The 113,178-nt window shown below is 54.0% G+C and overlaps 5 protein-coding genes and 1 long non-coding RNA gene across 10 annotated transcripts; 3 read left to right on the plus strand and 3 right to left on the minus strand.

Annotated features, from left to right (window-relative positions):
- Window positions 1–15,892: 15,892 nt before the first annotated feature.
- On the minus strand, window positions 15,893–24,068 carry CDK5RAP3 (CDK5 regulatory subunit associated protein 3). The gene is made up of 14 exons (XM_045985892.1): window positions 23,923–24,068; window positions 23,652–23,697; window positions 21,530–21,661; window positions 21,161–21,261; window positions 20,737–20,785; window positions 19,968–20,146; window positions 19,749–19,885; window positions 19,390–19,534; window positions 18,928–19,038; window positions 18,444–18,519; window positions 17,747–17,835; window positions 16,911–17,116; window positions 16,359–16,530; window positions 15,893–16,246 (listed from the first exon to the last, which is right to left on the minus strand). Exons 1-14 carry the CDS (start codon window positions 23,926–23,928, stop codon window positions 16,181–16,183), a joined length of 1,515 nt encoding a protein of 504 aa, XP_045841848.1. The 5' UTR covers window positions 23,929–24,068; the 3' UTR covers window positions 15,893–16,180.
- A 4,513-nt stretch (window positions 24,069–28,581) lies between these two features.
- On the plus strand, window positions 28,582–36,194 carry PRR15L (proline rich 15 like). 3 transcript variants are annotated; one of them, XM_045986056.1, is made up of 4 exons: window positions 31,016–31,031; window positions 31,293–31,522; window positions 33,220–33,329; window positions 35,001–36,194. In XM_045986056.1, the coding sequence occupies exons 3-4, from the start codon at window positions 33,303–33,305 to the stop codon at window positions 35,331–35,333; spliced, it is 360 nt and encodes a 119-aa protein (XP_045842012.1). In that variant the 5' UTR covers window positions 31,016–31,031; window positions 31,293–31,522; window positions 33,220–33,302; the 3' UTR covers window positions 35,334–36,194. The 3 variants fall into 3 exon arrangements, with proteins under 3 accessions (XP_045842014.1, XP_045842012.1, XP_045842013.1); XM_045986058.1 differs by lacking the exons at window positions 31,016–31,031; window positions 31,293–31,522; window positions 33,220–33,329 and adding exons at window positions 28,582–28,722; window positions 29,180–29,361; XM_045986057.1 differs by lacking the exons at window positions 31,016–31,031; window positions 33,220–33,329 and having other exon boundaries at window positions 31,166–31,522.
- A 2,084-nt stretch (window positions 36,195–38,278) lies between these two features.
- PNPO (pyridoxamine 5'-phosphate oxidase) lies at window positions 38,279–45,063 on the minus strand. The gene is made up of 8 exons (XM_045986053.1): window positions 44,815–45,063; window positions 43,821–43,945; window positions 42,311–42,410; window positions 41,434–41,487; window positions 41,086–41,214; window positions 40,713–40,783; window positions 40,242–40,470; window positions 38,279–39,173 (listed from the first exon to the last, which is right to left on the minus strand). Exons 1-7 carry the CDS (start codon window positions 44,950–44,952, stop codon window positions 40,302–40,304), a joined length of 786 nt encoding a protein of 261 aa, XP_045842009.1. The 5' UTR covers window positions 44,953–45,063; the 3' UTR covers window positions 38,279–39,173; window positions 40,242–40,301.
- LOC123929905 lies at window positions 39,716–54,059 on the plus strand. The gene is made up of 3 exons (XR_006815984.1): window positions 39,716–40,231; window positions 40,622–40,624; window positions 54,048–54,059. It is a non-coding gene; the product is annotated as an uncharacterized LOC123929905 (long non-coding RNA).
- Window positions 51,921–76,624, minus strand: SP2 (Sp2 transcription factor). 2 transcript variants are annotated; one of them, XM_045986051.1, is made up of 7 exons: window positions 76,543–76,624; window positions 63,350–63,429; window positions 61,654–62,628; window positions 56,174–56,486; window positions 54,769–54,943; window positions 54,365–54,558; window positions 51,921–53,146 (listed from the first exon to the last, which is right to left on the minus strand). In XM_045986051.1, the coding sequence occupies exons 1-7, from the start codon at window positions 76,547–76,549 to the stop codon at window positions 53,046–53,048; spliced, it is 1,845 nt and encodes a 614-aa protein (XP_045842007.1). In that variant the 5' UTR covers window positions 76,550–76,624; the 3' UTR covers window positions 51,921–53,045. The 2 variants fall into 2 exon arrangements, with proteins under 2 accessions (XP_045842007.1, XP_045842008.1); XM_045986052.1 differs by having other exon boundaries at window positions 51,922–53,146; window positions 63,350–63,426; window positions 76,543–76,597.
- Window positions 60,566–82,608, plus strand: LOC123929902. 2 transcript variants are annotated; one of them, XM_045986054.1, is made up of 4 exons: window positions 60,566–60,887; window positions 61,462–61,640; window positions 63,844–63,971; window positions 79,093–82,608. In XM_045986054.1, exons 1-4 carry the CDS (start codon window positions 60,631–60,633, stop codon window positions 79,192–79,194), a joined length of 666 nt encoding a protein of 221 aa, XP_045842010.1. In that variant the 5' UTR covers window positions 60,566–60,630; the 3' UTR covers window positions 79,195–82,608. The 2 variants fall into 2 exon arrangements, with proteins under 2 accessions (XP_045842010.1, XP_045842011.1); XM_045986055.1 differs by lacking the exon at window positions 79,093–82,608 and adding an exon at window positions 67,130–67,599.
- The last annotated feature ends 30,570 nt before the right edge of the window (window positions 82,609–113,178 follow it).

Genomic DNA, 113,178 nt, shown 5'->3' on the forward strand with positions numbered 1-113,178 from the left:
TGGGTGGCTCAGTCGGCTGGGTATCCGCCTCTTGATCTCAGCTCGGGTCCGGATCTCGAGGTCATGATCTCTGGAGTCATAGGATCAAGCCTCATGTTGGGCTCCGTGCTAGGCAAGGGAGTCTGCTTGAGGGTGCTCTCTCTCCCTCTCTGGCCACCCCTCCCCTCTCTCTTTTTCCCTCTCTCTCTGGAAGATAAATAAGCCAATTTTTGAAAAAATATATTTAAAACAAAATAAAACTTGTCAAAGTTTGGGCGCCTGGGTGGCTCCATCTGTTGGACATTTGCCTTCTGCTCAGGTCATGGTCTCAGGGTCTAGGGATTGAGCCCCGCATCGAGCCCCATGCTCAGTGGGGAGTCTGCTTCTTCTCCCTCTGCGTGCCACTCTCCCTGCTTGTGCTCTCTCTCTCTCTTTCTCTCAAGTAAATAAACAAAATCTTTAAAAAAATGGTCAAGGTCAGGGACCACTGGAGCTGAGGGCTGAGCCCTGCATTTGATTTCCGGTGTCTGCCTCACCTGTTGGGAATCTGCCCCACTACAGATGGATGAAGTCCACTGGCCTTACCCCACATGGCTCCCCACATGGGCAGCTCTCTCTCTCTGCCCGTCACATCCCTTCCCCCAGAAGATAGGGAGTGGAGGAGGGTGGACAGTTGTGGCTGGGGAAGCCAGGAAAGGAGATCAGTGGCATTCCCCAGTCCTCCACTCCCACCCTCCCCCACATGCAACCTCAGCCCTCTCCTGCCTCCTAGTGAGGAGACATCCTGGGGTCAGAACATCCCTAAGGGCCTTGCCTTCAGAGGCCCCGGACCTGGTGTGGGGGGAGCCCCTCAGGGTTAAGGAACTCCCCGGCTGCGGCCCCTCAAAGAGGACTTGCAGCAAGACAAGGCCGAATTCAGTGGTAAAGCCCAAGTCTTTATTGTTCTGCACTTCCCTTCTGTCTCCTCTTGTGGCCTGTTATGGAGAACAGCAGAATTTAGACCTGGAATAAATCTCAGCCTCTCTGCCTGCCTGTGATCTCTCTGTCAAATAAATACATAATATCGGGGCACCTGGGTGGCTCAGTGGGTTAAAGCCTCTGCCTTCGGCTCCGGTCATGATCCCAGAGTCCTGGGATCTCGAGCCCTGCATCAGGCTCTCTGCTCAGCAGGGAGCCTGCTTCCCTTCCTCTCTCTCTGCCTGCCTCTCTGCCTACTTGTGATCTCTGTCTGTCAAATAAATAAATAAAATCTTAAAAAAAAACCAACAACATAAAATCTTAAAAAAAAATTGTGGAGTCTGTTTGCCCCTCCCCCCCCACCCTGCCATTGCATGTGTGTTCGCTCTCTCTCAAATAGATAAATAAATAATCTGAAGAATAAGGCAACTAAGGTCCAGAAAGCTAAAAAGATCCTGAAGGTCCCACAGCTAACCAGGACTAGACTCCTCCTGACCCCTGACCTCTAGACGCCACACTAGGACTCCTGGTCTGTCTGCATGAGGCAGCTGGGGGCAGGGGGGAAACCCGAAATCATCACAGAGAGAGCCAAGGCCACGGCTCTGGGGATGGATTGGCCACGGATAATGTTCAAATAAAGGGTCACAAGGTCTTGCGGCCATTCCTTGCTGGGCTCCCACTTGGTGCTTCTCCTTACTCTTCATGGGAGAAAACAACGACCCAAATTATAAAACTTCAGACTCAAACTCAAAGAGCCGTCTTTTCTTTCTCTCTTTCTCTCTCTCTCTTTCTTTTTTTTAAAAAAGATTTTATTTATTTATTTGACAGAGAGAGAGAGAGATCACAAGCAGGCAGAGCAGCAAGCAGAGAGAGAGGGGGAAGCAGGCTCCCTGCTGAGCAGAGAGCCCCATGCAGGGCTGGATCCCAGGACCCTGAGATCATCCTGAGTGGAAGGCAGAGGCTTAACCCATTAAGCCACCCCCCTCTTTGGTGCCCCAAAAGCCGTCTTTTCAACCAACCTCATTCACATCGTCAGGGAGCGATGGTTTCCCATTCCTGGTTAAGAGCTCAGGAGGCACCCTCTGCTGCCCCCCTCCCCAAGTCTATCTCCCAGACCTGCTGGGAGACCGGGGGTGATGCACTCTCCCTCATTGGGGGGGAGGGCAGGAAGGAGCTGGGAAAGAACAAGCCCTTTCAGAAGATTCCAAGAACGTTGACTTCAGCAGTTGTTCTATTTTCTACCTGGGTAAGAAGCAAGTAGAGAATGAGGCGGGTGCCAAGTAAATGAGCTTGCGCTTCTAGAACCCAGGATCCTGGCTCTGGCTCTGCCACTGACTGGGTGGGCCTCTTCTCCTCCCTAGGCATCAGTTTCCCCATCTGTACAGAATGAAGGTGAGAACTGATGCTTTCCAGCATTTCTTCCTTTTAAAAGTCCATAGATCACTAAGGGGGGATGTGTAGGTGACCGTCCAACAACGTTTTCCCCCCACTCCTGTATCCCACTCTTTCCTGCTTCAGAAGGGCCCTTTCCTTGTCCTTCTGAAGATGCTCCCCACTCTAGAGACAACACGTTCTAGAGACAACGCCCTCCCTCTGATTTCTCTGCACATGGAGAGGAGACGCAAAGTCTCCCGGGACTGCCTTGGGGCTGCCCCGGGCCAGGCAGCTGGTCTCCTGTTTCCTAGCGATTCTTTGTGTCTGCGTTTCTTCCCAAGGAGCTGGGGTCACAGTGCCAAGGAGAAGGAATGAGAGTGGGGTGGGGAGGTCATCTTTTTTTCCCCTAGCCTCTGCCCACCTCTCCCTGGGCAGTCTCTCTCCAGGGAGGTGGCAGTCTAATCCCGTGGCCCCCAGCCTGTCCCACAGCTTCTCACTCCACTGTCTTCCCCTCCCCAGAAGGAAAATGGGTCACGCTCAGCAAAGGGCCGTTATTGCCAACCTGGCCCGGCTGCTGCCTGATAGAGCCCAGCCCTCCCCCGCCAGATCTCATTAAGGGGTCGTCACTTATGCTCCCCAGCCGCCCCCCATCCATCTTTGGCTACGGATGACAGACTGGGCCCGGGGGCTGATGTCCAGCAGGTGACAGGGTTAATGGCAGAAGGGGGCAGAGGCCAGAGGCCAGCCGACTCACAGTGGCGGGAGGGCAGCCTGGGGAGGCCCAGGGTCCATTCCAGCTGGGCAGCCCCTCAAATTACAGCACCTGGGGGAGGGATGAGTCCCGGACCCATCCATCCCCGGGGAAGCAAGGTGGGCAGTATCGGTCATCTTGGGAGCAGATGGTAGAAGGAGAGAGTGTTAGCCTGGGAAATAGAGGAGTGAAGAAGCCCGGGGCGGGGGGTGGGGAGACAGGGCTGGAAAGAGAAGGAAGAAAAAATCCCTATAGGATAAAGTGGATAGTCTATAAAAAGCCACTATGTATGTGGGCTCAGTGAAAACAATGACCTCTGGAATCCCTGGATGCTCTTCGGCAAGAAACCCCATCTTGCTGATGTGTATGAAGCCAGGTGAGTGTTTTGGACCCGGTGCCCATCACTCATTTTGCTTTCCCTCCCAGCTGCCTGTTACAGTAGCCCAGCAGTGCGGTTAGGAGCAAGGTTCCAGAGTTAAACAATGTGGGTCCAAATCCTATTCCGGTCCTCCCTCCCTGTGCAAGCCCAGGTAAGTTACTCAACCTCTCTGAGCCTGATTTTCTCCCTCTGTGCACTATAACTCTAGAACCACTGGTTCACAGGAGGGGGTAATTACATGATGCTGGTCCACTGTGTGCCTGCGGTGAAGGCTAGGTTCTCCTGGGAGGAGTAGGGCCTGGGTGCTCCTGGGAGAAGCAGCCTCTTTGTACTATTGCATGAAATTTGTGGCTTCCCATCCAGCCCCGGGCTTTTCCCAGGCCTTCTGCTTCGGGACCTCCCCTTGTTTGACCTCCAGCACGTTCACGATCACCCCCAGCCTGCTCTCCTCATTCCCAGAAAGCTGCTGAATGCTGCTGCTTTGGGGGCAATTGCCCCCCTCACCGCTCCCAGAGAGGAGGCCCCACAGTGGCAAGGGTTAGTCCCTCTGGGCCTTTGAAGCCTGCAAAAGGGAGGGGTTGCTCTGTGCTCCTGACCTGGGGGGACCAGGCTCAGCCCCCCACCTCCCACCGTGGGAGGAGAGCCAGGAACAATGGGCAGTGGAGGGCTGGTTCCAACGCTGGCCAGCTGGCAGTCAGGCGAGGGGGTGGGGCAGAGGTGGGAGCATGCCCTCCCCAAAGCCAGCAGAAAGTCCTTCAAGAGAGCTGACAGTGGCTGGGGTCTCCCCCCTGGGGGCCCCTGGACACTGAGGGTATTCTCTGGAGAGGAAGAGAGGGGTCACTGCAATGTCCCCTCCTGGACAGAAGTTGTCCAGAGCCCTCCCAGAGAGATTGCAGGGAGCCCCTCCTCAGTTCCAAGGACCCCCCCCTCAAAGTGTACCCCAGTCTCACAGTGGGTAAAGGAGCCAAGGAGCACTGTTCTGCCCTCCTTCCAGAGCCTGGATGGAGTGGCTCCCCCGGGTGCTGATCGCCTCCATTAGGTCCTCAATCTTGCGAGGATAATGCATGGCCCAGGCTGGGCTAGGGGAGGAGGCCCCACCGGCAGGGCGCCGGGAGGCAGGACGCAGGGGCCTGAGCAGAATACCAAGCAGCCAGCCTGGGCCTGTGTCTGGCCCTGATGGCTAACAAATCCTGGCCGGGCCAGGAAAGACATGGGGGGGGGGGGGGGGCGCGGCTGCTGCCGCGCGCCCCCCCCCCCCCCCCCCCCCCCCCCCCCCGCTCCGCTCTGTGTCCTCTTGCCAACTCCACCACTTCCCTACCGTGGTTGAACTCCCAGACCCTGTCTCTGGGAGATCTCGCCTCCCAAGGCCATCATCCCTGTGTGGTGCCAGGGTCCTGGGTGGCAGGAAAAGCCTTCATCTGACCCACCCAACTGGACCCGAGTCCTGCCCGGTTCAGAGCCTCTGAGGATGACCCAGCAAGACCAAAAGAAAAAACCCCCTTCATGGGGGTGGGAAGACTCAGAACATAAGAATGTTCTCCCTTTCATTATCTACCCCACAATTGTCAAATGAAACCAACCCTGATGCATTCTTCCAAAGTGAGTCTTGCTATGATGTGGCCATGCTCGTTGTTAAATTCAGTCCCCTTTGGGACATTGCTGTCTTTGGCAGCCCTGTTTTTGTTTTTTTTTTTTTGCAAAGTTTACTGAGCGATAGTACAGAGCTCCCGAAGAGGGAGGGGCCGAAGAGGGAGGGGACCCGAGACGGTTGCCTGGTCTTCAGCTGTTCTAATCTCAGTTCACCCCAGCCCAAACTCGTCTTTTGCCTTCCGTTGGGAAAGCCCTTTATACCACTGTGTGCATGAGAGCACTGTGTGGATGACAGAGCCCTTGCTCTCCTGGGGGCACATCTGGTTGCCCCCCTAACCCCACCAGGCCAAGTAGGAGCGTAGGGGTTACTGCCCCTGGAAGGCAGTGTAGCCTAACGGTTGTGGGCTTGGGCCCTGGATTCAGATGAATCCAGGTCGTAAACCGTATCCCTGCTTCCCAGCTGTGTGGCCTCTGGCGGGCTTCTGCATTTCCAGGAGCCTGAGTCTCCTTACCTACCAAGTGGGGATTAAATTAGTATTACCATACACATAGGTTAGGAGAACTCGTTAAAAGGAGAAAAGTGTTGAGCACAATGCCCTGGCAACACCATAAATACTTAAAAATGACAAAGGGGAAAAGAAATCTTAAGAATCTCTATTTTGGGGGCGCCTGGATGGCTCAGTCGTTAAGCATCTGCCTCCAGCTTGGGTCGAGATCCCAGGGTCCTGGGATCGAGCCCCTCAAACGTGCTCCCTGCTCAGCAGGAGGCCTGCTTCTCCCTCTCCCACTCCCTCTGCTTGTGTTCCCTCTCTCACTGTCTCTCTGTCAAATACATAAATAAAATATTTAAAAAATAAAGAAAAGAATCTCTGTTTTATAGAAGAAGTGGAGGTCCCGGAAGGTAAGAGGTTGGGCGGGTTATGGAACTGGAGGATATTCTAGCGCTTTCTCGACCCCCACACCCGATAGGCATCGCCCTACCCCACCCCCACTGTTCCTTCTCATTCTCCTGTCCCATCTCCCAGCCTCACCCCCCAGAGCTGGGGTAGCAGCCGGGGCTCCAGCCTCTGAGCTCTCCGGTCATGTGAACGGCTGGTTCCTCCTTCCTGTGGGGACTGAGTGGAGATGTTTGCCATTATGGGAGCAGCAGTCAGAATGAATCAGATTCAAAGTTCATAATTCACCAGTGATCAGATGTAAGGGAGGTGCCCGGACATTTATATTAATAACTGTGCCGTTAAAAACTCGTAAGTGATGTTCTCATAAAGCCTGTGTTGTTTGGGGTGGTTGGCTTTGTTTATTTATTTATTTTTCCCTTCAGGAGCAAACTGGGCCACAGAGGAAGAACATTAAATTATCTCTTGAAATGATTCCGGTAATAAGTTGGGCAGGTTAGGAGAGCTCCTGCCAGACCTCCCTCGACCTTTCTGAACCCCCTTCATTTGGCCTTGTTTTATAAGAGGCCAACGACTCCCTTCTGGGTTAGCCGTGGCCCTTGTTTAGAGCTGCTGTCTATATGGCAAAATGTGAGGTTTTTCATCAGCCAAGCAAGTAAGAGGGATCATATATTATTCCTTGCAAGAAATCAGAACGTGCCGTGTGACATGGAAAAGAGAGGGGACTTGTAGGGACAAAGGCTTTGAATATTTGACACAAGTACTGTTCTGGAAATCAGGCCCACAGAGACCCGACGATCCCAACATTGATAATTATCACAGCTAACGTTTATATTGCGTGAACGCCGAGCCAGGTCCCCTTCCGAGCCCCTTTTTTGTGTGTGAACATACTGGATCTTCCTCAGAACCTGGGCAGTGGCTACCAGCTTCATGCCCACTGAAGGCAGGAGGAAAAGGGGGTGTCCCTGCCGGTCGGTGGTAAAGCCAGGATCCAGTCCCAGCCATTCCGACTTTCCCGCCTGTGTTCCCACCGGGTACACTGCCTCGAATATTCTTCGCTGGGGGTGGTGCCTTCCCCATCTTGAACTATGAGATGGGGAGGCCCTGACCTGAGCTAAGGAGATGACACCTAAAGCCTGGTTCTCCCTCCTGCCTGGGACCGTCCACGCTATCCCGGGTACCTGCCAGGAGCCAGGTGCTCTGCTCAGAAACCTGTTCTCTGCTCCCTGCGTGATCGCACTTGCCGCGCTCCCCACCGGTGAGCCTAGTGCTATCTTCTGTCATTCCCACTCTGCAGATGAGCACAGCAAGGCCCAGAGGTATCTAGCAAGCAAGGACCCAGGTCTCACAACCAGGGCTGACTCGGCCTGCCCTGCCGCCCCCGAGCGGCTTCTCCCACTTCCCACGCCAGGATTTCTAGGATTCTAATACTCTGGGACCAGGTCTGAGCAAGCCGCGTTGCCAGGAGTTTAGCCCATTTTCAAGATGCTCAGATGTCCAGGGGGGTCTTAGGCCAGGCGACCCAGCCCAGCCCTGAGACAGGACAGACAGGAAGGTGTAGGGAGTCTTTCAATTTTACATTAAAAGAGAAGATCCCCTCCCCCTCCCCTTTCTCTTCTCCCCCTCCCCCTGCCTCAGTAACCTTCCAATCACATCAGAGACCTGAGAAGGAGCCTGACCTCTGTTCTGGGGCGGGGGGAGGTCAGCCGGGGTGACCCTGCTTGTGTGCAAGGTCCCGTGGGAGAGGCCCAGCTGCAGGCCCCGGAGGGCTGGAAGCGCACCCGGAAACGGGCTCAGGGTCACCGAGGGCGGCCGGTCGGAGGGAGGGGCGTCCCTGGTCCTTTGTGAGCTGATGGGCAGGGGGAGATTAGTTCCACAGGCAGCCCCTGTGTCTCCAGAGAAAGGAGCTATTGTGGAGCGACTCAAAATACAGGGCACAGCCCCTCCCACCTCCCCTTTTATCGCCATGGAGATGGGGGGTGTTAACAGAGCAAAAGACGGAGGGAAAATGTGAGGCAGGTGAAGCCAGGGGAGGAGTGAGCCAGAGGGGGTGGCCGTGGAAGGCAGCCAGAGCGAAGGGGACAGCTCTGTGCCTTTCTCACACGGAGGGCCTCTCAGGTTCACATCTCTCCTCTCCACATCCTGCCCGAGGGCTACTAGCGCAAAGAAGGCCTGGCCCACTACACGGCAGCTGGCCCTATGACCTTGGGGGGTGAGGGGTCTGACCATCTGGGAGTAAATTGCAAGATGGCCGCCTGGAAAGCAGCTGGTGAACAGCTGCTAGGCCTTGTCCTGCTTCTGGATGTACCGAAGGCCCCAAACCATTGAATCTCAGCGTCATGGACCCCCGTCTCCCAGCCTCTGCAGTAGCCCCGCCAGACACCAATCCAGTGTCCGCCCAAGGTCCTCAGTGGCGGTGACTTTCTCGCCTGGGCCCTGTGGGCACCTCGGGTTGTCAGAAAGGGCTTCCTTATGTTAGGTAGAAACCTGTCTTCCTCTTAGCTCCACACACAGGCCTAGGTCTGCTCTCCAGGACAGCACCACAAAATAAGGTAGGCTTTTAGTAAATCCCGGAGAAAGAGAAGATAACAATCGGATGCTTCTGGACTTGAGATATTTGGGAAAAGCTGCTGAGAAGGTAACTTTGCTGGAAACACAGTCCATAGTTTAAAAACTGTTCCAAGCTACGGGGAACCGCTGGCAGGGAGGTGAATCCAGCCGTTGCACACTGGATGGGCTGAAGACAGGGCATCTCAAGATGTCAAGGTCCTGGGCGTCGCCCTGATGCCAACACAGAAGGTCACGGACAGGGTCTTCAGCGCGTTTCAGCAAACTGGGCATTTGGTGAATACCCAGCCCAACGGACAGAGATGACGGCCAGAGTCAGAGCCTGGTCTTCGGCTGTTTGGGTCCGCTCCGAGCTGGAGAAACCCCCTCCATCCAACAGGACCTTCTTAAGAAGAGAGGTCGTGTGCTCTTATCAACTACACAGAAAGGCAGAGGCCTCCCTGTTTGGGGCCAGCAGCCCCCAGGCAGAAAGGGCTGTGGTCCCAGAGTTTGGAAGAGACCCAAGGACTCAGGACTGAACCGGGTCTTCCATTGAGCAGCCTGCACTCTGGGGAGCCCACCCGGAAGGCCTCAGGTCCGCTTCTGGCCCCCCAACAAGGCTCTTCTTACCAAAGTGGGTCGGCCCCAAGGCTTCCCAGGACAGGGAAGGCAAAAGAGGGACAGGAGGCGACCTGCATCGTGGAGGGAGAACCTAGGCCTGTTTCATTACCTTTTCCTTCCTCCCTGGACCGCACTGCCTGGGAAGGCCTCAGGAGCGGGCTGCACAGGCAGACACTGAGAACAGGGCGGGTCAGGCACACCAGGCAGCAGAGAAAAGCTGAGACTTGGGGTCACCCTAACAAAGGCCACAGCCCGTGCTCAGGAGCGGTTGTTTCAAAACACCAGGCCTCAGCAGATGCTGAAGACGGCCTTGCGGCTGCCCAGGAAAGAACAAGCCTAGTCCACGGCTGCCTGTTTGAATGGTGCCAGGGCCTCAGCTGTCAGGCAAGGCAGGCGTACCTGCTGTCGTCTCGTCCCTTCAGCACCGGGGCTCCTGCCCAAATGCTCCTGTCCAGATTGTATTTATGACTGTTTTAAGAAGGAGTGACAGAGCCTTTTAATATCCCTGACAGCCTGGGATGTTTTAATAGATGGCGGAGCTGGGCCGCAGGAGTTAAGGAAAAGGGGCCGAGGCGCTGGGCGAGCTGTCAGGCCTGGTTTCGATGAGAGACCCACTGATCCACTCTCTGACAGAATAAAATACGGGGCCGCGTCTCTCCTCGGCCCCGTCAGGCTGACAGACAGTCTGTCACCGTTGTATGTCATCTTTCACCTCCTAATCCCTCGGGGTTAGGGGGCCTGCATTTAATGGGGAGGCCCTGCAGGATTTCCACCCAGCCCGCCTCGGGAGCTTCGGGCCTCTGCGCCAGTGGTCCCCGAGTTCCAGCTGGCTTTCTCCTAATGTTCTCCATTTCAAGTGCAACTTTCCTACTTACCGAATTCCGCCCCGCTGGTTGCTGTTTCGTGGAGGTGATTATAGGTCTTATGGAATGGCTCAGTCATCGCCTGTGAAAACAGACGGGCTGGGCGGTGGAGATGGTTCCACAACAGTGTGGAAGTACTGGGGACGCCTGGGGGGCTCAGTAGGTGGAGCATCGGCTTTTGGCTCGGGTCGTGATCCCGGGGTCCTGGGATCGAGCCCCGCATTGGGCTCCTTGCTCAGTGCGGAGCCTGGTTCTCCCTCTGCCTGCCACTCACTCCCCCTGCTTGTGGGCTCTCTCTGACAAATAAATAAAAATAAGATCTTTAAAAAAAACAAAAAAAAACAATGTGAAAGTATTTAGTGCCAATGAATTGTACACTCAAAAAGGGTTAATGTAGGGGCGCCTGGGTGGCTCAGTCATTAAGCATCGGCCTTTGGCTCTGGTCTTGATCCCAGGGTCCTGGGATTGAGCCCCACATTGGGCTCCCTGCACGTTGGAGAGTCTGCTTCTCCTTCTGCCACTCACCCTGCTTGTGCTCGCTCTCTCGCTCTCTCGCTCTCTCTCTCTCGCTGTGTCTCTCTCTCTCTGTCAAATAAATAAATAAAATCTTTAAAAAAAAGGTTAATGTGGTAAACGGAGTGTTAGGAGCTGGGTCATGTTATCTAAACACACACACATACACACGCACAGACAGAGTAAGAAACAAAGAGATTCTGTGGATTTCTGGGCCCTTCTAATTTGGGTGTCCCCCCATGTGTGCCTATAACCTGTATAACCTGTTGTCAGACTATTCCCACGTTCCCATGAAAACACTCTGCCCCCACCTCTTGCTTCTTTACCTCTTTCCCCATTGCCTGAGCTAATCAGCCTCAAGTCAGTTTTGGAGTCGAACATCTAGAAGTTCCTTATACACGTGTTTCTGGGACAGGGTTTGGGGCTGGAAATATTTGTGGCTAAAGCCTCTTTGGTCCTATCAGTGAGGCCTAAGGGATGCTCTCGCCTTTTTGGGGTGTGGGGTGGGGGAAGAAGGGCAGGAAATCCCAGGTCACCACCTGCTCTTTCTGGAGTGGCTGAAAAAAACCCCAAAGAGACCACACAGTCCTCCTCCCCACACATTAAGTTTATCTGCCCCCCCCCCCACCCCAGCCTTTGGGGCTTCCTCCTTCCTTCGGACCCCACTGACAATGCCAACCGCGCCGATGGTTAAGGGGCCGCACTCATGCTCCTCTGTCCCAGTCCCTAGGGCCTCCGGAACAGACCAGAGCCTCCCTCCACCCTCCCCCGGCCCAGGGCTCTGCGTTCGAGTCCTCTGCCAGGAGAGAGTTAAGGGCTTGGGTTTAATTTGCCCGTTAATCACAGTTAAAAGAAGTAATGAGCGTCTCCCCAAAGCCTGGGTGTTTCTCTGCAGACTAAGCAGCAATTTGCATACCCCTTTATTCATTCCCACCTTCCCCTGTGGGCGCCTTGTCCTTTCCGACACAGCCAAGCGCAGCCCGCGGCGGGAGCGCTTTGACAAATGGCTTTGCCGGCACGTGGTCTGGGTGAGCGGGAGGGAGGGGCAGGCTGGGAGGGAGAGGGCAGCTCCCGACAGTAATGGATAGCAGGGCCGTTAAATAGTGCAGAACTTTTTATTAGACACACAGGAGAAGTTTAAATATTCAAGCTGGTTTTCTTTGAAGCCTGGGGAATGAGAGGAGGGTGGCGGGCAGGAGAAGTAAGAGTTTACTCAGGGCCAGTTTATGCGGGCGTGGGGGGCGGGCTGCTCCTCAGCTGAGAAGAAGGGCACCTAGAGGACAGGCGGGTGTGCGGTCAGCTGGCACCCCGGCTTCCACAGTTCTGCAGTGGGCCTGACACCCTCCTGAAACCCTCCTGCTGGGCTCTGGAATCTGCCAGGCGAGAGGGCCGCAGGGGGCTGATCCCGCAGTGGGCAGAGCAGCTTGCTCCAAGCCCGGCCTCTGAGCGGCCTTCAGTAGTGGGAGCTGACCTTGGCTTCGGAGCAGACCCGGGTCTGGGAAACAACGGTGTGTGCAGGAGGATGGGTCCACAGCCCTCTGACTAAGCAGGGAGAGAGGAGGGAGGGAGCCTAGGAGAAGCTCAGGGCGGGTGCTCTCCCTGGAAAGTGTGTAAAAGAGATTTAAGTTTGACGCCAGCCCATTTTAAAAGCCTACTTCAACCCAATTTTCTTCCCAAGTTCTAGTGCTTTGTGGGACTCTTCCTTTTTGCTAACCCGTGAGTCCCAGGACCATAATATTTTAGAGGTCAAAGTCGCTTTAGAGATCACCGAAGCAATTGAAGTTCGGAGAAGTTAATTTGGAGATTCCAAAGAGGACACAGAAGTGAGCAAGACCCGGTCCTTATCCTCAGGCAGCTCAGTCTGGAGCACAGCTGCAGGGCCGCACTGTGACCCCGTGACAGGGGAAGGGCATCTCCGCACGGCTTCAGGGATGCTGAGGAGCGGGTCCTTCTGCTCGGGCCTGGAAATGACCGCAGAGATGTATTTGGGCCTCATCTGAGCATGGGCATGAGGGCTAAGAGAGAACCAAGAAGAAGACGGGGGACCCATGTGGGTTTGGTGTCATGGGTGGATGCCCAGACTGGAAAGGATGGAGATCTGGTTACGGAGGGCTGGTCTCCTACTCCAGGAGCTTAGGGAGCTAAGGGGGCCGGGGAATGAATGATGAGGAGGACAAAGCAAGGGCTGGGAGCCTGCTGGTGGACAGAGGTAGGAGACATCAGAGAGGGATGAAGAGTGGAATGGAGAAGACAATGGATTTGGTTCAGGACATCTGGGACACACAGAGCCAGGACCCAAACACAAGTTTCTGACTTCAGTCCCGGTGATTTCTGGTCCATCCCCTCTCATAAGCTAACATTGGGGTCTGACTGGGGCCGGGGACCATGCAGGTGCTGTACACACTGGCTGTGGCTCCCTACCCTGAGCCTCGTATTATCTCTGTCCTCACCTTACAGGTGAAGGAAACGAGGCACAGAGAGGTTCAGAGACATTGCCAAGATCACATGGTGGGAAGAACAGAGCCAGGACGTGACCCAGGCTGTCCAGATCTTTGCCGGCTTCCTTCCTAACCTACTACCGTGATCAGATTTTTTATGTGCGTGTGTACAGGAGTGCAGAGAGAATGGGTAGCAATTAAAAGAAATAAAGATTAGTGATAGGACAAACAGTGCTGATGAGGAGGCAGGGAAGAGCCACAGGTCCTGTGTTTCTAGCAGGGAAACCGAAGCAATGTCTGGGAATTAACGAGAGAGAGAACGGGGAGTGGAGAGGCACACCCAGGGGAGCGGGCAGGACTCCGCAGGCCCAGCCACAATTAGCTCCCACTCCTAGAGGCCTGGGACATGCTCTCCTTTGGTCCCAGCTCTAAACTAAATCTCCGAAGCAGGTCATTCTTACAGTGGGTGAGATCTCCCGTCTGGGTGACACAGATAATCCCTGCCCACACCGGCCAGAGGGAACTAGTTCCGGAATCGTAGGACCCCCATCTCCTCGGCAAGCCCTCCGTGGGCGGCCAGAAGCCAGAGGGGCAGTTGTCAGCACTCCATGTAGCTCATGGTCATGGCCAGCCATCAGGGGCTGTGGAGCCAAGGGATCCTGCTTCTGTTGATGACAAGAAGAGCCGCACTTTGAGAGGCCATGGGGGTCTGCACGGGAAGAAAGCCTTCACGTGAGCAGAGATGGTGAGGGGGCTTGGCAGCTAGAGTTAGCAGCGGGGCTGGAAAAATGGACTCAGCCTCTTTGTCTGAACCAGGGTGACCGGTCAGGCGAGTGGTGAGAGCGTGAAATCTTCTCCGGAAAAAGGCAGCCTAAAAGTGAACGTGAGAGTCGGGTGTGCTCTTGGCAAAACAAGCCACATCGTACCAAGGTGAATCTCAGCTCACCTCCTCCCCCTGTCCCAGAACACCATTCTGCAGCCCCAGAAACCTGATGGCTCAGGACTTGGTCTTCAAGCTCCACAAAGAGCCTCTCGCCGTTCCCTTCCAGGAAGGCAAGTCAGGCCGGGATGAAGGGTCCTTAATCACTGCTTCCCAAACCCAAACTAAGAGCTCCCGTTTGTCCAGGAGCGCTGACTCTGGGCTGGGCACCGTTCTGAGACCTCTGTGTTCGTTCATCCTCACAACGGATTCTGTCAGGCCATCCAGAGAATGGCAAGTGGGACCCCAACTGCAGTCAGAGCGGCACGAGGGGAAATCCGGGAGCCCATCTGTGAGACACAGTGCTGTCCTCCCACAGGGTCCAAGCGACAGGGTTGGCGGGGGAGGGATCTTCAGCATCTCCGCGCGGTCAAGAAAGTGGGCCCTGGGAAGCGAAGGCCAGGCCAAAGGCAACTGCAGCTCGAGGTTCTGGACAATGAGCCTCACGTTACAGGTTGAGGCTTTTAGGAAACAATGGTCATCAGCGTAGGGTAGGCCTTCGTTTTACCACGTAAGCAGTGGGCCAGGCCTAATCCCTTGGAGAGAGAATAGTCCCCTAACCACAGCACGTAGCAAGGTGCCTCAAACCTGAGAAAACCCTCTGAACCCACACCCCCTCCTGCGAAGATGGCCAAACCTTGGTCTGTAGGACTTCCTGCCCTCACCTCAGGCAGGGCAGAGCGGGCAGGAGAGGGGCTCCTCTGGAAGGGCAGGAGCAGGAACTGAACCAGGAGGCCTGAACCCAGCCGGCTGTGGTCACACGGTCCACAGGGCTTCTCCCACAGCTCAGCACCTAGAAGCGTCCGCCTGTGTAGCAGCTGGCGACTGGACAGGGACCTGGAGCGGGTGAGGGTAGCCGGCCTCGGTGAGCTGTCGGCTGCTGCGAGAGGCAGGCCGGGAGGCCAGTGGGGCCATCAGCTGAGCAGGTGGGGCGAGAGGCAGCAGCCGTCCTCTCAGAGGGACAGGGACTAAGAGACTTGGATGGCTCCTGAGGCCACGCCGCTTCAAGGCAATGGAGGGCCGGCCGCAGCCCATCTGGTCCCCTTTATGTCCTTTGATGCTAAGGACAGTTTTACTTCGATATTCTGCACCCACATTTCTCCTTTTCCAATTCCTAGACTAATTTCAGCCCCCAATACCTCCAAAAGGAGGTGAACAGGCAAAGACTGGGGGGAAGCGATGGGCTGACATTAATTGATAGGAGCGGCTCCGAGCAGTTCATGCTGCCTTATCTTTCTCTCCTCCGGATAGCGTGTGTCCGCCGGAGTCCGCGGGGTCGGTGATTAATAGGGGCGATCACTCACTGTCCGGGACGGCTGAAAGGCAGCAGGGAGGGGGCGGCCCTCCCCAGAACTGAGATAACAAGCAGCAGGAATAATGAGTGGTGTCACTCCACTTTTCATTTTGATGGAAAGTCATTACGGGAGTCAACGCCAGCGACAAAGAACCATGAATCAACTGCTCTGCTATGAAATTAAAATCGAATTGCCGGCCACCCCCAGCCCCTACCTTCCTGGGAAATGGGGATGGGTAGGTGGCTTGGGAGAGGGGTGCTGTCCTGGGCGGGGCTCTGCCCAGTCACCACGCAGGCAGTCGTGGGTAGCGAGTGGACAGGCGGCTGGTGAAGGTGACAACTCCTGTCTCCACCTTGTTTATCGGACCCTTCCTCCCCAAACCACATTTTCCCTCTGCCTGGAGGTAAGCTGTGATTAAAAGGAAAATACAGCTTTGCAGGCTGCCACTTGACGGGTCCCCTTGGGCTTCTGGCCTGAGTGGGGCTGTCTCGCCTGGCCATGGAGAGAAAGGGGCCCAGCCGTCTCAGCTACCCCAGGCCCCCTTGCTGAGCCACTGTAGATACTCAACTGGGGCCCTTCCTGTCACCAGAAGGCAAGGGGGACATCCGGACCCTGGGGCTCCATAGGAAAAGCCAATGGCCTTGGGAGCCCACGGGATTACGGAGCCCTGGCAAACAGATGCACAGCCGTGACTCAAGGCTCTGAGCAGCAGAAACTGTCGGCAGTGAAGCAAGAGTGTCTTCCTTTTTTATTGAGGCCAGCTAGATGATGAGCGGGCCTGAAACTATGGTTCCAGGCTGTCAGGCCACAGGGCCCATCAAGACAGCTCCTTGCCAGACAGTGCAGCAGCTGTCAAGGTCACCATCCAGGGATGGCTCCCTCCTGTGGCTTCCTGGCCTCCAGGCGCCTGGTCTCTGACCAGCCTGTCCCATTGGCCCTGGCTTCCCACCCTCCTTCCTGAAGGCTGGGAAGATGGGCCAGTAGAAACGTCGAGAATGTCACAGAGAGGTTCCCATCAGGTTCACGGGGCGCCCATTGTACCTCTTGGAAATGTCAGCTTCAATCTGAAAGACAGGGACACCCTATGGGCAGGACGCAAAGGCAAAGGTGCCTCCTTCTGTAGAGATGGGGTGCGGGGGGTCCTCCCCCTCGGCAGGTTTGGCCTCTCCATCTCACCAGCTTCTGCAGCTCCCTGGTCTTCTCCAGCAGCAGGTCTAGCTTGGGCTCCAGGGCCGCCTGCTCCTGAAGTGCTTCCTGCTGCTTCTGCGCCATCAGCTCCTTCTTCAAAGCCAGCAGCTGGGACTGCTTCAGCTTCTGCTGCAGAAACTCAGTCACGCGGTCCACATACCTGCGCAGGGCACCCAGGTAAGTGTCTGGTGCAGCGGAGGAACCTGGGCAGCCCTGCTCAGCTGCTGGGAAAGGGGAGGCTGAGGAAACCAGATCCTAATGGGCCTCTCTGCCGCCACACCCTTCGCTCCCTCTCTGCAACGCGTGTAGCCCCCAGGTCCCCTGTCCTGTTTGGGAAGCAGAGCCTGCCCGCACACCTCAGACCACCTCGTCCTGCCCCAAGAGAAGCCTTGATCCCAACTGTGACAGAGATGCCAGGGGAGGCAGAGAAGAGCTCTGAGGGGTTGTGGAGAAGGGGAACACACGGAGTCAGGGCTGTTCAAGATGGCGGCACCCCACCTCATGCTCCCAAACGGCCCAACATCACCGCAAAAGCCAGACCTTGGAGAAGCCAGGATCATAAACAGGTGTTGCATTCGAAGACTGGTGAGCCGGCCAATCAGATCCTGCAGCGCCGACACCATGGTAAGCATCTTCTCTTTGGTCTGGCCCTGCAAGATGGCGGGAGCCAGCTGGAACTGGCTCATGGACAAGATGTCCGCCTCCTCACTCATCTCCACGGCTCTCTGAGACAAGAAGATCTCGAGCTGAGGGCAGAAAAGGATCTGGTTGAAACCCAAGAAGGGAATTCAGAGCCTGAGCCCTCAGACTGCTCCAAATATAAGAATGAGATGGGAGGGGTGGACGCCTGGTGATGAGAGATTATTTCCTCTGAATACTTTTACTGCTAGAGACTTACCAACTACAACGTGAGAACCCGAGGCAGCCTCCACTGCCGCTCTTCTGTCCCCTCCCGCTATCTCAGCCCCGTACCTCCAGCCCTGATACCTCTCCTTCCTCTCTGCGTGCGGCTCAGATAAACTAAGAGCACAGAAACTTGATGGGTTCTCTCTGCCCCAGTGAAGGTGTTTTCTCTCTGTGAGAGGAATGATTCAGCAAACAGGAACCCATGTCTGAGCTGGATTCCTGGGTTAAGAAAGGGCTAGAAGAATCTGGCAACCAGCCACACATCTTGTCACTCTTATTCTACCAGAGAAACGTGATGCCTTTGTCCTCCTCTGCTCTGGAGGCTAAGAGGGGCTTCCCTGGGCAGAGAGAGAAAGGAAAGGTGAGGACTACGAATTCCACTCCATGACGCCCTCACCAGCCAGCAGGGCCCTGGGAAGGGAACAGACGGAGATGAACACAAACGGGAAGGCCTCTCCCAGAGGATGTACCTCCATGAGCTCATCAATGAACTGATTCCGGGTCTCAGGGTATTCAAGAAGTGTCAGGGCATCTGGGCCCCTAGCAACACCTTCTGGAGCTGCCGGGAAGAGAGACAGAAATGTGATAAAGTTGCTGGGGACCAGGAAAAAAAAAAGAACCTCAAGTTTGAGAGGTTCTGATGGGTTCATCTGGACACAAACTCAATGCAGTAAAGCTACCTGCTGTCTCATCCCAGAGGGCCAGAGGGGAAGGGTTACCCTCTCCCATAGGTCCAGCCTGAATCAGACACTAGGACCAAAGGCCAGTCTGGGAGGACCACTGAGCTGGCTTCAAGGCCTGGAGGGGTCCCCTCTGCTCTAGCAGGCCACGAAGTTTCATCCTGCACCGCCCTCTAGTGGCTCGGATCGCTGCTACAGCCTCTTTGCTGCGGGGCAGGGGAGTCAGGTCAGACCTCCAAGGCCACTGGCCCTCCTGGAACCTCCCACCAGAAAAGATGACCCGTTTTCGCTATCTCAAAAGCTGTGAGCTTCTAGACTTGACTTTAAGAACTTCTCTCCATCCCCCTACTCTCACACCATCATCATGATTTTGAGGAAACAGCTGGATGTGTGAGGAGCCCAATTTTGGCAATGCACTGTTTATTTCTGGAGACACGGGGACCTCTGAGCACGCACTTGGGCCAGGACTCCAGGGACGTGCGCTTACCCTGGGTTCCGGCTTCCAGCACCGTGATCTGCAAAGCAGCGTCGTCTCCCCAGTCTATCCCATCACCCCCAGCTTCCTGGGTGGAAAGCAAAGAACCCCAGCAGGGTTGCAAGAATCTTCCCCATCAAAGGCAGCCAGAATAAACCAAAGCCCTAGGTAAGTTCAATGCCTGCGCATTTCAACTGCGTGATGGACGTGCCGCCCTGAGGTCGGCGGCGAAGATGGCAGCAGAGACCGTGTGTGCTGCCACCCTCATCCCTGCTTGGAGGGTGACCACCGGCCTTTCCCCCCACACCTTGCCCCCAGATACCAGGAGAAAAGGGGTCAAACCTCTGATACGTCCCTGTGGGAGCTCTGTCTCCCCTTGGACTTCACCTCGTCTGAGGGCTATGGACTTTGAGTCACGTCTTTAAAGACAGACACCACTTCTCTCACCCCCAAAGCAGAGATCACAGAAAGTCCTCAGAGAGGAAGGCTTCCTAACCTTTGAGTCTGATTCCAAGGAGATGCCCCAGTCAATTCCAGCAGCCTGGGCAGAGATGCCAGAGTCAGGCCCTTCAGAAGCCACCTCTACTCCAAAGTCACCCCAGTCGATCTAGAAGGGAAAAAAAATGTTAGCTCCCAGAAAGTGGGTGAAAGAAAGGGGCGTGCCTCCCCAGAGGCCTTAGCCACCCCTCTAGGGGGCACCGGCACACCGTGTCAGGGGCACCCCAAAGGACAGCCCATCTTCAGAGAGTTCACAGATCGGCAGGATTCCTAGTTCAAAGCCAAGCTCTTCCATACTCTGGGCTCCAGGAGGCCGGAAAAAAGGAGAATCCTCTGGGCCCTTCTAGCTCTGGGCTCTCTCACCAGAATCCCTCTTTCTTCCTTCTGGGGCTCTGTACTCAAGCGGAGGGGGAGTGGGGTACAGGGGCCAAGGCAGCGGCTCTCGCCAGGCTTGTCGTACCGCGTCTTCTTCCACCGGCTCAGGCGGCTCCTCGAGGTGCGGCCGCTCGACCACGGAGGGCTCGGTCCCTGTCCTCCACTCGTACACTGTGGAGTTCCCCCTCCTCTGCACGTAGCGCAGCATGGGCAACACCTGCTCCTCGGGTCTGCAATGGAGAGGCCAACTGAGCCTCCTGCCAGGCCCGCGGGAAGCCCATGCCAGGCTCCCCTCCGGACAGATGCCTTAGGTTCCCGCAGGTGCACACGTGTGAACTCAAACTCAAATGGGATGTGGGAAAAACACAAGCACGGAAGACAGAACAGCCAAGGAACACAGGTCAGCTGTCCCCTCCCCGCTGGAGAGACACTGAGGCCCCTTACCTTTCACACACAAAGCCCACGCAGGCCTGGTACAGGTCGATGGCTTCACCCAGGGCCCGAGTCCCCGCCCCGATCTCGGCCAGCTGGTTCGGCAGCTCCTTCACCAGGGCCAGCAGTTCTCTTCGGATGTTGTCACCCTGGCAGGGGGAGAAGAGGAGGCCTGAGACAAGACGGGTGGGGGGCGGAGAAGCTGGGCTTGGGGCCCCCCACGAGGCTCACCGTGACGCCGTACTGCTTGCACGAGTGGTAGAACTGCTCCCGCAGCTCAGCTGCCCCCGCCTGGCCCTCCTCCTCCTTGCGGCTGTACTCTTGCTGCAGCTGCTGGCACCTGGCGATCTGCTTCTTCAGCGAGGGGATCTCATAGCTGACATTCCGAACCAGGAGGCTGGAGAGTTCCGCTGAGGAGGGCCCGGGAAATTCACCCCAGATGCCCAGGCCGCGAGGCTAGCATGCCCCTGGGACACGCTTGGCCTCCCTGCTCCTCCCCTCCCAGCCAGGGCACCTCACCCAGTCATTTAACCTCTCTGATCTAGTCCTCCTCTCTAACATTGGGGTAAAAATATTTACCATGAGCATTAAGAGAGAGAATGCACATAAAACATGAGTAGAATTCCTTGCATTTAGTAGATGCTTGGTAAGTATGAACTATTATTATTAGGACTTTTAGGAAACATACCCCAAAGTACAATGCACCCTGTAATTACTCTCTCGGGCACCCAATGTGGACCCTGGGTGACCCATGCCTCTTCTGCAGACAGAATCAGTCACCAAGAGGTTGGCGGCGGAGGACCAAAACACATGCCTACTACCTGCCTGGTCTTCCTCCTCCTCCCAACACCCTTTGGGGAATTTCTTTGCCAACCTGGCAAACATTTATACCCCAGCCTCTTTCCCCACATGGACTGTGCTTTCTGGAAGCCTAGCGTCTCAGAACTTGGGGAGTGGACTGCCCCACGGACACTGGGCCTCCCAGGCTGGGCAACTTTACCTAAGTAGGTGTTGTCCTTCTCATACAGGGCTACGATCTCCTGCCAGTCCTGGGTAAGGACAGAAACAGAAGTGAGCTGGAGTAGCGCTCAGCAACCACATCTCAGCTCAAGCCACAAACAGGGGAAGCTCCCCCAGCCTTCACATCACATGAGACCTAGAGCCCTTGTCCTCCTTCATCGCACTGGCTGGACCACCCACGTCATTTTAAGAATGTGGCACAAATGAGCGCTCCCCAAAGTAGCAGGCCTGAAAATGTAAACCCAGGGTTAGGGTCTATTTTTGCTCTAAACTTTGGGGATGGCGAGAAAGCTCAGGAAATAGTCTATGTAAGCCTCTGCGGTGGACCCTTAACGAGACCAGAGCCTCGGACCTTGGAGACAGGATGTTTCCAGGTGTAACTCACCAGCTTGACCCACACTTGCCTTCATTCGCTGTGAAGAGTACCGGCCAAAAATATTTTTTGTGGAAGCTTCAGTGCCTTTGAGAAGGTCCACGATCCTCAGGCAGTGGAAGTAGTGTATGTCTGGAAAGGAAGGAAGAGCAAAGACTTTGGGAATTATAGTATCTTCCCCACCTACCTTGGGCACGTGGTTGACTGGTGAGCAGGAGAAGAATTTTAGCATGTACAGCTCTCCCCTTCAGCGTGCTGTGCTGGAAGAAACCAGCATCTGTATCCCCAAGAGAAATCTCTAGGGGTCAGCCCTACGGCTAAACAACAAAGGAGCAGCTCAGCTGATATATGGGGCTTCAGGGAAGAGGGGGCTCCAGCAGGGTAGCCCAGGGGCACTCACAGGATCCAGAGAGCAGCTGGGCAATCTCCTCGCTCTCTGGCATGTCCTGGATGGCAGCGTTGATCTTCTCTTGGATGCTCAACACCAGATTCTGCCATTTCAGACTGCAGTGCCTTCTGTCGACCAGCCAGTCTATGTGGGAAACCCCCAAATCACAGCATTTCCATTCACACAGCCGGAAGTCCATCACTAACTCAAGGGAAATGGGCTAAGACACTGGCTGAAAGCTGTACGCCTATTGGTTAAGGTGTGGGGACTGCGGGAATAAAGAGGGGCTCAAAGGGACCCTTGGGGTTAAACGGACTCCGTCACAGTGTGACTTTTACAGAGCAACTGCTTCCGCGCAGGGATAAAGTAAAACTTTAAACTTGGTCCTGACATCAAAGCGCCACTTTTGACCACTCTAAATTCTCCATAATATTTTTGCTTCCATGGGTAATTATATCTTTCGTACTGACAGAGGATGCTTTTCAACTTCCACTTCCTTGGGGCTGGGATTAACCATGACAATGGAAAATAAAAGATGATTATGCCAAGTACCAGATGAATGAACAACAGCAAAGCCCCTAATACCCACAGCGCCCTAAGGACGAGATACCACTGGTCGACTCTCAACAGTGAAGTACCACCTACCACGAGAATACCAGCACGACTGACCTCCTGGTCTCTGGGCCCAGATCTGTTTGTAGCAGAGGGTGTGGGTGGATGAGAGCCATGCACACTTCCTCAGTAGGAAGAAGCTAAGAGCTAGGCTTTGTGTCCAGACGGTCCTGCCTTCTAATTACCAACTTTTACAAAAAGATTTATTTGTGGGGTGGGGAAGAGGATGCGAACATGGTGGGGGGGGCAGAGGGAGAGAACCTCAAGCAGACTCCTCGCTGAGCACAGAGCCCATCGTGGGGCTCAATCCCACAACCCTGAGATCATGACCCCGGCCCAAATCAAGAGTTGGACCTTTAACCAACTGGGCCACCCAGGTGCCCCTAATTACCAACTTTCTTAAGCAAGTTTCTCAGCCATGTTGTGCATCAGTTTCCCCACATATAAAATGGGGATAATAAGAAACTGAATACAAGAGGGAATGAAGGTAAAACACAGAGCACTGTGTCTGGCCCATGGCAAGGATTCCATAAATACTAGTAAAAATCTTCATTTTTACAATGTCAAGTCCCAAAACAGCACCTGGGAGAGCAAACACTAACAAATGGTATGGTCCTTTCCGTAACCAATGAGCAGCTCATACACCAGGAGTGCGCCTGTGCTGAAGAACTGGGACAGATCTGAAATGACACTGAAGAAGCTCCATTTAGTGCCCACTGCACAGGACTGGCTATATGGCCCACAGTGGTGAATTCAGAACCTTGTCCTTGTTAATACACCTGCCAACTGGTCAAACACAGGGATCCCACCGTGGTTATCGGTTACACTCCCTCTGCTGTATTCCTTTAAAATCTTCAGAAAGAAAAGTTCTGTACATGTCCTAGAACTGAAAGTGGATGAGGTAGTCAAACGGATGTCATCTTAACGACAAAACTGGCATCAAATTGATCAGTGCAACGAGCATTTTAAAATCCACAAGTTGTCCACTTGCCCTGGAAGGGTCATGATGAAGAAGTCCTTGCCTGGCTCTGAAATGAGGAGGTATTTAGATCAGATACAGACAGCAGGGAGATGGCCTGGCCACTCATTCTCAACTGGACCTATGTCCCTCTTCCTCCTAAAATCAAAGGAGGATGGAAGGTTTTCAAAAGAAAGAAGGGGAAGGTTTTTTTTTCATCCAAAAAGCATAGACAGTGGAACCTGACTCAAGCTCCAATTTCCTATCTGCCACTTAGTAGCTGTCCATCTTTAAAATAAGCCATTACTCTGCACCTGAATGATTTGACAACACGTGCCACGAATGTTTTACAGTAGAGGGCACAGGTCAAGTACAGACTCTATGTATGGTTCCTTCCTGCTCCTTCAAGGGTGGCAGGTAACCACGGCTGGGAGCATAGGTCACGGCGAATGGTCAGCACCTCAACGGGGGCCTTGGGGTGTCAGGGCTCCCAGCTGTTGGCGACAGAGGGCAAAGGGCAGGTCCTCCCCCTGACAGCTGGGAGCGCGGGGCGTCTCCTCCTACCGAGCAGCTTGCTGGTCTGGATGTCGATGGGCACGTGCTGATGGTCCTGGAGGGAAACACCGCGGGGAACGCGACGTGAGCGCGGGAACGGGGCGTGCCACCCGCGCGTTCATTTCGGGGGCCCAACCGCCACCCTGTGGGGCCAGAATGATGGGCCGGGGAGATGGCCGCGCCTGGGGGAGGCCGGGGATGCGGGCCAAGAACCGACGGCCTGAATCAGTCCAGGGTCCCCGGACTAGTTCCCCATTCCCCCCAACTCCTGTCCCCACACCTGCATCTTTCCGCCACTTCCGCTTCCGGCCGGTGACCCAGGCCCGCCCCACCTACAACCAATCCGGCGCTGGTCGTGGTTGAGGCACGAACCGGCCTCCTCCGGCCACGTCGCCACCTTCCTCCGAACCAATCGGGATGCGCGCTCCACCCCTGGCCTCAAGCCCCACCCACCCCGGGGCTCCGAATGGCTGAGCCCGGGAGGGGCGGGAGAATGGGAGACAGCCAATGGGGGACGCGAGGCGGGCTCAGGGTCGAAGAGGGGCGGGGGCGCAGAGAAAAGGCTGCAAGGGCGGCGAGGTGGCGGCTGGCGGCGCCCGAGAGCTAGTCCCTGCCGCTTCCGGCCAGGTGGGTGCGGAGCCTTCGGCGCCGAGATCACCGGTCCGGCAGAGAGGGTCCTAGCGCCCACTCTGGCCACCTGGAGGCCGTTGGAAATGCCTCCTTCTGGCCTTGCCTCACTTTACCGCCTGTCGTAGTTTGTAGGTCTCTTGTGGGACTTGTCACACTTTGCTTTCCCGTTCAGTTTATACGATAGACGTGTGTTGAGCACCTGCTCCGTGGTGGGTGATTAGGGAAGGAGAAGGAGGCATCCCAAAGGTAACCCCTAAATTGAGCCTCAAAGGAAGAGCTGCAGAAAAAGGGGTATGCGGGGAAGGGTGTCCCAGGTGGAGGAAACTACACAAAGTTTTGGAGGCCACAAACAGCAAGAGGGGTGTAAGGAATAGGCAGCAAGGGCTGGAAACGTAATTGGTGGGGCCCCGCGCAAAATGAAAATGCAGGGCCCCTTTTTTAAAAAATGGAAGAATTTCGGGGCACCTGGCTGGCTCAGTGGGTTAAAGCCTCTGCTTTCGGCTCAGGTCATGATCCCAGGGTCCAGGGATCGAGTCCCGCATCGGGCTCTCTGTTTAGTGGGGGGCCTGCTTCCTCTTCTCTCTCTGCCTGCCTCTCTGCCTGTCTGTGATCTCTGTCAAATAAATAAATAAAATCTTTAAAAAAAAAATGGAAGAATTTCAAGAGGGCACTTGCACAAGTCTCACACGATGGTGCCGGCGGCGGTGACGGCTAGCCAGCTCAGGTGCAGAAAAAGGTTTGAGGCAAGGAATGGCCAGTGGGGAGACTGTAAAGGTGGAAAAGTGCTATCACAGGGAGGAGCCTCATTAAGGAACTTGGACTTCACTCCTGCAGACGGAGAGGAACCACGGGAGGTTTGCAGGGTTTGAAACAGGGAGGGTCTTATTCCGACTGAGTGCGAGGAGAGTGGATTCATGGGTGATAAGACTGGAGACAGGAAGACTGTCTGGAGGTTTTTATGTAGAGGTTAGGGCTGGACCTGGGACAAGACATGAGGAAGAGGGGAAGGCTAGATTTGATTTTAGGGGGAAACTGACAGAACTTGGCCATCAAATGGCCATGTGGATGGGGGAGATAGACAGCAAGGATGAAACCTAGGTGGCTGGCTTGGGAGGGCCACCGCCTGTGACAGGGATGCAGGTATTGGGAGGAGGGGATCTTGGCTTTGAACTTACCTGGTTAGTGGTGCTAGGAGGTATGCACGTGAAAAGTAGGCAGGAGACACTTGGGTCTATAGCTCTGGAGTTCAGGGGAGCGCTGGGTCTAGGGATACAGTTTTGGGGAGCCACAGGCCGACCGATCTGTAATCCGTGCAGTGGCTGAAGCTTCGGGAGGACGTGAGACTGGGCAAGAAATGGCTAGAGCGGGGAGACTGGGTGGGCCAAGGAGACCCAGGGCTGAGTGTGCCATTTGGGGCCCCTCCCTTTCCAGGATATTAGCTCCTCCCCAAGGCTCCACCTGGTTTTTCCTAAAGGACCACTCCCCCACCCTAGCTACCCTACCCGCCCCCCAACCCTCCACCCTCCGCCCCGGGCCCCAGCACAGCACTTGGGACCCAGTAACTTTGTTATTGAGCTGCGTGGTGTGGTACAGCAGTGAGAAGACCTAGATTTCTGCCCAGTGAGATCTTGGACTATTTCCATTACCTCTCTGCCAGCCAGTTTCCTCAACGTGGAGATAGCATCCATCCCAATTATCTTTGTATTTCTGTTTATAGGCTTAAATAAATAAACGAGATGTATAAAACTCTTTACAGTTTGCAACATGCTTTAATATATTTCTCGTTCTTTGTAGACTCGTGTGTGTGTGTGTGTGCGCGTGTGTGTGCGCGCGCGCGCTTGTGTGAGAGAGAAACATTAGTCATCATTATTATAAAATGGGTTGAAAGATTTCCCTGGAAATGGCTCATAGGGCAAAACCAGGGGCCTCTTCAGGGCTCTCTCAGGGGAATTTGGCTCCCATCTCAGAGGCCTGACTCAGGCTGGGAGAATTTCTGGGGCTCCCCTGCGATTAAACACACACTTGCTGGGCTCCAGCTCTGTGTTCCTGGCTCCCTGGGACATCCCAAGAAGCATGGCCCTGCCCCAGCCTCAAGGTGCATCCTTCCTCCTTGAACCAAGGAGCAGGGCAGGGTGAGTTGGCGGAGGCAGGGACCACCAGCATGTCACCCCACCCACAGTGCCCCGGGGGGTGACTCATGTGGAACAGAAGAAGGTTTGAGAAGCGCTGTGCCTTGCCCCAGACAGCATACACTGTGGACTCTGGGCAACAATCTGCAGTGTTTGTCCTTTTCCAAGGCCAGAGGGAACCTCAGGGGGCCTATGGGCAGAGAAGCACGTAAGTGGTCTGCTCTCCAGGGCGTCTGGTCCTTGGGACTGCCAGCTGTCGGAAGGTGGTGTGTGGGGTGCTCCTGCCTATGAGTCTCACAATTCTCTGCGTATTTAGCAGATGGGACACTAGGGATTGGGCAGCATGTTGAGGGGAGCGGAGAAGGACACAGCAGGCCTGTGCCAGCTTTGGACAGGAAAGCACAGAGCCCAGGGGTGCCTGTGGGCTGCCTGACTGTCCTTTGTTGCTGTTGTTAGCTTCCTTGGGAAGTGACAACCGTATGCCACGTGCCTTACAAGCCTTATCTCATTTGATCCTTCCAAAAACCGTATAATGTGGGTACTACTGTGAGCCAGAATTTAATTTTTTAATTATTTTTTAAGCTTTTATTTATTTATTTGACAGACAGAGATCACAAGTAGGTAGAGAGGCAGGCAGAGAGAGAGGAAGGGAAGCAGGCTCCCCGCTGAGCAGAGAGCCCAATGTGGGGCTCGATCCCAGGACCCTGGGATCATGACCTGAGCTGAAGGCAGAGGCTTAACTCACTGAGCCATCCAGGCGCCCCATGTGAGCCAGAATTTAAAAGGTAAGGGAGCCAAAGCTAATTTCAGTGACTTGTCCAAGGTCATACAGCTGATAGTTGGTGGGGCTGGGATTCAAACCCAGGCCTGTTTGGCTTCCCAGACTGCCTTTTTGTTCTCTGTGGGATGTGGCTTCTCCCTCAGCCCTACCGACCCCGTTCACTGGGCTCAGCCACCTCAGCACCAGCGTTGGGTCTCTCCTCCTTCCTCTTCAGCCTGATTCCCACTTTCTCCCCAGTCGTTGTGCCAGATACTTGGATCTCCCCACCCCCAGCCACAGTCCCTGTTCCGTTCCAAAGTTCTTTCTCACCAGCCCTCACTCTGGGCAAAAACACCCATTACTTATCATCCTACGATAGCCATAAAAAGGCTTACTTACCCTTGACATTCAAATAATCCATTTCTTTTATCCAACATCGGTTATTACTTTATGGTCTCTGTTTCCGTGTGTTTGCTCACAATCATACTGGCTGGGGTGTGTGCGTGTGTGCGTGTGTGTGTGTGTGTGGTGTATCTGCCTGCTGGGCTGAGACCCTGGAAACTCAGCAGCCTCGGCTGGGCCTCTTGGTGTTTGCAGTGTGGTTTCTGGGTGGTTTTTCTTCAGTCTTTCTCCGTGTCTAGTCTGTGAGGACCTTGCAGGCAGGGAGCACCGGTGTGCGCATGCCCACAACGCCAGCACCTGTAGGACACCGGACACTGAACGCCAGGTGCTTTAATGGGTCCTCGTAAAGGAAGGAATAAGAGGTGTGGCATGTGCAGGCAGGCAGTTAGTAATGAGTGGGACCCGGGGTCACTCGGTCTGGGGGGAGGGCTAAGCCTTCCCCAGCTCTTTTCTGCATCCCGTCTTCGACAGCTCAGGACCCAGAACCAGCCCCCCTGAAATGCTCGAAACTGTAATCCAATGGGGCCCTGTGTTTCCGCGCCACAGTAGGGCACCAAGGCCCTCGGGGCTCCCGAGGTGTATTTTACTTGCTTCACTCAACGAGCACAGCTTTCTGAAGATAGGCATGTTGCATGTTTGTACGTGAAAATATCATGCTTGAGCCTAGTTTTAGGGAGGCGCATTTGTTTTATTTATTATTTTTAAAGATTTTATCTATGTATTTTAGAGAGAGCATGTGCACGTGAGGGCACGACAGGAGAAGGGGAGGGCAGGAGCAGAGGGAAGGAGAGAGAATCTCAAGCAGACCCTGCGCGGACCGTGGAGTCCAACACGGGGCCGATCCCACGACCCCGAGACCGCGACCTGAGCTGAAATCAGAAGTCGGCAGCTCAACTGGCGGAGCCACCCAGGCGCCCCAAAGGAGGTGCATTTAAACGTTAACAAAATTATAAAGCAATAAAGTGGCCTGCTTAAAAGACATTCACAGTTTATGGCCTTATCTCACACTCCGCTCCCAACACCGCTGTTCCGAGAAATCAATCTGCGGAAGGCCAAGGTTGGGCGGGACTTCCTAGGCTGGTCCTTCTCAGCGCGGGTGGGCCGGAGCCTCCACATCCCGCACCTGTTTCCGGTGTTCTTCTCCAGTGGCAGGCCACAGGTGGGTACCCACCGAGTCCTGCCCACTGCAGTTCGCACTGGGGCGCCTTCTCCAGGGTAGGGGGTCAGAGAACAGGATTCTGGCTCCTCTAGGTCCCCAGCAGCAGAAAGGCCTAGATTTGGGGGTCAAGGGGAAAGGGGATGACTGCCTCTAGTAGGAGCCCTTCTAGTACACATGGAATTGGGGCTATGACCCTTGGTTACTGCACCCCAGGCTGGGGCCCATCCCACCACCCTCCGGTCTCACAGGGAGTGTAAGATAAGGCTATACACTGAATAAGGCTGGGATGAATGTTTAACCTCTTCTGGTGTCTTCTAACTGGGCATCTGCTCTCAAAGAGATGTGGTTTTCAGAGAAAGCAGCAGATCTAGAAATCTGTGGGCACCTTCCTGGGACAACCATGTATACTTATTTATTTATTTTAAGATTTTTTTTTTAAAATAATATTCACATCCAGTGTGGGACTCCAGCTCACAACCCCGAGATGAAGAGTTGCTCGTTCCACTGACTGAGCCAGCCAGGAGCTCCAGCATGCTTCGTACTGGAGGCAGGAGGACCTTGCAAAATCATATCCGTAATTCACGTAAACCCCCGAGAAGATGAGCACGAGCAGCAAGCCTGCTGTAGCTGAAATCACAAGTAAAATAAATGGGTTTTCTCTCACCTGACCTCCAGGAAGGTTGGTGGGAAGGGTGGGACATGGGCAACAGGCTAGATTGAGAATTTCTTAGTGTGGGGCGCCTGGGTGGCTTAGTGGGTTAAGCCTTTGCCTTCAGCTCAGGTCATGATCTCAGGGTCCTGGGATCAAGCCCCGCATTGGGCTCTCTGCTCAGCAGGGAGCCTGCTTCCCCCTCTCTCTGCCTGCTGTTCTGCCCGCTTGTGATCTCGCTCTCTCTGTCAAATAAATAAAATCTTAAACTCTTAAAAAAATGAATTTCTTAGGGTAAAGACAGGACTTCTATTTCTCATTTGTGTTGTGTTGTAAAGCTTGGATTAAATCCCTGTTATATCAGTAGTAGATAATTCTTGGCTCAAGGAGCTAAAATTCTCTAACAGAGCCAAATATATGACTAGATCATTACAATACTATATAGGTTTATATGTGTGTGCACATACACATATATAATTAATTCTGGTGAATATCATGTTAAATAGAAGCAAATGAGCAAATTCTGTAGGACCAAAACAATTCCTGGTGGCATAGGAGGCATTGTAATCAATTTGGGTCTTGAGGGATGAATAGGAGTTTGTCTTAGTTTACCCAGGAGGCTGTTCCTGACCAAGGGCGCAGCATGCACTCCTCATCTTACCCTCCTGGGCAGGTTCGGCGCCCAGGAAGGTAGGCAGAGAAAAGGACTAGTGAGAGTATTCTCAGAGAGGGGTGGGAGAGGCCCATCCTAAGAGGGCCAGGCCCCAGGGGTTCCACTGTGGGCCATGGGGGAGGGTGCCTTGAAGGACTGTCCACTCGAGGCAGGGGGGCTGTTTCGGAAGGAGGGGTATACGAACTCACAAGGCCATGAAAAGCTGAACCGAGTAGAAGCAGGGTTGGAAATGGTAGGGCAGGTTTGACAGTTGGTTAGTCTGGGAGTTGATTGCGGGGAGGAAGAGCCCAAGGAAACAGAGAGTCGGAGAATCGTCTGCCTTTCCTCCACCCACTGGCCCGCTCAGAGCCTGGCATATACCTACTCAGTCCTTGGAGGAAGGTAGCTACGCAGGTGGATTGAGCATCGCAGCAGGGCAGCCCCAGGACAGGCAGCTACAGGGCCCCTGACCGTGCAGCAGATTTTCCCAATCTCCAGGGATGTAGGCACAGAGTGCGCTGCAAAGGCAGCCCGGGCTGGTGGTCAGTGATCAGGAGGGTGTGTGCACACGCTCTGCATTCTTACCTTTCCCTCTCTGGCCACCTCATAAATACAAATGCCCCCATGCCCCTCTGCTCATGTTCGAGGGTGGTTGGGTCTGAAGAGGCTGGTGAGGCATGGCCAGTGACCACCCCATCCCCCATCTTGAGAAGGGGTCCTTCAGGTCAGGAGGAAACTGCAGCCCCCCACCCTGTGCCCGCCTGCGGAGCATTGAGCTTTGGGGTGGAGCGGACAGCCTGGGAACCGGTCTGCCAACCAGTTTAACCAGGGACTGGTTTCGACTCAGGAGTTCAAAGGAGCTGGGGTGTACCCCGTCCTGTCCCGTCCGTCCGTCCCACCTGGCCAAAGGGAGCAGCGGCACTTAACCCTTTCCCGGTTGTGCCTGGGGCAACGTCCAGACAGGGTCCGTGCTGGAGAGGGTCTGAGCTTCTTGGAGGCATGAAAGGGGTGAGGGTGACCTTGGCTACGGTTGGGGGGGGCGGGTGCAGCCAGGCCCATGAGAATGGGGAAACAGGAGAGAGGCTTCCTTGTTTCTCCTGCCCCAGACTTCCCTTGGGGTTTCCTTTTCCTGCTGAGGTGATCCCTGGAGGACCCTGGCTTCTGGGTGGGTGCAGGGGCACTGGGATTGGATTTCTGGGCTAATGAATATTCATCAGCCAGATCCGGCCTCTGCTTCTGTTTACTTAGCCGGGAGGGGCTGGGTTTCAGGTTCACCTTGACTCCTGGAGCCGCAGTGGGGCAGGTACCCGCCGCTGCACCTGTTTCTCGGGCACCTGCCGCACAGCTGCTCCCACCCAGATCTCCTCGCCGGAGCCTTGCCTGGCGTGGAACCCTGGAGGCACCCCTACCTCTCCCAGCCTCCCGCCCGGGCAGCTGCCACACTCAGCTCCTTCTCTAAGGAAGGTCTCACCTCCAGCCCGGAGCAGTCAGGATTACAGGTACAGGCAGAGGGAGAGCGGGTGGGGAAACCAAGGCACAGAGCACAGTCAGGGCACCCAGTTCTGCCTCCGTGGCTGACAAGCCTAACTGGGAAGGAAAACCCAGGCAGGCCGGCTTCCATCTCTCCCTAGGTGGGCAGGCAGAAGTCAGACTCATCCCACTGGCTCTTGGAGTCATTCCAGGCCTCCAGCAGAGCTCTTTCTGGGAAAGTTTTAGTCCTGAGCAGTTCTCGGTTAACACTTGCTAAGCAGGAGCCTAGCCCCCAGCCTGGAGGATGTTGCTGGCTATCTGGTGGGGATCTCCCTGTTCCTCTCCAGGGTACCCCAGTCTTATCCAGAATGGAGAAGTGCCATCAGGGACTCTGTGGAGGGATATGGGGGGGGGGTTCTGGGTGTGGTCTTAAAGCCCCGAGTACCTCCTCAGCTCCCCTCCACCCCTCCACCTCCCACAGTCAATGGTTAACTCGTTCCAGCTCAGAAGGGGCCTGGGCCAGTCTGAGCAAGGTCCTTAGAGCGGTTCACAGAACTCGGCGGTGGGGCCTGTCCTGGGCTGGCCACATGCATGCCAAGGGCTGGCGGTCCTAGGGGAGGGGGGCAGGCTATCCCGCAGGCCGTCTGTGGGCTCTGAAGCCTGGCAAAGGGCAGAAGTGTAGCCAGCACCCTCTGGGCTGATTTCTATCATCCCCTGGATTGCAGGGCCCCAGGGCAAGGGCCCAGCCCTCAGCTTGGCCAGCTAAGGGCCCTACGCGCAGGCTGATTGCGGGGGCCACCACATGACACTAAATGCTGGATCCGCTTGAGATCCCAAGGACACCTCCAGCCCCCAGCCCCCTCTGGCCTTCTGTGAATCAGCACGGCCATGCCGCAGTGGCTGTATTGCTCTTTCTAACTTTCCATAGCTTTTGATGTCACAGCACTTTTTTGATGTAAAGCAAATCAGATGTTACACTGCTTTGGGGTGGCTCACTACTGAAAACGGTCTTATGGTTTGGTTATTTTGTACAACGAAGAATGGTCCTCTAATTGATTGTTCTGTTCAGACTTCCATTGTCAGTCCTGCTGAAAAGGGGGCAGATACTTTTTACAGCTGCTTGTCTGTCCTCCCGGGCAGAAGGGACCACAAACGGCATCGTAGACCAGAGTTCAAGGCCAACAGATGCCTTTGTGCGGTGGTGGAAACCCCAGGGCAGGGTCTGAGGGCTATTCCGGTTTCTCCAAGGTTTATTGCTAAGTTCCCGGTGATCTGTCACTTGCTTCATTCCAACGAGAGAGAGTTAAGCCCCATGGGAGCCGATTGGCAGGAACTGCTAGAGCAGGTGTATTTTAGCCGCAGGGGCAGAAGCGCTGCCCCCCAAGGGGGTGGGCAGTCAGGTGGTTACTGTCTGGCTCACCAGCTGGATCCTCCACTCCCTGAGTTCCTCCCATCCAACCTCGGATGGGCGGTGGTGGGGTCATGGGCCCTGCCCCAGACCAGGCAGTGACTGGGGCACCCACAGGCCAAGCAAGTGCCCCCCCCCCAACTCCTTCCAGAAACCCATTCTGGAACACCAAGTTCTGTGCAAGGTTGTACTAAGCCCAGGTGGGGCAAGCTGCCAAAGCAAACCTCTCAGGCCATCCCCTTCATGTGCTCGCCTCCCCCGGGTGCCCTGGAAGTGTTTACCCGGCCACTCTCACCCCCTCCTTCACTTTCTAACTAGGAGCTGCACGAGATCTCCCCTGGGCTTCTCCCGCTACTTGAACTCAGCCAGAGGGACAGAGCAATGTAGGATCTGCTTCCCAGATGAAGAGGCAGGAAGGAGTCCACCAGGCATGCGCCCTGGGCGTGGGGCTGAGTATATGGGAGGAAAGGGAACAACAGCAACAAGGGGCCCAGGGAGGCAGGCATTCCGCCCATTCCAAGCCTAGGTCAGCGTCTTGTTTCCATTTTCCCCAAAATTTGATTTGCTCTCTCTCTTAAAAAAAAAAAAAGAAAGAAAGAAAAGAAAAAAACCAAAAACCACACTTATTAAGGAATATCTAGAAATCAGAAGTCAACCGGGAGAAAACATCCTCTATTCCTTCTCCATAAAGAAAACCACTGTTCATCATTTGTCATATTTTTTCTGGTCTTCTCAGAAAATGTGGTTAAGACCATCGGTTTCTAAAAGGAGGTGAGCTGTTCATCTGTGCTCGGCCCACCTGACCATCCAGCTTTCTGGAGTATGGTGGCTACTGCTCCCACCCCAGAACCCTTCTCAGCCGCATGCAGGGTCCTGAGAACCAGCCCACCACCCTCTCCAGGCCCAGAGATGCCTCGATTTCTCATCCCTCTGCCTGCCCCCCCCCCCCCCCCCCCCCCCCCCCCCCCCCCCCCCCGCTGCTCAGAGCTCCTCCTCCAGTCTGCCGGCTCCTTCCTCCGTCTTCAATGCATCCCCTGGCAACCATGTCCAGGCAGCCTTGTCTCCCAGAACTCCCACTAGCTCAGACAGCAACTTTGTGGAAATGAGTAAAAGATGAGGCCACCTCCGTGTCAGGCCACTCACGGCAGGGCACGTGGCTTGTCAGTGGAGAAGCCTCGATGTCAGCCCTCAAGCCCCATCCCCGCTGGGTTCCTTGTGAAGAGTCGGCCTGTGATAAGTATATCTCACGGGCACCTTGTGACCCTAAAAACCTCCCTCCAATTTTCAGCTCTTCTGCAAACTCCTGTGCTCATGGAAGCTGGGTGGGGAAAGGAGCTGTCTCAGTGATGATCACCGTTACCATGTATTATTTTGCAGAGCACGCCTCCCTCAGAGGGCGGGGATTCACCTTAGAGCTAAAGGTTAGCGCTGGAAGGGACAGGTGAGGACCCTGAGGTCCAGAGAAGTACCTTGCCAGAGGTCACAAGGCTGGTGCAGTCCCAGGACTCCCCTCCCCACCCCCCACCCTTCCCTGAGGCTCCTCCCACTTAGAAAAAAAAACCCACAAGACTCCACTCCCGTTGGTCCCCACTGGGAAGTCCAAATTACTCTCCAAATTATAAATCCTATTTATTTTGTAATGAATTCTAAGCAGAATGCACAGGGTGTTTCAGTCCATCCAATGCCCGCCACCCATTCCCCAGACCCCTCTCTCTTCTCGTATTGTAGTGCTTATCTGAACCCTGGGATCGTTGGGCCCCACCTTCAATCCATTCAGACCCAGACTCTTTTTTTTTTTTTTTTTAAAGATTTTATTTATTGGACAGACAGAGATCACAAGTAGGCAGAGAGGCAGGCAGAGAGAGGAGGAAGCAGGCTCCCTGCTGAGCAGAGAGCCCGATGTGGGGCTCGATCCCAGGACCCTGGGATCATGACCCAAGCTGAAGGCAGAGACTTTAACCCACTGAGCCACCCAGGCGCCCCCCGCCCTCAGGCCTGGACTCTTAAAACAGCCCATGATTAGGAGCTAGAGACGGTTGCTCCAAGGCACCTCCCTTCTCCCCACTGACCCCTTTCACTGTCCCACCGTGTTCCTGCAGAAAGCCCCACCCTCGGCTCCGGGGACGGCCATGACCGAAGTCGGCTGGTGGAAGCTGACCTTCCTCCGGAAAAAGAAATCTGCTCCGAAGGTGCTGTATGAGATCCCCGACACCTATGCTCCAACGGAGGGCAGCGCCGAGCCCCCTCGGCCTGAGGGGGGCGACCCCAATGGCAACTATAACGCCCGCCTGGAAAAGATCGTGGACAAGAACACAAAGGGCAAGCATGTCAAAGTCTCCAATTCAGGCCGCTTCAAGGAGAAGAAGAAAGTTCGGGCCACGTTGGCAGAGAACCCCAACCTCTTTGATGACAGGGATGGCAAAGGACAGTGAAGGAGGCCGAGGAGGACCCTAATACCTCCCTACTCCTGCCGTCAGCTGGACCTGCGACAGGAGCTGGCCACGCTGGCCTCCTTGGCCACAACTGACTCCATGGGGCCCTTGATGCCTGCTGGCAGGCAGGGTCTGGTTTTAGGTTTGTATTTATGTGCCCCAGCTTTCCAGAAGGTCTGGGTTCTCCCAAGGTCGTCCCACGTCCCCAGCACATACAAAGGCACTCCAGTCCAAGGACGAGAAGTCCCACGCAGAAGGACAGCCCTCCTCAGAACCGTGGCAGTGCCGGCAGGGAGGTGGGCATGGCAAGGGGCGGAGAGAGGGGGCGGACAGACTTCACCTCCTCCGGTGGCACAGGGTCAAGGGTGAGTTTCGATTGCTGCTCCCTCTACTTTCTCTACCCACAGCTGTTCCCTGGACCGATTCTAAGCGTGACTTTTCCAGAAGCCACATGATGGGGTGGTTTCCTGGAGCTGGAGGAGGCGGAGACCCTGAACTTGAGCTTACCTCCTCCCACAGGAGGGAAACTTCCTGGAACTTTGCCCCTAGGTGTGCAAGGGGAGGAGGACACTGGCACTCTCCAGGGGGAGGGGAGGTGCTGCAGAAGACCAGGTGAGGGACCCCACCGGTTCCTGCACACATCCTCAAAGAGACAGTGCACTGGCTCATGGGTCCAAATTCAGGGAGCGGCTAGGGAGGCTCTGATAGGACCTAAAAGCAGCCAGCTCTCTTCTCCCCTCGTCCTGGTATTTAAGAAGGACAAGCCCCAGAGATGAGTCCTGGAGCCTTGAATTTTGTTTAAAAAAATAATTGTAGGTTTCTCTCTTTGTAATAAACAATGCTGCAAAAGCGGAGAACCTATTTATGCTTTTGTCTTACATTTCCTGAGGACTGTTTCTCATGCCTTTACTCCCTGCGTGTAAGTGAAGTGCTCGGCGTTCCTTTCAAGCATCAGGAAGGGTCTCCGGGAGCCCCTGGCTGGATCAGTCAAGCAGAGCAGGTGATTCTTGGTCTGGGGATTTTAAGTTCAAGCCCCATGTTGGGTCTATAGAATACTTAAAAATAAGATCTTTTTTTTTTTTTATTAAAGATAAAGGGGGTCCTCAGTACGAACATATAGCAGAGGTAGGGGCTAGTTTCAGCTAAGTGGTCAACAGAGAGAACATCAGGGACTCCAAGAGAGTAGAGGAGACTTTGGTGACTGACCCCACAGTTGGGGGGGGGGTTGGTTTAGGGTCAGAACTCAAATTCTCGTTCCACCGTTGAGTAGCTGGGTGATTGGGGGAATACTTTTTAAAAAATGCTCTCTAAACCTCAGGTTCCTTCCTGTAATCATATCTTTTTTGGGGGAACGGTCAATATTAAATGCCCCCTAAGTAGTCCTATAGTAGATGTTCAGTTAATATGGGTGTCCTCCCCCTTCCTTTATTAAAGAGCTCCACCATAGCCCACAGCTTCTGGTTAAGGAGAGGAGTGTGCTCCCTGTGCTGTTACATCCAGATCTTTCTCAGGCCCCAGGAGCTGGGAGCTAGAAAACATTGGACACATCTCTGGAGCTCTTGGTGGGAACAGGGAGAAACCAAGGTGGCCACTAAACAATGTGGTCATGCAGCTTCCAGGTCAGTTCCTTGCGGGCTGTTGGGCCACTCCACCCCAGGGAGTGTTGCTCAGGAAATTTATTACCAAAACAAACAGAACCATACAAGGGGGCCTTTGTTGGGTGGCCTCAGCCAGGCCAGGGGGATCTGTGAGGATGAGTGAGGGACACCAGGGCTGGAGGGAGGGAAGGTGGGCTGGTTCAAGGTAAGCTGCCGTTCCCCAGGCCTCTTTCCTTATCCCTCCCACCTCATAGAACTTTTAGGGTCCTTCCAATTACCCAATCCATGAAGGGTCCCACGGAGGACCTGACTTCCCCCTACTCCAGTCCTGTCCACTGTCAATAGCCAGTGTTTGCCGAGAACTTACAGTGGACCAGGCCCTGTGGCAAGTACTCCGTGAGGTTCCTCTGTCAGTCCCCTCATCACCTTGAGACAGGTGCTGTCATTATCCCCATTTTCCAGCTGAGTTAGTTGAGGCAGAGAAGTGAAGGCACTTGCTTGCCATGGTGGAGCCGGGACTGAAGCCCGAGCTGGTGTGTGCCCATGACTGCGGCCCACGGCCCCCTCCACGCTTGATCTGCCTCTGCTCGGGGGATGGGAAACTGAGGCTCAGAGCAAAGAAAGGAGTCCAGCCACATTCTGTAGAAGGGGAGGTAGGGTGGCAGAGGGTAAAGGCCTGGAGCTTAGAATCCTGATTCTGGCACCAGTGGGGGAAAGCTAACCAGCTCAGAGGCTGACTGCCCTCCTCTGAGACACCAGACCACTTCCGCCCATCCTGAGATTGCTTGAGGGAGGGTGGGGGCTGGGGATGAGCCAGGGCCCTGGGCCCCCCTGGCACGGCTTCTATCCAATACTGGCACCACACGGCCACCATTTCCCTGGTGCATGAGATCCTGCTTCAGCCTCTAAGTGATGTCCGCAGGAACCTTCCATGGAAACCCCACAGTTACCCCTAAGCTGGGAGGCAGGGGGTGGGTGTGTGCTAAAAGCCAAAGGGAAATCTGGCTGGCCAGGGAGTCAGCTGCAAACTTCTACAAGGCCAGAGGAGGAGGAACCGAGAGTGCAAATATGGGCAGGAGCTGTGAGAGGCTATGGGTTATCGACCACAGTTTCACTGGGACTCGACCCAACAGGGGGAAGGGGGAGGCAGGAAGGGCCGGCTCCAACTGGCCTGCACTGCCCAGGAGGGGTCAACCCTGGGCGGTGGGCTCCCCCTGCTGGCCACCCAACCACTACGGAGAGGAGGCATTGGGGGGGAGGGGAGCCCTTAAGCCCCCAACTCCCTCCTTCCTAGGCTGGTGGGGGATGGGAGGATGCGGCCCGGCCAGGTTGAACATTAATATCACACACGGCTGACAAAGTTTTATTACAGACTTGGCACAGTGATTGTCAAAGAACAGGAGAGGAACAGCTGAACCCAGGCTCAGATAGAGGGTGGGGGGGATACAGAGTTCCTAGCATGGGACAAGGCAGAGAAAGGCACCCCAGCACCATCTCCTTCGGTGGCCATAGGGTTAGCGTCATGCCTTCCCGCACTCAGGCTTAAGATAAGCGGATCAACCCCCGACAGGGGCCCCCAGGGAGGAGCCCCTGAATGGCAGACACTGAAGGAGCGCACACGCCCACACAGAGGAATGAAACCATTTACAGAGCTGGCGAGTTCCATGCCAACGTGCAAAATAACAATTCTCAGATTCTGGCTTAGTCACAGCAAACATTTACCCAGCCTGGCTCCCCTCCACAGCCTGGAGGCCATTCGTTCAAGTTGTCCTTGGTCACCAGACTTGTGCTCAAGAAGTGTGCAAACACAGTTCAGCGCGGGCCTCAGTCCAGGCCTGATGAGGAATCCCATGGGGAGGGTGGGAGGTCATTTGTTTGTGGAGGTGGGGGACACTGCAACCGGTCACCTGGGGGGGGAACTTTTTAAATGCAGGACGGGATTCATGGGGGTGCAGAGGGTAGGCTCCTAAGTGGTGGTGCTGCTGGTCCACGGACCACACGGAGTAGCGAGGATCTAAACTCGGGGGTCTCAACTTTCGGCTGCACAGAAGTCCCTGGGGAGCTTTGACGTTCCCCAAAGTTCAGACCTCACCCAGACCAGTGAAACCGTGTGTGATGAGCGCTTCCTGGGTAATTCTGGCAGGGATGGAAACCCGTGACTAGGAGTCATCCCCCGCAGAGGAGGGGAGCAGTTGAAGGGGATCCGTGAGTACTGAAACGTATCTCTGTACCAATTCTATACCTGGAAAATGAAACAGACATCTACGTATGTGTACACACACACACGTATGTCGTTCTCAGAAACGAACATGGAAAGTAAATCTTGACTGAAATCTGCCTGGCTCGTAGGTACCAGCCATGAAGCCCTTCTATAAAACTCCCGACTCCCGGGATCGAATACTTGTAGAGACACTTACTACCTAACTAGGTAGCCCACTCCCGCTTACTCGATCATGGCTGTCTCAAGTCTTACCCCCAACTGAGAGGAAACCTATGTCCTTGCAACTCCCGCCTCTGGGGCCTCTGGAGCTCCAGAGCATACATTTAATCTCTTTTCCACGTTGTTGTGCTTCAGATAAGGGGAAGCCGTTATCAGTAGGGTACAGGCTATAAAAATATCCTATTAGTAAGTTAAGAAGTTTCCTTTAGTTGCAAGCAAGAGAAATTGATTCTGGTTAGTTTAAGCCAAAGACTTCCTTTAAAAAGAAAGCAAAACAAAACGAAACAAACAAAGGGATAATGGGTGTTTTTTTTTTTTTTTTGTTTTTTTTTTTGGGATAATGGGTGTTTTGAGGCAGGAGTTAACACAGCCCAGACGTGGGGAGGAGGGATCCAAGGGTCACTCAGGGAATGACAAGAGAAGTGGCTGGAAGCTGTTGCTTCTTGGTTGCCATTAAGGACTTGCTAAAATGCCTCTCACGCTCTGGGTCTCTACCTGTCAAATTTCAAATTGTTGATAAGAAAAAAAAAACCAGATTGGCTACACTGCCTTGGGTGCTTAGGCTGGAACCAGTCTGCTCCAGGCGGTAGAACCTAGTCACACCCTAACAGACAGGGCAGCAGGGACTCGCTCCAGGTCCCTGGAAAAGGGAACCACACCAGCTACTACCTCTAGAGGGAGCTATTCCAATAACTCATACTCAAGGTCAAGAAAATAATTTTGGGATTTTTTTCTTTCCCCATTTGTGATTCTCTCTGCCACTGTTTACGCTCCACTAGACTACCTACTTGAGAGCCAACTGAAGATACAGAATTTGGAGCTTGAACTCTGAAGAGCTTTAAATATAAGGAGTGGGGGAGGTCCGCCTACCATCCCACACCCTCTCTCAGCACCCCGCGCCAGCTCCAGCAGGCGCCAGCAGACTTCGAGTCAGGGTGCGAGCCTCTCATACAGCCAGTCTTCCTCCCCACGGTGGGTCATGGGCCCCAAAGGGGAGTCTCCTGTCAGCAGGCCCCGCCGGAAGAGGATCCGGTCATGCAGACGGTTGGTCTGGCCCTGCCAGAACTCCATCACTCGCGGGTACAGGATGTAGCCACCCCTTCAAGGAGAAGCAGCGGGTTTGGTGCTCTGTGCAATTTTCCAGCAGGTCACCGCCCCCACCCCCGGGGTCCCCATCCCAGCCCAACCCAGGGCCCATTGATGGAAGGCGGAGGGATGAATCTGAAGAGGTTTGGGTGGTGGGGAGGCAGGGAGTACGTCTGTAATGCCACAGATAGAGGGCTTCTGAGTAAACATAAAGGTTCTGTGCCCCTGTCTGGATGGCCACCAGCTATCACTCACCAGTACTTCGGCTTTGGCACGTCTTGCTCTTGGTAGAGCTGCTCCAGTTCCTCATTCTTCTTTCTCAGATACTGTTCAGGGGAAGGAAACACAGGAAGGCCGGGACTGAGTCAGTGATTCACTCACTAACCATTTACTAAGCACGTGCGGTGACCCAGCGGACGCAGGTGAGCAAGAGAGGCTGGCCTCTCTCCTCTCAGAGCACAGTCCAACCAGAGGGTCAGACAAAGGAAGTCCATTTCCCCCACTCCCCCAAGGAGACCATCCCTTCATTTTGCTGGAGAGAGAGGGCCCTGGTACTCCTAGTGGACAGCCGCTGGGGGATGAGCTAAGGCCCCTGCCACCCAGAGAACCAAGGAAGAACCCAACTCACCTCCCGATCGGGGATCACAGAACTCTGGTTACTGACCACAGCCCCGATTTGGCTGCTCTTAGGGCGGGAGTGGAAGTAGCACTCAGCCTCCTCTTCAGGCAGCTTCTTCACGGAGCCCTCCACACGCACCTGCTCAGGGACGGCCCTGGCTAGATGGCATTCATCGCTATCTGCCCTCCCCACCAACACAGGTCCCCTTCCTCTCTTTCTTCCCTTCTCCGCTGCCCCACCACTGCTGGCTCCAACTAGGCTAGCTCATTAAGAGAGACAGGAGGTCTTCCTGGCCTGGTGCCCTCCACTGGGCTCCTCCGTAGCGAGCCCTAGGTTGTCCCGGGAATGCTCACTCACCTGACGGTTGAGGGGCTCCCAGTAGAAGACAAGGGAAGCAAAGGGATTGGAGTCCTGGAAATGAAAGAGAACTCACAGTCGACCATCCGAACAGCAGGGAGAACACCTCCACCATGCTGAAAGGAGGCAGGAAGTTTGCAGCGTGCAGACCCACAGGGGAGGCATTCACTGTCACATCTCATCTAAACCCTCAAAGGTAGGCCTACTTTTCCAGGAGTGGAGACAGACTCAGACAGGTTAAGGAACCTGCCCAAGTTCACACAGGAAGTGCTAGAGCCGCACTGAGAACCTGAGCCAGATGGACTCCAGAGTGAGGCCCTGCCATTTCTCTCATCCATAGATGTGCAAGTCCGCAGAAATGCATCTACGGCCGGCATGGACTTGGGGAGTCCTTTGGATTCACGAGTCGAACGCACACAAAGGATCAACTCTGGGCTTGACACCAGGAGAGGCGCAGAGGGGACACCAGGCATACAATGAATGCAGCCTCTGCCCCCACAGAGCTTCCTGGGTGTTTAGTGGAGGGGACAAATCTCAATCACATCGCCGAACAAATGCACAGTTATCAACGGAAAACAAGGCAGCAAGTGAAGTTACAAGTTACCGCGAAGGTGAACAGCTGATGTGGCACGGGCATCGAGGACTTTCCCGAGGAGGTTATATGGGAGCTGAGAGCCAAAGGGACAGGAGCTACTTAGGGAAGCAGATGACAGAGATGGGGTGGTCAGAGAGAGCACTCCTTCGTGGCAGAGAGAAGGGCAAGTGCCAAGGCCGGCAGGCAGGACGGCGCCCGAGTACAGCCAGCAAGTGGGATGTGGCGGGGGTGGCAGCGGAGGGTGATGAAGGAAGCCAGGGCTGGCCCCTGCGGGCCCCTCACCAGCTCTTTTCCCTTCCGACTCTCGAAGTTAGTGAAGAAGCGGAAGCCATCCTTGCCAAAGCCCTTCAGCAGCACCATGCGGGCAGAGGGTTTTCCGTCTCTGGGCAAAGACCAGAGTGTGTGGTCAGAGCCCATGTCGTTGTCCTTGCTACCGCCCCTCTCCCCAGGTGCTCCCCTGCGCTCCCCCTGCCTGTGCCCTCTTATGCTGCACTGTCAGGGGGTGCCAGCTACCCACGGACACCCCACCCCACCCTGAGGATCTGTCCTAGAGGTACAGGCAGGACACTGCAGCCTGGGACTTGTCATAGACTGAACTGTGTCTCCCTAAAATTCTATGTTGAAGCCCCCAAAGTGGCTCTATTTGCAGACAGAGCTTTTAGAGAGAGAATTAAGATTAAATGAGGTCATAAAGGTAAGACTCTAATCCAACAGGCCTGGTGTCCAGAAAGATCTCTGTCTCTCTCTCTCCTTCTCCCTCCCTCTCTCCTTCCCATCCCCTGCATGTACCATGGAAAGGCCATGCGAGGACACAGTAAAAAGGTGGCCATCTACAAGTCAGGAAGAGAGGCTTCACAAGGAACCCAGCTTGACAGCACCTTGATCTGGGACTTCTAGCTCCCAGAGCTGTGAGCAAATAAGTCTCTGCTGGCTACACCTACCAGTCAGTGGTATTTTATTACCTAGCAGGTTAACAAGACTCTTGGGGCGGTGACCAACAATAACGCAGCCAGCCAGGGCTTAGCGATCACAGAAAGGGCAGTTACATTAGGACCTCTGCTCAGACTCTGGGGAATATCCTGGGGCACAGTACCAGAGCCCTGCCTTCAAGGCCTTACACTTTTTTTTTAAAAAAGATTTTATTTATTTGAGAGAGAGAGAGTAGGAGCTGGGGGGTTGGAGAGGAGCAGAGGGAAAGGGAGAAGCAGACTCCCCACTGAGCAGCAAGCCTGATGGCTCAATCCCAGGACCCTGAGATCATGCCCTGAGCTGAAACCAAGAATCAGATGCTTACCCAATGAGCCACCCAGGTGCCCCAAGACCTTACCCTTTAATGAGTGGGGATAAGAGTTGAATAACAGGCTAATGTAAGAGGTATCTCAAGGTTATATGACTGATTGTCAAATACATAATACAACCAAGCACTACGCTAGATTTCAGGAGAGGTAGAGAGTTTTATGAAGAAGTTCCAGGAGATGTAGCTTTTAAAGGACAGGTGGGAATCGGGTAAATGGGGAGATAAGGGAGACATGAGTGTTGGGGGTGAGAGCATCAGGGGCAGAGATGAATGAGGGACTACATTTTTATTACTGAAATGGAATTAAGTAACGTCTGATCTTTGCTTTACAGGTAAGGACACAAAGGCCCAGAGAGGACAAGTAACTTGCCTGAGGTCACACAGTATGTTAGTAACACAGCTATAACCATAAATTTGCATTCCACCAAGTTGAGAGCTTCCTAGTTTCTTACTTCACCTGTACCCACCCACAGACGGGCCCACAGCTATGCCCACCTGGTGCAGGTAGCCAGACACATGGCATTGGCCTCCCCTATCTCAGGACACTGAACGGCCTCCTCAAACCAGGCAGCAAACTGCTTCATGGGGTCCAGGGAAGTCAGCTGAGTTTCCTCAAATGCCTGGGAAAGGAGAGTTTTATTTAATGAACACATATAACTCTTACTGTGTATGTGGTACTGTTCCAGGCACTTTTCATAACAAAAAACAGTACCCAGGAAATACGCTCTGCTAGCTCCATTTTACAGGTGAGGACAGAGGCATAAAAAACGTGGCATAACTCGCCAGGTCCCACAGCAGTGATGGATGAATCAGAGTTTCACGTCATGAGCGTCAAACCTATCACCTGGGGAGCATACAAGAAAAAAGCCATATTCCTGGGCTCCACCCCCACAAATTCTCCGTAGGTCTGAGGTTCAGTGAAAAACTGCACGTTTAACAACTATTTCTGGAAATGCTCACACACAACTAGATTTAGAAACTGCAGCTCCAGGCCTCAATTCTAAAACAGTTCGTTGGTTTCTCCTCCAAGGAGGGAAAAGGAAAAGAACTTCTCCAAAAGGGAAGGAAAGGGACTGACGGCGGTGAGGTAGATCTAGGCGCTCTCTCCTCCCCTCCATCCGTGAGTCAGTACCCCTCCCCCACGTGTTACTTAGCAAATATTTAGAAGCTGATTATCACTGTCCTAAGTACTTTGCAAATATCAAAATCCACAACATCCCTGCGAGTTAAGTACTCACTTTCCAGGTGAGGAAACTGAGGCCCAGAGGGGTTGTTAGTGACGCACCCGTGAGTCGCAGGATCCCACCCCGGGGCCTCTCCAGAGCTCGCGTTCTCACCCGCTGCAACCCGCAGCCTCTCTTCATCCTTGTTCCTCAGAGCCCCCCCCCCCGGTTGTCTTGGAACCCCCTTCTCCTACGGGGGTGACCCCAATCCCACCCCGTGGGGCTCCTCCCCCGCCCTGCGGGAGGTCTTGCCCCCGTGGCCGCACCTCTCGGTCCCCGCGGTAACTCTTGCGCATCGGGCCCAGATCCATGCTGACACCGCCACCGTACAGGTGGTGGAGGTAGCGGGGCCACTCGGCAGGTCGCCCGATCGTCACGGCGACGCCTCGCAATCCGCACGTCATGAGGCCGCCAGCCACGTGACCCGCCGTCGCCCAGCGCTGGGCTCCGTTGGATTCGGAACCAATTTCTCAGCCCGGGAGTTTACCCGGGGGACGGAAGAATTCTCCAGCTAACAGGTCCTAAGTCCTCGGAGCCAATGGGAGCTCGGGGTCGGAGGAGGGAGACAGGCGCGGAGAGGCCATTGGTTGGAGTTTTCCGGGAGCGAGGCCAATTAGAGCGAGAACAGAGGAACCCAGCGGCCAATGGGCGGCGCCTCCGGGGGCGGGAGCAGAGAGACAAGGAAATGCTGTCACCGCCGTTAACACGCACGTGGAGGTTTGTTAAAGGTATAGGGACTGCAGCCGCCCAGGCGGGGGGCGGGGAATGAGTCGCTGGGGGCTTGAGGGGAGTGGTCAGTGTTAAGTGGCTGGCCCCTAGCAGGTGCCTGGAGGAGAGCCTAGTGCAGGAAGTAGCCCCCTGGGGGGAGAAGACGGTGGGCTGGGAAAGGACAAATGGAAAACGGAATTAGGGGCCAGGCTCTGAGGCAAGGTGATGGGGAGACACAGAAGGAGGGGCAGTCCGGTTGGGGGAAGAAATTGGGGCTGGAGAGTGGGAGAGGTTGAAGTGAGTTGTGGATCACACAGGAATAGGGGCTGTGTATTGTGCCTGAGGGTATGGGGGGGGTCCTCTGGAGTTGGTGGGGGGGAGATGCAGCAGGGTCAGGAAGAGACTGGGTGGTGGGAAGAAACCCTGCTGAGTGGAAAGGGGAAAAGGAAATTTGAGATCAAGCCATCCCAGACCAGAGCCATCTTCCTTGTCCAGCTCTGAACTCCCTCTCTCTGCCTCATTTCTTTAACCCCGGGTCAGAGCATGCTGCTCCCTTTGCTCATGATTTCTCCTTTCCTGGTGCTGTGGAGTTCACGCTAACCAGTGTTCTGGTAGATGGAAAGGCCCCACTTCTCCTGGGCCCCCCTCATCTTAGCCGGGTTCCCCCTTTCTTCACGTTTTGCCCTTCCTGGGTAGTTGCAGTCTAGTTCCTAAGTAATGCCAGCCGCAGCTGAGGGCCAGAGGAGCTGGTGACTGTGCAAAGCCACTTCCAGCCTGTGGACAAAGGGCGGAGACATGGAAAATCTACCAGTGCCCATTCCGGCTTTGGCCTGGCTGGGGCAGCCTTGGGTCAAGTCCTCTCTGTAGTCCCGGTCCACCAACATCAGGAAGGGGAGCCGCAAGAACCATCTAGGCAGGCGCCTGGGACTGTGTCAGGTAAGGGGAATGTCCTGCCCTATCCAGGTCTTTGCATTACCAGGTGGTAAGCTTCATAAAGCCCTACATTAGATACCTATCATCTTTTATTATATAGCTGTAGCTTGAGCCAAATGGAATCTGGAAGACCAATTTGCTACAATGAAATAATACATGTCTCAAGGCTTAATGATGTTGATCTGTGGATTCTCCACTGGTTGGAATTTTTTTTTTGCTGCATCGTTTTCCTCCATCTACATGACTGAGAGAGTTGACTGGACTGACTTTCTTGTCTTTCCACATGGGAGCATTGCTGTTCTCAGCTCCTCCCAAGCCCCTGCACTTGGACCTGTGTAAGCGTGATTAGTGCCCTTCGATACAGATGAATTTTGTTCATGGGACCACACTCTTAGCACTCCTGGGCTATGCTACCCTGGACTTGGGAGACGAGGGCACCAGACTAGGATTATTTGAATAGTTTAAATAGCTTAAAAGCCAAGAGCTCAGTTAGGTATTTATTCATTCCATGGACATTTGTTGAAGACTTTTTTTTTTTTAAAGGATTTTATTTATTTGTCAGAGAGAAAGAGAGAGAGAGAGAGAGCGCGCACAAGCAGGGGGAGCAGCAAGCAGAGGGAAAAGCAGGCTCCGTGCTGAGTAGAGAGCCCGACGTGGGACTTGATCCCAGGATTCTGGGATCATGACCTGAGCTGAAGGCAGACACTTAACTGACTCAGCCACCCAGGTGTCCCTGTTAAAGACGATGATGACAACGACTCCTCCTCCTCCTCCTCCTCCTCCTCCTCCTCCTTCTTTTTCTTCTTTTATCAGGCACTGAGCTAGGTCTGAGAATACTAAGATGAAGAAGGTGACATGCTTCCTGCCCACAAAGGGTTTGTAGTCTACAGGGGAAGCAGATCTGAAGGCTGGTGGGTGACAGGTACTTAAACAGATACTTCTGTGAGGAAAAGGGGAGCAGAGAGAAAAGGTGTCTCCAGGAGTCGGACAGGAAGCCTTCATAAAGGAAGGAGACATTTGATTTGTCTTATTGAGTAAGTGTTTGCCAGACGGACAATGGAACGGGCATGCCAGAAAGAGGGAACAGTGAATAAAGGCACGGTGTGCTGGAAATGTGGAACAAATAGCCGGGCTCTCCTAGAGCAAGATAGTGAGGTGGGCAGCAGACCCGACTAACAGGCAGGGCTGGTGATCCGACAGGGGGAAAGGGCCAGGCTTTTAGACAACAATTCTGGCTTTTTTTTTTTTTTTTTAAATTCTTCTTGCTGTTGTCAAACCAGAGTATCTAATTTCCGTTTTTTTAAGACCAGATGGACAGAAAAAGTACTAGATTCCAACGGCCTCTCCCTCCTTGGCGATTAGCAAGGAAGTTTGCCATTTGTTGCCTTTCTAGATTTTTCCCTTCTGCCTTGAAAATAATAAGTAGGCTTGTGTTGTGCTTTTCTGCCTAGTGGGATTTGGTGTCTGGATCACAAAGCAGCCCCACAGCTCGAAAGAGAGAGGGGACGGCCTTGCTGCTACCGCTGAAACCCCAGTGGGGTTTTGTCTGGGTGGGAGAAATGAATGTTTTCTTGTTCCTGCTTTTTCTTAAACACTTTGCCACCCTCCTCCCTCCCCCAACTTTGTAAAATTATTAACCTTTTCTCGAGAGAGTCTTAAGTATATAGAAAATGAGTGGTAATGCTTCATCGCACAGAAGAGGCACCCTGGTTTCTCAGTATGAAACAAAAGGGCTGTGTTGTGGGGTTGGGGACTGTGCCTCGCCTGTCTTCTTCCCATGTTTTTGCCTTTATGTTCTTAAGTCACCTTTTTGTCTAATTGTTTGGGCGAATTCTGTACTTCACTTGGATCTTAGTGACTGTGTCTGGGGATCTGGCTCTGGTGACCAAGTGGCGGGTGGGTCAGGGAGGGAAAGGCAGGGACACAGAGACGTCGAGCGACACAACAGAAGCTGGGAGCCTGGATCCTGGTGCGGGAGTCTGGGATGGGCCCTCAGGTGAGGGTATCACTCATGGGGATAAGCTGAGGAGCCATGGGTGGGACTGTTTGTTGAAGTGGGGCATGTTGGAGGAGGAGGTTTGGGGGAAAAGGGAAGCCGATCAGACCTGAAGAATGTGAGGGTTTATGGGACACGCCTGTTTGGTCAGGTTTGATCATCGGGTCTGGAGTTTAGGGGAGAGGTCTAGGCTGATGAGACTGGGTTAGGCATCGTGAGTTCCCAAAGTGGCACCCAAAGCCATGGGGGAGGATGAGAATGTCTGAGAAGAGGGCCTGGGAGAATTAGGGAGGATGGGGGCAGGGAGGGAAGAGGCCCAGGAGGATGGCAGTGATGCCAGGGAAATGCAACCTTTCAGGAGGCCAATGGCAGGCCAGAGGGGTGTGCTGGGGGCCCGAGACTCAGGCACTCTTGAGCCCCACCTTGGGGTGCACTCAGGACACACAGAAGGGGGGTACTTGGTGCTGTGCCAGCAGCTACCCGAGCCCCGAGTAGTATGGTTGTTGGGGGGCCCAGAAGGGAGCCGGGTCATCAGAAGCTTACAGTGGGATCTAGAGGAGGCTGACCCTTCCCCGAGTGGCCTGCTTGTGGTTCTGTGGTCAGCCCCTCTCACGACCCCTGTGTGTGCTCACGGATCACTTCCCAAACGCGTCCTTTCGTCCTTTCGTTTTCCGCCCCAGCCCTCATTAGAAGCGTCTTCCTGGGAGGGACCACCTCCCTCACTGTCTCTGGCTCCTTCTCAAAATCCCTGCCAGGAAACGCTATTCTGCAATGTTTATGCATAAACTGCCTTCTTTAAGCTTCTCTGTACCTGGGTGCCAGGCATAGTGAGTGGGCCTCGGGGCCCGGTGGGGGCCAGGCTGAGTGTTTCCGTGGGCTGGAGGGATATAAGGCTTTCCAAGGCTGAGTGAGGCGTTAGGGCATCAGTCCAGTCCCAGCCCTGGCTGCGTTGGTAACTGGGGCCATAGGTAGAGGGAGGGGGCCTGATGGTAGGTTTGTAGGCAGGACCCAAGGAATAAGACCTGGAGGCTCCTTAGGCTTCCTTTGAGAAATCCTGGTCGGTCCTGGCTTTTGGCCTGACCCCTGGACTCTTTGCCTTTCCTCTCACTGGGGCCTGCGATGAGACAGTGTTTGACTCCCCTGATTCAAGCCTTGATTCTCGTCCCTCTCCCACCGTGCTTTGCTTTCTTTTCAACCACCCCTGTCCTGAAGGCCATCTTCCCAGGCTCACTTCCTGCCCCTTCCTCTCCCTCTTCCACACTTCCACTAGGAAATCCAGCTGCCTGCCACCTGTCCCAGCAGGACTGCAGGCCCTCTAGTGACTTCATCCCAGCCCCCAAAACCTTGGTCAGGTCACAAGAGGTCTCCCAAGGCAGTGAATCACCGTGTGAGGGTCCCTGGAATCCCCCGCCACGTAGACCTCAGCCACGTTCTGTCAGCCACGGGCCCCTGTTGCGTCCAGGGACCTGAGAGGCTGCGTGTGGCTCCGGGTCAGATTCAAGTGTGGGGCCTCATAGGGCTCTGGGAAGGTGATTGAAAAGATGGACTGAGGAGTTTGAAAGAAGCCTGAGTTCTATTTTCTGCCTTAGTTGTTTGTTTGTTTTTTAAAGGTGTTTTGCCTGGAATGGCCTTCAGGAGGGAGGATCTCAGAAAGGAGGGACCCGGCCCCCCTTTCCTTCCAGGCTTGTAATCCTAGTATCTGCGGTCAAAGAGCTGGGATGCCTGGGTGGCTCGGTCGGTTCAGCGGCTGCCTTTGGCTCAGGTCATGATCCCAGCGTCTTGGGATCAAGTCCCACATCGGGCTCCTTGCTTGGTGGGGAACCTGCTTCTCCCTCTGCCTCTGCCTACCTGTTTTTTCTCTCTCTCTCTCTCTCTCTGACAAATAAATAAATAAAATCTAAAAAAAAAAAAAAAAAAAAAAAGAGCCACAGGGCTGAGCATCACTGAGCAGACAGGAGAGAGCGGTGAGGGGTGGCCTTGGGGCAGACGACCCTGAGGAGGGAAGGGGGTAGAGGACAGTATTGGGCAGGATGGCCCCCACTCTTGAGCTGCTGGAGGTAGCCTGCTCCCAGATTTTCAACCAGGGCCTACCAGGTGTCCTGGGGATGCCTCTGGCGTGGGGTGAGCTGGGGCTACATGATACTGTCAACAGCCCCCCGCTCCCCTCTGCCCAGCAATTCTCCAGTAAACCAGGGCTGGAGTAAGGCAGAGGAGGGCTCACTTGCCGCCAGTGTCCCTTCTTCGCCCGTGCCATCACCACGCCGGGCAGAATGCGCTCTCCCACTCCCTGTCTGCCTCTGGCACACCATGGGAGGCAGAGATAGGGCTAAGTTTTGAACCTGAGCATCTCACTGGAGAGGGGGAAATCCCGAGTGCCAACAGGCATTTCTGCACGTTGGGGCCTGGCACCCTCTTCACCCAAGGTTGCCCAGGAGTCGGGGGCGTTTCCGCACAGGAAGCAGAAAAGCATGTGACTTGGAAAAAAGCGCGCTCTTAGGAAAGGATCCTTTTTTGTGCAGAAGAGCAAAGCTAAGGGGGCCATGGGGCAAAAGTGGGCAATGTGTTAATATTCCCCTTCCCTCCACCAAACCCATCTCAGAACACAGCAAGACACTTTTCCAGAAGGGAGAGACACTCCTCACATCTCCCCCCCTACCTGTGCAGCAGAGACGGAGGCCGGATGGAAGCTGGTCGCGGGGCCGCGGTGCCAGGGGAGAAGCACTGTTGGGCTGGGTCTCCCAAAGGGCTTGTGTGCAATGATCAGGGGCAGAGAACCTGTGGTCTGAGGTCATAACCTTTTTATTTCTGTAGACATGAGGGTGGACTGGCTCTGAGGAAAAGCTCTTTGGTTGCCAAGGCAGGCCGCCAGTGACACAGGACAAGCAGGGAGGGAGTGGAGAGCTCAGCACCCAGCCCGGCAGGGCACAGAGCCGCAGCCCTCGCGGCTTTGAGGCCTTCACCTCAAACGGTGAAGAGGAGGGATTGTTAGAAATCACACACTATTCGGTGTGACTCACTTCTCCTTTCAGCCCAGATGCTCTTCTGGCCCCGCTGGGTTTAAACACGTGCACGACGTTCTTCTCAGAGCTCTGGGCACCACCACCGCACCCCACCGCACCCGGCCCGAGCCCCACCGAAACCGCAGAGCTGCGGCACTCGTGCTGCCCTGTCTGGGCTGGAGGACGGAAGGAAACCACAATCCGTGGCTGGGGTCCTCTCCTGGGTAAAGCTGGGTGCCCCGCTCTCCACCCTGGGAATGGAACTGCCTTCCTCCAGACTCTCCAGCCTCCTGGAGGTGATGAAGCCGAGGGCCCTCTGGCTCTCTCCCCCCAACAGTTCTGGCTACCAGGTTTGGAGGCTGAAGCCTTCCTCCCAGGACCGGGGAGCTGAGCAGAGGAACTCACTTGCCCCAAAGGCAGGCAGTGCTGGGGCTTGGGTCTGCCGGCAGGGCGGGCGCCCGCTCCCATTCCCGCAAAATGGGCTTGCAGAGCGGGAATGCCAGCACCAGGCCCTGCCCCAAGGTCCAAGCCGGTGCTCTAGGGGCTCGTGCCAATACCCGGGGGTGGCGGTGGGGGGGCTGTGGCCTGCATCTGCTGAGGTCAGGAGGGCCAGGTCCTGCCTTGGTCCCTGTGCAGATTGCTGGGGGAGGCCGGGGCTCCCTCTTCTGGAGTCTCCCTCTCCAAGCTCTCCCAGGGGAGGGGTAAAGGAAGCTGCACTGCCAGGTTGCAGATTTTGCCTCAGGCAACTAAATTTATTAGCAAGAAAAAATTTTTGTCAGCCCAGTGCTGACCAACAAAGTACATCGTTAATAAAGGATAACAAATCTGTCACTTAATTCATAAAACATACCTCAAGCAGTTACAACTAAAAATAAAGTTGGATTTTTGTTTAATTTAAAAGCCTCAAAAATAACAAGCAATATGTTTTTAAACATGTAGTAGACACAATTGTCCATTATACAATATACACTGTACACAAGGAGGGCTGGGGCCGGCAGGGGTGGGATGCGGGGGAGAGGGAGGAGGATCAGGAAGTGAAGGTGTTTTTCTCTGAATCCAGATTCGAGTTGAAATGCTGTGTCATTTAGAAAAGAGAATTGCTAGAGTGAGGAAAAAATCCGTATGCTCTTCATTGCCCCCCAAACCCTAAACCGAAGCAGGCGTGGGGGAGGTAAGTAACGAGGACAGGAAGAAGGGAGCAATTAAATAAAACTTTAAAGCACACACAATACACAGTGTTCATCATCCGAAGTAGAGTATAAGGCAACGTTCTCCATAGAAAAAGAGGGCATCGGTGGGTAGCTTGACTTTTTAAATAGAAAGTTGGAATGTGCTGGAGGAGAGCTGTGGCAGGGCTGGGCGTGTGGAGTGGAGGCAGCCCCGTGAGCCTCTCCGGGGGAGGGGGAGTGCCAGCGGTGCCCTGGGTGCAGGGTCCCAGGGCATCCGAGGTGGTTGGCGGGGCTGGGGAAGGGCGGGGGGGAAGAGAGAGAGAGAGACATGGCACAATGCGACTCCGGCAGTGTTGGGGGGAGAGGACTGGGGGGCTCACTTTGCTCCTCGACGGAGTGAAATTCATGTTTTTCCTTTGGAAATAAGGGTTCCCACTCGTCCTGGTTTAGAACGTCTCATTGGGCACGGCCAACGTCCACGGTCTGGGCAGGCCGGGAGCTCGAGGTGAGAGGGGAGGGCCAGGGCAGAGCCAAGGGGCTTGAGAGGGAGGCGAGTGCGGGGCAGCGGAACCCCTTCCTGGGGGGACAGTCGCAGAACAGAAGGGAGGGGCCCAGGGCAGCCCGGGGACCTCCTTTCCACCAGGGGCCCAGGCAGGACGCAGATGAGGGACAGAATCCCGGCTAGGTTGGCCTTACAAGTTCTTCGTGACCAGGTGGGTCTTGTAATGCTTGGTGAGATGGTCACTTCTCATGAAGCGCTTCTGACACTGGGCACACTCGAAACGTTTGTCCCCTGGGAAGACAAGATGCACGTCACTCAGAGCCCACGTGCAGACATGGTCCCAGCAGACAACGGAGTGCGTGTGCGGTGTGAGGGGCACCCTGTAAAGCTCTCCTCGACACCCTGTTCCACCTGCCTCCTGTTGACGCAGCTGCTCCCTAGGGTCTACTCCCCCAAACCCTTTGGCAGTTCTCATTTCTCTGCGCCCCCGTGTGACGTCACTTCCGCATCTCCTTTGACATCACCTTCCGCATCACCCCTCCTCCCCTGTCTGAAACCGCTGGTCCCTGCACCTAGGGAAGGCTGTCATCTGCTTCCTTCTGATCTCCATCCCTGTGACTAACCCCGGCTCCCTGTCTTCCCCTCCTAGGAAAGCCCCATTCCTCGCTGACCTGCCAGCTGCTGTTCTGAGCGTTGACTCTCTGGCCTCTGCCGGGGGGGAGGGATGGGTGGGCAGATCGCCCCCGCCCCCCAATCAGCCAGGGCCTATAGTTTTGGGTCGTGTGCCCCATCCCCAGCCCCAGGACGGCAGTCCCAGGACAAGGGTCTGCTTACGGAGGCCCTCGCTCCAGCAGTGGTTCTCAAAGTGTGTGCTGCGGGCCGCCAGAGATGCCGGCAGCTGTGTTTGGTGGGAGACGGACGAACATTTTTCTGTTTTACAGTCCTGTGTTTATTTGCCCGTGCATTGAAACACGTGACTATGGTATCAAGCCCGCAGGGTCAAACACAGCACTGGACACGGATGAGTAAAAATAGTGAAACAATGCGCGGGAAATCATTTGGTAAATAACAGCGGAGAGGCAGTGTGGAAAAGTGACCAGGATTGTGGACCTGGGAACCAGAGGGCCTGGGTTCAACCCAGCTCCACCAGTCACTGGCTGGGTGACGCAGCCACCTCTCTAGACCTCAGTAGAATGGGTTCAATTAAAGAGCCCTCCCCACAGAGTCATTCTGAGGGTTAAATGAGTTTTGGGGTTATAAGTACCGTACAATGCTGGCCCTCTACGTCAGGGCTTGTTGAGTAACTATGCGGCGAAGTCGGGGACGCTGGGGCAGGTAAATGGCCTCCGCTTGGGAAACACTGCCATAGAGGGCTGGCTTGAAAGAATTTCCTGGGTCATCCTGGCCCCCCCAAGAAGAGTCTGCAGGTCATGCTCAGTGGGGCAGCCCGTCGGCAAGGCCAGGAGCCGGGGTGCTGCTGAGGGCAGCGAGGGGGTGTGGGCGGCTCACCTGTGTGCGTGCGGGCGTGCCGCTGCAGCTCGTCGCTCCTGGTGAACCTCTTCCCACAGAAGAACCAGTTGCAGACAAAGGGCCGCTCGCCAGTGTGCAGGCGCACATGGGCCCGCAGCAAGGATGTCTTCCGGAAAGTCTTGCCACAGTCGGGGATATGGCACACGTGCTTCTTCTTGCCCTGCTCTCCAGACCTGGGAATTGGGTTGAGGGGAGGGGCCGGAGGGAGCGGGAAGCCGAGAAAGGGAGCCAGGACAGGACAGAGAACAGATGCAGAGGTCAGGTTCAAGGGCACGGGAAGGGTGAGGAGGACAGCCCCTTTCCATCTGTGTCCCAGAGGAGGGCTGGGGGGAACGGGGCATGTGCCAGGCTGGTGGTCTGGACTACCCCCGCCTCCACGTTACCTCTTGTCCCCATCCTTGCAGTTGGGACACGTGCAGGCCATGCGGCGCCGCTTCTCCCCGGGCTGGGCCTCCCCGGCCAGGGCCTGCTCCATCTGCAGCTGGATCTGCGTGGGGCTCAGCCCGCTGATGGTCAGGTTGTTCCCGGAGACGTTCTGCACCGTCAGCTGCTGCTGCCCTGTTGGGGGTGGGGGCGTGGGGTTGAGGGTACGGAAGCCAGACACCCGTCTGCCCACGATAAAGGGCATCATGGGGGCAACTCCTATTTCTGTGAGGCTCTACTGTGCCACATGTGGTTTTCGAGGCTTCAGGCTTGCTTAACCTTCACAACTCCGTAAATCAGACACCATTATCCCTCGTTTACAGCTGAGGAACCTGAGGCTCAATAACATATCAAGGTCAGAGCTAATCATTGGTAGGACCTGGATCTGAACCCAGGCGGTTGATGTCCGTCGGTGTCCTGAGTCACTATCCTGCCCTGGTGACTTTAGTGCGGAAAGCTCCTGTCTTGTCTTGGCTTGGAGTGTTTCTTCGGAAACTCCTCCAAGCTCAGACTCTCTTCCGATACCAACTCTGCTCCCAGGAAAGGTCTCCAGGGATTTTTTTGGTACTAAGAGTGAGAAACCAGGACAAAAAATCGAGTCCTCTCCGACTTGCATAAGGCCATTCCCAAGCAGGGGGAGTGTGACTGACCTAACACTGGGGTCTCTCCGAATGGCGGCATCCCATGCCCCTAACCCAGACGCACAACGTGTAAGTGCACACACTTACACGATGTGTAAGTAAACGCATTTGTAAGGATGGAGAGAGGCGATGCGGAGAGCTCCCTCTACCTTGAGAAGTGCTCTTCGCCCAGTTAAAGAACACTCAGCTAAAGCGCAAGGAACCATTTTTGCTCCGTAGCTACAATGTTCCCTGCTTATGTGCAAGGCGCTTTCGCACTGTAAATACTACCCAATGTTACTACTGAACCGAAGTGCAGAACAAGCCATTCCCACTGCCGAAGACTCCATCCTCTCCTTCCCACCTTAACTCAAGGCTGTCTCCTTCTAGAAGCCTTCTTTCAAGTTCCTTTACCTGGAACCTCCCTTGAACATCTCTCTCAGGTCTGTACCAAACCAATCTGCATGGGCAGGTTGGCTGAAGAGCTTTCCCGAGGACATCTTACTTCCCCGTTATGCTCAAGAGCTTCAGCTGCCAGGTGGGGGCCAACGTGTCTTAAATGGTCTCACTGGGATCCTTACGGTTTTAAGGACCAAGCAGACATACTCTTAAGCTAGAAGGGGCCAGGCAGATGATGGGCAGTGTCCTTGCTATGGTGACTGGGAACCCGAGGCTGGCCCACAGTTCTCATGGGCGGGGCGCACGAGCCAGCTGCCCACACCCTGGCTCAGGGGCCCCCCCTCACCGCCGGTGTTGGTGATGGTGACAGGCACGCCCTGGACCTGGACCCCGTTGATGTTGATGGTCTGCATGGCCTGGGCCGCTGCTGCCAGCTGTGCTGCGTTCAGGCTGATGATGCTCCCAGCGGGGGCGATCTTTGGCAGGGGGCGCTCTTTCCGGAGAATTGCGGCCGAGTGCTTTTTGCTGGTCCCGCTCAGATGGGGCGCACGGGATGCCGGGCTGCTACAGGTGGTGGCAGAGGTGGCTGCAGCTGTTGTCGGGGTGCTGTCCTGGACGAGGACTGTCTGCACCTCACCGGAAGGCGTACGGATGTAGACCTGGAAGGGCGGGAGCAAAAGGGTCAGCGCCCCAGGACAGACTGGGCCTCGCACTCCCCCGGTACCTTTGAATGCATTGTCACCCCCCAGCACCACCCAAGTGAGAAGTGGGGGAGCCTCTCGGTCCACCCAAGTCTCTTCTGACTGGCCCAGACCTACATCCATGCTGCTGATGGCATCCCCGTACTGAGGTAGCAAATGCTGATTGTTGACTGGAAACCAAACATTGAATTTACTTAGCATGGAAAGATACAATGCCAGCCCTCAGAATCAGAGAATTAGAAGGCAGTGAAATGGTAATGTCACAAAAGATGCACCGTGAATGACCACCAAATGAAAACAGCTCTGGGGTGCCTGGGTGGCTCAGTGGGTTAAAGCCTCTGCCTTCGGCTCAGGTCGTGATCCCAGGGTCCTGGAATCCAGCCCCGCATCGGGCTCTCTGCTCAGCGGGAAGCCTGCCTCTCTGCCTACTTGTGATCTCTATCTGTCAAATAAATAAAATCTTTAAAAAAAGAAAACAGCTCTTAGGAGGCACGATCAATGAAACAGTTGTCCTCCACCTCAGACTGGCGAAGATGGAAAAGAAAATACAATGCTCACTGTTGGTGAGACAGCAGGGAAACAGGCACTCACTCCTCCATCAGGAGCAGGTGCGAGGTGGTCTGGGCTCGCTGGAGGGAAATCTGGGAATGTGTCTCAAATGGCGTCAAGATATGCATGTTAGAGCCTGAATGGGACGAAGAGGGCTTGTGTGGGGCAGTGATGACAGCGGCCGGGCATGAGTGGGCTGAGGACATGTCCATGCGGGACAGCTGAGATCCAGAAAGGAATATATTGAGGCTAAAGGAAGCAAGGTTTCTCACCGTCAGAGAAGAAGGTTACAAATACGGAAAGGGAGAAACTAGAATGAAGTGTGTGGCAGTAGACAGGTATTAGAGGTATTGTGGAAACTCGTGGGTTTCAATATGAAGAGAGAGATATAAATGTGTGTGTACATGTAGGTGTACGTGTATGTGTCCACACCTGTATCCACCCACCCAGGCCTTATGTGTGTACATATATGTGCATGTGTATTTGTATTAGTTCTTGGCTGTGTCCGCTGAGAAGGGCTGAGAGCAGCAACCCCCCAGGGACAATGAGCTTGCCCAGCACTCGGGTCTTTGCCTCTAAATATCATGCTCCACTAAAAGGAACCAGGGCTCCTTGGAGAAAAGAGCTCATGCCAGGTTTGGGGGCAGAGAGAGTACAAGAAAAGCTTGGAACACCTGTGGTACCAGAAGTAAGTAAGAAGGGCCCTCAAGGAACGGGGGTAACACAGGAAAAGGACACAAGAGCAAGCTTGAGGGGGCGCCCACTAGTGGGTCAAATGGGGATAACCTGGACATCAAAACCATAATACTAATGGATTACAACCCACCGAATAAAATGGAAACCTAACACTCCCTGTTCACCTAAATAAACAAACGGAGAAGAGAAAGACAGACTTAAACGACTGACATCCCACTCTCCAAGAATAACAGTGGCTCCCACCCAGGGCTGGGGCTGAGAGATACACGGAGCGCAGCACTGACGCCTGCCACTACAGGGATGAACCTTGGAAACACTGTTACTAAGTGAAAGAAGTCAGTTGCAGAAGATCGCCTACTGTCAGATTCCATTTACACGACATGTCCAGAATAGGCATATGCACAGAGACCAAAAAAATGGATCCATGGGTGCCAGGGGAGCTGGGTGGGGGGGAAGGGGAAATGAGGAGGGACTATTAAAGGTATAGGGTCTCTTCTAGGGTGATGAAAATGTTCTCAAATTAGATAGCAGGGATGGGTGTACAACTCTGTGAATATACTAAAACCCACTGAGTTGTACACTTTAAAAGGGTCAATTTCATAGCATGTGAGTATCTCAAAGCTGATTTAACAATGACCAAAAAAGGTGGGAGTAGGCCAGGGGATGCAGTGGCCAACCTCGAAGCCCTCCAAATGGCTGAAGCCGGAACAATGTGAGCAACAAAATGAATAACATGGTCCTGGATTATAATCCAAGGTATAAAAATAAATACACACGAGCCCCTACTGCTATAAATAAATGACTGAAAAAGTAAACTGAGCAAGGAAGAAAAAAACCTTCTCATTATAGAAAAATTCCAAGTAATATTACATACTTTCTCTTTCAGGATGGAGAGTTCAATTCCCACCCCTGAAGATGGGAGACTTAGCAATGCCCTTCTGAAGAACAGAGAAAGGGAAAAGTACAACTTTCAATGAAGATCAACCTGGCAAACACGGCCTTAGCCAGCAATGAAGGTTAACATCAGGGATAAGGTGTCACCAGGACATCATGGAGAGCACGTGCCCCTCACATAACGTGGGAGGGCCATTTCACCTCTGTAGTATACTTTCTGAAAGCCCATAACCCCGGAGTGGGGGAGAGCCTGTAGGATATTTGACCAATATACCGCACGACTGTCAAAATCATGGAAAACAAGGACCAAAAGCTATCACCTGAGGTAATTGGGGAGACATGCCCACTGAGTGCAATGTGATATGTGGACCAGGTCCTGGAACAGAAAGAGGACATAAATGGAAAAGCTGGTGACATCTCAATCAAGCGTAGAGTAGGTTAACAGTCATGTGCCGATGTCAGCATCTTCATTTTGACAAAGGTACCTGGTCACGTATGATAACTGACAATGGGGAAACCAAGAGGGAGGGAAACAGACACTGCACTACCTTTGCACCCTTTCTGCAAATAGAAAGTTCTTCTAAAACGAAACATTAAGAAAATCTCTATCGTAAGAGAAGATACTAAAACAAGTGGGAAAAAGTCTGATGAGGAGTGGGATATTCACATCATCTCAAAGTACCTCCCTACAAAACACTAGTTCATTACAAGGAAAAAAAGGTGCAGAAATCTGGCGAACATCACTTTGTCACCAGTACTGAGACAAACTGGAATCACGCACCCCCTTTGGGTACAGTGAGAACGCAGTATCCTGTCTGCAGTATTTCTGAAAAACAAAACAAGACAAAACAAAGAAACCACAACCCACATGTCATGAGGAAACATCATATAACCTAAACTGAGGAACAGACTCCAAATAACTGGCCTGTAGCCTTCGAAAGTGTCAAGGTTGTGCCCATCAAGTGAAGACTGGGGAACGAACGAAAGACACTGGCATGTTTCATTGCCAGTTTCCTAGGTCTGATGGTTGTACTGTTGTCATGGAGAATGTCCTTGCATGTAATGATGAGACTCGGTCTATAAAACATTTGCAAGTCACAGGGATTATGGTGGTAAACTACACTCAGATGATCCAGGAGCAAAGTTATTTGTTAAAAAAAAAAAAACAAAAAACCCTGCTGTGATTTCGATTAGGGTTGTTTTTAATTCCTGCGTTGTCTGGGACTGTGTTTCTCAGTTAAAAGCAAAGAAACAGATGTCCTGTTATCCCTTAATGAATAGATTAATCTCATGCCTTTTTTGCATATCACTGCTTATTTTCTGTGTATCTGAAGTTTTTTTCACTAGAACATTTTTTTGTTCATAATATAGAGCAGGGTTCAGCAGACTTTTTCTATAAAGGACAGGCAGTAAATATTTTAAACTCTGCGGGTCACGATGAGGTGTCTGCCTTGTCGTGCAAACGCGGTGCACAGGGGCATTCCAATGTCTGCATTCCAGTTCAGTCTTATTTACAAAAGCAGAAGCGTGGGCCAGGTCTGACCTCAGGCTGTGGACTGCCCATCTCTGATAACAGAATATAATGCCTTTCCAAAACCTGTGCATAGGCTTTGCCCCACTCTGAGCAATTTAGTTAGCTGTAAGATTATTAACTGTAGTATCACTTTATACAGCACCTTGGGATATTGGAAAACTGTGTCATCTTTACGAAATAATGCCGTAGGTAAAACTTTCTGTGTTTGTATGATTACTTCCTTAGGAAGACCTGGGTTTAAGCCCTGCCTCCATCAATCTCAAGATGCGGGACCTCAGGGAAGGGAGGAGAGGTACCACCAAGGATATGCACGGGAAGCCGCCATCACCTGAGTTCCTCATCTGTAAGGTAGGCCTGGTAATGGAACCTCATAGGAATTCTAGTAAGTAAATTAAACAATTTAAAGAAAATCACTCGGCAATACATAATATGCCAGGAGGGAGGAGGCGTTCCAGGGCAGGACTCAAGATTTTCCTCCTCTGTGACTTCCTTGTCCACAGCTCAACCTCACTTCCACCCAGAAGAGGACACAACTCCCCACTGTCACTCACTGGGATGCTTCGGTTCTCTCTCAAACAACTGGATTATAAGTTCCTCAGCGGCAGGAGCTATGTCCTTCTATTGCAAAAGTTCCTTCACCGCCACCGCCACTACCTTGTCCTCAACTTTAACTGTAGCGAGAAACAGTGAGTCAACGTAAAAAGTGGGAAAGAGCGTGGGGTTTGAAGTCAGAAATTTGAGTTGAATCCTGGCTTCTGTCATCCGTGCCCCATAAGCTCCTGGATACTTCCTGAGTTCCAGGTCCTTCATCCGCAACATGGGCATCACCTCGGCCATTTACTAGGCATGCACAAAGAGTAAAACCGCCTCACAGAGCCAAATAGGTTCTAGAGTAATCCAGCACCTTTATCTAAGCCCCCAATAAGAATATTCTTACTGAATTATTAACATCCCAGATGAATCTAGCGTAAGTGTTCCTGCCATCAAGCTGGGCCGTGTCTTCCTATATTTTTCCTTGCTGTTAACAATGACCGGAATTTGTCTCCTTTGTTTTCTTGCCTTAAATCAAATTCTACAGTTCCGCCTGAGATTTGTTTCATTCTTGCTACCGTTCTGAGTCTGTAGTTCTATTATAAAAAGCAGATTTTATTATTAAAAAGTATGTATCTGCCCCCACCCGCCCTCCAAAAAAGACTCCCCGCGAAAAGAAAAAGCGGACCGCAATACAGATGTAACGGGACGTCTCATCTGATTTCTAAGGATGAGCCGTCTAGAACCGTCTGAACTGAAGAGACCCCCGTGTGTTGGCGGAAATGGCCCCTCACCGCCCACCCCAGACATCACAGACTCCCAGCACTCTGGTCAACCCGGATACATCCGCAACCTGTTCCAAGCAAGCCCAGGGGGAACAGAGTGTGAGCGGGAGGCAAGCGCAGAGGGTGCGTGTGGTACCTGAGTAGGCGTGGGCTCAGCCGCCTGGATCTGAAAGTTCTGGGAGGGCTTCTGGGGGACGGTGGGGAGGGTGGCAGATGCCGCCTGCACCACCCGCAGGGCCTGCTGGGGGATCTGCACCACCTGCTGCTGCTCTGCCTTGGGGGGCACCACCTGCACCTGCTGGACCACAGCTGGCTGGCCGCCCCCCGGGCTCTGAACAATGAGCAGGTTGTTTCCCGCCTGGATGATGTTGTCCGCAGTGGTCTCGATGAGCACCGTCTCCACCTGCTCGGCCACGGCCACGGGGGGCTGGGACGCAGGGAGACTCTTCTTCCTGGCTTTCTTGTTGGTCTTAGACAGCGGGGTGGGGGGGCTCTCCGTGAGGAGCTGAGCGGTGGCCCCAGAGTCGCTGGTGTTCACAAGGCTGTTGACGGGGAGGGTGAGCGTCACGTTGCCGCCGCCGCCTGTCAGCTTCACCACGTTGGCCCCGCTCTGCACAGGGGCAGTGGTCGTGCTCGACTTCTGGACGGGGGCTGGCTTGATGGGGACGGGCTTGTGACTGGATGGTGAGGGGGTGATGATGGCTTGGCTGGTGCCGGGGATGATCTGGATCTGGTTGGTGAGACCGGGTTGGACCTGGATGGTCTGGGAGTTGCTCGCCTGTATCTGCGGGACCGCCTGGTACTGGATGTTGGCACTCGATCGGGTCCCTTTGTTGATCACAGTGGGGTTCTGGATAGCGAACACCAGCTGCCCCCCAGGGTAGGACGCACTCAGTTGTGACCCCTGAATCTGGAGGATGTTTCCTTTGGAGGACAAGATTCCAAAGCTATTCTTGCCAGGACTGAGAGGGAGAGGGGCAGGTTTGATGGGGACGAGTTTCCGTGGCGTGGGCTGGGGGGGGGCAGGAGGCGCCACCGCAGCTTCCACAGCCGGGGGGCCGATTTTGCTACATGTCGCGGCCAGCAGGGCTAGAGGAGATGGCTGGGAATCCTGCGGGAGAACAAGCAGAGGAGAGATGAGCCGTGAACCTGCTGCCCCGCCACCCCCCTCTGCCCTTTGCGGTTCTCTCTTCTCGGCAGGCTCTTCGCCACCTCTGGGGCAGGCACAGTGCCGCCACCATTCCCTCCCTGCTGGCCGCTCTTTCTCTGAGGGAGAGAGGGTAGGCAATGTCTTTCTCAGGAAGGAACTCTCCAGAAGGCCCCGTGACGGGGTGAACGAACACCCTTACTTCCCACCAGCCTTGTGTCTCAGGGGGTCATGGAATCATCCTCAGCTCTCAGGCAGAGGTCCGTTGGCCCATCACAGCGGTTAAGGGGCCCCCAATTCTTCAGTTGAGGAAGGGCTGGACGGGGACAGAGGGAAAGAGGACGGGACAGGTCACAGGAAGAATAAACACTTTGGTAAAGTGGGGAGGGCTGCTCTTTTGAGGCGACCAGGACAGAGCCTCTGGAGTGTAGGGACACTGCCTCTATTTCCCTTTTATGGTCAGTGCGTCTGGTGGAAGGGACCTTGAGTTTAATCCTGCTTTGCCCCCCCGACTCAGCCGTGCCACCTCCGGGAAGTGGCCCTGACTTCTCAGTTCAGAAACAGGAGACAACCGAGCCTTCCCGGTTCAGGGTGTCTACGGCAAGCTGGGACAGAGTTTCCAGCTGTGGTTTGCTGTCACCTTCAGCGAGTGCCTCCAGGCTGATGCCGCCCCCAGCCCGCTCACCTGGGTGGTGGAGGCGGCGGGCTGCAGGTAGTCACTGGGACTGACAGCGGCAGTGGCAGCCATGCTGGTCTGTGGATCTGCTGGAAGAAAAGACGGACTAATGCACATGATGCACCCACAGAACCCAGGCCCCCTGGCCTCAGATCCTCTCTGTGCCTCTCTCTGATGCTGCTTCTCTGAGAGGTTAACCTTTCCTCACACCTCCCTACTCGGGGTTAGCAACCCTACATCTTGTTCAGTGGATGACCTCCGCTCTCCAATGACCTGTCTGACCTGGGCTGTGAGGGCAGCTGGTCCCATCCCCAGCCATCACGAAGCCTGGGAGAACGCAAACATCCCAGACCTTGCCAAGACCAGCTTCAGTGACCTAATGGAGCTGTCTCTGCAGGGTACTGCCGACTCTCTCTAGCTAGGTCGGAATCCTTATTTAGTGGGCGGCAACTCCGGTTAATCCTCTAGTTCTAACCCAAGCTTCTTGCTCACTCCTGCTCTAGCCAGAAGCCAAGGCAGCCTGGGAAAGAAGCGTCTCTCAGCCAGGATCCCTGACAAGGACGTGCCTGCTCCGAGGGGAAGTCTTGGGTACTATACGCTTGGCCTTCACCACAAGAGCCCTGCAGCCCAGGTAACGATCTTCAGCACATGGGTAACCACTTTAAGTGAATTTACGTAGGATCACAGGTACGGCCCCAAAGGCTTCACCAAGACTAGAACTGAATATAATGAGAAGAATGAAAATAGAGCCAATTCTATTTTTGTTAAATGTGTACATATTTCTAGATGTGACTACGGCAGGAAACGTCTTTGAAAATGCTGAACTGCTAACACCCACTATCTTTTGGTGGTAGAATTTTGCTTGAATTTTTGGTAGAATTTTTCTTCCTGGTTTTTCTCATTTTCCCACCATCAATATACTCTATTCTGCCTTTTTTTTTTCTTAATAAAGAAAAAAAAGAATGTTGAGGAAGTAATGAAGGGAATCTCTACTCTGAACTTAAATCTGATATAGGAAAAATAGAAGTAAAACGGAAATCATGAGAATTTGGGGGCAGAATCTATGCCATCTTGTATTCATCAATCATCAGATGCATCTGAAACCTTTGGAAGGTAGCTTTCGCGAAGTACAGAAAACAAGGTTATTATTTCAGAGAAATAAACTGTGTGAGAAGCCAAAGGGCAGCACCGGACAAAACCATATAGGAAAGATCCTGAAATATGACAGACACTGATCCTTGGCAAAATCCGAGAACGCATGAGCAAACAGCACACTACAATTCCTGGAGGAAACTGACCGTAAGGAAAAAGCACGGGGCTGTGAAAGCGGAGTCACACTGTGTCATGGGGTTTTGCGTATGGGGTTTCGCGTGCATATGTCAAGGGGAAGGTACAGACTGTGGTCTTTATTTCAACAAGGCATATGAATGAAATCTTCATAATATTCTTAAAAGATCGTGAAGGGAAAAAAACTGCAGGCAGGATGGTCTTGTTTGGGGGCTAAGCCGGATGTGCCTCCCCCAAAAGGGCTGAGATCTGTGCATCCCGAGGGATCTGCTGCTGCCAGGGCAGCCAGGGCGTCTCAGACTGCGGGGGGCATCCCAGGGCGAGGATCTGCAGCTTCTCCTTGGAGCGGCGTGTTTTTCTGCCAGAATGTTTTCCTCTTGTGTTATCACCGTGATGGGCATCTTTTAAAAACTAACATCCGCTGGGTGACTGCTCTTTACCAAGCTTTGCGTGTTTTGGGGCCTGTGTGTGTGTGTTTACAATTGTACTGGCGCCGAGTGGCACCACTGACTGCGTGGGCTAATTAAGACAACTTAATTCTGCATGTTTAACTCATGCTGTATTTGTGCAAAGTGAGGGATGACGCCTCTCAAGAAGCGTGGCAGGAGTGTGCCGCTTGGCACGGGACACTGCAGGGTAGACGTGCGAGAGACGCAAGCAGCCTGGTGTCAAGTCGGCTATGCTTATGCTGACAACAGTGATCCGATTCATTCAAATGACATCCACCCAGAATGGGGCTGTTGCTGGGACTTTTCCTGGCTTATCTGGTAGTTCTTTAATTTTATAGGAGCTGGATCAATGAGCCGATAAACAGATTTGCGTCCATAATTAAGTAAAGTTGCAGCATTATAATGGAAATGATCTAAGTTGACTCAAAAATAGTTTGCCTTTAGAGCCATGGCGTTCCAACCATTTAGACCACAAACCAGTTATAAAAACAGTTTACGTGAGGACCCAGTGTGCGCACACCCACACGCTTCCCTGTCCTGTGCTCACGCGGTGAGTCTCCTGAAATACAATCTGCCCTTACTATGTGTGATGGGCTTGGGTATTTTTCTACTCTACTTCATTTTTTTAAATGCTGGTAGTGACTCACTCAATTGGTTCTGTGCCCTAGAGAATGGAAAATGTGGCTTTAGAGTAGCTGATCCACTACCGAACCTTGGAAAACCAGGCGAAGACCAAGCAAAGTTCAATTCGCAAATGTCACAAAAAAGAGAAGGATGATAATAAGAACACTGGCTGCTGGTATGAGGGTTCAGAGAGATCTTTAAAAACTAGTAGGTGCGGTGCTTTGGAGCACAAAGCTCCAGACCTAAATGAGAGTTGGGGCCAAGCCGTCATCTGTGGGGTGACTGGAGCACCCCTCTCAGGCTGTGCCATCTACAGGACAGAGGGAACAGCACCCTCCTGGGATCCTGGCAGGTGTCAATAATTGCTACAGAGGCAGCGAGCACACAGTGGGTCATCACTAAATAGTGGTTTAAACTTTGAAGTTGAGTACATCCTGCACTTGGGGTAAAAAACACACACACACACACACACACACACACACACACACACACACACACACACACCACCCCCCCCCCCTTGCATGCATACAGGACGGAACAACAGAGCTTAATCGTGGTTCTGTGAAAAAGCCCCAGTGGGTTTGACTCAAAGCTAAACGCGAGACAAGAGAATCTAGATGTGGCTGCCAAAACTCTACTGCAATTTTGGGATTGCATTCCCAGAAAAGTTCAATCATGGAGGAATAAAAAAATCGTCCTAGTGTATTCTGCACATTTGGGTCACATCTGGAGTGTCAGGTTTCGTTCTGAGGGATATTTTGAAAGGGGCATTTTCAATTGGAGCTTATTCAGAGGACAGCAGCAATGGTGTGCCAGGACTAGTGAGATCCACCAGGGCATTCATCCCATCCGTGGTTCAAAGACTTCATGAAGGGTGGAGACGTCAAGAAGGCAGACTCTGAGGTGCCTGGCTGGCCCAGCAGATAGTGGGTGTGACTTCTGATCTCGGGGCTGTGAGTCTGAGCCCCATGTTGGATGCAGAGTCCGCTTTAAAAAGGCAGACTGCAGACTAACAGAAGGGAGAACTTTGAAAAAGTGGCATCAGTTGCCTTTTGAGGTCATGTTCTCCCTTTTCTGGTATCGTTTAGACAGAGGCAGGATGTTGTGTCTCTGCTGGAGATGGGAGGTCTAGATGGGGTGGGAAGCAGAACTAGATGATCTTTAAGATTTTTTTTTAAATTCTCAGACCATGTTGCTGTTAAAAGCACAAGCCGAGTTAGTTGCGGCCAAGTCTGGGAAGGGAAGCCGGGGGCCCTCCCAGGAGGCGCCCCGGAACTCAGGTTCCCTTAGCTAAAATGGCAGACTGACCCTCCTGCAGATACCTTCCACTAAGGAAACATAAGGGCACAGAGCAGGGTGCAATGAAATGAAAACAGGCCTCATGGTTCTTACTCAACTCCCTTTCCCATCTTCCTCTCTCCCGCCGCAGGCGTCCTTACCCTGGACTCAAAAACAGTTTGGAGATGGGGCTGGGATCAGAGGATTCTTCAGTTAGGAAGTTACAGCAGCATTTACTGAAGCAAGCGGCCAGAACTGCTGGGGCTGGCATTGTACCTTTTCTGTTTGGTTTCATTTTCCTCCCCAGCTGACTCCTGAAATAACCCTCTAGCTGTCAAACCAATGTTTATAAGTATCTCTCCGAGCGTCCCTCTGAGCTTTGCAGCCCCTGAGCTGTGGCTTGGGCAACCAAAGCAGACATTGATCTCCCTGTCATTGCAGAATTATATCCGGGGATTAACCATGAAAGGGAAAAAAGCAGCCTTTCCAGTTGGGTGTTTGAAAATGAAAAGTGGTTCAGAAGGAGCGTAGATACGTGACTGCAAGACTGTGATCAAAGGCACTTTGAACCTCATTAATTTGGAACTTTGTATTTAAACGTGTAATTTGGACATAAATTGTCCAAATATTTGTCTTCGTACTGTTCACAGCGAGGCTAACTAGTGTATGAAGACTGCAAAGGGACCCCTGGGCATCATCACGTAATTGTTTTATGCCACTTCTACCATTTTAGCCGTTACTATATTTGCTTTTAACAGTTTACATCCAGTCACTGAAACCTACATTTAGCAACACGGTAAGTGGGATTTACTGAGTATTCTTGAAAGAAAAGCTGCACTCCTTTCAGAGCTCAGTCATTCAAACTTTTCATTAGTTCAGGGTGGCTAAAACTTTCCCAACAGTCCCTTAGCTGGTAAAGATTTGCCATGACTTATTACACAAGCAAGAGTAGCTCTCTTTGGCTCCAAGGAAACTTCCAGTGGCATCAAGCAAGGCTTCCAGACTGGGGGTTTGGGGTGGGGTCTAGGGTCTGATAGCACCACCGGCCTTTCCTTCCCCCCCATACTGGAGGCCAGTTTAGTTCCAATACCGGCAGAAAAGGCATCCTCCCCGCCGCCCCAAGCCTGTGGCTTTTTGTGGACAGATCATCCATCTCCACCACCATCCCCTCCAGTTACAGCCTGTTCTTCCCCTCCCTCCCTGGCCAACTTGGTGGAAAAGCTGCCAGCACTTTACCGCTGCCCTCCTTCCTCACTTGCTCATTTCCCAGAGCAGCGGCTCCTGCCGACCCGGCTCCTGCCCAGGTCACGGAGACCCAACAGACCCTCTTTACCAGTTCTTGACCCTTTGACTATTTCCTCCTCAAAATTCCCACGGTCTCCTCCTACCTCTCCAGCCTCCTCTTCCCCTTGTGGGCTCGTCTTCCTTCTGCCATCCTTCAATACTGCTGTTCCTCAACACCCCTCCTTCTCACCCAGTGCCCGTTCCACGAGTGACCATGCCCACTCACAAGGCTTCAGGTACTGTCCACAGACTGACGACTCCTGGGTCTGTGTGTGGTCCCGGTCTCCCGAGTGGCAGACAGGGACATCCAGCCCTCTGGGGGCTTTCCGCTAGGACACCACAGGACTGCCCCCACTGGGCCGCCACCTTTGCCCATTCTCTCCCCTGCTCTCTCATCCCCAGCCTCCACAGGCCCCTCTTCCAGATCCTTGTAGTTGGCACTTCTGCGGCTGTCCTTTCCTTTCTCTAACTAACACCTACCCACCCTTGGGTCTCAGGCTCATTTGCTTCCAGTGAAATTTGAGAGCCCACTGGGAATGCACTGTGTCATTTACTCAGACCCCTGAGGGGAGGTTAAGCCCTCTGATAACCCTCCCCACCCTTTAAATAATCTCGGGCTTAGTGTCTATTGATGTTCACAGGAGGGTGCCCAGGGTGGCCCGGCCAGTCCCCCGCCCCCCCCCCCATGGCGCCTAGCACACGACCCAACAGCCCTTCAGCGCCGGCAGGTTGGATGAGCCTTTGGTTCAACCAGCCTCTCTCTGGTATTTCTAATCACAAGGAAACCTGAACGTCGGCCTCATCGCCAGTGACTCATCAAGTCCTCATGACTCTACCTCCTAAATATAAACCTCTTTCCAACCCACTCACAGCTCTCCATCCCCTTCGCCATGACCCTGGCACTAACCACCTTCAGCCGGGCCTGGAATATGGCCCGAGGCCTTCAATGTGGGTTCCCAGGCTCAGGCCTTGCCCACTGGAATCCAGCCTCCACTCGCAGTGCCAGAACAATCTTTAAAATGCAAATCCCATCCAGCCACTCCCCTGATTATACTCTTCAATAGCTTCCAGAAGATCTTCTGATAAGCTTGAAAAGCCAAAACAATCTGCCCCTCCCCCCCTCTACCTCTCCTTTATCTAGTGCTCTTCCAACTCTCCTTACAGGCACGTCAGTGTTTCAGTGTTTTCTATCTCTGGAACTGTAACGTGCCCTCTCTCACTTGGAGCCCAAGTCTGCGCTCCCTCATTTATCTGGCCGTCTGTGGTCCTTACAGCTTGGTTTATAACTCAGGTAAAACCCTTCCTGACCTCTTCCCTCCCAGCCCCCAGGTCTGGGCCAGGTGCCCCTGTTCTATGCCAGTGTGTAGGCCTCACAGCCCCCTTCATAGCACTCACCCCAATCACAGAGCAGGGAGTGGCATCTGTCCTACAGACCTTCCCCTGGGCTGGCTCGGAGCACCAGTAATAGGAAGAGGCCTCAGACAGGATGCTGAAGCCCTGGCCATCAGACTGGGGGCCATTCCGGTGGCCTTACACTTGGGAGCACTACTACTGAGACGCAGGGAATGAGAGAAGGGGTCCTAAGAAATACCACAATAGGCTTTAGGAAGAAGCTCTTTTCCCTCTGGAGAGAACTCCAGTCAAACACTATAGCCAGACCTCGGCAGTACTTGGCCTTTTTTTTTTTTCCTTTGCCTCATGGGTTCCTACCATGGCTTTCTTGGCCATGCTCTATGGTATTTCCCCTGGAGGAATTTCACTCTGCACAAACAGCCCTTCTGCTGGCTATTTTGGTCAGCTCTGCCGGGCCAGAAGCCAACAGAAGAGTTTCTAAGCCCAGTCTCTCCCAGTTGCCTGGCCTGGAAGAATTCAGAGCCGGTAAGGGAAAAGCAAGCCGAGGCTGGTTTAAGAGAACAAAGTTGGTGCTCCAAAGGCGTTTCTAAATGAGCTGAGAGAACTGGCCTCCTGGAGGGAGCAGCGCTCGAAAGTGCTGAGAAGCAAGTCTCCAGCATAATAACCACACAGAAGAGCTCAGTAAGGGTAAGAAGACAGCTGTGAGTGGCCACTTGCTAATGCCTCAGGCTAGAGGAGGAAGGTGGAAAAGATCTTGTCACCACCCAGACACCTCAGGAGCCATAGTGTCTTCCCTGTGTCTAACTTTGACCCCAGCCTCCGTCCAGGACCCTTATGGGGGCCCACAATTTCATTAAGAAGCTAAAATTCCCCACATCGGCTAAGTTCCATTATTTCTCTCCTTTTCAGGCAAAACCCCTTGCCAGTTACCCATCATTGCTGTCCCTAATTCTTCTCCTGCCACTCCTGGAACTGCTCCAGGTTTCGCCACAGAAACGGCTTATGCCACCAATGACCTCAAGTTGCTAAGTCTAACAGTTAATTCTTGGGCCTCATTCTATGTGTTGATCTGACTGCAGACCCCTCTTTTTGAAACACTTTCTTCACTTGGCTTCTAGGACACACTTGCCAGGTTGGCCTCTCTAGCTACTTCTTTGAAGATTCCTTTGCTGGGTCCTCAAATTCTAATTGGTTGCGTGGCCCCGGGGTGCCGTCTCAGCATTTACTTTTCTTCTGTCTACACCTGTTTCTTAGGTGATTTCATCTAGTTTCACAGCTTTAAAAAAACAACAATACATAGGTTCTATATAATGATGACTTCCAAATTTATACCTGCAGACTTGTAAATCCAATTGCCTACTGACATCTCCACGTGGCTATGTTAACAAGCATCTCAAATCTAACTAGCCCCTGATACCGTCTTAATTCCGTGTCTCCTTCAAACTTCCCCATGCCGTGGCTGGAATTCTGACCTTCCAGCGGCTTAGTGCTAAAAACCCTGAAAGTCATCCCTGCCCCTTCTTTTTTCTCCCACACACTACATCTGACAGTCAGCAGACCCTTTTGGTTCTACCTTCAAAAGATACTCAGAATCTGAATGCTCTCACCACCACCTCTTGTTATCACCCAGATTCAGGTCTTTGCATCATGTCTCCCCTGGTTAAAGCCTAGCCTCCTAGCTAGGCTTCTGACCTTGTTCCCATCAGCCTATTCTCGACATGCAATCAGAATGAGACGCATCCACACTTCACGGTACTCTTCTGCTCAGAGCTCCCCCAACCACATCCCCTCTCCCATTCAAAGTAAGAACCGAAGTCCCCACTGCGACACATAATGGCCCTGCGTGACCTGTCTCTTGTCACCCCTCTGACTTATCCCGTCACTCCCCTTCACTGCTTCAGCCACGCTCACCTCCCTGTAGTTTCCCAACATGCCAGGTCTGGCCCTTCTCAGGGCCTTTGCACTTGCTATTCTCCTTCACCCTCTGCCCCCTACCCCGGACTGCGCATGGCTGACTCTCTCCCTTCTGTCTGGTTTTACTCACATGTCACGTCCTCACTGAAACTTTCCCTGACTACCCTATGTAAATCGCACCCTTTCACATTCTTCTGTCCTCTGTTCTGTTCTTCTCCTTAGCACCTCCCATCATCTCCTACAGAGCAGTTACTTACTTCGTGGCCCACTGAGATGTCGGCTTCCCAAAACCAGGGATTACCCTTTGCTTTACCCACTGATGTATCCCTCCACCCAGCACACAGTCGGTGCTTAGTATATTCTCTTTGAATGGATGAATGAATGAAACCTCGAGGCTGCAGAGTGGGACAGCCTTGGTGGAGTTTAAGAACCACAGGAGAAAACCCACAGATGTGTGTGTCCTGGCACGAGGCTGGGATCCACCTGCCAGCTCAGCTCAGCTGACACAGGCCCAGATGAAACTCTCACGAGGGGACAAGTGCCTGTGTGCAGACAAGCACCGGCCAGTCGTGCTCCTGGACAAATATCTCCAAGTCCACACCTCCTCACCACACACCAGGCACCACATTTCAATGCTTCTTTTGATTAAAATACATGGGTGGGGGTGTTCTTTTCTGAAATGAGTTCAGATAATGAGGACCTGCTCTGTGAAATCCTCTCCTCCAAACGTGACTGTCATTTGCAGGTTTGCGTCCTGCCTGGGTCACACCCAGTGGTCCTAGAAGGGGCTCTGGAGAAGTGAGTGTGGGGACCCAGGGCAGCGAGGTCAGTGGTGGAAAGACAACTCTGACAAAGCAGCCCCAGAAAATGGTACAAAGAATACTGACCTCACAACTGTCTGGGGGAAGGGGAAAAAAAAAGAAAGCAAGATATAGTTTTTCCCCTTAGAAGTGCATTCAGTACAAACACGTTTTCTCTGCTTTGGCACATTTATTTGAGTCACTCCCGAATTCATCCTGGGTGCGGACTGGTTCTGAGTTGAGTGCTGACTTCATTTCCCTGGGGAAGAGAGGGCAGCCTTACCATTTACTGTTCTGAAGGCTGGGAAAGGTTTCAGTCTGTGTTGAGGCCAATCTGAGAAGACTTTGGTTAGACACGGACCAGGGGCAGAAATATTCCCCTTCCAATCACATGGCCCTGCCTGCTGTCTCTGAGAAGCCACTTTGTGATTCCACCGAGCCCCAGAGGAGAGGTAACAAATACCTCGAAGAGGAAGTTCTAGAAAGAGGGTACAGGCCAGTGCCTGCTGCTAGCTCCTGGGCTGCATCCACCCCAGGACTGAGATGAAAGAGGCCACCTAGCAGCCTAAAGGATGGCATAATGACAAACCGGCATCTCAGAGCCCTCAGAATCAAAACACCAGTCACCCAAGCTACACCAAGGCACTGCGATGCAGTGAGGCTCTGGGCCAGGTACAGTACGCGATTCTGAAGCTGAAATAAACTGCAGTGAAGGGAATGAGGTGTCCAGAGGAAGCATTCAAACAGGGGGGCCTGTGCACAGGCTCTTCCCGTGACACAAACAGCCGTGACATCTCAGCACTGCTCGGAGCGGTTCACAGGCACAGACTGAGCAACCTCTAAGCTGGACACTCAGCCTCTTCCCTCTCTCTTGCTCCTGAGCAGAGCTCGTCTCCCCAGAGCCCGCCAGCCCGGAGCCCGCCCTGATGAGAAGCACGGTAATCCCCCGTATCCGTGGTGGCCTGGGAGCACTCAGAAAGAGCACTTCCTACACACGTGGTCGAAGCCGTGGGTTCCCCCCAGCAGGGAGTGCGGGCTGCCTTGCTCCTGGGTTCTCTTTCCAGCATCCCGTGAGGCAAAAAAAAAAAAATCAGTTTTCCATTCTGGAATCCTGTCAACTAGAACAAATCTACCAGTACCACCTAGAGGCATCTCTTCTAGGGCGATCTCTAATCCCTTCCCTACTTAGGCTGACAATGCCTTTGAGTTGGTAATGTCCCATGTTTTTACCTTAATTCATAGCAAAAAACAAATAAACAAAGACATCAACAAATGCATTCCATCATGAGGTCCATTTCTCAGTCCAGCTTGTATTAATTTGGTCCAGCATGTAGGCCTACTTTTCCTAGCTTAGAACTTACTAGAAGTTCTCTAATCCAGTTAAGCTACCCAAAGGAACTGAAATATCATCCAATAAACTCTTAAGAAAGTACTGGAGTTTCTCCAAATAGATTTTACTTCAAGTCTTCAGCCCTCAGGGTTTCAGCTGGACCACATATAACAATTTAAACTCAGAAGTGTTCACGTCTCTACACTTTCTAATACTCTAACGCTTTAAAGCAGTGTTTCTCTGTATCTTTCATTCTGTGGCCATTGCCCATCCCCTCCAAAATAACTACATTTTTCAATCTTTGGAAGTAAGGCTTCCAAATACGTGTGTAAACAGAGAATGGAGGGAGTGAAGTTTAGTCAATAAAAGAACATGCTACATGTCCATCATAGATGGGGTGACAAAGTCTAGAAGATTGCTGAACTCAAGCCAATACCAGGCTCTACTGATTGGCAGCAACAAGTTTAGAATGTCTTCCTAAGGGCCCTGGATGGGTAATACTTGCTTAAAGCAGACTCTAATTGGGGCGCTTGGGTGGCTCAGTAAAGCCTCTGCCTTCGGCTCAGGTCATGATCCCAGGGTGCTGGGATCGGGCATCGGGCTCTCTGCTCAGCGGGGAGCCTGTTTCCTCCTCTCTCTCTCTCTGCCTGTCTCTCTGCCTACTCGTGCCCTCTGTCTGTCAAATAAATAAATAAAATCTTAAAAAAAAAAAAAAGCAGACTCGAATTATCATATGCCTACGGCAAAGGACGTTTCCGGCTACAGGGACTCTCCAGCTTCTCCAGACTGCTATTCAAAATCAAAAGAAAGAGGAAGTTGAGGCCAAGATATCCAAATGAACCACCCTATCTGCTATTTATGCCCTGAAGCTCCTTGACCCAGATAATTTGCCAAAATCTTTTCACAGCTTCCTCTCTCCTTCCGCAGGCCTCCAGAGGCCCAAACTAATAGAAAAACCAAGCAACCAAGCAACCTGGCCAGTCCCACGTGCTGTCAACACTGATGCAAACTCTTCCTCCCGGGGCCAGTTCTCCCTACTGGGCAGTCAGCTGAGGATCTGATTATGAACTAACTCCACTTGGGTCTCCTTGGCAAAGACACTGTGTCTTTAGCTCAGGGGGTTCATAATTATGTCAGACCAGCTTTTTTTTTTTTCCCCCTTGTTGCTGCTTTCAAATGACGAGGTTAAGCCTCTGTACAACCAAGTGGAAGAACCAGAATTAGAAAACTTACCAATCGCCCCAGCCAATGAGAATCCATTTCCAACAGGTATTAATGCCTGTTAGAAGCCACTGGAACATTGACATCATCAACCCAACTGCTAGGTTGTCTGACAGATTCGCCCCCTTCATCACACACAAGAATTTAAAACAAAACAAGACACTGCAATTACATTCATTACTGCAGACAACACGTATCTTCGTGTCTTCGTGTTATTAATCAAAATGACTTCTACGGTGTGGACTCTACCACTGTTCTTCTAACAGCCTCTCTGTAAGCTGACCAACACCCTCAACTTTCTAGCCCTAAAAATCTTACCCAAAACACCAACTCAACACCTAGTCCTCCATTATGATACTGAATGCCTTCTGGGTTAGAGCATGCAAGTTTTAGATAGTGCATGCTAATGTACCTTGAAACACTCAACACTTGTAAATCATCCCTTAAAATCAGTGTAATGGGGGACCAGGACCCAATTCATTGCTTAAAGCAGATCTCTAGCTCCTCCCTCCTTTTCTCTAGGAATCAACAAGTGAATAAGAAGGGAACTCAAGAAAAACAAACTTTGGGAGAATGTGCACTGAGAAAAGCCAGAGGGAGTCCCTCTGGACCAAGTTAATTAAGAAACAAACATGAGGATATACTGGAATAAAAAAACAAGGAATGCACTGAAGACAGGCTTCTCAATTGCCCAGAAAAGACACAGTTCTTTTTTAACTAATTAGAAAGCCAATGGGAACATAAGCCAAGAAGCAGGATAGGAGGCTGAAAACCATTAAGTCAGCTATGGGGATGGAGGTAGGGTGGAGGAAGAAAGTAAGCATCTGTTTTATTTTATTTCTCTTGTCATCCCTTGGGTTTGCACCTGGTTTTTGGAAATCAGCAGTCCCCCCCACGGAGCATCAGCTAACAGGCTGGGAACTCTTTGTCAACAAGTTCTTAAACGGCCCACATTTCGGCTAAGAGCTTGCATGTATCTAGCTGGTGCTCAAAGACCCAAGTAAAAACATTAAACAGAGGTTTCTGCCCACTCCGCAATCTAAGGCGAGAAGTCATCTGTCCTAGGGGGTGCTCTCGTGTCCTGACACCATCTCTCCATTGGTGCACATCAGGAACCAGGTTGGGTTCTATGCCCAGGAGTGCCCATGTGGTTGGCGCTGTCTGCATTTCAAGAATTCCCTTGCCTCTCCGCACTCGGAAGGGCCCTGATCGCTGGCGGGCACCCGGAGTCAGAGTGCAGAAGGGTCCCCCCAATACACGGCAAGGACGATGAGCGTCGCCACCTCCTCGGGGCGGACCCAGGCTACGTCCACGGGCCGGGCAGCACTGAGGCGGGTCGGCAACCGGGCGGAGGGGATGCCAGGCCCGTCCGGTTGCCCGCACCTCTCGCCAGCCCCCGGAAGCGCCACCCTCCCGCCCAGCGGGCTCCGAGGGGGCGGGGAGTCGAACGCCCCCTTCCGGGTGCCTCCGCCCGGCTGGCCAGCCCCGCTCCTCCTCCGGGCGGGAATCCTCCCTCCCCCGCCCCTCCCGGAGCCGGGCCCCGGCGCCAGGCCCAGCCCCAGGGGGGAACCCCCAGCCCCGGCTCCCCGTCCCTACGGCCTCTGCCCGTCTTCCCGACCCTTGGGGGCCGGGAAGACCCCGCCGGCAGCGGCCAGGACCCACCGCTCATTACGACATCTTCCTCCCTGGCCTCCGCCGCCTCCGCCGCCACCGAGAGCCTGACACCGCCCGCCCAGCACCCGCCAATCCCGGAGCCCGCCACCGCCCGAGCGACGGCAGCGTTCGCCAATAAGAGTTCATTACATTGGGGACCGACAGCACCAATAACCAATCAAAGAGGGGCGTCTAGAGCGACGTTGGTTTAGCCAATCGACCTGTGAAATGTCACTGATGGACGGTAGAAGGCACTAACCGGAAACCTACTGAAGAGTGAACGACATGTTCGCCAGCCAATTGGCGAGAGGCAAAGTCCCGCCCACCAGGTGGTTGATGGACAGCAAAAGGAAGCTAGATGAGGAGGGGCTTAGCCGAGGAGTGGTTTTGTATTGGTCGTGGTTGACCTTCCACCCACCTCGAACCCAAAAGATGAGTGATAGATCTCCCCTAAAGCCAATCAGAAGTCCTTAGGGTGAGGCCCAGAAATGCCCTATAAATAGTACATACGTTATACCTCAGTCCAGTGTGCCCCTGGTGTGGTAAGGGCGTGCTGCGCTTCGGCCGCTCAAGCCCCGTGCCTGGTGAGTGGAAAGCCACCAGTCATTTATTTAGAACCTCAACCTTTCAGCGCCTCGGGGGAGGGAACTGAGCCCCAGGCGACTTTGTGCGGCCCGGCATCGGAGTCCAACAGTAGCGGGAGTTGGTGCTACGTGACACGTCTGAGAGAAGGGATTATTTCGCCGTCTCGGTTCAAGCCCCTGGTTATCCTCACCTGGTTCCTGCAGCGACCCGCCCCCCACAACGGCCTGTCGCCTCAAATCTCCTGAAGCTTTTAGAAGGGAGATTTCCGGGGCTGCCTCTGACAGTCCGATTCTGTGCGTCTGGGGCAGGAATCTGCGCTCGGACCAGCGCCTCGGGTGGACTGAATTGGTCCATCCCACTTAACGCCCTTGAACGAGGTGCTGTGTGAGTACACACGGCGCTTGGACGGCGCTGCCTGGCATCATCGAGAAGGAATCCACTCCGGCTTCAGACCAGCCTGGGTTCGAAACTGACACCTGCGGGAGGGGCAGGGTGCTGAAACTCCCCGCGCCTTCCGCCCTCATCCGTACGATGAGGCTCATCGCACCTACACCTCAGAGCAGCGGCTTCTCTCTCTCTCTCTTTAAAATCATAAGCCACAGTGAGAAATACATTTGAATCCTGATACAGTACACTTACACTCCTGCGAGAATGTATAACAAAGTTTCCGCAAGCAATACTAAACCTTCCTACCGGTGGTACGCTGATATTTTCTATCCTGTTATTCTTCCTTCCTCCCTCCCTCCCTTTCTGCCTGCCGGCTTTTTCTTGATTATGACCAGCAGTTTGAAAAACGCTGTCCTAAAGGGTTGGAGTGGTAAAATAAAATATAGAGCCAATGCCCTGTACGTCGGAATTGATGAATAAATGTTAATATTCTCTTCCCAGTCTACTCCTCCCAGCCTTAGCCTTTGAAAAACAAGGCTCTGGAAGCTATCACTCCTCTACTTAAAATCCTTCATTGGCTCCCCTATGCCTTTGTTTTTTAAAGAGTTTTATTCATTTATTGAGAGAGAGAGCGGCAGAGATACTGAGAGAGAGGGCACAAGCAGAGAGGAGAGGGAGAAGCAGACACCCTGCTGAGCAGGGAGCCCTCCCTGGGGCTCAATCCAGAACCCTAGAATCATGACCTGGGCGGAAGGCAGATGCTTAACCGACTGAGCCACCCAGTTGCCCCTCCCTATGCCTTTGTGGATAAAAAGCCCAAACTTTCTGGGAGGCAAACCAAATCTTTCACTCATTTTTGGATCTTTCCTCCCCCACCCCATTACTCCCTTTCTACAAATCCTACCCTTTTGCCTCAAGGAATGACTCCACATTTCTTCAACACTTCTTCTATTTCCCTTCCTACTTTATCCTTCTTTTCTCCTGGTAAACTCCTATACATCCTTCAAGACCCTGCTCAAAGTCTGAACACCTAACTCCTGCTGAGCCATAGCAGAAGGCTTCACTCGCTAACCCTGCACTTCCGCCTTCACTTCTGACTTCCCTGCTGCACCGCGCCAGCTGCAGTGGAAGGTTTGAAGCCTGTAGGAGAGGACTGGCAGGAAATGTATGTGAAGTTAAAGAATGAATATTTGCATACAATTAAATCTACCTAGGACTTGTTTATGTAGACCATACAGTATGTTCCCATGTCATTTTTCAAGTTAAGATTGCTTCACTGTCAGTCCACGGACTCCACCCCCGTTCAGTGACTCAGCTATGTTAGGGTGCAGGGAGTTTGGGGGGGTTGAGGTTGAGTATCCTGCTGGGCCACTGCCAAACCTTTTGTGGGACGAAAGCTGGGGCAGCTGTGCTTCTCACCCCAGAGGCCCCATCATGAAGACAGCAGAAGTGGGCGGGGGGAGGGTGCATGCGTGTGGGTGGGGGAACAGGGTGCAAAAACAGAGAACTTGGCAGCCGTTTTGAGTTACTTGAATTGTTCTTCTCTTTCAAAGACTGCCATTGCCTTGTGTTTTTCTTTCTTTCTAGGCTCTCTTCCTTCTTTCTTACCAGAGGCACAGCCGAGAAAGGGGGCGCTTTCTAAGGACAGAAACCCCTTTTACTTTTGTCAGGATCGTCAAGAGTCTTTGAGCCTCACAACCCCCTAAAACCACCATACAACTTCTCTTCCCACGGGTCGCTGCTTTCAAGATGACGCCCGTCCTCATGAGCGGAAGGAGGCCTGGCGGGCAGCCTCCAATGTCCACTTTCTTCCTGGCCGCACTTCCAACTCACTGGAGAGCTAGTCATAAATTCTGAAGTCCAGGACCCATCCCAGGTGGAGAAAATCAGAATCTCAAGGGGGTGGGACCCCAGTGACCAAATGGAGTAGTTAGTTCCTCAGGTGACTCCAGGAGGCAGCCAATGTCTCCGCAGCCCAAAGCCATCTTTCCACTGTGGGCGCCCAAGTGAAAAATTATGAACAGTCTCACCTCCCCCCTCTCCCACCTCTCTGTCCCCCCCTCCCCCAGCGTCCTGAATTTCTCCCCTGCGCCCCCTACCTGCCTTGGTCTTCAGGGAGCCGGGGCTCACAGGTGGTTCCCGCTGTGTGGCACCCGCCATGGGCCTGGGGGCAGGTTCTCTCTCTCTCTCTCTCTCTGATGTTTCCTTTCTTGTTTCCAACTACTCTCAGCCTCTTCTTGTTCTCTTCCTTTCTCATTTTTGCCAGCCCTTAAAGCCCCCACGTTTGTCTTGTTCACCCCACACCTCACCCCACCCGGCAACACACTGCTTGCTATAGGGTAGGGGCGCAGTAGATGTTTGTTGACTGACTAAATGACTGCATCCTTTTAATATTTTCTTGCAGACTTCCCATCTCTGCCAGGCCCAGCTTCCTCCACCTCCATTTCACTTCTCCTTCCCTGTCTCCCTCATCAGCGCCTTCCCTCTTGTTTCTTCCCTGCTGTTCCTGCTACCTGAAACCCTCCTTGGCCTTCTCTTTTGCATGTAGTTGCCCCCATCTCATTCATTCGGGCACCCATCCCCAAGGATGGGCAAGAGCACCAGAGGGAGGGTGGGAGGCAGAACTGCAGTTTCTGCCCTTAGGAAGCTCTAGATTCCTTCTGGGGCCTTCTGTGAAAGGAATGGTGCAGCAGGTGTTGGATGTCCGGAAGCTAAAGAATGTCAGTGTCCCGCCCTTGACTGGCTGTTGGTCCTTACTCGTTGCTACAACCCAAGCTTCATTATTGTTTATTTTGGAACGGTTACAGCCAGTTCAGCCTTCAAAAGCTGGCTCGTTCTCCCTTAAGGATCTTCCCAGTAGCCTCTGCTTCTCCTGTTTCCCTCGTCTGGTTTTTTACATTCTTGTCCTTCCTCTCTCCACCTACAGAGAAATCAAAGTTGCAGGCTTGTCGAACCATCCCTGCCACTCCTATTTGCCTGAGAAATGTGGGACGAACAACTAGTTTAAGTAAATTCTCATTACTTTTTTTTTTCTCCCCAGCCCATCTATGATTTCAGTGATCGAAGTTTCTCAGTCTTCTATGAGCGTGAAACATTGACAGAGGCTGTACAGTGTTACCTCCCTATTACAGTGTGGCTGCTACCCTGTCCAGTACCCCAGGGGCACGCACACAGCCATCCCTTTCTCCACTGCCCAGGGATGCCACTCCTGACCCATGCCCTGACTTGTCATCTTCCTCTGTCCCCTGGTTCCCCTGCCAGACCCGATGGCTGTCCACCAACTGCCATGGAATCTTCTAGCAAGAACATTCCACCCATCCTTCCCCACAGAGTTCTTCCTTCTTACCTGGTTCTTTCTACCTCCTAATCCCCTCGGGATGAGGTCTGTGGAGCCTCAGAAAGGTCAGTTGCTTCCCTCCCCCCTCCTCCCCACTCCCTTCCTGGGGAGCAGCCCTTTAGGGTAGAAGGCACTTGCGCCCTCTCAACCATCGTTTGTGGCCACTAGGGGGCATCCAAGGCATTTCTAGAAGCAGATGCCGGTGTTTTGTTTTGTTTTGCTTTGTTTTAACCTTATTGGAAGGGAAGGGCAAGCATAGAAATTGAGTTTAGCAAGCATGCATTGAGTGCCTACTGTTTGCCAGGCCCACACCTTGCTTCACCTGGAAAGAGGATATGTTCTAGCCTCCCCAAAGACTCTTCGCAGAGCCATTTGCCTCTTCAAGGAATCAGTTTCTACCAAACAGTTCATCTTCCCATGACTGGTAACATTCTCCTATCTCTGCCTCAGCCTCTCACGTGCGCTCAGCCCCTCTCTACCCCTCCCGGTTCCCATGGCAGACCGGAGGCTTTCCTAGGCACAAAGTGAATTTCCCCAGGTGTGCCCTGTCTCCCTCTCTCTTCTGGGTCCCTGACCCCCTCCTGTCAAAGCCCCATCTCTCTGGCCATCACTAGCCACCTCCGGATTCTCCAGACACCCTGAGTGTGGAGGATGTGGGTTCAGGGAGGCCGTTGGCTGGGGGATGCTGGGCTCAGGAGCATCACTTCTTCACCTGGAAGTGCCGCCCCAGCCAGCAGAGACTCGGGAAGTGGGCGATGACAGTAACAATGATAATAGTAATAATACATTGGGACCCACAAAATGGCTGCAAAATACCCTCTAATGATCACTTGTATTTATAGATCTCCTTCCCTTCCTAGACACTTCAGAGCCATTGCCCAATTAACCCTCCTAGCTTCCCTGGGAGGGACAATTAACCCCATATTTTATGGCCAGGGGAAACCGAGGCTCTAAGAAGGTGGTAGAGTTGGCTGAGGTCACACAGTGCATCAGCGGGAGCAGAATTTGAGGAGTGACACTCTCTCCTTGCTTCCCTCTAGATCCAGACCCACCTAGGTGTGTGTGCCCACGTACACACTCGCAAGCACACAGTCATGCACACACGCATGCGCACTCGCTCACCATCCATCCCTCCACCTTGGGAGAAGCTGGACCTGGGACAAAGGATTGCTGCCCCGGGGTGACAAGGAGGGAGTCCGGGTAACCACGGAGGAGGGCTTCTCCGGGCCCACCGAGGCTCCGGGGGAAATCCCTATACTGTTGGTTACGCCTCGGGTCTGCCGGGGTGCCGGTCAAGGAGCCAGGCTCCCCAGACTTCAGGACACGTGAGGGAAGAAATGGTGGGGGTCTGAGTGCCTACACACGTCCCCAGGAATAGTGCCAGACATGCATTCACCCTGCGAACCCCACTTACGCCTTCCAGCTGCGGTATTGGGGATAGCAGTGTGATTCCAGAAAGGAGAAGAGACTTAGCCACCCTAGAGGAGGGAGGCCCCCCAAAACCGGAATGGCACTTATATGGCCTACAGAAGAAGACTGCCAACAGGAGCAAGGGGAGGCTGGGAGAGATGGTGGTGGGCTCAGGACTGACTCTCCGTTTCAAGTTCTCACCAAGGAAGTATAAAAGAAATAAGGAGGGGGCGCCTGGGTCTGGTTCAGTCTGTAAAGCGGCAGCCTTCTGCTCGGTTCTGATCCCAGGGTCCTGGGATCAAGTCCTGCATCCGGCTTCCTGCTCAGCGGGAAACTGGCTTCTACCTCTCTCTCTGCCTGCCGCTCTGCCTACTTGTGCTCTCTATCTCTCTGTCAAATCTTTTAAAAAATAAATTTAAAAAATAATAAATAAATAAAAATAAAAGAAATAAGGAGATGCTTGCTTTCTAGTCTGAACTCAGACGTGGAAGGGGACATGGGCTTTTTTTTTTCCTCCCTGCAGCAGGGGGGAACGTGGCTATCTAAACTAAAAGCTTCCCGGCTACACTAAACAGTGTCCCAGAGCAAGTTGCGGAAGAAGGCAATGAAGTAAAAGTGGGATGATGTTTGGCTGATCTCTGCACCATCCCAGTTGGGTTGGACACTGGGATGGGGAGTCATACCTCTGCGGGTGGGTCCCTGCTTGGGGAGAGCAGCTGTGGAAACCGCACTGCCCACAGCCATGGCCTTGCCTGGATCCTTCATGTCCCTGATCCTTGACTGGGCACTCCCCTCCCAGCTCCACTCCTGACTCTCTTCTAGCCCCTGACCCCCTGGGCCTGGCCCTCCCACGTCTCCTACTTGCCGGGCTCCACACTGCTGAGCCTTTACCAGGGCTCCCAGCTGGGTCCCACCTTTGATCTGGCTTCAAAAAATAAAAAGCAGTACCAGGAGAGTAATTTTCCCCCAACCTGCTGGAGAGGAAGGCAGGCTGGAGGCAGGTCCTGACCAGCCCGGCCCACTCCTCCTTGAGCCTGGAGTCTGAAGCTGGTGGCAGGAGCGGGGGTAGGGAGAGGGTTGGGGACCCAGGGAGCAAAGCCATTTTCCTCTCTGACTTCCTCTCCATCCCTACTAAAACACTGACCTCAAGTGAGTCTTCCTCCCCTTCCCCACTTGCCAGTCAGCAGAAGGAAGGAGAAAGGAGAGTATAGCAGCGCTCCCAACCCACCTGCCACCCAGCACTGGGCTTCCCACCCCAACCTCTTCCCTGCTGGGCTGTGTTAGAGCAGAGCCTGGCCTGGAAGGGCAGTTCTTCTGTCCTCTTCCCCACTTGTGCCCCTGGCCTGTTCCCTGGGGGAGTGCTGACCGGCTACTCAGGGTGGGGCCTGGCCATGGGCAAGTCTGTGCCCACCCGGCTGGGCACCCGAGACATGACTCAGTTGGCTGTCTCAGCGCCAGCTCTGGTCTTGGGAGGCTGGACTGGGGAGTGGGGAGGGGAAGGCTAGACTGGAGAGAGGGTGGGTCAGCCTTTTATGGAGTTTCCTCCCCATCCCTCTGCCTCTAGTACTGCAAGCAGCTGGCCCAGGATTTCCATCTTCCGGCAACCCCCACCCTCCCGCCCAGTTCAAAGACTCTAGCTCCTCACCTGTCCTGGGATGCTTCCCCGGGGCCCTTTTAAGTGGTTAGCAGCGCACCCCTCCTCCACCTTGCTGAGGTTCAGAGCTGCTCCATGAAGGTGTAGGAGACATGGGGGGGACTTGGGTGATGGGGTGCAGAGTCCAGAGTCTGGGAGGAAGCGGAAACATACCCTTAAACCCATTGAGTTCCCCCCCCCACCCCCGTGATGTCAAGCCCTCGACACAGAGCCATTGACTACTAGATAATTCTTTCCTGGACAGGGAGAGGAGCCTGGGGTCAGGCCCAAGGGAAACTCCGCAGCTGAGTTAGGTGGGTAAGAGCTGAGAGCAGGGGCTGGGCTGGTCACCTCCAGCTCAGCTTTTGGCGCATTGGCTTAAACGAAAGATGGCCACCAGGTGCAGGGGCATGGAGCTCTCTGTGTTCTCCCGTCCTGATTGTGTCATTCCTGTCTCCCTTCCCGGAAGACTCCTACCCCACAAACATACTCTGAAAGTGTTCCTGAAATCTTGGGACTCTTCCAGAATTGGCCAGAACCCACCCTCCCCTCCTGCCCCCACTTCGTGGGAAAAGGGGCCGTGGGACCACGAGCGAGCGTCCCTACCTCCAGAAGGAGGACCATTCTGGAAGCCCCCCCTCCCAACTGCCCACCTGGCCCCAGGCACCTCTCCCTGACCTGGGGGCAGAAAGGAGAGTCTGGGGTGGGGGAGGAAGTTGGGAGTCACCTAGTCTCCAGGTGGGCGGGTCCCCATGGCGATAACTATCTTTCTGGCAGCTCCAACCTGTTCTATCGGTGAGTAATTTTTTTTTCCTAGAGGAGAAAGGTGAAGGCCTTGGTGGGGAGTTATTCTGGCTCTGAAGTGTCCTTGCAGCTCCCCAGGCCCCCTCCAGGCCTTGTGCAAGAGCCGTAAATCTCTCACCACCCACAGGCCTGGGGGTACCTGCCGCTCAGCTTTCAAGTCCGGAGCTTTTTATGCGTTTGCTCCTCTGTTGGGCTCCACAGCTCCTGCCTGGGGCCTCTCCCCAGCCTGTAAAAATCCAGTCCCATAAATCTCAGCTGCCCCCCTAGGGGCCAAGCCGCGTTCCTCCCACTCCACCCCCACCCATAAGCATCTCAATCCCTGCCTCCCCCCCTCCCCAAGAGATGGCAGCCAGCAGAGCAGGGGAAGGAAAAGAGGCAAAAGGAGTTCTGAGGGCAGCAGTTAGGTAAGGGGTTTTCTGGAGAGTTCCACTTGGCCCCACAGCATTTGCCTTGCCTGGCTGAGTTTGGACCTTGTAATTGAATGGGGTTTTTCGACAGCATCTAGCCCCGGAAGGGGGTTTTTGCAGGTCTCTGGTGGAGAGGCCTCTTGGCCTCCTCTGCCTGCCGGCATCCACCTGAGCCTCCTGAGACAGGTGGCTGTCTGTCTGCCAAGCCCCCGGGGGCTGTTGGAGGTGGCAGGCAGCCCAGGGACTGTGCCGCTTTCCTGGATCAAAATGCGGAGTTGAAGAATGGGCAAGGGGGTAATGGTGCCCGAGACACGAAGGGCCATACACGACTTGCACGGTCCAGTAGCTTCAGTAATAAAACACAATTCTTAACCTCCCAGTCTGAGGGGGGCAATGGACAGTCAGCCGGATGGGACAGAGAGGAGGGCCTCAGGTGGCAGGACCTGGGGTGTCTCAGGGCTCAGGCAGGCGGGAGAGGGATGGGCTTGGGCCTGGGAATTAGTGTCTGCGGAAAGATGACAAGAGGAGAGCTGCAGGAAGCAGGGCGGCTGGTTTCACTGGAGGGAACAGTCTGCTGGAAGGTTCCCCTGGGGGGACAGGATGCCGGGGACAGAGCAGGTTTGCCAGGAAAGTGAGGATCCCGTGCGGGGCTCTGCCCTTCCTGGAATGAGTGCTGGGAAGGGAATAGCCGCCCTCCTCCAAGCACTTCACGTGCACATAGTCCCACTTTACAGATAAGGAAGACGAGGCTTAGCAAGTTTAAGAAACTTGCCCAGGATCATTCACTGAATAATGGCACCGTCAGTGCTGGATGATGGAGTTAATAGCTCCAGAGCCAACGCTCTCCATATCGGCCTCCTAACGCAGAAGCAGACGGAGGGCACCCAGGGCAGAGGGTGTCCCCTGCACCTCCTCCCAACTCCCACAGAAGCCAGCAGTCTTGTCCTCTTTGCTCAGGGAAAGAGCAGTTCTGGTCCTCTCTGGGGGCCCTCTGCCTCCTGGGGCACACCCACCTTGGAAGCAGCATCAGGGACTAGCAACCCACAACCACTGGGTGCCCTGCTTCCGCTAGCACCAGCCACCACCAGGAAACTGGGCACTCGCAAAAGTGAAACTGACTCGGCCGGTTTCCCGCCCCCGCGGAGGGAAATGGGGAGCAGCCTCGGCTGGACAACAACCAATTAGGCACTTTTTATTGCCCACACTGTCATAATCCTCCGAGCTTGGCCCCGATGAAGAGGAAATGGGATGGCAAGGAATTCCAAGATACCTTCAGAGTTCACATCAGCCATCCCCTTTCTTCTAGGTGGGGGCCCCCTCCCCATGCCATCAGGAGAATTTTCCCTCCAAGTGAGGTCCTCAGTCCTGGAAGTCAGCAGGGCTTTGTGTCCAACCGAGTCTTTCAGCCTCCGAAAGGGGGTGTTCTCTTGTCCTTTGCTCCAGCAACTCAGGGAAAAGGAATCCCATACCTGCTTCTTCCCAGGACAGGGGCAGCAGGAGCTCCTTTCTAGGACGCAGATGTGGTTGTGGAGGCCTCTGGTGGGTGCCCCCCAGGATGTAGGCATCGGGGGTCAGGGGAATTGCTGATTTTTCCTTAGTATCCTCAGACTCCTCTCTCAGACAGGCAGCTCCCAGAGCAGAGTGGTCTCATCTCTTCCATCAGATCGAAAATTCCTCGAGAAGCTGTCTTTGCCAGAGAAAGCCTCGTTTGGACTCTGCCCTTTGCCTCAGTTGCCCAGAGCAGAGCTTTATCCACAGTAGGTCACTCTTGCTGTCCATACAACGACTGTGGCTCTGGCCCACAGTAGGCAGCCTTCTGGGCAGGAAGTATAACCTCCATCTGTCACAGTCTACATATCCACATCTATAAAATGGGGGTAATAATAAGACCCACCTCAGCTGTAGTTGTGACGATCACAAAGAAAAGGTTAGCACCTGGCCCATACTAAGTGCTCAGAAAATGAAAGCTCTTGTTAGCTTTGGGGACAGCTGGCACAAGGAAGACAGCAGCTTTCTGCCTGTCAGAAATCAGGATGGAATTCTAGCAGCCCAGGCTTAAATAGGGAAGGCCAGAAGCCAGCCAGCCTGGCAGCTCTGTGGGGATCTCTGGCTGAGACCCAGGTGGACGGGTCAGGTCCCTTCTCTCTAGGAGAGAGCAAGGAGAGCTCTCATCAGCATGGGCCACCTCGGGGACCCAGAGCAGAGAGGGCTGCCATGAAAGGGGATGTCAAGTTAGGACCCTGCTGTCAAGGCAAGTGGAGAAAAGGGTTGTGTGCTTCATTCCCTTAGAAGACCATGGCAGCCTCTTTGACGGGGTGCTGGGGGTCTCAAACCCAATGGAGATGCTTATGCAGCACATTGGAGGGTTGGGCATGGATGGACACAGTCACCTCTCCCAGACCATGGGTCCCAAAATCACCTGAAGGAAGGGAGGGGCAGAAGGACGTGAAAACATACTCAAGCTGAGCACGCATTCATCTTCCCTTTCATGGGTAGACACACGCCTGGGGTCAGAGTGGACCACAAGCTGCTTTACATATCCATACTGCCTGTCTTCAAAGAGAAGGGGGTCTCAGGCTTGGCAGCTGCTTCGAGGAAGGAGAGGCACTGCCTCCCCAGATGATTCTGCCCTGAGGAAGGACCCTGGGTGGGGCTGAGCAGGCTGACACTGGCAAGGAACCAGGGCCCTCAGGCAGGCCGGACAGGCAAATGGGAGGAGGATGGAGCACCATGCCAGTACAGAAGAGCTGGGACAGACTCTACCTTCCTCTGTCTTGGGCCTGGAGGAGAAACAAGTAGAATAGGGAGCTGGGGCTGGAGGAAGGCTGTGAGGCTCTTGGGAGAAACTTGGAGGGGGGAGGGGGCAGAACGCTCTCTCTTCTTCCTTTCTTCTTTTCAGTTTCAACTTAAGAGTTTCCGCAGTGGGAAGCTTTCCCCCTTTGCTCCCTGGGCTTACCTTTGCAGGGACTTGTTTACTGAGTAGAGAACTGAACGCCCCTCCCGTCCTCCTACTCGCCCGCCAGTGGGCAGGGGGAGGGGGGGGGCTGTGACCAGTACTGGAAGTGGGTCCAGAAGGCCACCGCTTCAGGGAGTTGTTGGTCAGATAGGGGAGACACAGTTCTTGACCACAAAAATTTCCCAGACTGACGGGGGAGATAGAGCACATCCCGGATTCATCAAGAGTCCAGAAACAAGGACGGGCAGCAGACAGATGCAATTCTTGAGGTGGGGCTCAGGGGCTGGGAAGATGCTCTCCGGACGGGGCTGAGGGCAGTCAGTGGGGAGAAGCTCCTAGAAGAGAACGCGGCAGAGACTTAGGGGGAGGGTCCCATGAAGGCCATTTATCCTTAAGCCAGGCCTGTTTATCCAAAAAGGAAACTGCCTGGGACTTCACAGGAAATCATTCATCTGAGCCAGGATTCAAAGTTGTTCCTTTTCCCCAGGGGGAGGAGGGCGCTGGGAGAAGGTGGGAGGTGGGGAGGGCTGAGGGACAGACTGAAAGGGGAGGGGGAGGGGAAGCATGCCATTTTGGTGAAGTTTCTCCCTGGCCCATGGATGAACCAAAGTCACTTAAATGAAAAAGAGAGAGAGAGAGAGAGAGAGGCGAGTTGAGCAGGTCCCTGTCTGGTCACTGTGAGTCAGGGAGCCGGTCCTCTGATCCTATGAGCCAAATCCCTGAATCTCCAGGGCTTTCAAGGCTCCTTGGGTCCAGCCTCAAAGCCACCGCCAGGTAGGGATCTGCCCCCTGCCTGACCTCCCTCTTTTCCTGCCCTTTTGCTGCTCTCTGACCTCCGACCTTGGGGCCTCCCTGGAAGGCTGAGTTACTTCTCCCCCTACCCAGATTTGGGGTAGACTTGGACAAAAGGGACAGAACGAAGGGGCTGTGTAGCCAGGCACAGGACAGGGAACTGGAGAAATCCATGTTTCTCAGCCGATGGGAGCCCTGGCTGCTGCTGGACACGACTCTGGTAGCCACAGGGGAATTGGCCTATCAAAAAGGATGCTGGCATGCGTGCTTCAGGGTGGGAGGAGGAGAAGGAGGAACTAACGTGGGTCCCCAGAGCCCCTTCTGGGTGGGTGCTAACTGCCATTAGAGGGAATTCCTTAGAGGGGCGCACTGCAGGGGCCCACGGTCTGACCCTCTAAGGACCTCAGGGAACTCCCCGATCAGCCCCTGCTCTGGGGAGGCCCATGTGGGAGCAACCCCGAGGTTTCCCTTCAGGCTCTTCCCAAGTCAAGACACTTGAACTGTCCTACTTCTTGGTGGGAAGGACCCTCTGGGGGGCACCAAGCCCATCCTCCTGTCCGAGGGGAACCCTCACGGGAGGGGGGGTGGGTCTCCTTGTTGAGCCAGTGGTTCCTGATGGCCCATGAAGACAGGGTGGGATCTTGGGGAAGGGCAAGGAGTGGGACGTGTGTTCCCCGTATTGTTGGGAGAGAGCCCCCGGATACTGTCTTCCAGCCCCTGGGAGCTGGCACACGGGCCTGTGCCTGACTGGCTGGGGAAGGCTTGGAGCCTGGCTGAGCCCCAGTCTCAGGAGGGAGGGAAGAGGGTAGTGAGGGGGTGGGATGCCTCTTCCGCCCCGTAGATTAGGGACTCTGAGACAGGAGAGGGCCTGTCACCGGGCCCATAAATAAAGCAGCTGAGTCTCTCCCTCCATCTGTGTTTATCTGTCTGGCCTCGGGTTTCCGGGAGAGGAGATGTCTCAGCAGCCCCAGCAGCAAACTCTGGGTGCTGGTGGGGAGGAGGGCCGCTTCCTTGCCTTCGCCTGGCTCTCACTCTCTGTGTCTCTGTCTCAAATCCCTGCCTCATGGTCGCTCTCTCTGCAACCTGGACACTGAGTCCAGCAGCCCCTCTGAGACCAGGCAGGCAGGGTGGGGGATGTGGTGGAAGGGTCTCAGTCAGTTCTGTGTCCCTCCCCATGGGTGTGCACCCTCTATGGGCTGTGGAGGAGGGCCTCTGGGGCCCCCAGGGAGGGGAGGGGCAGGAATCAACAGGGTGCTGGGGGAGGGGGGGGAGTTGAGTGTGTGAACTCCCAGTCTGTGAGGGGCAGCCTCAGAAGAGGGAGGCAGGCCTGATCCTTAGTGATGAGGGGAGACCCTGCTCTCCCCTTCCACACCCGTAGACTCTCCTCTCAGCACCCTCCTCCCCTCCCTGCTTCCCTGGGGCTCTGTGAGAGCTCCAGGCCATTCCCTCAACCCAGGACATGTCACAAGGGCTCTTCCAGTGTGGGTCCCCAGACCACCTGCACCAACGTTGCTGGCAAAGAGAAGGGAAAACCCTTCTCTAAGTGCATGTTCCTGGGCCCCATAGACTTGCTGAACAGAGAGGGACCTTTCATTTTGTTCACTTTAAGGATTTCATTTCTTTCTCACACACACACACACACACACACACACACACAGCATATGTGTGCACAAGCATGGGGAGCAGCGGGCGGAAGGAGAGGGAGAAGCAGGCTCCTCACTGAGGAGAGAGCCTGATGCTGGGTTTGACCCGAGATCACCGCCTGAGCTGAAAGCAGATGCTTAACTGACTGAGCCACCCAGGCATCCCAGGACCTTTCATTTTAATGAATGTCCCAGGTGATAAGCTTGAGAACTGCCCCCTTGTGGTGCTGTCTGAGGTCTGGCTCTCTTGTTCTCCACCATAACCCCAGCACCCAGCTTGGTGCCCGGAACAGAGTAAGTGCTCAATAAACATCCACCGATTGAATGCATTTCTAGATGGTAACTACCCCTCTTTTCAGGCGGGGCCTTCTTCCCTGGCCTCTCCAAAGACCCCGAATCTCCCTGGAGGAGTGGGGGAGGGTCCCCAAGTTCCTGCTCTCAGAGGAGGTGGTGATACCAGAACATGTCAGCCAGACACCACCCCCACCGCCGCCGCATAGTGTCACAGGACTGTAAGCCGAACACATCTGTATATATCACTGGCTCGCACAGAAATACTCTCATCACAGGGATTTTAGGGCGCTGGGGAGCTCTCACTAGGGCAGGTGAGGCCTCCCAGCTCTCCTCGGAGTCCATGGGAGCCACAGCCTCCAGCACCCATCCTTGGGGAGCAAGAAGGGGCAGGAGGCTGGGAAGGGGAAAATCATAGAGAAGGAAAAGGACCAAAACTGTGAATGAAAAGCCACAGCTAAATGAGGTCTGGGGGGAGAGGAGAGCACACCTGTTGCACAACCCAGGCCAGCGGTTCCTGGAATTTTCCAAGGGACTAGGCATCCCAGCCAGGAATGCCTGAATAAGTCACTTCTCTTCTCTAAGCCTCAGTTTCCCCGAGTGTCAGATGACCGTCTCTGGAAAGGAAGGCAAAGCTCCTCCAGGTGAACTGTCCTCTCCCTTGGGGCAGGGCCACCAGGGTTGCTGCCTCTGCGCAGCTGGCTTACTTGGTGCAGCAAATGAATTTGCACTCATTTGCTTCCTGGACCAAAAAAAAATGTCAATGTCGTCTGCAGATGAATAGAAAGCGGTAGGGTTCCAAGGTGAGGAGGCTCCCTAAGGTGGGGACTGGGATGTGGAGGAGGGAAGCACGGGAGGCCTCCTGCAGCTAGCAGGGGCCCCTCTGGCCGACTCCGAGAGCATTTCCAGCTCCAGAGTGGAGAGGGCACTCTAGGCCTTGAGGGGCTGCAAGGTTGCAGACGCCAGGCCGTCTGGCAGGGGAGAGAGCAAGGGACCCAGGCATTCTGGGGGGGAGGGGTAGTGAGGGGGCCCTGAGGGTGAAGGGCAGCTGAGAAGGGCTCTCAGGCCTCCCAGGGAGCCTGGAGCCAGCCCCAGGAATGTACCAGTAAGGCAGATGGCAAATACTTGCCCTGAGGCCCTAGAGAGGGATGAGGGAGGCAGGAGGCTGAGAGAGGAGGAGCAGGAGGTGGACAGGGATGAGGCAGAGTGCGGGGAGCCTAGTTTCCTGAGGAAGGAGGAGGCAGACCCACTCCCGGGCAGGCAGGAGAGGGTGATGGCGAAAGGGGCCACCCTGGCTGTTGTCTGGGGTTTAAGGGGAAGCTGAGAAATGAGAAATCAGCCAGGGAAGATCTGGGAAAGGCAGGCTAGCTGGGTGCCTCCCCACTATCAAATGGCTCCAGCCAAATCCAGGAGGGGGGCAGATAGAGGAGGCAGCGTCCTCCACCCTAGGGAAAAGTCCTAATCTGATGGCAGAGACACAGTCCCATCCAGATGGGGCCTCTCTGTCCCACTGACACAACCCAGGTCCTTGGGAAGCCCTTGGTCTCATGGAGGACACAAAATCCTTGCCTCATCCTGGGGTCAGGGGGCAGGGGAGATGCACAATTGGACACTACACATATCTTCAAATTACTTAGAAACTCAGCAACACAGCAACAAGGGCACACATAGGGGACAGCTGTGAATGCTGAGCCTTTCCTAGACGGAGGGGACCCCAACATAAAGGAGCAATTAGTTTAGCAGAATTACTCAGAAGAGGCTCCCTCAAGTGGATTTTGAGTGAGATTTTGAAGAGGCAGAAAGACAGGGGCTAGGGGTTCATCCTTGGCTGGCCTGGGACTGCGAGTGTAGAGTTGGTGAGGACAAAGAAGGGGACACTGGGCTCAGAGGCCTCTGGCCAGTGACAGAGGATGGCAGTGGCGCGTAAAGAGGACTCCAGGTCTGGAAGAGCCTTTTTTTTTTTTTTTTTTTCCCCCCAGAGATGATCATTTGACATTCAGGGAAACTGAAGCTTAGAGAAGAGAAGTGACAGGATTGGGGTGAGCCGGCAAGTTAGGGGCAGAGCTGAGACCAGAGAGCAGATTTTAGGGCTCCTAGTCCTGCGCTCTTTCTCCTCCCCCAGCTGCCATGCTGACAACCTGCAGCCGTTGGCAGAAGGTTCCAGGAGCCATCCTCCAGGTGTTCTGTTAGTAACAGGGGAAAGTACCTAAGTCTCTTAAGGCCTCTTTTTCTCCATCTGTACTTTGGGCTCTCTCATCAGGGAGGGGGAAGTCCTTTGCAGGAAGGTTCCACAGGGTTCCAGGGTACTGGTAGGACTTGCTAACAGTTTTCCTGAAGCAAACATGGGTGGCGGGAGAGGGAGGCCAGAGGCTGGGGTACCCTCAGCTGATGGGGGCGTGCTCTGCTGCTACAGGGGCCTGATCTGATGATTTTTGAGAGGGGGGGCGGCGGGGAAGAGGACTAATTTGCATTTGATTTGCATACCAATTGCGTGAATTCCTGGCCTGGCCACGTGCTCGGGAATCTCCCTGGCTCCGGCTCCCTCCGCTGTGGTTTCCCCACCTGCCTGAGAGCCTCCTGGTTGCCAGTTGTGTGGCCGCAGCTGGGGAAGGGGCGGGGGGATTCGGACGTTGGCCACTGGCTTCCCCGGGACCAACAAAGCAGCGCCTTCCACGCCCCAAGCTGGCGCCCCGGGCCCTCCCGGCCTCACTCCTGTGGGGTGCCCAGAAGGCCTCCCCCGACGCCCTGCGGGAGGCTCCAGGCTGGCTGAGGGACGGCTCTAATCCCGCCCAGGGCCTCCTAGCGCTCTGCCTTCCTAAACGTGGACCCCCCTCTGAGGGGGACCCAGCGGGAGTCCCTCGGGCCCTCCCCAGCTCACTGGGGAGAGCGGCCCCTGCACCCCCACCCCAGCGCCCTCAGCAGAGGCCGGGTGCTCAGCGGCAGTGGGCCGGCGAAGGGCTGTCCCCTCCCACTGGAGCCAAATAATTGCCTCCTGCTTTGTTGTGTGGTGTCTGGGGCCCGGGGCCTCTCATTTGTGGGGACGTGCTGTGGCGAGAGCCTCCCTGCGTAATTACCCCCTCCCCATCGCCGCCGCCGCCGCCACTGAGCCTCCTGCGTCCGCTGGGCCTTACTCACCCCGCCGGCCTGCAGCTCCCCCCACAGCCCAGACGCAGGGAACTCCCCTCCCGGGTCCCAAACTGTCCTCTTCCGGCAAGCCACGGCTCGGACTCTCCCTATGCGCCCCCCGCCCCCAAACCGGGGTGGGCAGAAGTAGAGCTAGCGGGGGTCTGTCTCCTCGAAGGGACCTGAAAGAATCTTTCTGGTCTGACCGCCCCCGCCGACAACCCGGTCCTCAGGACTGGGCTCCGGGCACGCGCCTCGCGTTGCGCAACATCTGGACAGGAGTTGCACCTGTCGGGACTTGTTCCCAGTTCGGGTTGGAGCTACCTGCGACCCTGATACCTGGGAGAAAACACTAGAAAACACTCCACTCTAGCCACTCTAGCTGCTGCTGCTTCTTCTTCTTCTTCTTCTTCTTCTTCTTCTTTTGTTTCCTATCCCTCCTTCTCTGTCACCTGTTTACCTATTTGTTATAAAGGAAACGAAGAAGAGAGAGCCACCCTTCGAACTAGCTCCGTAGCCTGAGACACACCCACGCACCAAGGAAGAAACAGAGACACTCCCCAAGATAAAGGGGGAGACTCAAGCAAAGAAGCTGAGACCCAGGCGGTGGAGAAGCCTGAGCGGCCAGCCAGAGGCACACAGAGGCAAAAGGAGGGAGGAGTGGAGAGGTTTCCATTTCTCTCAAGTAGAAACTCAAAAAGAAATAGAATGGACGAACAGATATAGTGAAACTCTGGTTTCTTGTTATATTTTATTAAATCTTGGGTAACTTTTGGAGACTAGACCACTGAAGTTGCGTGAAGGCTGGACTTGGAGGGGAGGCGGGAGGACAGACAGGAAGAAGCCAAGATAAATTAGGAAGGGAGCAACTATCGCAAAGGTTTGTACACAGCAATTGCTCAATCATAATTGATGGCAGGGGGACCTCTCTCTTCTGAGGCCAGGACAATTGAAAATTCAAAGGGCAACAATGGGGGCACCTGGGTGGCTCAGTCGGTTAAGCTGCTGCCTTCCGCTCAGGTCATGATCCCAGGGTCCTGGGATCGAGTCCCACATCGGGCTCTCTGCTCAGCAGGAAGCCTGCTTCTGCGCCCCCCCCCCCCCGCCTACTTGTAATCTCTGTCTGTCAAATAAATAAATAAAATCTTTAAAAAAAATAAAAAAATAAATGGCAACAATGCCCCCCCCCCCACCTGGCTGGCTCAGTTGGAAGAACATGTCACTCTTGACCTCCCAGTGGTGACTTCAAGCCCCACGTTGGTGGAGATTACTTAAATAAATAAATAACGTTTACAACAATAAATAACTGGCAGCAACAGGGATGTAGGACGGACTTTTCCAGAGGAGGGACTTTCCAAGCCTAAGAACCATTCATGAAACCATAAATATTTTTAGAGGCTCTACTATGTACCAGGCACTGTTCTGGGTGCTTCAGAGGCAATCAGTGAACGAAACGAACAGAGATCCTTGGGAAGAGTTGAGGTTATGAACTCTGCCTGATGGCAGGAAGGTCAGAAGAATACAAATCTCTCTTCTCTCCACGTTGTACGGGAGTTACTTAGAAAAGATGAGTCCTGAGAGTTCTGGGATCTGCCAGAAAATTAGAGAAGGTGAGCTCTAGGTTTGATGACAGAGACAGCCAAACTGGTGGAGACCAGGTTGCCAGTGGAACACCCCCCCGAGTTCAGAACAGGAAAGGGTGGGACCCTCCTGAGGTCACAAAAAAACAGGCAGAGTTTCAGTATCTGGTATGACCGTCGCAGTGGAATACCATGGAGCCTAGGATGCTGTAAGGAGATCTCATCTCTAGGCAGGTCAGTATTCAAAGCAACCTTCATCCTTCTCCTGGTTCTATTCTCACTCTCTCCAGGGATTTCTTCACATCCCTGTTATCAGGAAGCTGTCCATGAAGGTCCAGCTCCAAGCCCTTTCCCTCAGTGGTAGTGGAGGCTTGCAGTGCTTTCTGCCCTTTTCCAGGGTAGAAGGACAAAGAAACAAAGATGTCATTTGATGAGGTGGGGACCCAAGGCTCCTTCACAAACACCCCTCCACCTCTCCCCAGCTGCCTCTTTTAGGCCCTGAAGCAGAGGAGGGAGATGAAAGGGACAGAGGTGACCATGGGTTGGGGGGGGGAGGGTGGGACCCGACTGGGAATGGATTTCAGGAGTAGATAGTGGGGGTGGGGCTGAGGCAAGCTGGGACTCTGGCAATCTCATTGGCTCCCTGGGCATCAAAGCATCCATTGGCTTTCTGCAAAGTAGAACTGATTAGTGTGCTTCTGTGAGTGTTGGGGAGGGGGGGTAGGGAGAGGGGTGTAGGATCCTGCACCAATGTGTTGACTCTGCAAAACTCCACACACACAGACACACACCCCCTTTTACCCGCACACACGTAGTCAAGAAATTCTCCAGGAATCCAGCCCCGGCCGGTCTTCATTCTGGAGTGACCCCTGTGATCTTCCAGCTGAAGAAGGAGACGGCCGTGAGGGCCCCTTCAGGGAATCATAAAGCAAAATTTGGGTTTGATGTGTAAAAAAAATTTTTGTAATGTGAACATTTATTGAACCATGACATGCAAATAGAAAAGTGTCCTAAGTATATGACCTAAGGAAATAATAAGTAAAAATATGGGATGAACTTTCACCAAATGAACACACCTGGGTGACGAGTGCTCAGCTCAAGGACCAGAAGGTTACCACTGTCCCAAAACCCTCACTGTGCCCTCTTCTGAACTAAACCCCCCAAGGGTAATGGATTCCCTGACTTCAAAGAACATAGATTGGGTTGGGGGGTGTGTGTGTGTGTGTGTGTGTGTGTGTGTGTGTGTGTGTGTGTAGGCTTTTTTTTTAACCTTCCTATAAATGGAGACATGTGCTCTGCACCCTGTGTCTGGCCTCTGTCTCTCCACGTGGTTGTGAAAGTCACCTTTTGTTTGAGTTTGAAGCCATCTGTGAGGGGAGAGATGAGATATATCACAGACTGTCCCCTTTGGGGCTCCAACTCAGGCTCCCTTTCAGAATTTGGCATCAGCGCCCCCACTTTGCCAGTCCTCTAGACTCCCAAGTCCCAAACAGGATGAACATTCTGGGAGACCTTGTCCTCCTGGGGCTCCTATCCAAGCTGGGATCTGGGAACTGTTGGTCTCAGACCACACCTCTCCAAAGGGACTCCAGAGGAAGTCCCCGACTGGGGTGGGGTTAATTAGATGGCGCTTTGAGATCTCAGGATGAAAGGACTGCCTAGAGCCATTGTCCTTGGCCTCTTGTCCAGCTTGGCGGGGGACGGGAGCGAGTACCTTGTCCCCTCAGGCCCCAGAGATGGGGGCAGCAGCCCACAGGACTGGCATTGCCAGGTTCTGAAGGATTCTCTGTTCTGAGAAGCTCCTGCCCAGGGAGACAGCGTGCTGAGAGCTGAGATATTGGGGAGTGGGGAGTCCAGGGCCCACACCCCTGGGGTCCGCCTCTCCACCTCCCGGGCAGCACCCAGACAGCCCGGCTCTGGTGCCGTGTGTGGTTTCAGGATAAGCCTCCGATGCCACCCAGAGCGCCCTGCTGACAGACAAGGATCTCACCCGCTTTCAAAGACGCCCTTTCATCTGCCAGGGCTTAATTACACCTGCAGAGCAGAGGAGAGGGCACGGGAGCCAGCCCCCTCCCTCTTCCCCCATCCCAGCGCCCAAGCCCCCTGCCTCAGGAACCCTTCTCCTCCCTCCCTTCTGCCTGTCCTAAAGCTCTGGCGGCAGCCTCGGCACCTGCCAATTATGGCTTCCTCTAGGGACAAGTGTCCCTGTCTTCTGGGAGGGAGGGTGCCTGCGAGCAGAGCCTGGAAACAGGGCCCGTGTGTGTACTTGAGAGTTGGGAGTCCGGGGGTCTGGGTAGCATTAGGAGGCTTGCTGGGAGGCACTAGGGAGTGGGTGAGGGCCTTGTGAGGGGGAAAGTTCCAATCTGGGGTGGCAGAGGTTTAATGGCCGCTGTGAGCACGTGGGCTCTGACTCAGGCAGCCCTGGGTGGGAACCCTGTTGCACTACTTTATCAGCTGCATGACTTTGCTTCTCACCTATTTAAGCCTCAGTTTCCTCTCCTGTGAAATGGGGATATGCCTGCCGACCTCATGGGATGGTTGTGAAGAATAGATAAGACGATGCACGGAAAACACTTAGCCTCTGACAGGGGTATGTTTGAGCATGGGAAAGTTGTCACTTTGTGAGGGAAGGCTTTCGGGACCCCCAGGACTGAGTTGGTCTCCCCAGTTCCCCATGCTTATTCCTCTTCCAGCACTTGAGGCTCTGCTTTGCAATAATCTGTTTAATTAGTCCTGGTCTCCGGGGCTCTGGGGTGGTACAGTCGGTTAAGCATCTGATTTTTGGTTTCAGCTCAGGTCATGATCTGAGGGTCGTTATCTTGGGGTTGTGAGATCGGGCCCCTGGATGGGCTTCACGCTCAGCGCAGAGTCTGCTTGGGACTCTCTCTCCCTCTCCCCCCCACCCCCCAGCTCTCTCTAGAGTCTCTCTCTCTCTCAAATAAATAAATCTTGGCACTCCTGGGTGGCTTAGTTGGTTAAGCATCTGTCTGCCTTTGGCTCAGGTCATGATCCCGGGGTCCTGGGATCCAGCCCCACCTGGGGCTCCCTGCTCAGAGGGGAGCCTACTTTTCCATCTGCCTCTGCTTGCCGCTCCCCCTACTTGTGCTCTCTCTCTGTCAAATAAATAAATAAAATCTTTAAAAAATAAATAAATAATCTTTTAAAAAAAAATCAGCCCCAGTCTCCTTTCGCCATGCGAGCAAATCCCTTGAAACACCATATCTATGTGTCTTCAGCCCCGTGCCTGGAACGTAGCAGGTGCCCACTACAGGGGCTGCAGTGTTGAAGTCGAGAGTGTGATAGACACTCATGAGCGAAGGGCTCCTCTGGAACTGGGGAAGGCCTTATGCCCACGTGAGCGCGCGTGTGACCACCATGTGTCCCAGCAACACAACAGAGGGGCTATGGGCGTGGGCATGAGCGCGCGCACTGGCGGTTGCCACGGGGTTGCCCATGGAGTGATTCTGCTGCGCCTTGTCTGACCTGGGGTCTGAATGAGCCTCAGTGAGGGATGACCTGGGAAGGTGTGTAGGTGAGTGAGGTGTGCACGCACGTGCGTGTGTGTGTGCGCGCACGTGCGTGTGCGTGATGTCAGGGGATCTACCTGTGTGATTCCATACAGAACTCTGCGCAGGAGGAGTCCTAGCCACCTGTGTCTGCAGGTGTGGGGGCAGCGGGGAGGAACATGCAGGTGTGGCTGCTCCTGAGCTTCTGATTAGGGCTTCCCATGGGGCTGAGATCTTAGACGCAGACGAGGTCCCCATTCGGAGGGCTTCTCCCCGGCCAGACCCCTGGCATCAAGGCTGGGAGAGAAATGGGGTAAAAGCCCATCCCTTCCCCAGAGTGGAGTGCATGGGAAGAAGCCACCATCCGAACATCACAGTCCTCCACACCCCTCCTGGTCCCGGGGACCAGCTGAGCTGCTGGGGATGGGTTTCTTTGGGAAGCCCAGGAAACTGGGTGGGTCTGGGGAGCCTGGGTGGGAGAGTCAGAGCTCCCTGACTAGACGGATGGGCAGGTGGCCCTCTGCCCGTGCACGGGACCCATGATGGCACACTTCCCATGTTGTCAGTGGAGTCCTGGATGCAGGCTCTTGGTGGTCCTATTATCCAAAAGCAAGAAAGTTCTTCTCAGTGTCTAACCCAAATCCTCCACATTCCAGGCCAAACCGGGCCCTGTCCTCCCATCATCAGAATCCTTACCTAGACGTGAACCTTTGATCACGGGTACTCTGATCCTCAGGCCGAGGGGTCCTGCCATCACGTTTCCCCCACTTTTCCTTCTATCTTAATTCTGTCTTTTCTTTTCACTTCCCGCATCCCCTCCTCCGACCCTGTCCATCTCGGGGGAGAGGTCATCCCCCCAGCTCATCTTGACAGCAGGTCCTTCTGCGAGCCTGACCAACTTCCCTGATGTTCTCAGGCCCTGTGAAGGGGCTGGGTGCACGGAGACCCCACTGGAACGGCGTGATGAGACGGGGTCTGACGGCCCGCTGAGGTCACAGGCACTGATGTACGTCAACAGTGGGTGTGGATGTCCCAGCGGGCCACACAACCTCCCTTTCATCCTTTGTTCCTGCCGGCCCGGCCCATTCCCACCGCGGATTCTCGGATTCCCAGCGTGGCGTGTCCGATGAGCCAGAGTCTTCGCCCTGACACGATCCTCTCCCAGCCCTGCCCTCTGCTCACCTCCTCCCTGTCTCTCTCCCCGCCAAGGGGAAACCACTGGTTGGGGGGGGGGGGGGAGGCAGTTGCCTGCAGTCTCCCTCCTGCCCCTCTCCTTGCCAAGCCCCCATTGGCCACCAGAGGATTTATGGTTGGACCCAAGGAGAAGCTTCTAGGGGTGTTATCAAGTGGAGAACTTGGGCAGGTGGTAGGCCCCACTTTCCCTGGGAGCAACAGAGGGCTGGGAGGAGGGTTGGGAGGGAAAGGAACAGTGTGCCCCAGGGGCAGAGAGGTGGGCCAGGTGACTTCTCCAGTCTCCCTTCCGCCCTCGGATGCCATCCTCAACGCTTTGCTCCCACAGATGTCTGGCTGCTCCGGTCTGGCAGCCAGTCCCAAACATTTCTCCATCCACCCTGGCTTAAAACTCTGTTTCCACATCGCTGGAAATGGCTGCCTCTGTTGGACCCTCCCAGCTGCCTGCTTGTCTGGGCTCCCGGTCCCTTCCTGGGCACCATGAGGTCTCCCCAACCTGGACTCATCTTTCCCCTCATCTCCAAGAGTTCTGCTGCTTGGATTTTCTACTCGAAATTCCTCCTCACGTCTTCCTTCTGTCCTTCTCCAGGAAGCCCTCACCGGGCCTGGCTTCCCCCTTCCTGCCTTGGCTCATCTCCCCAGTCCTGACACACCCCCACCGCCCCCCCTTTCAGTCAGAGTCTGCCAGTGTCTCTCCCGGAATGTGTGGTGGCTCTGGCTGAGGTAAGTCAGCAGTTCTCAGAGGATGGGGCTTGGATCCCGCTCTGCCCCGATTAGAAACACCCCAGAAAAGTCCATGAGTGGGGCCGGACGAGGTGAAAGGAGAGATGAAGGTGACTGAGAAGGGGCAGAGAAAGAAGTGGCAAGAGCAGAAGTAAGAAGTGCGTCTCCCCTGAGCTCAGGCCCAGGCTGGAGGGCAGTGAAGAGAGAGAAGTTATGAAAGCGTGGTTGGGGGAGGGGGGCCCGAGGAGAGAAGGTCCAACGGCTCCTCCAGTGGGTCTGACCGGAGGGTCCCCGGAAGAGTTTTCCAGAGCAAAGGCTTGCTGTGGGAGCCCGTTGTGGAGGGCGGAGGAAACCCTCTCCGTCTGCCTGTCCACTTTCTACTCGCCCAGCAGGAGGATTTGGATGCCGTGGACTGACTGGAGCAATCCAGAGCCATCAGAAGTGCAAACAAAAGTCCCCAGGCAGCCTCCAGTCTTGGCCTGGAAGAGAACCCACTGGATTCTAATCCTGGATCTGCCATTAATTAATTTGCTGAGTGATCTCTGGCAAGTTCCTCAGCTTCTCTGGGCTTCCCCTTCCTGTCCCCGCCCCTCCACCCCTCGAACAGGTGCCTGAGGGAGGAGGCGGGGCCTCTTCCAGGCTGGCTCCCAGGTCCCAGGATGGATGGGATGACCTCCGGGGTCCCTTTCAGCAATGGTCCTGGGCCCTTTGCCTGGCCAGTGGAGGACGTTGAGGAGGAGGATAGAGGGATGTTTCACTCCTGATGGGAACATTAATCTCTCCACACCTTCTTCCTACCCCTCCTCAGAGAGCCCCCCACCAAATCCCCTCCCATGCTCTGGGCCCCCTCCCCTGACACTCCCCATCTTCCTGCCCACCTGGGGGCCTTGCCTGGGAGCAGGAGCAAATCCTGGGGAGAGAGACTAGCCCAGCACTCCTGATGAGCAATAATTTGTTTTATGACAGAAAAGGAAATTGTCTTCAGTTTCACAAGAGCGAAACGAATTCGTTTGAAGTAGTTTGCCCTGCGGCGGCCTGAGAAGGTTTCTCTCCGAGCTTGCCTTCGCTCTCCTCTCCCCTCTCCCTCTTCCCTTCTAATTACTGCAGCTTCCAAGCTGTTGGCCTGAGCCGATGCCAGGCTGTCAGATGCCAACTGCCCCAGGATCTCACCTCTTGGGTGTGGATGGGGGGGGATGGAGCCACAGGAACAAGGTGGGGTGGCTCTCGGTTCAGCCTTTGCCGTGCCCGAAGCCTCTCCTGGCACCATCACCGAGGGCGGAGGCGGGCTGGGGCAAAGGGCGGCTTGCCAGCACGCGGGAAAGCAGTCAGCTCCCAGGCCTTGGACGACCTTGGGGGAGCACCTTGATTCCCCTGGGGAGGGGCCTGGTGGGCTTTCCCGCATGTGCCGCCCCTGTAACCCCACCAGCCCCCCTTCTTCGTCTTTGGATTTCGGTCTAGAGGCAGAACTCCCCGATGGCATCCAAGTAAGAGAATGGACGGACCATGGCTACCTCCCAGGGTCAAGACTCAAAGATTCACGTGGGGGCAGCCAGGATGAGGAGAAAAACATCTGTGGGCCATTAGTGCTTTCATGAAGAGTCCAGGGGACTGAAAAATCCTGGGATCCTACTGGACCCCTTCTAAGGGTTCCCTCCTGCCTGCTTGCCCGTCTTCCACCTCTCCATCCTTCCTCCCATTCATCCACTCAACACACTTCCTAGAGTGTCAGGCACCACCCAAGCCCTGGGAATGGTGGGACAGAAGCTCCCACTTCCCTGGAGCTTCCATTCGAGTGAGGGGTGTGTTGGAGACACAGGAAAAGGACTATGCCCAGCACGTGCCTGGAACAGAGTAGGCGCTCGCAAATATTTTCTGAAGGAGTGACTAAATGCCCAGGGCGAGTCAGAGGTGACACTATAAAGAATTCAGATGGTGAGGAGAAAACAGAATCACTTGTCTAACCCCTCTGCCTCCATGCCTGGCCTCCCCGCTTCCATCTTCTCCAGGGAGCCCTCCCACCATGGGCCCCAGGGAGGGCGTGAAGGGGCCACTGGCTGCACGGAGAGCAGGTAGCTGCCGGGTTCCGGGGCTGCCGACCTGGCACCGCTGCTTGGCGCAGGGCGCCTCTGAAACAAACTTCATGTCTCTAATTCGGCTCTTCCTGTTTGTCTTGATATTATCTCCTGTCCTTGAAGCCCACAGGCCCAATCAGAGACCTGGCAAAGGGCAGGAGCTTTGGGGACTCAGAGAGAGGGAGAGGCAAGGCTTCTCCCCTGTAGGTTTCTAGCCAGTGCCATAGGGCAACTGGCCTCAGGTCTGAGGTCTCCTTAATGCTCCCGGGCATCAGTGGGGAGCACCCACGCTATAGGAAATTCCTAGATCCTGGGTTCTGGCCATCACCGGTTCTTGGATCAATGACACTCTCGCTGCTCTAGGACTCTTGGCTTTCTGAATGCTTCAGTAGAGGGAGAATTTGGGGTGGAAATCATCAAGCTTCACTACCCTCTCTTTCTCCTTGACAGCATAGCTGGAAAGTTCTTCTTCTTCTTCATCTTCTTCTTTTTAAGATTTTTATTTGTTGGGGCACCTGGGTGGCTCAGTGGGATAAAGCCTCTGCCTTTGGCTTAGGTCATGATCTCAAGGTCCTGGGATCGAGCCCCGCGTCAGTCCTGGGATGGAGCCCTGCATTGGGCTCTCTGCTCAGCAGGGAGTCTGCTTCCTCCTCTCTCTCTGCCTGCCTCTCTGCCTACTTGTGATCTCTGTCTGACAAATAAATAAATAAGTCTTTTTTTAAAAAGACTTATTTATTTGTTTATTTGACAGCGAGACAGAGAGACAGTGAGAGAGGGAACAGAAGCAGGGGCAGTGGGAGAGGGAGAAGCAGACTCCCCGCCCAGCAGGCAGCCTGATACAGGGCTCCATCCCAGGACTCTGGGATCATGACCTGAGCTGAAGGCAGATGCTTAATGACTGAGCCCCCCAGGTGCCCCAGGAAAGTTCTTCTTGATGTCTAACTTCAGTACCTTTCACTAGCCTTTGGGGAATAGCTCTGATTTGGGGTGAACTGTCTCAGGTTCCTGAATCAGTCCTGTAGGTGATTTAGAGATGAACCTTCTTCCAGATTTTGAAGTCTCCCTGGGACCAGCTGTCTCCCATAAAATCAGCCCCTCACCTTGCGTGTGCCCACTATGCTAGGCATCGGGATGGCTGTCCCGTGGGTGGTAGGATCAGGGCAAATTCCAGACAGGCCCCCACCCCGGCCAGAGGGGCAGCCTCTGCCACCCCCAGAACTCCAGGTAATAACCTAGGGGCCACGCCAGGCTCGCCAGCACCTGAGCCACCGGCAGCAGATAATGATGGGGGAGCGGGGCGGGCAGGACCAACCCCTCAATCAGGAAGCAAATTAAAAAGGGGAGGAATCTCCCAGACAGACCACAACAATGAGACCGGCCCCCTTTCCAGGGCACTGCCCGCCCTCCCCACTACCCGCCTGATTTTTGCCTGCCAGGTCCTGATACCAAGCCCTCCCCTCAAATTCCCCTCTCATGGGATCCTGCTGGAGGTTCTCCCGGCGCCCCTGGTTGCAGGTTGGTGGCAGTGTTCAGTGGACCAGGACACGGGGTGCAGGAGCTGGTAATGCCTTGTTTGCCAGCCTGATCTTGGATTCCTGAAAGGGCATTCGGTACAATAGGGGGGTGGGTGGGCGGTGAATAAGGAAGGTCAAGGCAGACTTTTCGAACAGCCTCTTTTTAAAAAAATATTTTTATTTATTTATTTGAGGGAGAGAGAATGAGTGAGAGAGTGAGCAAGAGGGGGAGCACAGAGTGAGAAGGAGAGGCAGACTCCCCACTGAGCAGAGAGCCAGATGCAGGGCTCGATCCCAAGACCCTGGGATCATGACCTGAGCTGAAGGCAGATACTTAACCGACTGAGCCACCCAGGCGCCCCTCAAGCAGCATCTTGATGCCCACACGATGAGTGGCTGTGACAAAGGGATTTATAGAGAAGCCACAAACTTCCTGCCTGGCAAGCCCCTTATCCTCTGCCAGGGAAGCATATCAGTCTAGCACAACATTTATTTACTCCGCTCCATACTGGTCCCTGTAGGAGATGCTGGGGCAGGGGTACAAAGATGACCACAGAATGACCAGAGAAAATTTCAGTCTCCCAAGGGGCTCACAGATTGACACACACACAACTAACACTATCATCCACCAATGTTAAGCCCTCTGTACTTTTGGACTCTGGGACACAGAAAACAGTAAGCTGGAGTACTGCAGAAGGCTTCGTAGAGGAGGGGGCATATGAGCTGGGCTTCACAGGATCAGTAGGAGCTCCTAGGCAGAGAAAGGAGGAAGAGCATTTCAGACAAGGAACAGGATGTGTCATAAAAATGTGTGGACAGGAGAACCTGAGTGGCTCAGTCGATTAAGTGACCAACTCTTTTGATTTCGGCTCAGGTCACGATCTCGGGGTCATGAGATTGAGCCCTGGGTCAGGCTCCGTGCTCAACGGGGAGTCCACCTGCAATTCTCTCTCTCCCTCTGCCCTTCCTCCCCTCCTAAAGTAAATAAATAAATCTCAAAAAAGTGGACAACAAGGATAGAATAGAAGCCTCCTGTGGCGGGGACCTGGGGAGGGAGAGGGGTGAGGTCGGAAGGTGGGCTGAGATCAGATGGGGAATGAGGCTTCCATTTCAGGCTGAAGGAATGGACTTCTCCTGTAGGTAATGGGAAGCTAGTGACTGATTTGAGCTGAGGCATGACATAATCAGCCACCCTAGCAAGGATTTTAAGTGCCCACAGAGGGATAAAGGGAACTCTGCTGTTTCTGCCTCTGTTCTTCTCCATGGCTGCCAACCTACCAGCTCTTTCCCCTAGCTCCGACTCACTGCCCTTGCTCCCTTTGCTCCAAACTTCAACTCATTATTATTCCAAGTAGGCTGACAGGACAGAGCCTTTCCCCATCCCTCTCACCCAAGCTCTGCGGTCCCAGATATACTGCTGGGTCCTTCAATCACACAAGCAAGCAGGGGCCAGAGTGTGTGTGTGTGTGTGTGTGTGTGTGTGTGTGTGTGTGTGTGTGTGTCTGGGAAGCTGGGCTCACTTCCTTCATAGATCTTTGGGTTTCAAGGCCTCTGTTTTGTCTTCCCACCTACCCCAGGCTTCCGCCCTCACTGCTACCCTCCCAAACTGAGGAGCTTCTGGAAGTCTTGATTCCTGGGAAGCAATTGCCATGGCTTATCCACCTTTCTCAGAGAAAGGTGCCAGGTGGCGTGCATGGCGTGAGAAAGATTGCCCCTGGGGCTCCTGGGTGGCTCAGTGGGTTAAGCCTCTGCCTTCACATCTCAAGATCCTGGGATGGAGCCCCTCATTGGGCTCTCTGCTCAGCAGGGAGCCTGCTTCCCACCCCCCTCCCTGCCTGCCTCCCACCCCCCTCCCTGCCTGCCTCTCTGTTTGCTTGTGATCTCTCTCTCTCTCTCTGTCAAATAAACAAATAAAATCTTTAAAAAAAAAAAAAGAAAGAAAAAAAGATTGCCCCTGCCCTCCAGGAGCCTACTGACTGGTGGGAAAGATAAGAAAACAACTCCGTGGAAAGGGGGCATGTGGCAATTAGCACTCAGGAAGTTCTGAGGAGCAAGCCAGGGATGTGCTAATAAGGGAAGACCTCATTAGAGAAAGCAGGCTTTGAGCCAGGAGCTGGAAGGCTGATCTGCTTTCCTGGGGCAGAGATAGGGCAGCGGGGGCGAAAAGAGTTGGAGCAAAAGTAGGAAGGCTGGACATGTTTGGTGGCTGGACATGCATGCGTGGCTGGGCTGCAGGGTTTGTACAAAGATCGATGGAAGTGAAGACTGCAAAAGGGACAGAGGCCAATGGGTGTGGGGGGTGTCTTCCCAGGTAGCACTTGGAGCCACTGGAGGACTTTGAGTTGGAGAGGGCCAAGTCGGACTGGCATTTCAGCATGATTCATCTGTTACTGGTTTAAGGGACAACTTAGGTGGCTGGGCCAGAAGTGGCAGAAATCCCATAGGAGATCTGAAAACTATTCCAGGAGAGAAGTAATTCCTGTTGCCAAGTTGACACTTCCCTGGAATTTTCACAGACCAGTGCCCACTTCCAACTCCTTCCTTCCTTCCTTCCACACTTATTTATTAAGCATTTACTAGGTACCAGGAGCCATTTTAGGCTCTTTCTTCTTTCCCCCCTCCGTCTTGCTGACTTTCTTTCTTCTTCTTCTTCTTCTTTTTTTTTTTTTTAAGATTTTATTTATTCATTTGACAGAGAGAGAGACCACAAGTAGGCAGAGAGGCAGGCAGAGAGAGAGGGAAGCAGGCTTTGATCCCAGGACCCTGAGATCATGACCTGAGCCGAAGGCAGAGGCTTTAACCAACTGAGCCACCCAGGCACCCCTCTTGCTGACTTTCTGATGAGAAGACAAAGGTAAATTCTCACCCAGGGCACCTGGGGAGCCTCAGCCCAGACTCCTCGTCTCTACTCAAACTAATCCAGTAGCTTCAGTCTTTGGAGCAGGTATATGGGGGGGAAATGAGAGAACCACATACGGTAAGGGTTTGTGGGTAGCATGAAGTAGGAAAGCTTGAGGGCAGGAGGGTGAGCAGCTGGGGCAGAAAGCTGTTGGTGGGAAGACTAAAGCTGACCACGGAGTGTGGAGGAGATGTGCTGCCTGGAGGAGGGAGGCTGGGCAAGGAGGAGAAAGATGGAGGACCAGAAGGAGGCAGCCCTCTGGGTGAGGATGGGGGCCAGGAGGGAGGGAGGGAGGGACAAACCTGAGAGCTAGGGGAGGAAGCAGAGTCTTAGTCGCTGGAGGTGGGTGAGGGAGGAGGTGGGGGCTGGGAGGAGAGGGCAGAGGAAATGGGCCCAGGAGCTGGAGACAAACGTCTGGGAGTCTGAGCCTCTGAGGAGCCACCTGGAAGGTGTAGGCAGCGGCAACATCAAACTTGGGATCCAGGGCTGGCTCTGAGAATGACTGCAGTTGGGGGAGGGGGTGACTGGAGGGTGGGGGGGTAGGGGGTGGCAACCGGGCGAGCTGAGAGCAGGAGAGGGGCCTGGATGGGCCATTAAGCCCCCTGGTCTTCGACCTCCTCCAGGGCTCCTCCCCTTCCCTCTGAAGCCCAGAAGCGACTCCAAAGCCCCCCACCCCAGCACAGAGCTCTAGGCCCCTGCTGTGCCCACCATGGGCAGTCCTCTCCCCTCCATCCCTCATCACTGGTGGGAAAGCACGTTGTTGGGTTGTTCCCGAGGTGCGACTAGAAGGGGAAAAGGGGTCCCCTGCCAAATAGGGTCTGGGTCGCATTCATAGCTCCTCTCTCAGCAAAGCAATCAGGGTCTCCATACATCCTTTACTGATCCAAAGGCTGGGAGAAGGCGTGTGGGCCAGCAGGTCCAGGCCAAGGACAAAGTCTTTTCCTCCCGCCCCCTCCAATCCCCCCACCCCAAGATTCTCCCATCTTTTGGACTGGACCTGCTACCTAAGCATATGGAACCGATTGAAAGAATTTGTATGCTCACCTTATAATTTATGCAAATCAACTCTGTAATTAACTATAATTTGGAGGCATCCTTTGGTATTTGAGACATTTATCCATGAGGAAATGCCCTAGTGATAATGCTCCCGTATTAACATTATTTACTCCACCTGTGTGGTCTCCCCAGCTTGTTTCCCCCCCTCACTCTGATTTTCTGGGCTGGAAGGTGGGGAGGGACAGGGAAGCCCCTCCCTGGAGCCCGCCACAGTCCTGACGCCTGGGTTCTCCCAGGGAGCTGCGTTGGCCCTGTCCTCCCAACTTGGCCTAGGATTGAAGGAAGGGGTGCCGCTCTGCTTCCGAAGTCCCCTGCCATGCTTACTCTCCCCTGCCGGATGGGTAGCTCTCTGCTGAGCTTTTGAGTGCTCTTCCGGGCTTCAGTGTTCTCATCTCTGAAATGGGGAGAGGAAGGACCTGTCAGGGCCTTTACAGGATAATTGCTGAAAAGCTAATGAAGGGACTGGGAATCCCCAGTCGGGAGATTTCAGGGGGTGTAGGGGGAGGGGTAGGACAAGAGTTCAAGAGGAAGCCTCCCTGACTCACCCTGTGCTAGACTCGGTGGGGGAGGTGGCATGCAAGGCTTGGGTCACTGGGTTCTGGGCGGGTGCAGAGGGTGCACAGCAGTGCCTGTCCTCAGCGCCAAGGGTGCTGTGCTATGGCTGAGCATGAGACGTGACCCCTGGAAAGGTCTCCAGGCCACTCTCCAATGTGGGTCAGAATTGCTAGCTTCAAACAGCTCTGGGAAACCGGTCTTACTCTGTTTCATCTCCTTTCTCCTTCCTGGTCTGTTGTCCCCCTCCGCTCCAGGACATGCTCCTGTTAGCCAACACGCCTAAACTTACAACCACCCTAAAATTAAGTTCATGTAAATAGTTGGGGATGTGGGGTCACCGCCTAAATTCCCCTCCAGGCCCCATCTCCCTTCCCAGGCCGTATTCCCAGCCTTGTCACTCTCCTGGAGTCCCAGGATTCCTGAACTATCTGTAAATGTCCTTGGCTGGGCTCTAACTCTGGTCTTAGGTGACCTCTTCTTGTCCAACACAAGCTGCCCCACGCCATCCAAAGTCAGGGAGATGGTCTTCCCATTCCATTTCACAATGAGAGATCCCAGATCCAAGGAGTGGATTGCCTTGGGTCCTGGGGGTTCTGAGCTGGAAAATACCTGAAAAGGGAATGAAGGAAAGGAGAAGGAGAGGCTTCAGCAGAGGTGGGAGAGATGGCTTCAACAGCCTTCTCTTGACAGGGAGCTCTGCAGGGAGGGACTGATCAGCTGGAAGTGTGTGTGTGTGTGTGTGTGTGTGTGTGTGTGTGTGTGTGTAAAGTCTTAAAAGTGGTACTTCATGGGGCGCCTGGGTGGCTCAGTGTGTTAAGCCTCTGCCTTCGACTCAGGTCATCATCTCAGTGTCCTGGGATGAGCCCTGCATCAGGGCTCCCTGCTCAGGAAGCCTGCTTCCTCCTCTCTCTCTGCCTGCTGTTCTGCCTGCTTGTGATCTCTCTCTCTGTCAAAGAAATAAATAAAATCTTAAAAAAAAAAAAAGTGGTACTTCTTTCTTTCCCACCAAATCCACAGAGAAAACCTCAGAAGGAGGGAGATGGAATGTGGAGAGTTCCAGCCACCCGAAATCTCTCAGCTGGATTCCGTAAGGACCACTTTGTCCCTCTCCCACTGCCTGTCCAACCTCTGGGGAGGGAAGGAGGGAAGAAGGCCTGTTCTCCATCCCCCACCCCCAGCTGCCTTTTCTAGCTGAAATCCTCCTTTCCTGGCAGACCTCAGAGACTCAGATCTCATCCCCTACCACTCCCCCAGGAGAGCCGGGGGGCCACTGTTTCCTGGATTATCCTAAAAGCTTCCGAGAGGCCGTGAGGACTTGGCAGCAACCCTGCCCAGGGCTCTCACCCGCCCCCCACTCTGGTTCTGGCTGTCGCCTCCCTTATAAAGCTTGGCTCTCATATCACCCCTACCTGCCCCTCACTGCCGCCGCCAGCTCTAGGCTCCATGGATCGGTAAGAGGGGCTGTTCCCTGTCCAGCTCAGGGGGCAAGAGGACCTAGTCTCCACTCTAGAGGGACCATTGAGAAGGGTTTGAAAGGCTTGATTCTTTCTGAATCTGGGAGGAGATAAGAGGGAGAACTTGGGGGGCTTTGTATGGAGACCCAAAGAGGATTCCTTTGGAGGTCTTTTCACTGGGCCATGCTGAGACCTGGGGGAGAAGTGGAGTGGTCATTAACCAGCTGCCAGGGACTTCATCCTGAGAGAAAAGATGGGCAGATATTAATAGACACACAAGGCACACACTCGCCCCACGGAAGTTTGTGCATGCTAGGACACCTGCAGAAGTAAGGGAGAAACCTCTGTGCATATCCCATAGGGAACTCCCTTCATGATGGAGGAGAGGGAACAGACACCCCACCTCCAAGCCCCTGGCACACGCGGGCATGAGGGGTATACACGCACAAGTGTAGGCGCCCACACACATACCCCAGCATATGGATGCTCTAGCCTCAGCTGGCTTCATCCTTTAGACTGAAGACAGATGTGGACACTAGTGATATTTGGATTAAAATAGAATTAGGGTCCAGTGTAGTGCCTGGCCCCAGGTAAACCCTCAGTAAGAGCTGGCTGAATGAAAGAGAACTATTTTGGCCCCAGCTCTGGATTCTGTCCAGTTTCCTAGGAACATGGGAGGGCAGGGTGGGAAGAGGGAAGGAAAGGAGGAATGTGTTGGTGTCCAGGGTCATTAATTTGCAGGTTTCCAGGTGCAGCCTGAAAGTGGGGGTGGGGAGTGGAGAAGAAGAGTGAATAACCAGGAATTAGGAGACTGGGATTCTTTTTTTTTTTTTTTTTTTAAGATTTTATTTATTTATTTCACAGACAGAGATCACAAGTAGGCAGAGAGGCAGGCAGAGAGAGAGGAAAGGAAGCAAGCTCCTGGCTGGGCAGAGAGCCCGATGCGGGGCTCGATCCTAGGACCCTGGAATCATGACCTGAGCCGAAGGCAGAGGCTTTATTTTATTTTTTTTTTTTTAAAGATTTTATTTATTTATTTGACAGAGATCACAAATAGGCAGAGAGGCAGGCAGAGAGAGAGGAGGAAGCAGGCCCCCCGCTGAGCAGAGAGCTGGATGTGGGGCTTGATCCAAGGACCCTGGGATCATGACCTGAGCTGAAGGCAGAGCCTTTAACCCACTGAGCCCCCCAGGTGCCCCGAGACTGGGGTTCTTGTCCCTGCTTTGTTTCTAACTTTCCAATGACTTTGAGCTATTTGCCTCCCTGTTCTGGGGTTCAGTTTCCCTGCCAATAAAATGAGGACTTGCACTAGACCATTTTTATAGGCAGAAAAGCTTTGGTATTTTCCTAGTGCAGTCTCCACAGAAGGACAACTGAAGTTTAGAAGGGACCACAGATAGAGCTGTGACTTGTCCCAGCAATCCAAGATGGGACCAGTTTGTCTTTTTAAAGGCACGATCATGGATGGCTTTGATCTGGACATCAGCTGGAGAATGCTATTCCCTTCACCTTCAGCATCTAGGGGAGCTGGACTCCTGGGGCCAGCCCTGCTGCCCTAGCAAGGCCGGAAGGAGTGGCAGCCAGAACTGGGCTTTGGAGCCTGACAGATCTGGACTCAGTTTCCTTCTCTGTCTCATTTAATAGCTCTGTAATCTTGGGCAGGTCATTGAATTTCTTTGATCCTTGGCAGAATTCCTCCTCTGTACAATGGGAATAATAATAATAACTTTGCATGCCCATGAGAGTTCAAGACATTTGTGAGTGTGTGTGTGTGTTTTAGATTTCATTCATCTATTTCAGACAGAGAGAGAGAGAGAGAGAATGCATGAACAGGGGGAGGAGCAGAAGGAAAGGGAGAAGCAGGCTCCTGGGTGAGCAGAGAGCCTGATGCAGGGCTCATTCCCAGGACCCGAACACAGACGCTTAATGACTGAGCCACCCAGATGCCCGTGAAGATATTTGTGTAAAGTGCCTGGAACATAGTAGATGCTCAGGAAATAAATGGTGGTCATGATGACCGTGAAGACTAACCTGGTCCAGGTGCAGAATGATTGCATGGTAGGAAAGAGGTGTAAGAAGAGGGGGGCAGGATTGGACACTTATGGCAAAATCCATCTATCTACCCCTTTGGGGAAACGAGGGAGAAAGACCAGAAACAGCCTGAGTCTTGGGCAAAATCTGTTTGTGTGGGAGATGCGGTGGGCAGCATTGTCTAATTTTGAGAAGACATAAGAGTACTGGGCAGTGGTGATGTTGGCTGTCAAGTCAACATGAACCCAGGGGCCCTGTTTAGTAGGAAGCCATCTGGCAAGGGGAAATTGGAGGGGACCGGAATCAGAAGAAGGCGAGTAGAGGGGGACCTGGAAGGAAGATAGTACTCTGAGTGAGAGGCAGAAAGCTAGGCAGGACAGGAAAGCAGGATGGCTGAGTTTTCTGAGGTAACTGTATTAGGAGCCACAGGCAGATGGAGGGTCTTTGTTCCTGGGAACCCTAGGTGGCTGTCAGTCAGGGTAGGATGGGGTTAAAGGGGGTCTGGGAGGAAAGTGGGGTGGGAAGTCTACCATCCAGGGGCTAGACCCCTTTTCCTGTTGCTTTCCAGGGAAAGACAGAAGGAGACAGGAAGATAAAATAATCTGGTGCCTGGAAAAAAAGTGGGAGGGGGGGGACTCAGATTCAGATCCCTGCCCAGATCCCTTAAGAGCAGTAGCTTCTGTGGGCTGCAGGGAG

The sequence above is a fragment of the Meles meles genome, chromosome 18, assembly GCF_922984935.1.
Source record: "Meles meles chromosome 18, mMelMel3.1 paternal haplotype, whole genome shotgun sequence".
NCBI classification, from domain to species: Eukaryota; Metazoa; Chordata; class Mammalia; order Carnivora; family Mustelidae; genus Meles; species Meles meles.

Excerpts from the sequence above, each read along its gene's own strand:
- LOC123929902 (XM_045986054.1), top strand. The coding sequence starts at position 60,631 with ATGCCAGGAGGGAGGAGGCGTTCCAGGGCAGGACTCAAGATTTTCCTC. Across the intron at positions 61,641-63,843 it reads GCGGGAGGCAAGCGCAGAGG|CCAGAAGCCAAGGCAGCCTG; the intron begins GTGCGTGTGGTA and ends CTCCTGCTCTAG. Across the intron at positions 63,972-79,092 it reads ACAAGAGCCCTGCAGCCCAG|GCTCTCTTCCTTCTTTCTTA; the intron begins GTAACGATCTTC and ends CTTTCTTTCTAG.
- CDK5RAP3 (XM_045985892.1), bottom strand. Across the intron at positions 20,786-21,160 it reads ACTCTTCACAGCGAATGAAG|GACTGGCAGGAGATCGTAGC; the intron begins GCAAGTGTGGGT and ends GTCCTTACCCAG. Across the intron at positions 19,039-19,389 it reads AGCCGGTGGAAGAAGACGCG|ATCGACTGGGGTGACTTTGG; the intron begins GTACGACAAGCC and ends TTTCCCTTCTAG.
- PRR15L (XM_045986056.1), top strand. The coding sequence starts at position 33,303 with ATGAAGAGGCAGGAAGGAGTCCACCAG. Across the intron at positions 33,330-35,000 it reads GGCAGGAAGGAGTCCACCAG|AAAGCCCCACCCTCGGCTCC; the intron begins GCATGCGCCCTG and ends GTGTTCCTGCAG.
- SP2 (XM_045986051.1), bottom strand. Across the intron at positions 54,944-56,173 it reads CACCATCACCAACACCGGCG|GGCAGCAGCAGCTGACGGTG; the intron begins GTGAGGGGGGGC and ends CACCCCCAACAG. Across the intron at positions 53,147-54,364 it reads GCACGCCCGCACGCACACAG|GGGACAAACGTTTCGAGTGT; the intron begins GTGAGCCGCCCA and ends TTGTCTTCCCAG.
- PNPO (XM_045986053.1), bottom strand. The coding sequence starts at position 44,952 with ATGACGTGCGGATTGCGAGGCGTCGCCGTGACGATCGGGCGACCTGCC. Across the intron at positions 42,411-43,820 it reads TGTCTGGCTACCTGCACCAG|AGACGGAAAACCCTCTGCCC; the intron begins GTGGGCATAGCT and ends GTCTTTGCCCAG. Across the intron at positions 40,471-40,712 it reads GTGCCAAAGCCGAAGTACTG|GGGTGGCTACATCCTGTACC; the intron begins GTGAGTGATAGC and ends TTCTCCTTGAAG.